This window comes from Equus asinus, chromosome 9 (assembly GCF_041296235.1).
Source record: "Equus asinus isolate D_3611 breed Donkey chromosome 9, EquAss-T2T_v2, whole genome shotgun sequence".
NCBI classification, from domain to species: domain Eukaryota; kingdom Metazoa; phylum Chordata; class Mammalia; order Perissodactyla; family Equidae; genus Equus; species Equus asinus.
This window is the reverse complement of record NC_091798.1, coordinates 30,767,057-30,893,111: the sequence shown is the minus strand read 5'-3', so window position 1 is coordinate 30,893,111 and position 126,055 is coordinate 30,767,057. Positions and strand designations below refer to the sequence as shown.

The 126,055-nt window shown below is 44.0% G+C and overlaps 1 protein-coding gene across 7 annotated transcripts; it reads right to left on the bottom strand.

The window, feature by feature from the left end:
- Positions 1-58,528: 58,528 nt before the first annotated feature.
- On the bottom strand, positions 58,529-109,423 carry CSNK1A1 (casein kinase 1 alpha 1). Of its 7 annotated transcripts, XR_001399869.3 has the most exons (12): positions 108,361-109,337; positions 107,639-107,745; positions 83,692-83,818; positions 80,001-80,099; positions 77,496-77,579; positions 73,213-73,352; positions 72,249-72,327; positions 71,166-71,240; positions 68,973-69,079; positions 67,840-67,988; positions 63,978-64,379; positions 62,375-63,231 (listed from the first exon to the last, which is right to left on the bottom strand). XR_001399869.3 is itself a non-coding variant. In XM_014852601.3 (11 exons), exons 1-11 carry the CDS (start codon positions 108,481-108,483, stop codon positions 61,006-61,008), a joined length of 1,062 nt encoding a protein of 353 aa, XP_014708087.1. In that variant the 5' UTR covers positions 108,484-109,423; the 3' UTR covers positions 58,529-61,005. The 7 variants fall into 7 exon arrangements, 5 of the variants coding, with proteins under 5 accessions (XP_014708087.1, XP_014708085.1, XP_014708089.1 ...); XM_014852601.3 differs by lacking the exons at positions 62,375-63,231; positions 63,978-64,379 and adding an exon at positions 58,529-61,013 and having other exon boundaries at positions 67,876-67,988; positions 108,361-109,423; XM_014852599.3 differs by lacking the exons at positions 62,375-63,231; positions 63,978-64,379 and adding an exon at positions 58,529-61,013.
- Between the last annotated feature and the right edge of the window lie 16,632 nt (positions 109,424-126,055).

The following is a 126,055-nucleotide window of genomic DNA, read 5'->3' as shown; positions in this document are numbered from 1 at the left end:
ACCATTTATAGGGTGGAAAACCACTGGAGCTTCCCCAAAGTCACACAGCTAGAAAGTGGCAGAGGGGACTTGAACCCAGTCTGCAACTCCCAAACGCATGATCGTATCCTGCCCACAACGGCACCTCCGAGAGGAGTGACAAAGAATCCCACTTCACAGAGGAGATCAGGGCTAAGAGGGCGGCCAAGCCAGAGCTCGAACCCAAGTCTTCTTGGCAGTGGTCCAAGGCCACCGCTCCCCTTTAGCCTCACCGCTACCCAAGGTTGGAAAGGAGTTTGCTAGCCACTGGTCCCCAGGAGCCACACTGCAGCTCCTTGAGCAGAGTAGACATTTTCCCAGCCTGGCCAGTTCTGGGGAAGAGCTGACACTCACATAGCCCTGAGGAATAGAAAGTTCCAGGCCCACGGCCACCTTCACCTGATTCCCCGTGTGAGTCTTGAGGAGTCGAGGAGTCGCAGGAGATGACCTCTGAGGTCCTCGCCTCTGGGCTATGCCTGGGCCCCACCTCAACTGCAACTTCCCGGCTAAACACTGCCCGGGCTTCAGGGCCATGGGGTCATGTAAAGAACCGTGATAAAGGTTTTTTCCTATTCTTGTTATAACCGTTTTTGTCCACATCTCCTGGTGCACATGAGCTAGAGTTTCTCCCGGGTTTATACCACAAGAAGGATTGCTGAGTTCTGGGGTGCATGCCTGGCAACTTTACAGGAGAGCACCTGATTATTTTCCAAAGTGATTGAGCCAAGTTACATTCCCACCAGCAGTGTATGAGCAGCGCCCCCTGAGACACTTGACATTATCAGATTTCTTGAAGTACATGTGTTACACTCTCTATTTTGTATCTATCAAATTTGTATAATAAAGAATGTAAGGAAGAAACAAAAATGCAGCTATGCTCCTGTCCACACGGGTATCTAGAAATGTGCCCGACAGGCACCAAGTTGCAGAGGACCCTGAAGGCCCTGGGGTGGAAGTGGGCACTGCCCACGTGGCCCTCCCCCAGCCCAGCAGGATGCAGTGGCCACGGTCCAATCAGAGGTCGCCTGCGGGATGATCTGCAGGAATCTGGGGGAAAGAGCCCACAGTGGCTGCCTCCTAACGGCCTGTCTAGACAGGCCCCACGGGGCTTCACCACAGGTTGCGAGATCCCAGAGGCCGCCCCCTCCCCTCTTGCAAAAGAGGCTTGTTGACGGCAATGCTTCACACCAGAAACCTTTTCTCCAATTCAAAGCATGCCTTAATGCACAGCACGGACCACCCATTCTCATGGCCCGTGGACGCCAACTCCTGCAGGCCCCTTTTTGTTTTCATGAGGAAATGGAGGCTGACTCTGGAGCCAGGGGGCTCTCAGATGTGGGGTAAATCCCTGTGCTCAGGTGATGAGGGGACCAGGCAGGGGTCTGAGTGCTGCTAGAGAGGGGCTAAGGTGCAGTAGGCTGGCGGTCAAAGGTGCCAGATGGGAGGGCGAGAAGGGGGAGGCAAGAAGAAAAAAAAAGGTGCCAGACAGGAGTCAGGCTGCCTGGGTTTGAATCCCAGCTCTCCCTCGTAGCAACTGTGTGACCTCGGGCATGATAATCCCTGTAGTGGTTAAGTTGACACATTCCACTTCGGCAGCCTGGGGTTCATCGGTTTGGATCCCAGGTGCGGACATACACACTGCTCTTCAAGCCATGCTGTGGTGGTGTCCCACATACAAAACAGAGGACGATTGGCATGGATCTTAGCTCAGGGACAATCTTCCCGAAGCAAAAAAGAAAATAATACCTCCTCATCAGGTTATTGAGTTGTCTGGATTAAATGAGTTAAAATTCATGAAGCCCTCAGAACAGTGACTGGCACATAGTAAGTACTCAATAAAAAATAACTGTTGAGATGTAGTTACTAAAGGCAGCTTCTTCAGAGGGAAGGAGGTGCCGTACTGGGCTCCAACTGTTCTTTATCCATCTAGGGAGATAAGCTGCCCTTGTTCCTTCAATAATAACAATTGCCACATATCAAGTCTTCCCAAGTGCCAGTCCTTCCCCCAGCAATCTCTGAAGTACCATTATCCTTCTGGGAACCCAGAGGCTCAGAGAAGTTTAGTCATTTGCCTAATGTCACACAGCTTCTAAATGGCCAAGGTAGGGCTCAAACCTAGGTCTGGCTGACTCCAGAACCCATGTGCTGACACTCCAGCACCACCCCAGTAAGTTTGTGAGCAAGAGCTAGTTCTGGTTCTGCTCTGCCTAATAGGACCAATTCTTGGCATTTGGGGAGAAGACCATTTGAAGCCAGATGCCTCCTTTCAGATCTTCTAGATTAGGCCTTGTTATGGTAAGGGGATAAACAGAGCCCCCACCCCACCCTCACATGTGCTCAGGGGCAAAAACGCAGACCCTGGTGAAACAATGCTTCTCCCAATGAGCCCCCCGAGTGTGGGCAGAGTGCCCTTGGGGTCCTCCTCAGTCCTGGGCCGCCTCTTGTGGGGCACAATCCATCGGAAATTTGAGGAAGGGGCAGTCGGCTAGGCCAAGGCTGGAGGAAGCAGCCTCACTCTGGCTCCTGCCTAAGAGCCCATACCAGCCACAAGCCTACGTCCCCTTCTCAGAGACCCTCCTCTGAGCCAAGCCAAGCTCCGAGGGAGATGGAAAAACCCCAAACTGGAAAACACGCTGGACCCTGAAGGTTAACAGGGACACTGCTCAGCTGCTACTAGCTTCCACCCCACACCCAACTCCTCTTCCTTAAGATGGGGTGAAGTGTACAGAGCAAGCTCCCGCCTCGGGATGGCATCCATAGTGGCTGTGACACCACCCCTGGCTGGGCTGCCCAGCTCAGAGGCCACTGGTCAGTGTGCCCAGAGCCTGCCAGGCCTCAAGCACGTGACCCAACAACCCTATTGAGCCCGAGGGCCTCTGCTGAGATAAGCTGAACAAGACAGGGAGAAAGGGAAAGAACCAGGCAGAGACTCTGGCCCTGGCCCTGCAGCCAGCACACCTGGGTAAGTTCCTCCGTCCCTCTGGGACCTTCAGGCTGTGATGTCCCATGGTTTGGGATGGAAGAGCGTCAGCTCAGTTTATCCCACGTATGGCAGGGAGGCCCAGACTCGCAGGGAGGGAAAACCTGGCGTCGGGTGGTCAGAGTGGCAGGGGGCACGGTGTGGACAGACAGAGAAGAAGAAGGCAGTCCAGGTGGAGAGCTCTCAGTACAAAGACGTGGAGGCGGGACTGGACAGACATTTTCAGGAGAGCAGCAAACAAGCCCGTTTGGCTGGAACCGAGGGTAGGTCTCGGAGCTCGGTGAGGTCTGAGGCTGGCAAAGTGGGGAAGGCCTGGTCGTGGAGCAGCTTTGCCAGCCAGAAACCAAACCCCAGAAGCGGGGAGAAGTCCCCCTTGGGATCTGTCTCTGGGAGGGGGTCCCTGTCTTTAGCCTGTTTGTCCGCTTCCCCAAAACGCCGTCAGGCTGGGAGCCCAAGTGCAGGGGAGAGAGCCGGGAATCTGGGCATTGGCAGCTCTGAGATGTCAAGCAATGGGACAGGAGACCTCGGGTGGGATTAAAAGGGGTAAGAAGCCTGAAGGCTGTAGTCACCATCTTCACACCTCTGAAGAGCTTCCTGAGGAAAAGGAACTTGTTCTTTGCAGCCCCGAAGGATAGGAAGTGCAGCCCCAGAGGGGCAGATGTCAGCAGGATATTAGGAAGGAGTCTCTAACAGTCTGTCCAAAGAGAAATGAGGTGATCGAGAAGCAGTGAGCTCCCCATCACCAGAGGTATGCAAGCTCGGCAGGGACACTGTAGTGAGAAGTCAAACATTAGAGGACTCTGGGCCTTGTGGCCTTTCCCACCACCAGCCTGGGACTTCACTTCACAGCCCTAGCTGCCTTGGGACAATCTCGTGGGGCTGAGTCCTCCCGCTGCCTGGATGTCAGATTCCCAGCTAGGCATGACATCAGTCCTGCCCTGACTTCACACAGGGGCCTCTGGGGACCCCCCGCCCCACTTCCTTTCACCCACTGATGCCTTCCTTTCCCAGGGAGCACCAGGCCTGAGCAGAGAGACCTGGAGTCTGGTTATGAGACTGGGTCCCTGTGGGAATATTCAGCTGATGGCCTTCCACCCGGCAGGAATGAGGCAGAGGGGCCAGCATCCCCGGGGGCCCTGTTCACATGCCCCAGAGTCTACATGGAAATTCCAGGAGGGTCACAGGGATGCTTCCAATTTAGACCAAGACTCTTTATTTTTGTCCCCCTTTCTTTCCAGTCCCTCCTTTCCCCCAGCAGTGGCAGGGGTGTCACAGGAGGCCGGAAGAGGAAGGCTAGTCTCCTCCTCGGGCTGAGTCACAGAGAGACCGAGTCGGGAGAGATGGGGGTGTGGGGCAGACAGGGAGAGGCACCAGAGGGGGCCTGGGGAGGTGGACAGCATGTGGGAGAGGGTGGAGGAAAGGGCAAAGTCAAGAGGACAGCCAGGCCTGGGCAGGGTCCTGGACGGCGGGCGTGAACATCGCCCAGGGCAACAGGCATTCCTGGATGCTCAAGATCAGAGCCACCTGAGCTCTGGGGTCAAAGAGTCAGGCTGGGGTCGGAGAGTCAGCCCAGATTCTCAGAACACACAGAGGGTCTCGGGGCTGGGGCTTCCAGGATCCCTGGGCACTGGGTCCCCCTCACACTGACTGTAAAGCTACAGCATTTTACTAGATCCATCTCCTTCACCCTTGTGATCCTGGTAGATGCTTAGTAAACATTCCTGGTGTTGAATCCTAATCTCAGAGCATCATAGTCCTGTTAGAGCTGAAAGGGAGCTTCAAGAGCATCAAGCAAGATGCAGAACCCAAGGTCAAGAACAGGGAGAGACTTGCCCAAGATCACACGGCCAGAGTGGCCACCCAGCCCTGTGCGTCCTTCTTTGCCTCTTCCCTGCCTTCTAGCCAAAGAGGGAGACTACGGTATGGTCCTCACAGCCAAGGGTGGGGAGAGAGGAGAGGCAGGTGCCTTGCCAGGACATAACTGTCTCCAAGAGGTAGTCAGAAGATAACGGCCTATCTTGAATTCTGGTTGCTCTGCCCAGGAAGGCCCTTTTTTCGGCCAGAGATGGTCCCCAAAGCTGTTGGCTGCTACAGATGGGAGGCCTCCTGCAGAGGGCTGGGAGGGGAGGCCCTGGTTCTATGCCTGTCTCTGCCCCCACCGCCACATGACCTTGAGCATGACCTTGATCATAAGGTCCTCTCTGGATTCAGTGTGTCCAGTGAGGGGCTGGACCCAACTAGCTTGGACAGTTGGAGATTCCATCCATGATCTGCCTCAGTCTCCTGTGGGGCCTTCTCTCTCTGTCTTGGTCCGTCTTAGCTTTTGCCTCAGCACAGGAGGAAGGCCAGGCATAGGAAGCAAATAGCAGTCTGCAGATTCCCCTCTGCCTGGGAGCAGCATCCTTGATGCCCGAGCTTTGCTTTCCAGCCTTGGAATTCCCAGAGACGCAAAAAGCTGGGAAGGCCCTTAAGATCACCCCTGTGAGGGAATCTGAGATGAGAGAGGTTCGGCAGATTGCTCACAGTCACCCAGCAAATAATGTGCAAACTAGGAGTGGGCCTTGTGTCTCCTGGTGCCCAGACCGGTGCTCTCTGCCCTGACCACAGTGGCTTCCAGAATAATGGGCATGTAACCGTCCTCATGCAGACCTGGACAGCGATCAACCTTGACACCTCAAACTCCCACACAGGGAGCCTACAGTCTCTCCCCTTCTCTGAGACTCAGTTTCTTCTTCCATAAAACAGGGAGATGGAGTGGACCAGATGTCTCTAGAAGCCCTTCCACCAGGACCCCAGGGCTTTCCAGTATGGCCACCTCAGCCCTTTCTTCACAGACCGTGGGGCTACTCAGGCCAGGAAATCCCACCAAGTCACAACCCCCACTCAGCCCTGTGCCCCCCAGACCCCAGGGCTGAGCTTCCTCCAGAACTGCAGGCTCCAGCCCAGCTCCCCCTCTGAGGATCTGGATTTTTCTTACCATAAAAGGGCAAGCGTGCCTCTCTCGGTCCCTGCTGCCAGCCCCACTGGGGGAAAGGCTGAGCTATTTTTGGAAAACTCAAGGGTTTGCTCCTGAAGTCAAGATGGAGCTTGTCTGAGCCTACACTCGCGAGCCCCCTCCCCACCTCCCTCGCCCACCTGATTTCTCTTCCTCACTCTACCCATCCTTCCTTCCCTCTCTGTGCCTGTCTCTGTCCTGCTGTCACTCACGCCCTCAATCTCTCTGCCCTTGTCTCTCCCTCCCCTCTTCTCTCTCTTCCTTCCCCCTCACCTCTCTGCCTTCTCCCCAGATCTTCTCATAGCCAGGTCCCCTCCCCCACTTCCCTCCCTCAGAGCTTGTTTTTGGTGGTTGGAGAAAGTAACACATCCTCACCCCCACTCCCTTCTTAAACACTATTTACAACATAAATTCCAAACATCCGCCATCTGGTTCTAGGAAGGGCCAAAAGATATTTAGAAAAGGAAGTCATGATTATTCCATCTTCAAAGCCAAAGGAACTCAAAGGCCCTCCTTTCTCCAGCCTTCCTCCCAGGGCCCCTCTGTTAAGATCTGACCGATTAGGATCCCTCACAGAGAAGAGGTCAGTCCCAGCTGGGCCTCTGAATGACTGCATCACTGGGAGCTCGTTGCTTCTCCTCTTTGTGTCTCAGTTTCCTCATCTGAACAATGGGCACGGGATTGGGGTGCCTCCAGCATTAACGCTCTGAGACTTCAAGTCCTGCTGCAGAAAATCCACCTGGTCCGGTTCCCCAGGACCTGCTTGGGGCTGAGCAGGAGGGGTGGGATGGGGACAAAGGGCATGAGAAGCAGCTGGGAGAGCTCTCACCCCCACCCTCGATGTCCCATCTCTCCCTCTCCATGGAGATGAACACAGACCATTCACTTCCTTCACACTGACACACACCAGCGGGATGGGGTCGAACCATCCCCCCTTATCTGACCCTGGGAGGACTCCGGACACCATGGAGTCCAGTCCTCTCCCCACCACATCATGATGAGGCTCAGAGAGGGGAATGCACTTGTCTGCAATCACACAGCATGTCTACAGGAGACCTAGTTCCTAACTTGCTGCTCTTCCCATCCAGCACATTCCAGAAGAAACCAACACTTGTATTACCCTGAAAACATCATTCAGTCCCAGCAAAATGGGACCCTGGAGGTCCTAGTCCTTTGCAAAGTGGACAGGACAGAAGGGAGAACTAATTTCCTTATCATGGTGTTTCTTTAAGCAAATAGACAGCATGCAAGGGAGAAATCCTGTGGGAAAGAGGCGAAACAACCACCTAATTGAGAAGTCCCCTTGCTTCTGGAGACGTGCGGCCCTGGCCAGGGCCCACGTAACCTCCACTTAGACTGCAAAGTCTTTCTCTGTTCACAGCCCCCTTTCCATACAAACGAACACATGCCTGACAAAACGCCGTGAGACACTGACTCAGGTTGTCGCTCTGAGAAAATAGTGCCATGAATAGTCTGGTCTCCTGGGCAGGTGTGAAAATGCGTGTTGGGCTGCCTGGAGCCAGTCTCGATCCTGACATTTACTAGCTGTGTGACCTTGGGGGAGGGCTGTCGCCTCTGGGAGCCTCAGTTTCCTCATCTGTCAAATGGGGGAAAGAATGGTACCTAAGTCATAAGCGATGGTGAGGATCAGATGAGAAAAAAATAAAGCACTTAGCAAGCGTGGAGCACATCGAAAGCCCCCGATGCTGGTCCCTATCCCCCACCCTCCCAGAGCTGGAGCTGCTCGAGGCAGAGCTTGGGATTTGGACCAGGCAGGTCTGCACCCCGTTTCGTTCCCTCCCTTCCCTTCCCCCTTGTCACTCTGTTTCAGCCTCACACTGCATTCCCAAGGCTTGCTCAAAAGTCCCCGGTAGCAACCTTCCCTGGGGAGGAAGTGGGGAGCGTGTGAGGCTGGTGAACTCAGCTGGGGTGTCAGGGGGGTGGAGGGCGTTCTGGGAACAGAGGCCCAGTGAAGCTGCGCAATGGGGGGGATGTGGAAAGGGGCCCCACACAGTGGCTCACACCCCAGCTCCCACATCTTCTTGGGATCCCCTCTGGACCTTTGCCCTCATCCTTCCTGCTTCTTCTCCTCCCCTGCCTGGGCCTCGCTGGGCACCCAGGCCCGTGCTCATAATGGAAATTGCAGCCATTTATTGTGGGCTTGTTAAAGTGACAGCAACTGTGCTTGCCCTTGACATCTGCATCATTTGACCTTCACAAACAAGCCTGTGAGGTTGGAAGCCAAGGTTCAGAGAGGTGAAGCCACCAGCTCTAGATGACATAGGTAGAAAGTGCTAGGGGCGAGATTCGAATGCAGGTGGCCTGGCTGCAAGCCCTGTGTCTTCTCTATTCTTTCCAAACACGTGGTGGAAACTCTAGGGCCCTGGAGCCCAAGGAGAGCACAGGCTGTGGTACATGCAAAAGCGTGAGGAAGCCAAGGAGGGGGCTATGGGCAAAGAAGCCCTTCCAGAAAGAACCAGGTGTGGGTGTGGGATCGTGTGCTTGCCTGGAGCCCCCGTCTCAGCCTTCTCCCACCATGGTGCCATCTGGCTCACACATGTGGCCCATTCCCTGCCCCTCACGTTTCTGGGAAATGAGAAAGGCCAGGACAGAGCACAGATGCTTTTGCAATGACCGTGATGATATGAGTTTTGTTTTGTGGTCATCCAGTGGCCCGCTGCCCCAGCTCGGGAGACAGCTGGACTGAGTGTACGCCCCGGGCTCGTTCCACCCAGAGCCCCTTGGAACCTCAGTAAGCGGGGAAGTTATTCCTACCTCTGGCGGTGGTCGTGAGTGTTCCTTGAGTTGCAGGAGGGAGGATTTTGCAGGCTGAAAGACTCGTGTACCTTAAAGTGGTCACAAGTGGCCCCAGGGCTGTCCCTTTGGTCTTGGCCACCGTGTTAACCTCAGATTTTCATCTGCTGCTAAACGGTTCCTTTCCGATGTGTGAGGCTGGAGGTGGGGGCCGTTGCTCAGAGGGGCCTCCGGGAGATTTCCCTCCAGACCCGCTCGTTTGCTGAGGGGGCCTGGGTGTGCTGGGGGGGAGGCGGCAGCCCCTTCTTCTCCTGGAGCTTGCAGCTGTCAGAAGACCCTCTTTGGAAGCCAGGCAGGCCGAGCAGGATAATGGCTGCCTAGGGCCTGAGGAGCAGGCTCTCTGAGGCCTGGAAAATCTCAGCAGGTTCAGCTGAGGCTTCCAAGGGCCCAGCAGCAGTCCAGGCCCATCCTCAATCCCTTGGAGCCTGGCAGCCCAGTGAGGACCCACAAAGGCCAGGGCACCCCAGGGCTTTCTGACTGGTGGTCTCTTCTTTCCTTTTAGGCTAGGGCACTGGCTGGTGGGAGCCACCCCTACATCTCTGACATTGGTGGAGCCAGGACCCCAGAGAGGTGCCTCCTGAGGACCAGAGGGCAGGCAGCAGGGGCCCTGGAAACAGAACGGTGAGTGTCTCCCACATCCACTCACGCAGCCACAGCCCCACCCGCCCTGTTGGCGGCTCCTATAGGAACCCCCGTCCCTCGGGATAAACTCCCCATCCCAACCCTCAGAATGACCAGGAAAGCAGGCCACAGAAGGGGAAGAGTTGAAGGAAGGTCCCTGCTGACTGACAGAGTGCGGGCAATGTGGGGCTGTTGGGTCTGGGTTGTAGGTGAAAAGAGATGGAACCAAAGAAAGGAAAACCAAGCAGGAGCAAAGACTCCACCCCACCCCACGCTGCCTACAAATGAGCAACGCAATCATGCATGCACGGAGAGTAAAGATGGGGAAATGGGGGCTGGCCCGGTGGCACAGCGGTTAAGTGCACACGTTCCGCTTCAAGGGCCCAGGGTTTGCTGGTTTGGTGCTTCCCGCTTGGCAAGCCATGCTGTGGTAGGTGTCCCACATATAAAGCAGAGGAAGATGGGCACGGATATTAGCCCAGGGCCAGTCTTCCTCAGCAAAAAGAGGAGGATTGGCAGCAGATGTTAGCTCAGGGCTAATCTTCCTCAAAAAAAAAAAAAAAGATGGGAAACGTGGAGGATGTGGTCATCCTCCCCGGAGGGGAGGAAGCGGGTCAGGCTCTAGAAACAGGTAGACCCAGGGCTGTGTGAGCCTGGAGATGACAGAACTGGCTCACGGGGCTTCAAGTGGCTCCGTGAGGGTACACACGCAGTGCTAGGCATGGAATGAAGCTCAAGAAACCATAGCAGTTGTTTTTACCATTGGTCACATTCTTCCCACACATGCAGCTTTTAGTTCCCCGCATGTGAAGCGGGCAGGGTGAGATACGGATCTATAAGAGGGGTAGAGAAACTGAGGCCCAGGGAGATGAAGGAATGCACTCAAAGTCACACAGACAGTCAGTTGCAGAGGGGGTTCTGGTACCAGATCTCATGAGGATGGAAAAAGGGGGGGAAGATTTGGGGGTGAGCAGAGGAGGCAGGGCTCCAGCAAGGAGCTGACACTCAGGGGACATGTGACGAGGCCCAGGCCTGGCTTACATAACGCAGCACACCTGTTCACCTCTGCATGCCCCACACGTGTGTGCAAACGTGCATCCCAGCACAACGCACACACCCGGCCCTGGCTCGCTAGCCAATGAGCCTCGGAGACGGGTCTAAACAAATTGGATTAGGAGCCTGCAGGCGCCTCCTCCCCACGACTGTCCACCTCCGACACTGAGCAGACCTGCGGAGCTGCCAGCTGCAGTCTCTCTCCATCGCACTGACAGTCAGTCCTGGGCCCCCTCGACTGCCCCCCCCAGGCCCCAGGAAGAGGGCTGGGGTCTGAGAGGATGCCACGATGATGGATGGGCTGAGGGAGGTTCCAGGACTGGCTCAAGAGCACACAGGATGTTCGTGCTTGTGCGAGGCTCACTTCTGAGCTGTTCCCAGCCACCCACCCCCACTTCCCCTCCCGCCATCCCCTCTTGCAGCCTCTCCCACGGTCACTGCTGCCAGAGCCCAGAGCCCAGAGCCCAGGCCCCAAGCAGATCCATCTCCGTCTTGCAGGCCCACAGCTGGGCTGAGCGGGAACTGGTCAGCTCAGGAGACAATGGCCTAGGGACAAGACACAGGCAGGCACTGTACAGGGACAAGGGAACTTGTCAACAGAAAGACAATGCCATCGTAAGGTGGCATCTCAGTGCTTTCTCATCCAGTTCGTTTAATGCTCAGAAGTGCCTGAGACTTAGGAGAGTGTGCCCACAATACAGATGTGACCACTGAGGCCCATTGATTCTGTGATTCCACAAGTCTCCTTTCCTGAGCTCTGAGTCCACCCCGCACCCTGTGTGGGGTGCTGGGGACACCGAGATGAATGACTTACAGCCTCTGCCCCCATCGCTTAATGGAACAGTCTCCTTTGGGCTGGGTCCTTGGGCACTGGGGCCTCCCTGGTCTTCCAGGGAGCAGCTCCAGCAGAATCCCTTTTCCATATGGCCCATGTGAGTGGTTGAACATTATCACTAAGAGAAGCCTTAACAGGCAGCCCATTCAGAACACAGACACTGAAATCAGACAGCCCCAAGTTCAAATCCCACCATGCTCCATTTTTAGTGGATAGCTGTGGTCCGATTAGCCTCTCCAAACTTGTCTTCCCTTTTGTGAAATAGGGTTACAAACCTCCCACCCCATGGGGCTGACTGTGAGGATTAATTAGTATTTTCCTTACCCCCATGACACAGGGAGAAACAGAGGCTGGGGGAGGGGAAGGGCCTGGGCAGGGTCACGCCGTGAGCTGAGGGTTAAGTCAGGACCAGGTGGACACCCTCCTCCCCCACCCCGTCTCCCAATATAAATCCTCCCCACTCGCTCCACCCCAAGCAGCCCGAAGTTCCATGACAGACGGCCAGGGCACATGTCCTGGGTCCCAGCCTCCACCTTCAGCCCTGCCTGGCCTCCGCAGCACCAGAATCCAGGTGACCGGCAGTGGCCCCCAGCCCTCAGTGGCGGTGGAGGGTGGGGGAGCCGCCGCTCGCTCCCAGCCCAGAGCGGCCTGGCCATATAAGGGAAGGAGCCGGGAGGCCTCCTCGCTCCGGCCTGGCGAGAAAACCCAGACAGCCAGTGTTTATTTTCTCCTTCCCAGCCTCCCCGAGCTTCTCGACAGAAGACAGAGTTTCCCCCACTCAGTGACATTTCCTGAAGACAGTGGGGAGCAGGGAGGGGAAACCGGCCCGTCCTCCGGGAGCCACCTCCAGACAGCCAACAACCAGGTAAGTTCTGCCAGGTGAGACTGGGGCCACCTGTGCATCCGCCTCCTTCGGTGGAAGGAGAAATGGAGCCACGGGAAGATGGCGCCTCTGAGAAGGGACCACACCGGTTAGTGATAGAACCCAGGTCTCCCAGTGGCCCCTGTCTGTCGTCTGGGGTCCCAGGGTGAGGGGGGCCTATCGTGGGTAGGTGCGCCCAGTGAGGCCCTCATTTGAAGGAGACCAGGGGTCAGGGCCAGCACTGTCCGCCCGCCCAGCAAGGACACAAGACTCGGGGAGGAGTTCCCAGGGCCAGAGAGCCAGGAGAAGGGCACCCTTCCTGCACCTCTGCCCCTCCTCCCAGCCCAGCCGTGCCACCTCCTCCTCCAGGAAGCTCTCCCAGCTAACGCCAGGGCAGGAACCTCTTCGTGCTCTAAGCCCTTGACAAACAGTCCTTTCTTGGGCTCTCTCTTGTGCCACTTAGTTCTGCTCTCTATTTACCTTGCCAGGGGCATTTCCCTCCACCTCAGCCTGACTGCGCTCCTCCAGGGCAAGGTTTAGTCCCTTCTCCTCTTGGCACATCGAAGACACACTGGGGTCGCTGAACGGACAGGTGAAACGGTTAGGCCCTGTCCCAAACCCAAAAGCTTGGAAAATTGGCCAGGGGGTGAGATATCCAGCGTAGAGGTTAAAAATGAGGGTCCTGGGTCGGCTGTTCTGAGTCAGGAATCCCAGCGCAGCTGCCAGCTCCATGCCCTGCGAAAATTCCCTTCCCACCGGGCCTTGGGGATGAGCACGGTTAAAACAGCCAATAAGTGACCGTTCCTACTGCCGTCAGCATCACCATGATTTTTCTAGAGACAAAGGAACAGAACTAGTCAGCCTACAGCCACAGAGCAGACGGAGGCCATCCCTTCCCCCGTCAAAGGCTGTGCCCCAGCCCTGGCCCTGCGTCACGGTCTCTCCCACAGGAGCGTGGGCCTGCCTCTCCTTCCCGTTACTACACCCAGGAGAGCTGCACTCTTTGCGGTAATATTCTCAGCCCGATGGGATGTGCTGGAAATAGCCATCCGCTCCCCCGGTTCAAGCTGGGCTGTGACCCTGGAACCATCTCCTTCCCTTCCTGGTCCTCCCGGTGGAGGTGACAGCATCCGCCTGCCACCCTCACCAGCCGCTCTGAAGATTAAACGTGACAGGCACAATTTCCCAAACTGCACTCACTCGGAGGCCCCCTTTTATATTTTTTTGCCATATCTGCAAACAATTATAATCTCTTTAAATTTAAGATGAATCATGGTTAATACCTAAATATAAATAAGGAGATAAACAGGAGCCAGAGAAGTGTCAGAGACGGGATAGTACCTAACAGAGGCTTTCTCCCCGCTTGGTGAACAGAAGGACTGAGAGCGAACGGACGAGGAGTAACTTGAGTCACTCTGTCTTCCAAAGGCAGGGCTGAGGCCACCGGCTGCCCAGACGGCCCTCTCCCTGCGCTAAGCCGAAGGTCGTTAGGTGAGAGGGCTTTGGGAACAGTCAGGACCGCGGAATGCAGGGGGCTGGTTCCTGGCAGCAAATGATCGCTTTTTCAGGACAGCTATCCCTGGCTCCTTTCGGAAACCTCCACATCGGTCAGGCCAAGCGTTTTCTCTCGCAGGCCTGGTGGGAGCCGCCTGAGAGTGGAGTAGACAGGCTGCGGGCCACCCAGGACCCCCAAGGTGGGTCCCGATGTTGGATTCACTCCCCAGCCAAGGGCAATTTGGAAAGAGTTCCTACAAGAGAATTCCCTACTAGAGGAAGGCAGTCCTTTAGCTGGGAATACCTCGGGGAGGGGCAGCACCCCGCAGCAGGCCATGGGGACTGACCTGCCCCAAGTGGCAGACCAGAGGAAAACACTTCGGATCTGGGCCTGACTTCAGATTCTGCTAGAGGCATGGGAGACACGATTTTGTTAAGGAGGGGTGTTTCTCCTGCTCTCTCCCAGCCCTGAGGAAAGGCTGCCCGCCCCCTTGGCCCTTCAGACGTCCTTGAAAGGATGTGTCATCCAGCATCAAGGCCACCACAGAGGACAGCCAGTTCAGCAATGGGTCCTCTGGGGATGCCCAGAGATCCTGTAGGGCGGGAGGAGGAGGAGGTGGGGTGGGCGGCTCTGCCTGCTTACTCTGAGGTCCCCACCCAAGCCAGGTCTGGAGAGGAAAGTGAATTATCTACATGGCCATTCAGTCATCCACCAATGGCATTCCTGGGCCCATTATCATGTACAAAGCCCTCAGCAAGGCCCAGGGACTCCCCCAGATCAACAAATATGGGCGCTGTCCTCCGGGAACTGGAGACCTAGCCCAGTCAGCCCCTAAGGCAAAAAGCTCTGACACTGGAGAGACCGAGACTGAGCAGAACATCCAGCCATTCAACCAGTGCCCACTGCATGTCTACATTGCCTGGCCCTGCTTCCGGGGGGAAGTACAGGTGGCAGGGTCCCTTCCCTCACAGGCGGGCCATGCAGTCCACGAGTGTAGGTGGTCATAAACGAACACTACATCACAAGTGTGGTAAAGGATTAGAAAGAAGGCACAGGATGCCTGTTGACATGGACGAGGGCGTCCTGATGTCCGAGGAAGTCGGAGGGGGCGGCTTCCCAGAAGAAGTGGACGTTTGAGTAGAGACTAAGCACATGAAGAGGAGACGTGCAGGGGAGTGGGGAGGAGCAGCATGGCCCCTGGGAGGCCCCGAGGTAGTGGGCACAGGGCTCCCTGGAGGAGTAGAAGGACAGGGCAGTGGCCCAAGAGGCCAGCTGGGGCCAGCTGGGGCAGCGCCGTACCCTTTGGAGAGAGTTTCAGAATTTTAAGCAGGATTTTAAGCAGGGGAGAGATATGACCATATTTGCATTTTTAAAGACCGCTCTGGGAGGATGGCTGAGAAGGATGGCTGGGAAGTGGGGGGAGTGGGAGCAGGGAGACCAGTAGGAGGCTGAGGCAAACACAGATGAAATAAAACATCAAGTACCGTGAATGTGCTGTTTGGCTGGGATGTACCAAGCGTCAAGCTGGGGCGTGGGGTCAACGGATTGGATGATTCCATTTATTGAAATGTCTGGAATAGGCAGCTCTACGGGACAGAAAGGGGCCTGCCCAGGGTGGGGGTGCTGGGGGCTGGGAGGGGCTGAGGATAAGAGGTTTCTTTTTGGCACCATGAAGGCTACAGTTAATGCTGGTGATGGTTGCACAACTTTGTGAACATATTAAAAACCATTTCATTGTACACTTTCAGTAGGGGGATTATACCTCAATAAAGCTGTTTGAAAAAAGAAAGGAAAAGAAAGGTGGAGGCTTGGTCCCAGAGAGCTCCAACGCCAGGCTGAGGATGGGAACGCAGCAGGGGGAGCTCCAGAGTCTCTGGGGTTGGCGTTGGTGGGCAGGGCTGAGGCCCGTCTAACACCCCTTCTCCTGCCCAGGGCGGACCCAGCCATGAGCCCACGGAGCGCCGGCGCCCTGTCCCCCGGCCCGAGGTGCAGTGCTGCATCTCTGGTCAGTTGGGAGTCTGAGATGAAGCACTGTAGCTCAGGAAGGGAGAAGTTGTTCTGCGGCCATCAGCCTGGAAGCGGTGAGTGGTGGTGGCGCTTGGGGGCGCCAGGCAGGACGGGAGCATTTCCAGTCTCCACACTGTCAGCTGTTCCTGCAGAGGAAGTTTCTGGACTCAGGTCCCACCAGTGTCCCTATGCGCTCTGTGATTCGGGGCAAGCACTGACTCTTCTGTGTACCCTAGTTTTGTCCATCTGTGGAATGAAGTGTTGGACCCTCCAGTGGGGGCCCTCCCCCAGCACCCTGCCTCTGCTTTCTCTTTCTGAGCCCTTGGTGGCCCCTGCTAATCAGAGAAGGCGTCCATTCTGGAAATGTTCAGATGCGGCTTCAGAATCCTTCTCAACACAAAGTCCTGGGTAGCGACTCTTAATGATTCAGAGCTGAAACCCATTCATCATTTGTGGATTGGACAATTTCTAAAAACCCTTTCATCCCTAAAGACAAAGCTCTGGGCTCTTCATGTTTTGAGCTCTTACCTTTGGCTCCCGGCCCTTGCCTGACCCAGTCCAGGCCTCACCAATGTCTGACCTCTCTTGGAGGCGCCAGACAAGCAGGGACCAGCAGAGAATAGCTGGGCTAAGCACAACTTTATTTAACCTCCCAACAAGCTTGGGAGGTGAGCAATGTTATTGACCCATTTTACAGATGAGAAGACTGAGGTTCGGTTAAGCAACTCACCCAAGGTCACTCGTGAGTTGTGCTGAGTCGGGGTTGTAGCCTAATGTCTCGGCTGTCAAATTCGTGTTCTCACCCACTCCACGTGACTGTGTGCCGTAGGGGTGGGCAGCAGAAGGAGAACATCATAAATCCTCCTCTGGTCTCGTCCCTGTATCTCAGGCCGCTTTTAGCAAAGACAGACCCAGCCACTCTCCACTAATCCTAAGGACTCCTTTCCTCCTGCCTGTCCCCCAACATTGTATTTATCTCACCTTATGCAGTAGGACCTAGACTGTCCCATTTTACAGTTGAGGAAAGCCAAGGTTAAGTGACGTGCTGGAGGTCACCAGCGAGGGAGTTGCCAGAGACTGGGAACCGGATCTGCCTCCCTTTGGCTGGAGGCTCAGGAATACACACGACCCATGGCAGCCATGGGGAGGGAGGGCGGCTGGGACCCCAGAGGGCTTCTGGTCGACAACATGGTTCTTGACAACGCGGAAGGTACTTTCCAGGGCACTTGGAAGTTCCAGTCACTATTCCTCCTGGAGAGATCAGCCACATCCTGCGATTCGTGGCACCCATGCTGGCTCCTGCAGATGGGGCTGGAAGCAGAAGAAAACTCCAGCTGGTCCTTAGGGACGTAGCAGGGCCTTGGGGCTGAAGGCCACTCTCTCACCTTGTCCTCACGGTCCAGTTTTCCCAGGAATCCCTTAGATGCTAAGATGGGGATTCCTGGAAATACTGTTCTTGAGGTCATGGTTTAACAGCTGGATTCGCCTCCTTCCCACCCCAGAGTTGGCCCTGTGGGGCCTCGGCTCAAGCACAGGATGAGGGGCAAGGAGAGGCCCGTGCGCTGGAGGTAAGAGGGCTCGCAGACCGTCTTCTTGACCTTTAAGTTGCTCTTCTTTCCATATTGTCCATTTCGTAACATCCCTATGAGGCTGGATGTGGGAACTTCACCGCTGCCATACTCTTGGGAAATTTGCCCCGACGCTCGCGGAGCAGTGGCTGAACCGGGACGCTGTAAAGCACGGGTTCTCCCGGTCTCCACCCACCCTTACCCCACTTCCCAGCATGCCGTGTGGTGGGGCCACAAGAGCGTATCCGCATGATTGACAAATTAATAAACGCGCACGAATTTATTTTAACAGTTTATTAAATCAGTTAGGTAAACTAAAAACTATAAGTCTTAGTTCCATTTGGAATACAGCCAGAGAAAAATAGAAATTTTTTCCATCAACTCGGAGAAGACAAAAAAGCTCAGAGCGCCCTCTTGTGGTGATGCCTGCTGCTACCCACTCCAGGAACACACGCACACGCACACGCACCGCCCCGAGATTCCTTTAGCCCCACGCACTTCTGAGGCAGTGACCACTCAAGCCCCATCCATCAGCTCATTACTAGTGGTGGCTCCAGCACTCAGTGTCCTTTTAGTTCCAAAGCCTGGCTTCCTCCTCAAAGCTCCCTGAAGGTCTGTGTGGCAGGGGAGGCTCAGAGAGGTGAAGTGACCAGCCCCAGGTCGCCCAGACAGCAAAAGGAAGAGAGCCAGGATTGATCCCAAGTCCCGTGGCCTGTGGCAATTCCTTAGCTAAAAGCAAAAACTACAAAAATAAAACCTAAAAAAACTCTCTGAATAGACATTGGGAATGCTAATGGACCGAATGCCGAGGACCCGAGGTGGTCCAGGGACAAAACCAGAACTTTTCACAAACTCTTCCTTGCGTTTTTCATGGAGTTGGTAGAGATGGTGGGTGTCATGGCCCCAGAGTCCTCACTTTGGGGGTCTGATCCCCATAGTCCCAGGGACGAGGTGGCTCCCACACATGGCTCAAGCTGTCTTCCTAACGGCCCACATGGAAGACATTTACGATGTACGAGATCTGCTCTTCTCATACACAGAGACTGGAGCTGGCCTGACCATGGAGAAATCTGATTTGCTCCTAACAATGATAGTAATAGCTTCTACTCATGGAGCACTTACAATTTGCCAGACACTCTCTAAACAGGTGCACAGGCATTACCTCATTCAGTGCTCACAAGAACCCAGTGAGACAGGTTTTATCATTTACTCCATTTCACAGACAAGGAAGCCAAGGCTCAGAGAGGTTAAGAGACTTGCCTAAGGCCACACAGCTAATAACGGTGAATCTGGGATCAGATCAAGTCTGTGTTTATGCTTTTAACCTGCCCTTGCCTCCTCCCTCCCATTTGGCCTGACTTGACGAGTAGGGCTATCTCTCTGTGGCTTCCCTGGGGGGGTGGCGGAAGGTAAAAAAGTAAGACCTGTGTGGTCCCTTCTGTGCTCTGTGACTATAATAAACTGCTGGACCCTTGATTTGTGTCCCGTTTCTTCCTGGGAACAGGGGAGGAAGAGAAGGCATAGAAAGAACCTGTATTAGTTGGCCCGAGCTGTCATAACAAAGTACCACAGACTAGGCAGCTAAAACTATAGAAATTTATTTTCTCATCATTCTGGAGGCTAGAAGTCTAAGATCAGGTGCTGGCAGGGTTGGTTTCTTCTGAGGCTTCTCTGTCTTACAGATGGCTGCCTTCTCCCTGTGTCTTCACTCTGTGTATCCACATCCTAATCTCCTTTCTTATAAGGACACCAGTCATGCTGGATCAGGGCCCACCCTAATGACCTCATTCAACCTGTCTCCAAGTACGCTCACTTTCTGAGGTACTGGGGGTTAGGACTTCAACACGAATTTGGGGGGACACAATTCAGCCCCATAGCACAGCCCCCTTGAGGTGACCCCCCATGTGCCTTCACGTCGCCAGACGTTTCCAGAGGCCAGCACAGACAGCAATGGGGACCCACACTGGGGCAGCAGAAGTCCCAGAAAGCTGCCATGCCTTGTCTGGGAACACCCCGCTGTGGAGGGTTAGGGGAAGGAAAGAGTCCCAGGAGGTAAGGTCCACCGGGGTGGGCCAGGCACCGGCCAAGGAGCCTGGCCACGAGGCGGCCTCTCCCCTTCAGTCCCAAAGGCGTGACTGACCAGGCAAACAGAAGAGTGTGAAATCACACCTCACACAGGTGTCAGGGTTGAGAGTCCCGACCCCCGGGCTCCAGCCGTCCCACAGGCATCAGGCATCGTGGCCAACACCTGGGGACATTTTAAACACAGTTGCCCCACTCTTGGCATGATCTTCCAGGCTCTGCTACATTTTGAGGTAAAGAACCCTACAGCCTGACCAACAACGTCTTACACGACCATTCCTAGATGCATGGCACCTCCCCACATCTCTCCTGTGCACCCCAGGAGCCTCGGGGAGGAGGAGGGAGTCAGCGCACGTGGGAGCCCCTCTCCAGACCCCACCGGCCCTGTGACACACCCCGGTGCTGTTCAGCTTTGAGAAAGGACCCAGCCAGCCGCCAGGGCCTTCTCGACACTCAAAGGCCTTGTTCCTTCTAGAACCCCGACTCCACCCCTGGGGAACTATCACCAGTTAAGACGGGGCAGGTTCCGCGCTGTGGTTTGAGATCCCCGGGGGTGGAGGGTGGACGGGAATAACGGCAAACATCCAGCAAAGGCCGCGCCCTCGTTACCCATCTCAAGGCAGCCCCACCAGCCCTTCCTGGGCATCCGCGTGCGCCGGGGCTGCCGCGGGAACGAGACAGCCGGAGCCCCGGCGCGCTGGAAGCACAGACACCATCCCACGCACAGAAACGTGAGATCCAGCACTCCCGCTGCAGGATTTCAGCGTTGAAACCTTTCCCGAACACAGCCCTCAACAATAACAGTTACAAACACATCCCTAAATGCCACGCCGTGGGCCTCCGTCCTGTGGGGAGAAGGAATTGGCATCCTAGTGACAAGTCCAGGGACAGATCCCAAGGAGCAGGCCGAGGCTGTTCCCGCAGGGAGGGTCTGCGCCTTCTTTTCCTGCAGGGGAAGCCTGGACCTGGTGCCTCTGGGGGAGCCGCGGAGGAGGCTTGACCCGGGCCGGGCAGAATGGTGCCCTCTTGTGGCCTACCCCGGAAGGACAGGTTTCCCTGCTTAGAAAAACTTTCCATTATTTGTGCTATCAATGATCATTATCTAACACATTCGCATAGGATTTTGCATCTCAAAATGCACTTTCCATCCCATGCCCTCATGTGGTCCTTGCTATGAGATGCATATTGTCATCACACTTTTACAGAGGCCCAGAGAGGTTAACCAATACTTATTAAAATCATCATCATCATCAACACAGCACCTATGATTTATTGAGCCCTTACTCTGTACCTGACACTGTGAATTCATTTTATAGATATTATCTTAATTGTGAGATTCGTGGTGGCCCTTATGGTATAGATGGAGAACAGTTCCAGAATGTCAGACATGTGTCCGGGGTCCCATAACTGGTAAGTAGCGACATGGGGAAGCTAACCCAGGATAACCTAGCACCAGCCCCGCACGCAGGCCAACCATCTCCCACAGAAGCTGGGAGAGAGGAGTGTCCACTCTGGTCCTCCAGCTCCCAGAAGCTCCCCCAGCTGCCTCCTTCTGGGAAGAAGAAAGACTTCGACCACCAGGACTGACCCTGCTCCAGAAACCAACACATCGTCAAGACAATTTTATATGGTGACAATTCGAGAGCGAAAATGCAGCAGAGTTGTGTAATAAGTGGCAGAATAGCAACACTGTTTTAAATTGAGAGGTCAGGGAGGGTTTCTGTGACATTGGAGTAGAGATCTGATGACAGGAAGACAGTGGGGACTGAAGGGTCTTGGGGTCAGGCAGGAGCAAGGATGGGTGTGAAGACCCGGAGGCAGAAGAAGCGTGCGATCGTCATGCCAGGAGACCAGGGGGGCTGCAGCCTGGAGCGGAGGAGGGGGCATGAGACGAGGTTGAGGGGCACAGGCGCCAGGCCGAGTGGGGCCGTGGGGGCCACTGCAGCTAAGTGCAGTGAGCGCCACAGATATACATTTTAAAAGGTCACTCTTAAAGGGGGCAGGTGAATCGAAATGTATTCCCCTTTCATATTTTCTTATATCTGTATAAAGAAACCCTGGAAAAATACAAAAGAACCTAATAAAAGCAAGACTTCTCAATATTGACATTTTATACTGTTTTGACATTTGAACCACATGTATATATTACCCACATTAGTTTCTTGTGGCTGCCATAACAAATCAGCACAAACTGGATGGCCTAAAATGACGGAAATGTATTCTCCCAGAGTTCCAGAGACCAGAAATCCGAAATCAAGGCGTCGGCAGGACCACACTCCCTCTGAAGGTGCCAGGGGAGCTTCTGCTCCATGCCTCTCCCGTCTCCTGGTGGCTCCGAGAGTTCCTCGGAGAACTCCGGGGGGCTGTGTCACTCCAGTCTCTGCCCCAGTGTCGCCTCCTCCTCGTCTGCTGCCAGCTCTCCCCATGTGTCTCCTATAAGGATGCTCACCATTGAATTAGTGCCCATCTAGAAAATCCAGGATCTCTTATCTCACGACCCTTAACGTAATCACACCTTTGCAGACCCTTTTCTCAAATAAGGTCAGAGTCACAGGTTCAGGAATTAGGATGTGGCTGTATCTTTTGCGGTGCCACCATTCAACCCATCACAATACCTATTCGAAAAGATCAAAGCAAACTTAAAACTTTGTTCTAGCTGCAGGGTGGCAGATGGATTGTAGGGTGGCAGGACGGAAGCAGCAGGAGAGGAGGGAGCGGGAGGGAGGGGGGACATGTGGGAGCAAAGGTCCAGAGGGCTCTGCTGTAGGAAGGGAGGGAAAGTCAGAAAGCAGCTTCCCCGGACCCCTCCCCGGGTCTGGCCTGAGCAAATGGGCACACCTGGGTGCCCTCACCGAGGCTGGGAAGATGAGAGGACAAGGGGCCTTGAGGGAGTGGGGAAGTGAGACACGGGAGGGAGAGGTTTTAGACGTTTCAAGGTAGAAGGTGCCATGGAGGCAGTTGGATGTACACGTGGTGAAAGCTATAAAAGTCTTTACGGGAATGGAAGCCTCATGTGGGCGACAGGCCCAGCTACAGAAACACCATTCCTCCCTCGTTTGGAAAGCTCAGCGTCCACTGATGCAAGGCCGGGCTGCAGCCGCATCACAGAGGTGGCCGTGACTCAGCTTGGGAAATTTAGCTTCCTCCCGTCCTAGACTTATGCAACCAATTCCTCACATCATAAGGCGAGACGTCTCATCTCCAATGTAAATTTCAGGATCCCTGTGACTAATCTTTCCACATAATTCTGCCTCCAAACCAAACAGGAGGGTACTCATAGTATGATCTCATTTTTCTTGGGGGGGAAAACAACTCTCTTTATGTGTCTATATGATGATAGCTAATCCTCACTGAGGCATTATGCTGAACACTGCAGACTTTATTTCATTTAATTCTCTCAATCACACTTTGAAGTAGGTTCTATCATTAATCCCATCTTACAAAGGAAGAAAATGAGGCTCAGAGAGGTTAAGTAACTTTGCCCACAGTCACCCAGCTGGTAATTGTTGTGACTGGGACTTGTGCCCTGGCAGTCTTGGCTTTCGTGTCTATAATCATTCCTGCCCCCTCCTCGTTTGTGCCCACTTGTGGGTACAAATGCATATAAAAAGGTCAAGGAGAAACCAACAAAGCTCTTAATAGCGGTTGGTTCTGAGAGGGGTGTGGAAGGGAGTACACATTTTATAGTTCTGCTTTGCTTTGAATTGTCTTCAAGGAACATGCTTCTTTTATTAAAAGATATACATTTATTCATCAAAAGAAAAATCTGGAAGAACATACACCAAAATGTAACAGCAGTTACATCCGGGGAGCGTGAGCATGGGAAACCGTCTACCTTCTACCCTATATAGGCTGGTGGTGGTTTGGACTTTATACAATGAGCATATACTGCTTTTGTAAGCAGAAAGAAATAATTAAGACTTTAAAAAAAAAAAAAAAGAAGGACAAAGAGGAGCAGGGTGACTCAGCAGCTCTTCTGGGATCCCCAGCAGCTCCCGACTGTCCCCGTCTCCCTTCACAACTCCCATTTCCACTTCTCGCCCTCCGCCCCCTTGCACACATCCTAACCAGAAAAACCTGCACCCAGCCTGGCAGCATCTGTACTGCCCATCCCTCCTCCCAGCCTCTAAATTAGGCCATGGCTGAGCCCATCCCACAGGGCAGCCGCATCCCCTTGCCCTCCATCAGCGGTTGTAGTTTACGGAATTCCTTCCCAGGCCAGCTCACGCTTAATCCTCCCAACGACGCTGGAAAGTGGACATTGTCGTGCCCATTGTACAGATGCAGAAGCTGAGACTCAGCGAAGCTAAGCTCCTTGCCCAGGGTCACACAGTGAGTCTGTGATTGTACCTGGGCCCAAATGCCCAGATCAGGCCTTTCCAATGCTGCATCAGTTCAAGCTCATGTCAGAAACTTGAGTTTCCACACCTAAAATCGACCTGTCGAATCTTGTTCAGCCACATGAAAGAGCAGCTGCATTCCTGCTCTCTGAAGAGCCCATCCCTGCAGCCTCCCCGGCACGCTCTGTCACAGCCAGGCACCTGAGACTTGCCCGAGCCTGGAGCCAGAGCAGAATGGAAGGGGCTTCGGGCCCAGATGGAGGAGGGTGGGAAAAAGAGACAGGAAAGGGGGCCGACGGCCAGCATGCTTACAGGGCAGGAGCAGGCACAGCCTACAGTCTAGGGCAAGGGCATGGGCTGGGGTGGAATCCTCGATAGGAATTTGATCAAATCACTTAGTATCTCTGGGCCTCAGTTCCCTCACCTGGAAAATGGGCATTACAGTAGTAGCACCTCAGAGAGCAGTTTCTGAGGATGAAGTGAGGAATCCTTCAACGCCGTCAGCACAATGTCTGGGCATAATACGTGCTGACTAAATGCTTCTCATTGCTGCGAACAGGAGTGACTTGGTTTGGCTCAAACCAGTTCGGTTCCTTTCGGTGAACATTTACTGAGAGCCACTCGGTGCCAGGCCCTCGGCAAAGCCCTGGGATGTGGAGATAAAGCAGACACAGCTCCTGCTCTCATTTAGCTCACGAGCTATCAGGGGAGGCTGGCCCGGAAGGGAGCCAAGTATTTCTGTAGGCCTGCAGTGTGGAGGGATAATGGCTGGGATGGCGTTGGGCAGGATGGTGTGGGGTCTTGAATGCCACAACAAGCCATCTGAGACTTCTCTTGTGTGCCCAGGAACCGTGGAAGGTTTTAGAGCAGGGGAGTGGCTGACCCAGTCATCTCACTTAGAAACGGAGTCTTGGTACCCACGGTCCTGGGGCTCCTGAGCACCACTGTCGCAGGCACAATGGGGACAGGGCAGCCAAGGAGCCTAGCACAGAAGGCCTACCCCTGGGGTGGGGACAATCTTGGCTGGAGTGAGGGTTGCAGGTGGACCCGGTGAAGCTTCATAGAGAGGTCAGGGCTGGGCGTTGGGTTCTGGAGAAAGCCACAGAGGAGGAATCCATTTAGACTCCCGCAAAGGCAGTTAGGTCTCTGTGGGGAGGAGCTCATCGCTGGGGTGGTGTCTCGGGTGATTCTGCTTTCTTTCTGCTTTTCTGTGTTTTCCCTCTTTCTGTATTGAATAACTAGAACAGAGGGCGGCAAGCTATCCTTGTTTTGGAGCCCCGGGATGGGAATCGGTGGCCCTGTCTCCCCCGAGGGGTGCGGGAGCAGCCTCTGGGTAGCTGGAGAACGCAGTCAGGGCTCCTGGGTGAGCTCCAGGGATGCGCGGGGAGAGGCTCAGACATGGAGCTGTGGCCTTGGGCAACTCCAGCCCCTCTGAACCTCGGTGTCCCCATCTTCCCGGAGGAAACGACACCTTGGTGCAGCAGCGGGTGGAGCGGAGGCATCTGGGGGCCCCCATACACACCATCCGGCTCCCCGATGTGTCCGTGTCTGCGTCATCTTCCGCCCGGGCGTGGGCCAGCTCAGCACAATCCGGCAGGACCAGCCTGGGTGCCGGCCCCTCATTGCCCGCCTCCCCAGCTGGCCCAGTTGCCCCAATTTAGGGACAGCCCATTTTTCCGGAGGCAGCCCAGTTGAATGAGAGTCTGGCTTATGCTGAGAAGGAAAGGGCTGGGACTCCCTCCCGGATGAAGTCAGAGTAAAGCAAGCCCTGGGCCCTTGCGGGGCTCCGTGTGAGTCCCGCATGTGCAACAGGCTCCCTGAGTTCCCCTCTCTGGGCCTCAGTTTCCCGTTTGACTACTAAACCAATCCATGCATTCATTTTCTCTTCATGGGGCATCTACTGAGTGTCAGACCTGCAATAGCATCAAAGAGACAGTAAACCCGGATCCCAGGCCTCGGGAGCGTCCAGCCTGGCTCTTCTGCCGCTCTGGGCAGCAAGAAAGCTGGAGGGAAGCAGGGGGCGGGGCTTCCCTTTGCGTCCGCCGGCGGCAGACGCCCAGAAGAGGGCGGCAGAGAGCGGATCCCAGCGGGAGGGCGCCCGTGACCTTGGCAGTCCGCGAGGGAGGAGGTCTGGGAATTTTCAGCCCCGCTGCTGTCGGGAAAAAATTTCCCGGCGCATCAGCATTCTCTCGGTTCTGGGCCCCCGGGCGGCGACGCCCCCACACTCTCCAGTCCGGGGAGGAGCTGACCCAGGACAGTCTTGGGGCGGTCCAGGGGCGAGGCAGGAATGACCGTCTGTGACCAGGGCGGGCGGGGCACTGAGGGCAGAGGAGCCGCCGAGAGGGCAGCCCGGGATCATCCGGGTGAGGTCACCGTGTCACAGAGCGTGGGCTTGTCCCAGCAGCAGCGGGCACCCTGCAGGGTCTTTGACCACGTCATGACGCAATCCCTGTGTCTTTCTAGAGATCACGCTGGTGTTGTGGGGAGAATAGACTCGCACGCACTCAGACACACACTTATGTTCTCATTCTCACACGCGTACACTCTCAGACACATACTCACACTAGCACACATTTTCACACAGATCACATCCAACTCACTCGGATACACATTCTCTCACACTAACAAACACGTTTCATGATCACACTCATACACACTATCACACTAACATACCCACACACATGAATGCACATCTATTTCCACACAACTCACACACTCACACTTGTGTAGACACAACTCAGACACGTTCATACTCTCGAACATGCTAACACACACCTATTTTTTCACACAACTCTCACAAGTATTCATATACACAACTCTCGCATATACTCAGTCACACACTCATACTTCCCTGTACTCATACGCTCACATTCACATATTCGCACATATGGGAGCCTCTCCAGGGATGACAGGCGGAGCCAGGAGGGGGTCTGTCAGCTCTACTCCCTCTTCCTGGGGTTCCAGAGATGATCAGATGATCCCAGCCCTCACCCGTCTGTGACCTGCTGCCTCCCACTCCCAAAAAGGATTTGAGATGATTTAGGTTAAATCCCAGACAAGACAGGATAATGAAAAAGAAAAACAGGAGGGTAGAAGCATTAAAAGCATAACCCTCGTTTCTCCAGACCCGGGCCTTCTAAGGACCCCGTGGTCTGATCACAGAGCCCGGGCCCACCCTGCCTCCTCCTGACCATCCCACCGCACTCCAGCGCTTGAGGACCTCTCTTCCTGCTCCGTGTCCCAAGGGGGCTGTGGAAGGACTCACTCCCTGCCAGGGTGTCCAATTCTGCCTGGGGTGTTCAGGCAGCCAGGCTCTGCCTCCCCCAGCCCCTCACTCCCTAAAGGTGGCTGGGCTGAAAGACATCGGAACGGCTACCTCCCAGTCGGTGTTTCCCACCCGTTGTCAGTCAGGCTCCTGGGCTGAAACCTCGGCTTTGGCCTTTCTCCTCCCCAAGGGGAGTTCCCAGCCACAGGAGCCCCCAGCGCTGGAGCAAACTTCCTCCCATCGTTGTTCTAGAGCTTCAGTCCTGATGATCCACTCTTCGGACCCTCAGTCCCACACTTCCCACCACCGTTTCTCAATGAGGCCCTCATTCAGATAAGATACCCAGGGATCATTCTGATATTCCCAAGTTGCTTGTTTCAGTCAGTTCTTGCTGCATAACAAACCAACCCAAAACTTATTGCCTAAAACAGCAGTTTAGGGCTGGTCCAGTGGCACAGTGGTTAAGTGTGCACGTTCCACTTTGGTGGCCCAGCGTTCGCCGGTTTGGATCCCAGGTGCAGACATGGCACCGCTTGACAAGCCATGCTGTGGTAGGCATCCCACATATAAAGTAGAGGAAGATGGGCATGGATATTAGCTCAGGGCCAGTCTTCCTCAGCAAAAAGAGGAGGATTGGCAGCAGATGTTAGCTCAGGGCTAATCTTCCTCAAAAAAAATAAAAAAGCAGTTTATTATTTCTTATGATTTTGTGGTTGGCTGGGCTCATCTGGGTGGTTCTTTTCCACCACGTGGTGTTGGCTGGGACTCCACCCCTGAGGCAGCTGCCTTCAGCTGGGAGCTTGGCTGGGGCTGGAATGTCCAAGATGGCTTCCCTCACATGTTTAGCGCCTCCGCTGTGGTGACCCGAACATCTGGGGACTGCCCAGGCCTCCTCTCTCACATGGTCTCTCCAGCAGGGTGGCCAGACTGGTTTACACAGCAGCTCAGGGCTCTGAGAGCAAAAGCCAAAGCCACCAGGCTCTGAAGACAAAGCCTGGAACTAGCACAGCATCACTGCTGCCACATTCTATTGGTCAAAGCAAGTCACAAAGCAAGCCCAGGTCACAATTTAAGGGGAGGAAAATGGACTTCACCCCAGTGAGAGGAGTGGCACACAAACACAGGGATGAGAGGAAATCAGTGCAAACCACTTCTATTTATTTACTTCTTTTTTTTTGAGGAAGATTAGCCCTGAGCTAACTGCTACCAATTCTCCTCCTTTTGCTGAGGAAGACTGGCCCTGAGCTAACATCCGTGCCCATCTTCCTGTACTTTATATGTGGGACGCCTACCACAGCATGGCTTGCCAAGCAGTGCCATGTCCACACCCGGGATCTGAACCTGAGAACCCCAGGCTGCCAAAGCATAATGTGCGCACTTAACCTCTGGGCCACCGGGCCGGCCCCAGTGCAAACCACTTCTGCTGGCACTTTGCCACAGTGGGCAAGCTCATTAAGCTCCCAACGTGTTTCCTATGAGCAGCAGGTGTATCAGGCACCTGGGGTAATTTAGCATTCTTAATCACAAAATTCTTATCTTCACTTCTCGGGAGAATTGCATTTGGGTTAGTGTATTGTTGGGAACCATTTCATTTGCAAGTGATGGGAACCCAGCACAAACTGGCTTAAGCAAAAAAGAGAATGAATTGACTCATATACTGGGAAATACAGGGCAAGGATATACTGGGAAATTCAGGCATGGACTGGTTTCAGGTATGGCTGGAACTGGAGGCTCAAGCAATGTCATTAGGAATGTGTCACAATTTCCATTGTCTGCTCTACTGTCTTCCGTGTTGGCCTGGTTCCCTCATTCTCAAGTGAGCTCTTTCTACAAGGTGCAAAGATGACCACCAGCAACTTGAGATTTGCGTCTTATTGGCTTACCAACCCCCAGAGAAAAAATGTGTCTCTTCCCACCTCTCAATAATTTCTGAAAAAGTTCCAGGGTGTCATTTAATGGCCCAGACTGGACCATGATCCAATCCAGAAATCAAGCACCATCACTCCAATTAGCCAGGCCTGGGTGTTGTGCCCACCCCCTGGATGAGAAGAAAGGATAAAATTAGCCACAACAAAACCACATGGACTGAAAGCCAGGGTGGGAAGGGGGAGGGTTTCCCAAAAGAAAAGCAGGTGGTGTTACCACAAGGAGGAGGAGGAGTTGTAATCTGAGAAGGCAAGCACAGCAGAGGGCCACTGCATTATCTGATGTGTTAACAGAGCCAGAAAATCACATGAGCTCAGTTGGAGATAAGCATTTTCCTGAGTCTGAATTCCAGAATGGATCCCTTCACACAGCAGTTAAATCCAGGGTATTTCCTGACATGGTGAACCACAGTTTCACCTCCATTTTTGCATAGATATGGAAACGTGCTTCAAGTGTGCATTTTGTAAATTGCCCACTCATGAAAGCCAAGGACGGAACATTTCATTGCCCCAAGGAAAGGCAATTTCGCAGGCTGCTTCCAAATATCCGGATGGTGCTCAGTCAGCATGAAGAACAGAGAGGCTGTCACCTCTCTAATATCAGGGATCTCTGGGAGCCTTCCCTTAGCAGTCTCAGCATGTCCTATTCCACTCAGATGCTCACTTTGGGTCAAGAGCAAGGGTTCAGACCTTGGCTATAGTGATAGAGAGTCAAGAATCACAAACTCATGGACTTTTGGAGCTGAAAGAGATCAGAAATACCATGCTGACTGTTCCTCAACATCCATTTTCTCCTCCCACAAAGATGCCATGGCTACCCAGAATAGACTACATTTCCCATCCTACTTTGCCACTAGGCATGGCCATGTGACTTAGTTCTGGCCAATGAGATGAGAGCATAAACATCAGCTGGCAACTTCTGAGAATCTTCCTTTGCCCTTTCCATCTTTGTCCCATCACCTTTCCAATTCTGTCCCTTCTTTCACCTTGCTTCCTGGAATGTGGATATGATGGCTATTGTTTTGTACCGTGAGGACGAGGGCCACACCACGGGGAAGGCGGATGTGACCCAGAAGGATTAGGTAGAGCAAAGCCAGGACACCAGCCCTGGGCCACCCATCTTTATACTTTTTTGGGAGGGAGAAATAAGCATTGATGTTGTGTAAGCTATTGCTTTGGACTTCTGTTTCCTATATCCTAATTCTAATCCTGAATCTAGTCCTAATTGAGGATGTTGTCTCTTCTAACTTTCCTGTATCCTTCACCACTACCCCCCAAACACACAGAATCCTCTTCAATCTATTGCTTAAAGGATAATTGTACAGCTCACATAACTACTGCCTCTCAAGGTCCTTTCATCTTTGGAATAGAATTGTTGGGAATGTGTTAGAAAATTCTTCCTCATCTTCATTTGTTCAATCTGCACATAGCAAAATTGTTTCCCTCAGGAGGATGGATTAGGGTCCTGCTGACCCTGCTCGTGGGTCCCAGGACTTCTCTTCCCTGGGTCCCTCCCCTCCTCACAGTGCTTCCCCCAGGCCACTTCCCAAAGCCCCATGGGAAAAGATGCCCAGTATCCACAGCTTCCCGCACGTGGGTGAGGGTTCAGCTGTGCAAGAAGCTTTGGTCCTGTGATGCTGAATGTTATACATCAATGCAGCTCGAGACACTTGGAGTATGGATAAGAATTCTTTACAGTTGCATAGCAACTTACATACTTGAAAGCATTCTCCCACACTTTCATTTTATTACTGTTATTAGTAATAATAATAGTAATAGTAATAATAATATCCCCTTTACAGAAATTTGAAGGAATACATAAAATGTAACATGAAAGTGCAAACTAAAAATAGCAGAAGAATAAAGAAATACAAAGAGGAGTGGATTATAAAATATGATCAGACCAAGAGATAGAAATCATGTATGCACAGTGCGTAACTAGATGCTTTGCTGCCATTTTGTCGAAAGCTTATTCTTGATGAGGCCCTGAAATAAGTAGGGGGCACCATGTAATTAAATCTTCATGAGTATCTTGCAAGTTAGATATTATGGCTAATTTGCAGATGATGCCAAAGAGCCTGGGGGAGGTTGAGGGCCCTTTCTTTCTAAGGTCCCATGGACTCTAATGGTGGAGTCAGCTACTTGACCTAAAAGCTGTCTACCCAGTTTTTCCTCCTCCTTCCTTCAGACAGACTGGCCCCTCAGCCTGCAATACTCTTCCCTGCCCCTTTCTTGATGACACGGGCACCATCTCCTCCCCTGCATCTCAATTGAAATGTCACTTCCCGGGCGAGGCCTCCCCTGACCCGCCATCTCTCCCCTCTCTGAAAGTTCATTCATGAGGAATCTTCTCCTCAGCATGCACCACAGTGGATGAAGAGGCATTTGTCCCATGCCATCTCCCTCACTGAGGCTGGATTGCCTCTGTCTTGTTGGCTGCTGGAGCCACAGCACCTAGGACAGAGCCTGACACATTCAGGCGCTGAATCCCTGGTGAGTGAGTGACAGCCTGTGCTCAGAGCCATCAGATCGCCCTGCCTTCCCGGGAGGTCTCACGGAGGCCCTGACTCCTGGGACTGAAAGGTCCCTTGGAGCTCACCTCCTCTCATCCTTGAGTAACAGAAAGGGGAAACGGAGGCTGGAGAGGGCAAGGAACTTGTCAGGGCCCCACAGTGGGTAGACACAGAGCTCAGGGAGAGTAGGGCCCTGGTTCCAGGCTGAGAGCCTGACATCGGTGGGGGGCCCCAGCTGGCTCAGGGTTATGCCTGTGGAGGGATGAAGAGAAGCAGGATGGCCTGAAATGTGGCTGGGAGGAGGGGCTGCCTAGAACAGTGTAGCTGGCCTAGGGAGGCGGTGGAGGGCTGGCTGGCCTGGCTGGGAAGGAATCCAGCTGGGGCCTTGCTCAGTTTCCTTCTAGCACAAGAGGAAGTAAACACATTCCTGGGCTCTGCAGGAATCCTCCACCCTCACCTCCCACCCCAGACCCCCTGCCCGCTCCAGCTGCCCCACCAGCTGTGGGGCCTTGGGTCCCTGGCCAGTAGCCTATTGCACTACGAGGGAAGGGCCCAGAGAGGACGCATGACTCCCCCAGGGGCAGAGCAGCGTGTGGCTGGTACCCTCCTGCCCAGCACACAGAGGTGAGAAGGACACAGTGTCTGCCTCCCCCACTCCTGGGTTGGGCCATGCAGAGGTGTGGGAACAGCTGGGCTAGCTCCCAGCCAGGCCAGGCCTCTCCAAGGATCAGCATCTGGACCCCTCTATTGGCCAGGACAGTGAGGAGGAAGGCAGTGGGGACCCCTGACAAGGCCGGAATGCCTGTAGTGAGTACTCAGCCCTGTCCCCCTACGGTACAGATGGGGACACTGAGGCCCAGAAGGGCAGAGATTTGCACCAGGCACCACAGCAAGATCGTGACTAAGCCAAGACCAAAACCCAGATCTTGTGGACAATGACTTCATGTGTCCCTTCAGCTCTGTCTGACCCTCTGTATTTGCTGATTCTTCTGCCCAGAATTCCTTCCTTGGGATTTCTTGACTGGGAAAACTCCTACCTGTACCTCAAAACCATTCTGCACTTTCCCACCACACAGCCCAGCCTGGCCTGGGGGAGGGTGGGTCCTGGAGTAGCAGCTGCTATCTTGGATGCTAGCACCAGGGCTGCAATTGCAGCAGCTGTGAAACCTGGTTCCCGGCAGCAGCCAGGAATGATTCACCGAAAGTGGAAAGACAGGAAGGCTTGGGTGTCGTCCTGTGTAAAATGTCTGAGTATCACAGAAAAGGGCCTGGGGTCTGGATCGGGAGACCAGGCCCTGACCTGCCTCTCCCTTCAGGCCTTAGGACCTGGAGGGAGGTCTTCAACCCTTCAGGGAGGTATTATCGAGGCTCAGACTCCTGGGTCTGGAGTTAGAACCACACATGGCAATTTTTAACTCTTGTGCCAGCTCCGATGGATTGATGGTAGCTATAAAGGGTGCTGTGTTGAGGAGGATTCAGAGGAAGGGAGTCTGATGGTAGGCCCACCATTTATTTGATACCCTGGGCTGGGATGTCTCTAATGGCGCTGCCTGCCCGATGAACACACCCTGTGATCTGAATCAGCAGTTCTCCGAGCTCAGGCACGCAGAGGACACGCAGCAGAGCTGGGGGCCACCACTTGGAGCCTCTGGCCACCACAAACACGAGAGAGCCTAGCTTCTCAGAGGAGATAAGGCCCCTCCCAGGCAAGTGGGCCTCCGGTTGTGGGCTCCAGCCCTCTCCCTTCTGTTGGCCCCAGATAAACATTCTTTCCAGCTTGTTCCAGCCACTGCTTTTCCTCTGGAGCTGCTGCTCGCTTATTCGGGCCAGATCAGCACAAACCAGACCTCTACAGAGCATTAGGTCAAGCTGTTTCCTGCCTGCTGCTGGGAAGGGCTGAGGGTGTTCAGGCTGGAGAAGGAGGGGAGGATGGCCGGGAGGCTGAAGTCCAGTCCCCGGCCTGATAAGCAGTCTTGGACGTTGCCCTGAGAGGGAATTTTCTGTCGTTGCTTCCTTCTTCCTCATGAGTATGGCTCCAGTCCCTCCTCCAGCGCCACAGCGTCTGGTCATGGTTGGGGACCAAGAGGCCCTTTGTAGGTCAGAGAGCTGGGTTTGAAGTCCAGCTTGCTGAATGGCCTTGGGCTGATCTGTGCCTCAATTTTCTTATCTGTAAAATGGGGAAAATCACATCGAATTCATTCTGATAGATGATGGCTGAGGGATAGTACTGGGTTGAATAGTGTCCCCCCAAATTCACATCTACCCAGAACGTGGAATGTAACTTTATTTGGAAATAGGGTCTTGGCAGATGTAATCAGGTTAAGATGAGGTCATACTGGATTAGGGTGAGCCCTAAACCCATCCTGACTGGTGTCCTTATGGGAAATTTGGACACAGAGACAAAACAGATCCCCACAGAGAGAACGCCGTGTGAAGATGGAGGCAGAGATTGAAGCGATGCTGCCACTGGCCAAGGAGCGCCAGAAGCTACCCAAGGCTGGAAGAGGCAATGAAGGATGCCCCCCCTAGAGCCTTTGGACAGAGCAGGGCCCAGCCGATGCCTTGATTTTGGACTCCTGGCCTCAGGAGTTGGGAGAGAAAACGTTTCTATTGCTTTAAGCCACCCAGTTTATGATGATTTGTTACAGCAGCTCTGGGAAATGCATACAGGGATGTCTATAAGCATTGTAACTGCCACAAGGGGGCCCCTCAATAGAGGGCGCCCCCACAGCTGCGCCTGGCTTGTTAGTGTTTCTTCCATCCCTGTACCCCCCTAAGCCCCAGTGGTCTTCCTGACTCACAGCCCTGAACACCTCCCTCCCCTTGGGCACAGACCACTGCCGTGCCTGCCAGTGTGTGCCAGCTCAGGCTGGGCGGGAGGGTTGAAGCAGGACCGGACGTGCCCAGGCGATGGCAATCTTCCCAAGGTTAGCTGAGATCAGGCCTAGGAAAGGCCAGTTTTCCCACAGTGTGGAAGACAAAGGTGGGCAGGGGCCCTCAGCCATCACTGAATTCTAGACTCGAGGGCCGGGGCCAAGTCCACTTCGTACTTTCAGCACCTGGCGTGGGGCCTGACATTGAGTAGCGCTCACTATGTGCCAGGCCCCGTTCTAAGTGCTTATATTTATCCCTCACAGCAATCCTGTGAGGTGCCATCATTGCCCCCATTTAACAGCTGAGGAAACTGAGGCACAGAGAGCTTACATGACTTGCCTGAAGTCATACTATTGGTAGGTAGCAGAGGCAGGATTCAGATCTGGGTGGTCTGGCTGGCAAGCCCAGCTTTTATCTACTCCCTATCGATATTCATGGAAGTAACGAAACAGACTGCAGCCTGTGACAGAGTCACACACGTTCTTTTAAGGCCCCATCCCCACCCCAGACTGAGATCCATTACCAGACCTGCAGTGGGGGCAGGTGTCACAGGGTAGACGCCACGCTCCACCCACAGTGGCCTGGGAATGTGCGCAGCATGGGTTCTACCTGAAGTTGGCTGTCACTATTCAACCCCACTGCGTGATCTCACTGACGTGCCATCCGGGGGCTGAGACCCAACCAGGCCAGGAGGGGCAGCCCCGGCCCTGGGGGCAGGAAAGATCTCTCTGGGTAGAAACAGATTCAGTGGGTTCAGGGACCCGATTGTTGATAATCCATCATGCATCGCTTCTGCCTTCCCACATCCTTGCCCAAGGCGACTCCCGGGAGCTGGCATGTCAGCTGTAGGAATTGGGGGTTGTCACTCTAGGGTGTACCATTAACCCCATTCAGCTTCTCTCCTCTCTCTCTCCACTCCTGTTTGTTGATCTTACAGCTTCTGTTTTTGCAACCAACTGTTCTACCCTTTGCCTTCAGTGCACATTCCCCAAGAGGATATACTGAGTGCTGTTAATTTTCCCACCAGGCCACATCAAAGGCTGGTAAGTCAGCCTAAAGATTGGTTCCTCACCCACAGGGCAATCGGCTGCAACCAGGGAGGTGGGGGTCACATGGCACCAACGTGACTGCTTCTGAGAAGGAGGCCGTGGGAGGGGCAGACATGCTGAGGCTGGCTTGAACCAGGTGCAACCAGAAGGTTGTGCCATCAACTGTTTCTTTCATGCCTCAGCTCCCTTTATAAACTGTAGAGCCCAGTTCGCTCTCATGGGCTCCCCTCAACTCCAGGAAGGGCCTCTGAACTGACCCACAGTCAGGATGTCCATCTGGGGCAAACCCAGTGCTCCTTCCTTTCCAACCATGGCAGGCGTTACCAACGAATCCTGGTGCTCCACCCCCTTCGCTGCGCTGAGCAGAATCAGACAGACTCAGAATCGACAGTGCCCTCCAGGAAGCCATCGCCACAGATTCCAGCTGACGTGAAAGAACTAGACAGGATGGGATGGTGTCTGGAGTTGCTTTGGGCGCTGGTGTGGCCTGAGTCTGAGTCAGCACTCCTGCCTAAGCAGAACAGGCACCCTGGGAGGGGCCTGGAACCAGTGGTCAGTGGTCCCAGGGAAGGTTCTAATTATTTATAACCCTTAGGCTATTGGCATCAGCCAGGCTTGTGAGGGGATGCCCAGCCAAGGGCAAGGCTGGGGGTGAGATGCTGACTGAACACTGGCTCAGGGTTTGAAGTTCATCATCTGATCTTCTTTTGTCTCTGTCTCATCTGTGAATCAACCAAGCAGCTTCCCCCACATCAGACAGGTGCTCCTCAGCCAGCTCATTGACACCTGCCAGTGCTTTAAGAAGATGCCAAAGCACTGACCTTGGTAGGGGCCACCCCAAAGGCACAGGGACCAGGATGTCTGTCTAGGGAGTCACCCACTATATCAATGGGGGACCATTATGCTTTAGGAAATTGCAGGACTTCTCAGAGCCTTAATATATTCATGTGGTCTGTGCATCAACAAAAGCAGGACAGAGGAGGCAGGGCTTTCTCAAATTATTAGACTTATTTTAACAGATGAACAACATAGGAGATAAAAAAATTCACCCACAGAAATGAGGGAAGGGGGCTGGGTATAAGGAAAATGGGCCGTGGTTAACAGGATCCTGAACGAAGAGCTCAGGGCTAAGTCAGAGCAAATTTTTCCACGCCAAGAGCACAGGCCCAGTGCTGCTGGATTTTCCCATTTTTCAACAGAAGACAAAAATCCAGATTTTTACATGAAATACTTTTACTTTTAAATTGTGGCAACTCATTCAAAACATTCATGTCACTTGAGGCATGTATGTACGTTTCATATCCTTGGAGGAAGAGTCCCAGGTTTTTTCCTCCAGTGTTTTCCACGAGCTTCCTTCACGATGGCTGAAGACATCAGCTCCACGAAACCAAACTGCCAGATGGTGGCAGATCCTTGCAGCCTCTGCCCAGACCTCTGGGTTGTGCAGGGCCTCTGGGCTGCCATGTCAGTGTGTTTAGATACCCCTGAGGACTGGAGAGCCAAACTCTGCCGGCTGCTCACGCTGGCCAGGGCTCCCTGCTTTGTCATCACAGAAACCAGATGGTTCCTGAGCTGCCCAGGGCATCATTTCTCTTCCTAGTCTTTTCGGAATCTTTAGTGAGAAGCCAGGATGCCCACGCGTACCCCTGTGGCAGTGGCTCCAAGAAGTGGCATGGGAAGAGGGTGGCAGGAGGCCAGCACAGGGAGTACTGGTCAATTCAAATCCTTCACAGCACTTCAATAAATCAAAACGAGAGCCAAGCACACAAGAGCACGCTGACGAGGATGGCTCTGGACTGTGCATTTGGGACCAGCTCTGAGCCAGCGGTGGAACCCACTGTGGGAAACCTGCTGTAGAGAGACTGACCAGTGCAGGGCTGGGGGGGTTGGGCCAGACACTCCCCTGGGCCGGGTAGGCCCTTCTGGAAAGTATCTGAGGGTGAGCTTGGTGGCAAGTAAGCCCATGGCCTCAGGCAGCAGAGGTGGTGATCAGCAACCTGCCACCCAGGTGGGCCCCATTCCTTGGGAAGCCTGGTCCCGATAACTGGAGCACTGCGTTGACCCTGGTCATGGGACGGCCTGAAGCTACAGCCAGAGAGGTGTCCCTTCCCAGGCTGGTGAGGTGAGGGCTCTAACCAGTCCCCAGAGCAGGGTGGGAGTGGGGCTGGACGAGGGCTGGGGTGGGGGAAGGGAAGGAGGGGCGTGGGGCCCGCAGCCTCAGTGAGGCGGCACGCTTATTAACACGGCACCGCCCCGGGACTACCTTCCTCACATGATGAGTCACGGCTTTGGCACAACTTCCTTCCAACTCCTTCTTTACGCCATCTTTAAAAATTAGTTGAATAGGAGGCGCTTCTGGAGAATGTGCTCAGGGGAGTGACATCCCCCAGCCCAGCCCAGTTACAAGGATGGGAGCACAGTGAGGGCTGGAGCTGGCAGCAAGTTAAACAAAATTACAAAAGCGTAAATTCCATCTCTGTCAGTTGCTAGCTGTGTGACCTCCGGGAAGCCACTTGCCTCTCAGAGCCCCAGTGTCCTCAATGTAGATTGGGAGAATAATAGAGGGTACTCCTAGAGCTGTGAGCATTAAATGATAGTGTAGGGAGGGCCCCACACCCAGTAAACACTCAGTAAGTACCTACTGTCATTTAAGATTGGAAAGAGAATCCAGAATTTTGTCACCGGATGGGAGCAATCTGTTAGTTTACATGTGAGGAGACAGAGGCCCAGAGAGGCGAAGGGTTCCAGTGTGCATCTGGGAAGAGCCAGCACCAGAGCCCAGGCCGTCTGCCAAGTCCAGCCCCTGCCACCACACCCCATCTGGGAACAAGCCAAACCCAGAAATGATGACTCCCGGGAAACCCCAATCTTTCTGGCACCCAGAGGAAGACCTCTGCACCATGTCCAGCTGGCAGCCAAGTAGCAATTCAGAGCCCTGGGTGCCCACATGGCCCTGGAACTGAGGATGCACATTCAAGAATCGACAGGGACTGTGCTCTCCCGTAACGAGGTGTGGTCTCCCGGGGTGGGCATCTGGAGCGGGGCTGGAGGGCAGGGTCCTGGGCACCACCGCGCCCTCTGGGCTCTGCGTGGGCCTGAAGCAAGCCCTGGTCACAGCTCCCTCGAACCCCTTCTGCTTTTCGGAGCCGTTTTGCTCACATCCTCGACCTCACTGCTCGTTATCCCTGTTTTGCTGAGCTACAAACTGAGTCCGGGACTTGGCAAGCCGGTATGCAGAGGCGTCCAGACATGAGCCGGAAGCTGCCAGGCTAGGCAAGGATGGCTCTGCCTGCTGGAAATCTGAGTGTTTAGGAGCTGCTTCTGGGACGAATCCTTTGCCACCTGAGGGCCCCACCGAACCCCACGCCAAGGTGGACTCCGGATGGGTTAAATCTCCACGGAGAGGAAAGCTATACGGTTAGAAGAATAAAATGGAGGTGAACATGCTTGTGACCCTGAGGCGGGGAATGACTCTTTAAACAAGGCTTAACAAGATAAAGTGTAAGAAAAAGCATTTTAATGTATTTGATTACAGACAAATGAAGGATTTGAGTTCAATGAAGAATACCCTGAAGAAAGTTAACACACAGATAAGAGACTCAAAGAGGTAAATGTGATGTCAAAAACTGACAAGGGGGGCTGGCCCGGTGGTTGAGTGGTTAAGTTCGCCTGCTCCGCTGCAGGCGGCCCAGTGTTTCATTGGTTCGAATCCTGGGCGCGGACATGACACTGCTCATCAAGCCACGTTGAGGCAGCGTCCCACATGCCACAACTAGAAGGACCCACAACGAAGAATATATACAACAATGTGACTGGGGAGCTTTGGGGAGAAAAAAAATAAAATAAAATCTTAAAAAAAAAAAAACTGACAAGGGACTAACACGTAGAATATACATGAAAACCAAGGAGGAAAAGAGAGGCCAGTAGGTGGTCTCACACCTTCGGAGCTCAGAACCCTGGCGGGCCCTCCATTGCACCCCAGGCCCGGAGCCTCATCCTCAAGGTTGAAGAATTCCACTTGCAGGCAGCCAGGGGCGGCTTGGTTAGCTCTTTCCCTGCCAGTCATGGGAATAAAGGAAAAGTGAAGGCCTTTGTGGGGCCTCGTTCTCTTGGCGTCCTGCAATCCCTATGAGAACGTGGAGAAGAATTGAAGTGTGACTGTGCCCACAGAGACAAGGCAAGCGCGACGCCCCTTGTTTGCAGGGGCACCCAGAATCGAGTCCACATCCGATGGGTGCAGACCCAGCTCCGTGGCCCCCTCCATGCCCTGGACATATCCTTGCTGGAAGTGGCCTCAGAGACCGTCAAGTTCGACTGCTGTAGGAGTGCATGCCCTTCACAGGGGAGGAGCCACCTGCCCAACTGTCAGGGAACAAACAGCCCCTCAGGAACTCCCCTAGTCCCACCTCAGTAACCCCATCATCCCAACTCTCTCTAAAGCCCCGCCAGAGTCAAGCCTCAGCTTCCTCGTCTGTAGCACCCACCCAAACAAACAGTACTAGTTTGTTAGGGCTATTGTGACAAAGTACCACAGACCGGGGGGCTTCAACCACAGAAATCTATTGCCTCCTGTTTCTAGAAGTCTGAGCTCAGGTGTCAGCATGTGGCCTTCTCCCTGTGTGCATGTCTCTGTGTCCAAATTTCCCCCATTATAAGGACACCAGTCATACTGGATTAGGGCCCACCCGAATGCCTGCATCTTAACTTGATCATCTGCAAAGACCCTGTTTCCAATAAGGTCACATGCACAGGTATCTTTTGGTGAGCACACAATTCAACTGTAACACCCCCTCACGGAATTGTTGAGCGGATTAAATGAGCTAATGTGTGAGGTCCCTGCCCAAGAGTAATCACTCAATGAATGTTATTTATTTCATATTGTCCTTTCACTGCGTAGTGGCTGCCAGAGCACTGCGCGTGTCCTGTGGGGTGACTGCCCAGGGACAGTGCCAGTGTATCCCTGGAATGTGGCCAGTGGTGGCTCCACAATTTCAGTGTAAGGAGGAACCTGAGGGTGGTGGGGGCTCAGCAGGCTCACTGACACTTCTGAGATGTCACATTACACATCAGGAAAGACAGCAATGGTCCCCGAAGACCTCCAAATCCCACTTAACGTGTGAGTGAGAAACCGACAATTGTCATGCATATCAAACACTATTGCTGTTGCTATCAATGTGCTGTGATAGTCTGTAGGGGAAGCAATGGTCATTGCTGGTGGTGGGTGAGGTGACTAAGTGCTCCCACGTCACCCTTGACACAGCCACTGCACGTGCCATGTCACTGTGGCCAGGCGGGTAGTCCCAAGGGGGTGAGTCATGGGGTGAAAAAGTGATCCCCATAATGTGCCCTGGGCCCCTCAGTGGGGCTGTGTCCCGTGTGTGGCTGTGTTGGTGCGGACGGCAGCTTTCTAGCTGGGAGGCAGCAGGCCAGGGTGAGTGGGTGTGAGCAGCTCAGGCTCCTCCATCTGGGAGAGCAGACTGGATCTTGGACCGGTGCCTGCCTGCTCGCTTAAGCTCCTTCTTCAGTCAGCACTGTGGGAAGCTCAAGTTCAAAGTCCTGAATGAAGGATCTGATCACGAATCTTATCCAATGAGGATGCAAGGCTTTCATTATGTTGCTCATAAATGGTCCCTTTCTGTGTGTGCTTCCTTACATTTCTTCCGGGTTCTTGTTGTTCCCGTGTTCCCATCTATAAAAGTGTTTTGAAAGTTGGAGAAATTGAGGCCTGGGCAGGTAGCCCAGTAGAAGTGAGGTAAGATGGCCAGGAAATAGCTATGGATTGGCCTGTGGGGCAAAGATCCCAATAAAGACAATTATGGAGGCATGTCTGGTGGTCTAACCCATAATAAAAACAACAAGCATTTACCAAGCATCCACCATGCCCCAAGGACCAGACTCACGGGTCACCTTCTTTCATCTTCACAGCAACGCCACATAGTCAGTAGTATCATTATATCTGCATTTTATAGATGAAGAAAAGAAAGGAAGGCTTAGTGACGTGCCCATGGTCACCTTGCCAAGAAGTGGCAGATGAGCAATTTGAACCCAGACCTGACTCCAAGACCCGAGCCCAAGTCCACAATGCTGGTCTGCCTTCCACAGGCTGTGATGAGGTCCCCAAGTCTGCAGCTGAGCAACTGAGTCTCTCTCTAGCCTGTACATCCACGAAAAGCCAGAGATCAGGGGGCTGAGCGAGTGTGGGGGTTCGCTGTGCTCTTTGTCAGGCCTGACGAAAGAACTGGTCCAGATCATGTAATCCACACTCAGGAAGATGTGAAGAGGAATACACACAGCAATAAAAAAGAGCAGACTCCTGTGATACAGGACCACGTGGGGAAACGTCAGACACAGTGCTGGGCAAAAGAAGCCAGACGCAGAAGTGCATATCCTATGTGATCCCATTTATGTGACGTTCTAAAGTGGACAAAACCAGTCCCCTGGTGATCAAGTCAGGAGGGCGGTTGTCTTTGGCGAAGCCTCCCGGGGTGATAGAAATGGCTCACATCTTGAACTGGGTGGTAGTTACCCAGGTGGATGTATATGTAAAAAGTCATCAAGCTTCTCACTTCTGATTGGAGCCTTTTATTGTATCTAATTTGTACCTCAATTAAACAAAACAGATGTGAAGAAACCAGAGAAGATTCAGTAAAGAGTGATGACTGGGACCAAAGGAGTGGACTAAACTCTTTAGAAAGAGGAGTGCTCGGAGGAGTGGGGTGGAGGAGGCTGGAGGTGGTGAGCGCCCCTGGTGGTTTTAACAACCATGAGCCCGACCCACGGTTTGGCCTAGTCTCTTACAGAAGTCCGTATCTGGCACTTTTCAGGATTTCCGTGGCTAGGAAGGAACCCCTCTGTCCTGCCCAGGAGGGCATAAGGGCTTCTTGTCACTCTGTTAACTCGTTTCTGCATTCCCTCATTTGTCTTTTGAATGTTCAGCACGTGTTTGTGGAGGGCCTGCTAGGTGCTGGGCACTGTGCTGCAGTCCTGGGGACATGGCAGTGAACAGACTGACAAAAACATTGCTCCCATGTTGCTGTCATCCTAGCGGGGACTGAGATTATTGTTACTTTAAAATAATAGGTCAAAGAAACAATATGTTAGTTGGAGAAAAACAAAACAGGGAAAGGGGTGAGGAGTGAAGGGCAGGTTACATCTTCGAACAGGGTGGTCTGGGAAGGCCTCCCCGAGAAGGTGACATTTCAGCAAAGATCAGAAGGAGGATTTTGCGGGACATGCTCCATGACACTGCAGGTGCAAAGGCCCGGAGACGGGTGGGGCCTGTGTCCGGCATGAGAGAAGCAGTGAGGGTGGCCTGGGGGGTGACTGAGGGAGAAGTCCCATAGAACTGAGGTCTGGGAAGTGGCGGAGGGTGAGAGAGTGCAGAGCTTGTTCAGGCTTGGGCGTTACCTGGACTGAGGTGGCGTTTTGGAAGGAGGGCTGCCGTGACCTGGCTGAATATTTGCACACGGTGACTCGGGTACTGGCTGCTGCTGCAGTGGGAAGAGACTGCAGGAGGGCCCCGGCAGAAGCCGAGAGGCAAGTCCTGGGGCTCACACGCTGCCCCGTGCCTCTGCTCTCCTACCCCTGCCTCTCCGGGTGGACCTTGCCCTCCAGGACAGTGGAGAGAAGAGGAAAGGGACTCGTGCCCTCCACTGTGGAGGCCATTAGCAGAGACTGGAAGGAGGAGAGGAGCAGCCCCACGCCTCTCTGGACAGGGAGTGCAAAGGCCTTAAGAGAGCGCAGATCGGAGACATGGACTGTTTACTTTTAAGTCTTCTGCAGGCTTTCCAGGGGGGCAAAGGCTGCCCAGCAAGGTTTGTCAGAAACTCCTGACTGTAGCCAGGAAACTGTAGGATCCCGTAGGACTGTAGCCAGGGTGGAAACTGTGACATCATCTCAGGCAGGGTGGCACCCCCATCCCCCCTCTCTGAGAACTGCTGACTTCACCTCCTCTCCCCAGGGTGGGAGCCCATCACTGTGCTGGAGGGCCCTTAGGCCTGGGAGAGGCACAGAGGGCCCTGTTGGGGCCGGACAAAGCTGCCCCTCCCTGCAGCATGGCCCTTTCTCAAGGGGGCGGGCAGTGGTGGTGTTCTTTTTTAGGGGAAGGCCGGAGTGAAGGGAGGAGCCCCTCTATTGTACGCCTGGCTCTCCCACCGCCTGCTGTGTGGTTTGTGCACATTAAACTCCCACTGTGGGCACTTCTCCCGCCTGCAAAACGGAAGGCCTGGCCAGAGGCTCCTGATTGCTCTTTCATTCTACAACCCTATCCGGAGAGCCCACTGCACACCTGGTCTCCCCACTAGGGCCTGGGCCTCATGAGCTCAGTGCAGGAGATTCCTGCAGCTGAGCTGTGGCTCACCCACTGGTTTCTTACCTCCCCAAGGGGTGAAGAGTGATGCTATTACCTACTAGTGGGTGTGTCCCAGGTAGGGTGGTGTTTTGCCTTGTCCCCATGGTCCATGTCACCTCCGCAAGGAAACATGCCAAGCCTTATATTTGAAGATACAGTACAGTACTCCTCCCTTACCCGTGAGAGATATGTTCCAAGACCCCCAGTGGATGCCTGAAACTGCAGAGAGTACTGAACCCTATATATACAATGTTTTTTTCCTATACACATATACCTATAATGAAGTTTAACTTATAAATTAGGCACATAGATTAACAACAATAACTAATAATAAAGTTGCCTTTGGGCCATTATTAAGTAAAATACCTTACTTGAACACAAGCGCTGAGGTACCACAACAATCGATCTGATAACCAAGAAGGCTACTAAGTGGGTGATGGGCAGGTAGCATACACAGCGTGGAGACACTGGACAAAGGGAGGATTCACGTCCCAGGTGGGATGGAACAGGACAGCGAGAGATTTCATCACGCTGCTCAGAACGGCATGCAGTTTAAAACTTATGAATTGTTTATTTCTGGAATTTTCCATTTAATATTTTCAGACCACGGTTGACTGTGGGTAACTGAAACCACAGGAAGGAAAACTGTGGATAAGGGGGTACTGTTGTACAGCTCTGGCTTCCAGAGCCCTGAAGTGACCCCTACCCTCTGCAGACACATTCACGGGCTCCCTGTGACCTAAGGAACGAAAGCCTGTCTCTATAATCTGGCCTTCATGACCCCACAGTCGAGGCACCCTCCCCGTCCCCCTTCCCTTTGCCACCTGCACTCAGCCTTTGGGACTACCCTGTAGCCTCCTCAACTCTCAGAAGGTCATCCCCTTCCAGCTTCAGCCCTAGTTCGGCTCTGCCTGGAATGCCCCAACCTCCACCAGCCAGACATTTGCAGAGTTCTTCATACTGACCTGTGTTTTACAAAACATTATTAAATTCACATAAAAGCCCTGTGGGACAGGTATCATCCCCTCCTTTAGAGCTGAGAAGCTAAGTGATTTGCCTAAAGTCACACAGCTAGTAAGGGGTGGGGCCAGAAGCCACACTCAGATCTCCGGAGACTCCTGCACTGAGGTCTCGACCACTCACACTGCCACTACTTCTCCCAGCCCCCGTCTACATGTGGGCCCTGGGCTCTGGATGGGCCACAGTTGTCTGAGGGCAGGGCCTGGGCCTCCTCCGCCTCCCTGTTGTGGGCCATGGCTGTCTAGCATATGCTCTTTTCCCTGCTCCACCAGGAGCATTTCCCATTGTCAACCTCAGGGCTGGGCAAGCAGGCTCTTCCCAGCAGCCAGCAGGGCAGGACTGGCCCCCTAGGTGACCCCAGCATTTACTCCACTAGGTAGGCAGGGCTAACTGCTGCCCAGACATGCAGCCACCATGACGCACCCACAGCCTGGGACCCACCCCACCTGTTCCAAGAAGAGCTGTGGAAACCAGCTGGGTGGGTCCGAGCTGGCAAAGCAGCTGTCCACCCACTTTCCCAGCCAGCCCAGGCCTCAGCAGTGAGGCCCTTGCTTTTCCCACTGAGAGGATGGGCTTAAGGAGATAAGCTTTAACCTTCTAGGTCTGCCTACCAGTTAGAGTTCCGTCCTTCTCCATCACAAACCACCTAATCCGTCATGTTCCCTGAGATCACGAGAGAGATTTCCTTGTGAATTGGGGCTCAAATTCTGGGGAATATCTTCCTCTTGGATCTTAATAATGGCTGTTAACATTTGTCAACAGCTAACAGTAAGCTTGGCACTGTTCTAAACATAGCAAAGCTTTCACCTTTCTCTTGATCCTAGGAGGGAGGATAAGACAGAGCAAAAATTTGTATCCAATTGTTTAGACATAGGAGCTGAGTGTCAGGGTGGAGAAAGTAGCTAACCTGGGTCACTGTCCACAACAGGGTGACGTCTATAACTTTGCTCTTCTGTCTCCACCAGCTTCTGTGTTATTTCCAAGGCATCAATCTGCCTTCCAGGAACAAAGGGGATTCTGCTTGCTTCTGTTTCAGAGCAAAGGTTAATGCAAGAGGAAGTTACCAATGTACACAGCTTTGATCTTGTGACTTTACCTTTATTAGAAATGGCAGCAAGCCAAGGAGAGGGTCCAGGTGGAACCTGAGATAATTAATGTGGTCCGAAAGAGGCAAGAATCCAAGTAGGCCCAGATACAACAGCAAAATTAATGCCCTGAACTAAAATGCTAACGGAGGCGCCACACAATTTTCTAGCGTGGTTTAGAGAATCGGGTAGAGCCTGCTAGTTCCCTGCGTTGTGTAAGAGCTGACTGTAAACGGCTCAAAAAGCTGACACAGAAAGCTTTCAGCAAACTTGTCTTTTAAAGAGCACATCATTTTGAACCCAGGAGGTGAATGTGCAGGCTTTCAGAGGCCATCTCTTTGTTGACGGTGTTTTTAAGAGCAGCACCCTCCTCTTAGATCCCTGGACTGATTTCTGATTAGAGGGTGAGTCATTGTCCTGCAGAGAAAGTTAACGCAAAGAGAGGGGTTGTTCGAGTGGGAGGCAGAAAACAATCCTGATTTTCAGCTCAAGGCAGTTTCAGGTACGAGATCCAGAGATTCAAACCTGGAGAGGGAAAGCAATAACGGGGAAGCTAGAAGAAAACTATCAGTGGCCCCTGCGGCCTTAGAACCCTGAGGCCTGAGGGCGGCTTTGCCCAAGAAGCTTCTGCTCTCGTGGGCCTGCCACCAGTGGCAAATTGTAAAACCACTCGACCTTGTTCTAGAAGCTCCTTCCAAGAAACAGCCTCAGAGAAAAGAGGTTTTTCACACAGTACAACACTAAAGGAAGGTATAATGGGCTTCTCTGATTTTCGATAAAAGAGCTTTAAGTGATTTTTGGCATATATCTTGGAAAGAATTGGAAGAACTGAGTGATACTGCAATAATGAGTCTTCCAGCTCCATATAATTACATGAACAAGGCTTCTAAACTCATACACGGATTAAAATGGAAAACAGGGATAGTACTGATGGTGATTCCTGTCAATCTAGGAATAAACAACATTTAGCAATGTACACACAAACATACATTTAAAAAATCCATCTCAATAAATAAAATATACTTCTCCATATTCAAATTGCTATCAAACTTTGTAAAACACTTATGTGGCTTTGGCCAATTAGGTCTAATAATTGTTATGGCAACTCTAGCCAGAAGAAGTAACACTTCAAGGTTTATGGTCACAAGAAATTAAAAATTAAAATGGAAATCTAAGTGCATACTTTGGTTTCAAAGAAATACAATATGGCAATCATTAAAAGACAGGCATGAAAATGAATTGCATGTATGATTAAATCCTGTGGGGACAGTAGAATGGAAATAGGAGTTCAAGAAGAAAAAGGAATGATGTAAAATTTCTGACTGGAATTTGTCGTTGTGTTTTTTCAAAGGGCGATGGTGAGCCCACCGGGAGTGCGGGCTCCAGTCCAATAGGTACCACCAGCCCAAGATAATTGCACTTGAAAGGAGGCCACGCTGTGGATGCCTTTTATTGACGCCCCCTATGGGATATAACTGAAGATAGACGTTTCGAAACTGCATTCTAACAGTGCTCAGACAAGAGTTGTCAATGTACAGCACTGTAGAATCTCTCCAAGAACATCCTTTGCAACTACTTAAAATTATTTGACAAAAAAAAATTAGATGTCAACTTAAAAGTGTGCATAGGGATCCATCATTTTTCAAATGTCTTTTAGGGACATTTGAGCAAGAGTGCGAAGACAAAAATCTAAACCAGCAGTGGCAAGCAACACGATAACCATCCACATTTCACTTTTCTCAAGAAACACTTAGCTAATTTCCAGCCGCTTATCTTGGGAGAAGTGAGAAGAACCATTTTCTCTCCCCCTTATCTGATCTAAATCCCAATTCCCACGAGAACTGTGATATAGTGTGAAAAGGGAACAGGCTTAAGAATGAAGAAACCACTGTGCCACCAACTTGCTTTGTGGCCTCAGAGTGGTCAATTCCCCCTTTCTGGGCCTCAGTTTCCTCAACTGCAAAGAGTACTGGATCCTATTTTTAAATGTACACTTAGAAGGCACAATCTTGTCCTAAAGGTTTGTGATCTTGACTATCCCTTCCAGCAATAACATTTTTAGACTCTTTGCTGTTTCTCAACACTGAAACCCTGTGTTCTCTACTCCTCTCCCACCTATGCCCCTTCTGGAGAGGAATGAACACATCTTTGGGTGAAACATACGCTCAGTTTGAAATCCTGTGCCCTATAGATTCTTGAGTTTCTTTCTGATTAAAAGTCCCTCATTCCCTACCCCAACACTGTCTTGTCTTAGCTCTAACTGGCCTAGAGTCCATCAGCAAAGAAATATTCACTAAGCATCTACTACCCATATGCCATTCCTCAAACATTAATTGTACAGACAGAAAGAAGAGTTCCAGCCCTTGAGGAGCTCTGAGTCTGGTGAGGGAGAAATACACGTCTGAGCGCTTGCAGAAATACAATTGCAAATACAGTTGGGAAAGTGCTACAGTGAGGGCACAGAGGAGGGAGTGATCAACGCTTCTGGTGGGGTTTGTGACCTCGGGGCTTCCTAGAGATGTTTGAATTTAACACTGGGCAGATTGGAGGAGAAAGTGAAAGGCATTTCTAGCACAGGGAAGCATATGAAGGCATGATGGTGCAATGGGCCCTGGGAACTGTGAGTGTATCTGGAGCGTAGAGTGTTGCGATGGAGAATGGGGCTGGGGATAGAGGCCAAGAGATGAGGTTGATAGTTTGGTAAACAGCAGTCAGATCACAGAGTTTGGTCACTATCCTGAAAGCAAGGTGGGAGAGGCGGGTGGCACATTCTGGAAGAATGATGCAGAGAATGGATTGGAGAGGTTAGACTTAAGGCAAGGAGACTTAACCTGAGGCTACTTCAAGAGTTCAGATGAGAGATGATAAAGGCCAAATTAAGGCAGAACCAGTGAAGACAGCGAGGAGATGGACTTAACAGAGGAGTCAAGGATAGCTCCCAAGCGTCCTGCTTGAGAGTTTCCATCCATCAAGAGAGAATTACAGGAGGAAGAGCAGGTTTAGAGAGGCAAAATAGTAGATTCATTTGGAGACACGGCAAATCAACCTGATAACTTAGCCAGCCACTGCAATGCATGGATCTTGGTGCTCAGGTTACACAAAAGCCAGAGGTAAGAGTTTATCACACACTATATGTGGCAAATCACTAAGGCACACAGTGTAACCAAAGTAACAAGACCAGTGTGGGCTCTGGAGCCAGCTATTAAACAGAGCCAAATAAGTTTTCAAGTCATCTTCCATAGTCTTTCAGAAAGCAGAACGGATGGCAGGTTCTGGAGCAACAGGCAAGCATAAGAAAGTTTTAAAGTCTGCTTGAGGCGTCAGCTTGGTTTGAAGGAAAAGAAAAAATTAAAGTTGTTAGATTTAGGTAGGCCTGCAACACTGATCTTTTGAAAACATTCTTAAACACAACACACACACACACACACAAAAGCCCTGGATCACGTATTGATAAAATTCCTTTTAGAGTCAAGGAGAGAATTTTCAAGAAGCTGAACCTGGGGAGCTTTTGCTGATGTCTTTTGGGGGTAGTACTGATTAACGGCCGAGCCATTTAAAAGCTTTGAATCTAAAATCAACATGTAGGGGGGAAAAAAATTTTTGGCACAGTTCCAGAGATGTGGCCTGGCAACAGATCTTGGAATAGAGATAATGCAGGATTTTAACCAACCACAAATCCAATGAATCAACAGCATACTACTGCGGAAAGAAAGCTAATAGGTACCATCCTGGTCTGCATCAATATTCAACAGAGGTTTTACTGGCCAACTTCCTGTACTAGACTCTATGAATACAAGGTAAAAAAGAGTATGGCTTCTGCCCTAAAAGAAATTCCTCTTCTAGCAGGAGAGACACATAGTCATTTCTTCCTAATTCCTATGCCAACATGGGGCTACAGCCCCTCAAAGGTCAAACAGCTGTTGGTCATTTATGGGAAAGTTGCAAGCTAAACCCTCAGCAGATAGGCAGATTATTTCTTGCTGTGTTTATGTATTTCCTAGCAACGGGGACTGCATGGCTTGTTTTCCTATGTGACAAGACCTGAAAGAGAGGCGAGGAGCCTGTGCCAGAGAGCCATCAGTTTACTGGCTCCAGGCTCTGCCTTCCTTGGAGATCTAGCCTGGATACCTGAGGGCAAGAACAGCCAGAAACAGTTCTGACACACCCAACTTTGTCTACAACACTACTTGCAAACAATCTGTAATCAAGAAAATTAGAACTACCTACTTATCCTCTCTCCCACATTTGTAAGCCTCCTTTGCAGATAGATTAGGCCTGACTAGTTCTGGCCAATGGTCTATGAAAAAAAAGTGACACAAGCCATTCCTGCTGAGGCAGTTCATTGCTAGTGTGCCCCCAGCATCTTTCCCGTTGCCTCAACCTGAGAGGCCAAGCTGGAAGGCTACTTGGCTCACATTAATGGGAAATACGCTTTGCAAAAATCTGTTATTCTAGTTTGTCCGTTGCAGCAATCAGCATGAAGTACCTTGACTAATAAACAATACAGTTCCCTTCTTGACCTCTCCACATGGCACTGTTGACTTTCTGGATGTCCTCCTTTGTGATTACCCTCCATTCTTCTTCAGTAAGTCATCATCCTTCATCCTTGTATGCTCCAGAGTTCTGTTTAAACCCTCTTCACACCCAGATCAAAATTGAGTCTGGAAAGACTCACCTAGTCCTGGAGTTTCAACCATCACTCTTGTTGTGACAACTCCTAAATCCACATCTCTAGCTTGGGGCACTTCTGACCCCATGCCTTAAAGTTATTCAAAATGTGGGGTTTCACAGGAGTCATGGATAACCGGTTTGGATAGAAAGTGATGTCCTGTTAAGATGTGTAAGTCAGATTTCTCCCCTAAACTAACATTTTTTTAAAAAAAGTTTGTGGGGCTGGCCTGGTGGCACAGCAGTTGAGTTCACGTGCTCCACTTCAGCGGCCCGGGCTTTGCAGGTTCGGATCCCAGGTGTGGACCTAGGCACAGCTGCTCAAGCCATGCTGTGGCAGGCACCCCACATATCAAGTAAAGGAAGATGAGCACAGATGTGAGCTCAGGGCCAGTCTTCCTCAACAAAAAGGGGGATTGGCGGCAGATGTTAGCTCAGGGCTAATCTTCCTCAAAAAAAAAAAAATTAAAAAATAAAAATCAAAAAGTTTGCAACTTAAATTGTAGCTACAACCATTTAAAAATGTAATTTTAACAAGTTCTGAGAGTTACAAACTGAAATAAACTTGATGACCTCTGAAATCTGGAACCAGTGGTGTGCTGACAAACGGACTGGGGGGTGGGAGCAAAGCCCTGGGATGTCGAGTTTTCAATTTCCCAACACAGCTAATTTCAGTTACCCACATGCCACCAAACATAGAAATGGGGAGAGATGAGGACAATCCTCGTGAGCTAATGCTTCAGCTTCCCATTGTCTGGGGCAAATCCACCTACAAGATGTCTCTCACTTCACTTCATACAACCACCAGCAGGGTGACAAGCTAGTGATTATTTCCTTTTTACAGATTAGGAAACTGAAACAAATCATAGGTCTTACATCCCGGTCCCTTCCCAGTTCACTCTGCCACTCATTTGGTCTCATTCTCTTTGGTCAGTGTTTAAAACTATAGTGTGCATGACAATCAGTTGAAGGGTCTTAACACAGATTGCTGGGCTCCATCCCCAGAGTTCGATTCAGTAGGTCTGGAACAGGGCATGAGAATTTGTGTTTCTGACAAGTTCCCAGATGCCGCTGCTGGTCCTGGAACTCTCAGAATCACTGCCCTGTGCCTAGAGTAGCAATTTAGCGGCAAAAGGGCTCCAGCTGGGTTCTTTCCCAGCCCTGCCACTAATCAGCCCTGTGACCTTGAACAGGATATTATTCCAAAGGAAGATAAGAACTTCAAAATTCAATGATCTTATTTGTTTACCTTCCATGCTTTGCTCTTTTATTGTTCATCCATCTTAGTTTGTTACTACTCCACATACAGTACCTGGAGACAAATAAGCACAGGGTTGGGTATCTCCAGATTGTGCAAGCAGCAAAATCCCCCTAACAGGCCTAACATTCTCCCAGGTGACAATGCACATTCAGTAAAACTAATGTACGGAATTTTCCTTCCTGATGTCATTATAAATATAGCACTTTTCCCTCTAAAGATAGAAATTGAAGATAGGAAAGTGGCATTTAAAGACATTAGAACATATTCATCCCATAGGGGGAGATTATCAACCTTAAAATCCAACAAAGACTGGCTTCAATATGTAATGGAACCCAAGGAGCCCTCACCACCAGTAATTCATGAGGCTTTTTTTTCTTTTTTGAGGAAGATTAGCCCTGAGCTAACATTTGCCACCAATCCTCCTCTTTTTGCTGAGGAAGACTGGCCCTGAGCTAACATCCGTGCCCATCTTCCTCTACTTGATATGTGGGGTGCCTGCCACAGCATGGCTTGCCAAGCGGTGCCATGTCTGCACCTGGGATCCAAACCAGCCAACCCCAGGCAACCGGATCAGAACATGCACATTTAACCGCTGCACCTCTGGGCCAGCCCAATGAGGCTGTTATTGAAGCAACTGTTCAGCACGTGGTAGAGAAAAGGTTGGACTTGGTGTGGACTGAGGAAGATATTCTACTGTCAGGATTGCTGCCTGCTCTGAACCACCCTATCTCACCACCCCTCCCCCTCCAACACAATTCCCTAAAATAGAGTTCATGCTCCCTACCATTTTCTAATACTTCATCCTCCTCCTCAGCTCCTACTACTTAAGGGCATTTATCTCATTGTCTTTCAGATCTCTCCTAGACAGCAACGCAAGGGCTTGCAGATCAATAAAACTGTCTGGATACGGATGCGGCTGGGTGGGACTTCTCCTAACTCTATATACTTACACATTATTTCAACTTTCTGTAAAAACTTATGTACGACTTACATATTGCTCAGGGCAATCTCATTATCTAACAGATGTGAACCTGCAGCACTCACCACCTGTACCACTCATCTTGCTCTTTGCTAAAGGAGCCAGTACTCTGCCAGATTATTCATGTTGGTGTGTTTTGCTACCATTCCTCCAAGATTAGTTTCCTCAAGGTGAGGACAGTCTTCTTTGGTGAAATCTTACTCATCTTTCAAGATTCAACTCAGAGATTATCTTCTCTGATCGCCGTCTGCTCTACTAGTATTGCCTCCATTTTGGTAACACCCCATATTGCATACAGTCTCATATGAACAGTCACTCCTGAATTCCCAGGGAGTAGCACAGTACTTGGCACTTAAGAGACTTGGTAAATGCTTCTTAATTGCTAATTGCTTCTTTGTGCATAAAATAATTCCTGTTTGTGCAGAACTTGCACTTCTGCATATAGGCTAAAAATTTTAAAGGCATGCCGTCATATAAAATTCAAGATAAAGAAGCAATAACTTACACATTGCTCCATTTTGCAGGGGGCAGGGCAGCTGAGGATGTTAAAAGTTCTTCGAAGAATTTACTTTCATGTTTTTCGGTGGCCACAGACACACACACAATCTAGAGGCTAATGTACTAGTTTTACTGCGTCTAAATCTAGACTAAAACATTACACTCTTAATGGAGTCACATATGCTAGCAGAGTGCAAACCAGTCTTGCAATTATTGAAAAATATTTACTTAGCAACTGTCAAGAGCAGTGTCTAAAAACACCCCCCTCCCCACTTCCTTCCAATCCTACATATCTAATGCGGCACTTCATCATCACTAAGATTTGTGCCACTGTCCACTGGCAGAGAACCAATGGATGGCTGCCTGACATCCCACAGAAATTGTTTCCAATGGTTACTCTATTTTACTTCTCTGAACCAGTAACATCAGTAACTTAATATGGTATTGTTGAGTAAAGGCTATATTTTTCTAAGACATTCTATTCCATAAATGACATTATCAGGTTGTAAAAGTACTATCATACTGGGGGGAGACAAAACCCCTTCAGTGAATATACTAATATATTAGAACAACCTATATAAACTTGGTTACATGAAAACGCTCCAAAAGCTTAAATGAAATATTCACAACGACAAGCAAAAATAACTTGATCAGTTTTTTATCTAGCAGAATGCATATTAGTGCATTCCACTCAAGTATCAGATATGGACAATGTATCTTAAATCTACTCAATACTAACACTTAATAGTTTTAAGCTGATTTTTAAAAACTAATTTCAATTTTTAATGACTGTTTAGTAGCAAAATTGGCTAACATTCTTTTCACTATCAACACACAGGTGAGGTATTTGGTGATAACTAGGTAAATGCTGCCTGACAAATGCAACATACAAAAAAATTGCTCTAGCTTAATGGTGAGTGCCACTAGGAAAAATTTTTAAATGTGAACAGTACTATTTAGCCTGGATTCTAGCCCTGGTTGTGGGAACGTGAGTACACCTGTACATCTTTTTGGGCTTCTCTTCCATCAACTTATCTCTAAGAGACTGAAGGAAACAAGCTCTAGTATTTGGTCCTAAATGTGGACTCTACTAACAGGTAAACAGAGGAGTGGACGACTTGTTTATAAAAACCCTCCTATCAACACCATTTTGGATTTTAACTCCTCCTAGGCTGCCATCGTATTTGTTTAAGACAGATAATACAAGTTACTTTGAAAGGAGCAAGGTTCTCATAGAAGAAATCAAGAGAACATAAATGCCTCCCCCAACGCTGTGCTTTGGTATTCTCAAATGTAAAATGGAGAGAGGACCTTCCTCGTGGGAAGCTGAGCAGGAGGCGAATACACATAAAGGACTCAGAAAAGCGTCTGGCATATAGTACTCAAGAAATGATAGTTAATACTAACAACTCTGGGTAAAATGGTGATAAAAATAAAAAGAGGGACACCACGGTTTAACAGTATGAAAATGAATGGAAATCAGGTTTAGGTCCTGGCTCTGGAACTTATCAACTGGTCTCGCCTTGGGTAGCCCCACTTACCTAACGCGAGTAACAGTAATTGTTTCATATAATTGAGGATTAAGTGACATGAGGTATATAACACTCCTGAAAACTGTAAAGTCCTATGTGGATTCAAATTCCTTAATTCTGCAAGACATTCTATGAAACTTAGTAACTTTCCTTTCTCCCCTTCTTCTATCAATATGAAAATCATGGATTCTTATTCAGTGACTCATTTTGCTATCATTATCTTGATAGTACATTTGCTATAGATTTGGCTAGGAAGAACCCTTCAAGCGGCTCCTGTGTCCTTTTGAGACACACCCATCATATTTTGAACATTTCCTCTTTCTGACACAACAAAATGTTCCAGGTTCATCTTGTATTTCCCTGCCCCAGCCCCGAAGTCAGACATTTCTCTAAGGAGCTACAGTTTCTTTCACTATTTAGAAATCAAGATGTGGGTGCTAGGTGTGCTCCACTGCTCCTGCAGTATTACAGGTTCTAGGCTCTCAGTGAACACAGCTGGGAAATAAAACATTGCATATATATTATATATATATATAAAGAATATATATACACACACAAAAGTACTAAAGTCATGAAAGACAAAGGGCGACAAACTGTCCCAAATTGAAGAACACTAGACAGACACAACTAAGCATAATAAAGGGTCCTTGTGATGGGTCCTGGACACAGAGAAAAAACATTATGCAAGACACTGGAATTGATGAAACTTAACAGATTGGACTACAAAATTGTGTCAATATTAAAACATTCTGATTTCGATAACTGTACCATGGTTATTCAGACCATGTCTTTGTTCTTAGGAAACCTACACCAAAACATTTAGGTGTAAAGGAGGATGCTGCTGTCATCTACTCTCGGTTAAAAGGTACATTTTACAGAGCAAATGTGCAAATGGTAGAGGAAATGGGGCAAAATGTTAACAGTTGTTGAATCTGTGTAAACAGCATAAGGGGGAATCATTGTAATCTTTTGCAATTCTTTGTTTTAAAATCAAAATAAAATTACAAAGAGACAGCTTAAAACCACTTTGCAAACTGAAGGACTGTATAAAACACAGGTTATTTCTAAGGGTATTGACTCAGGTCACCGAGATGACGTAGTATTAGGTTCTCGCTTGTCTTGTTAAAGTCTGAACCATGATCATATTATCTAGTAAATAAATGGGCAATTTATCATTTCAGCAGTGAGACAAGGGACAAAAGTAACTATCTTAGCTCTGAGAATCAAGTTAAAACAATCTATACTAATATTTTTAATGGCATCAAAGAAATGTAGATATAATCACTAATTTTGCTATAGGCAAAGGTTTTTGAGGGTTAATAACTGAAAGCAGTTTCATATAACTGTTCAATTTCATCTTAATATGGAATATCTCTTTCCACTTCCTACAAACGAGATACACAATCACTGTTGGAGGAAAAATTCCTCATATATTCCAGTCTGATTCTTGTCACCTCCAGCAAAAATGCTTCAGTTTTTATGAATATGACAGAATAAGGCATAATCTGCAGATTCCACCCTGTCCTCTTTCCACTACCAATGGATGATTTAATCCTCTCCCACAGCTTTCGTCTATATTCAGATTCTAAAGGTTTCTTGCACTCTGAACAGATCAAATGTCCTACCCAGTCAGAGGCTTTCCACACCTTTCTCCTCTTTCAGATCCTGTCTCCTACAACAGCTTAAATGGGTTCCCCGTCTCTGATCTATTCCTCAATAGACCCTTCTGAGGGGCACCTCCACTTTTGTCCATTTTAATGACTCTGCAGCTATTTTATTTCTCGATCTGCATACTCAGCCCTATCCTTATTTCACAATTTTCTTTTGCTGCTCCCCATCTAAGATACCCACTCCCACGTTTGTCTAGATTTCTTACTCTTCCCAAAAGCCTTTAACAAATCCAAGTGTCAGATATCCCTGCTAGGTGCTCCCATAACTCCCAAATGTTTTTTCTTCAGCAATGGTTACATTGTGGGTATAAAATTGCTACGTCTTCTAACTACACTGTAAGCTGTTAAAATGGGATTGTTTTAGTCACTTCTGAATTCCCTGTAGCTAGCATAGCTCCTGACAGTCTAAAATCAATTAGGAATGTACACTGACGCGCAAACAGCTCATTTCTTCAAACTCTATTGCATAGAAATATTTATGTACGAAAAATGTGCATGACTGAAGTGATAAATAGGCAGGTAAAACAGAAAATCCTTAAATATCAGGTGATATTTAAATTATATGCTCGGGTTGGACTCCTCACTATGAAGGACTTCGATCTATTGGCCTCTTTAAAGACCTTCTCTAACTTCATTCTTCTACTTAAGCAGAAATCACCTAACTCAGTCAGGCGCTTTGACTCGGGTCTTGGGTGGTACTGTTACCAAGTAACACCGCTTTCAGTACTTAAAACAATATTGCAAGTATTTCTTCATAATTTGGATCCAGACAGATGTACACGGAAGGCAATACTAGGAGTCCCTCAAAAAAACCTCTTCAAGGGATCTGCTTTAGTAAAAGTAAAAAGCAGAATGAACCAATTTCACCTCACTAGGCTGAAAAGGAGCAGAGACTAACCAAGTGTGTGAATTCCCAGGAGGTCTCTCAAACTTGCTGAGTCTGCATTCTCATTGTAGAACTCTAGCTACTCTGGTTCGACAGCCTCAACCACCAGATAATGCCTTTGAGCAACAACTTGGGGCACTGGCGCGGTGGCACAGCAGTTAAGTTCGCACATTCCTCTTCTCAGCGGCGCAGGGTTCGCCGGTTCGGATCCCGAGTTCGGACATGGCACTGCTTGGCACACCATGCTGTGGTAGGCATCCCACATATAAAGTAGAGGAAGATGGGCACGGATGTTAGCTCAGGACCAGGCTTCCTAGGCAAAAAGAGGAGGACTGGCAGTAGCTGGCTCGGGGCTAATCTTCCTCAAAAAAAACAAAACAAAAAACTTGGAACAGGGCTTGGACATCAAGCTCTAATAGCTCTGATATTGCTGACATTTTCATTACACTTTTGCATTATGTCCTCAAAACTGGTCTAACAAGTGATTTCAGAAAACAAATCATTTTACATCAATAATATACTATCTGATAACTAAATACAGAATGTATCGCCTGATCAGATCAACTTAATATTTGATTCATTGCCATCTATGGCCATTTCAAAAGATGAGAAGTATACTAAAAAAGTTGCCATTATTATTAAATATATTCCAGAGAAGGGGAATTTCTTTGTGGTGAGAGGAGGTAATTGCTAAAATGTTGTCAGCAATGGTAATGCGAATTACAAGTGTAGTCTCATAAAATCTCACTCTGAAGGGTACAGCACATCTGAGACACAAACACCTTCATCTAACACTTTACCTCACACACACCTACTAACATCTTGGTCACATGGTTATCACTAGTTAACTGACAAAGAGAAAACCTAAAATATTGCTCTTATCAGTTTGGCTCAGAAAAAGTCAGCTATCTCAGACTACTGCTGAATATTCAGGAGCTGAGCAGAAAATGTCTAGGCCACCTCTTCCCAAGGTTCATACCAGTCAAACTACAAGATCCTATTCTTGATGTTTCAGCAAACATTAGGGAAAACTAGCTCATTGGCGTGGGTTCTAAAATCCTTTTGTTTGGTATTTTTATTATAATTAAATTTAAGTTTGTAATTATTACAGTATATTCTTCTGCTTGAACCATAATAGTATTGCAAGGACTAGTAGAAATACGAAAATCTCAATGGTATTTGTTGATGGGAAATAAAGAGTAAAAGCAAACCTCCAAAATTCCATTTGTAGGCCATAGGAGCATAAGCACAACCATATGGGAGGAGATAACCAGTCTCTTCCCTTCATATATATTCTTTTTTATTTTCTTGTTATACCTTCCCAAAACAGAGACATTCAACAGTAGTTAGAATGGCCATCTCCAACATTTAAAAAAACTGCACCCCCAATGGGTGAACAAAGTAAAGAGTAGTAACCTAGAGTTCAGCTGAGTAAGCCACTGCGGAGCCTTAAGTGGTGAGGTCTTCCAATTTCAGAGTGATGTGTCTTCAACTTGTATCATCATTTTAGTGGAAAAACATAATTAATTTTGGTGAAATGAGATTCATCTCCCGACAGGATTAGTAACAGCATTCACTGAATTTCACATTCTTCTTTTGTGAACTGTGAAGAAAATGAATGGTAGCTAGAAGATCAATGGGATTCCAACTCCAGCTGCAGATGGAATGATGATATACCAGGACAAAAACACTATATTTTGATTTACAAAGCTAACAGCAGTTTTAAATCTGCAACTTAATTACAGACCAACTACACCACAACCTTTTCAAATGGCAAAAATACAAAAAAGTTAAGTGTTACAAAAATATTTCAGAAAAAGTGCATAGTCTAAGTGCATAGTAAATAAAAGCACTGAAAAATATCTTGCTAGAGGGAGTTCAGCTTGGAAAAGTTATTACCAAAGCTAAACATTTTTATTTTACACAAACTATACTCAAAAATAGCTTTATGAGACTGATTTCTGGCTAAAAGTATCAAAGGGTTTATTAGTCAAGAAACAAATACCTTAACTGACATGAGTGGATAGAAAAGAAACAAAGAAGCTGCCTACCCCCAAAAGTTCATACTCATTAAGATTTCTGCAGTATGATGGTGCTAATATATGCTTTAATGGCAGGATGTGATAATCATGGAATTAATTATTGCTAAAGTAGTTTTCAAATGAAAAAAGGAAAGAAAATAAAACAAATTAAACTTGACACAATCTGACCAAACACGTGTCAAAGTTATTTTACAAAATACCAACATTTAACAATAGGTTTCTGGCAGCATTTTGAGACAAAAGTTCTTTTAATTTATCCTGACATGCTATAAATGAATAAATTACATTACTTAAAGAATTACCGTCAATAAGTTTTTCTTTCTCTTGGGTCAGAAAGAGAACAGAGCCTCATATATGACTGAGAAAGGAAGCGCCAATAACTTACAGAAATGGGTGGGAGCCAGGGAGGGTTCAGTGTCACATGAACCTCACAGGTGTGATACTCTCCAGGGTTAAGAATCAATCTGATCAAAGCCAATTAACAAGGAATTTAAAAGAAAAACTTCGTTTTACAGTTAAACCCTTTAACGCTTTCATTCTTATTCAAAATCAGTCCAGCTGTTAGTCTGAGGCTGCAGGAATTACAATACCAGGTGCTGGTAGCCTCAGCACTAGGTATTGTGCCCGCACGTCATTAAAAAAAGCAAAGTGAAAGAATGCCTTTCCCCTTCAGACCAAAAAAAATTAAATAAAAAAACTTGAAGAAAAGGTATAACACTAAATCTAAAATGATTCGGAAAGGAATATCATGTAACAAATGGCTTGAAGTAGTCTATTAAAAAATTGGGGAGATTTTGATTTCATAGTGAGTCAGCAAGGCATTTTTGTTGTTTAAAAAAAAATCTCATTTCCTTACAGAAACAGTTTTTAGTTTTTAATGAACTTGTAAACAAAAAAGCTCCCATTTCAAAATAAAAACAAAATCCCAGATCATATAGATGTTTACAGTGATTACATTTATCTAAGCAACATACATACATGTTCAGTTGTAAGATGTTAACTAAATTTCTGTGACAAATATGCTTTTTTTTTTTAATACCAAGAACATTATAGAGTTAATGCAGAGTCCTAAGGATAATCTAGTAGTCACTAAGTTTTTCTTAAGTCTTCACTTTAGATGCTGTTATTTCTAGCACAGGTAAGCAGGCAGAGTCTTTCATATGCTCAAACACTGGAATCTTTGGTTGCTACCACATCAGCTGGCTTGCAAACAAGAAGCCAACCATTTTAAGAATGTTTTAAGTGAACAACTTGCAAACCCCAGGGATGGATAAACCCTAAGAATGCACAATTGTGAGCATTTACAACCATCACAACTGTGGCTGAAGACTGTTCATGCCGTTCTTCTGAAATGAGATCTCAAAGCAGTATAGTTCAAAATAAAAGATTTAACAAAAAATTGGCATATGCACGATTTCTCCACCAATTTGCGTGTGTCAACCATTTAGTTAACTTTCCACTTGAAAAAATGCAATAGAAAACTGGACACCATGTTTCACTATCTCAGTTAATATTCACAATTACAGAGGCTACAACTCGGGACAGCATCACCAATGCTGCCCAGAGCCAGTTTATACTGAAATTAAGTTCTTTACACCAAGTAAATGGTTGTCCACAACCACTGGCTAGTGTACATATGAACTAAAATTTCTAGATTTGGGGAGAAACAAATGCTGCTCCAATCATCTGCACTGCTTCTTCTGTTCCTTGATTCATGCTTAGAAACCTGTTTAAAAAAATCAAAACAGAAAAAAGATTATTAAAATTCCAAGTTAAATAATTTTTTTTAAACGACACCCCAAATAGGGAAACTGAGTGGAATTGGGCCAATAATTACTTTAGCATGGTGACTCATGTTAATTTCATCTATTTGAAAATCACTAGCTCAATTTTTTGGGAAAAACATGAAACCTTCCTGTTCTGGATGCCTCTACGTAGGAGTAATGTACAGTGAATTAAAGTCTCCCAGTCAGCATACAAGCCTCAAGCTATAGAACTACAGGTATTTCCAATGAGCCTGTTTTGTTTACTTCTGTATTTCTAGCATCTAGAACATATTATGTGTTCGAATATTTGTCAAATGAATGAAAAACAGATTGCTTTAACAACTAGAATGTATAGTTTTAATTATCCTATGAGCAGGAAGTGCTCTGCACATTTCTGACACAAACGAGGAATGATAAGCTTTAATAATAAATTATCGAAGGCATAATTATCTCAGTTATTCCACTGAACATAAAGCTATTAAGTATATAATTCTTAAACAGAAACCTTAGGTCTTTAAAACTTCTTTACTTCCATCAGTTACATTAAAAATGTTAGGTTTTGTCACTGACTTGAAAGTTAAACAAGTGATGCCTTTTTGGCTTTATTTACTTCTCAAGCCTTGCCACCCTGCATACACTCCCCTCCTCCCCGACAAGTAGACCGCAGGGCTTCCACATAAGGCAGGCTTGAATAGAAGGCTTCAAGTAATATAGCTGCATGCTTCATCTATGCCTGATGGCAGAGAGGAAATATGTCTAACCCTTAGCAATAACATAAAAACCCCATCAGCACCTTCTCATCTAAAGCCCTCCTTTAAGATATCAATGCCTCTTGGTCCACCCCCTTCCAAACTCTTTTAGCTGACCTAAGTATAGCTCATTCTAGCTCACTCTGATCTCTCACTTCTGTAGCACAAACCATGTTTTCGCCAATCATAAACTGCTCCCTTTTTTGTACTTCTCAAACATTTGTTGGACCATCTCCAATGGGCTTTATGGGATACATAAAATACTTCCATAATTTACTTTTCATGCATGTATGCCTTTTTTCCCCAAAGATAATACCACCAAACATTTATATACTATTTCTTGGTAAATATTCTCACTCGTTAACTAGGAGTTTTCCCATTTGAGGTCAGAGTCATCTTTATTCATTTAATCTGCTGTGCTACGCCTGAGAATAAAGACGAAGTGCTGTACTTCTCTGTCTCCCCATAGTGCCTAACAGAGGATGCAAAATAGACCTTTGCTGCCTGTTCAAGTACTAAGTTCATAAACCAAACGCCAAAAATGATAACGAAACTTTGTGAAAAGGTATTTTACCACAAGGAATATTATCTATTTGATATAAATTATTATACAGGATTAGCTAGGTAAGCATAAAAAGAAAAGGTTGTCAAATCAAACCTTAAAGATCTGACCAAATTCTGTAACCTAATTCCAACTTTAAAATACAGAATATTTTAAAGCAAATTAAAACTATGGATAAGCTAAATAAAGTAACCCTAACCCCAATGAGCAGTTGGTTTCAAGTTCTGCAACTATTCTTAAATACGATAAAAAGAATAATGTTTTCGCAACTACGAAAATTGCTGGGTTTTCTTTTACCATAGCTTGCTTACACAATTACATTATATTGGATAATTTACTTTGCTGAATATCCAAGTAGCTCTAAAACAGAAACCATTGCCACTGAGAATAAAAAGGAAACATTAGTTCTTTGTCAGTCAAAACATTAGAAAACTCCTGTGTCTTTAATAGGGATAAGAATTATATCTGTTCATCTTTTAATGTGATATATGAGCAGTTGCTGGGTCATTTGATGATTACAATTACTTAGGGATTCGTTAAAGGCTAGCCTAACAATATTCCTGGCAGAATACAGCAGTCAAATCCAGATTTAACTCTTCAGATTGGCCAAGGTAGGATACTCCACCCAGGGATCAATGCTTCTCCAGTCCTAAGATGTTAGTGAAGTTTGTTTAGGAAAAAATCTCAATAAGAGCATTCAGCAGGTATTCAACATTCAATCTTCAAGTACTAAGCATTCTTTTCCCCAGGGTGCATTAGTCCTTGGTTTTCATCTCGTAGTTTAGGTGGCATCTCTTGGCTTCTGAAAGTCCAAAAACCCATCTTCACTGCAACAACAGTTAAAATAAGGAATGAATGCCTTTGTTCCTAAAAAAGAGGGGAGGGGGGGAAAAGGTTAAAATAGTGTTGGAGGATTAATGTGACGATTTAGGAGTTAATAGCTACACTTAAGTTTCTTTTCAAATCTGCAAAAGGAAAAAAAATGTTTATTTTTATATAACTAATCAGGAGATTCTAATCCTCAATGTGAAAAGTATATATCTGCTCCTATTTGTGAGTTAACTTCAGATGTCCCTAAACTTTTTTAATAGAACTGTAAACTAGTTCGAAGGGATACTTATGTAATACTAAGGCTTGGAAGTTTGTGATGGGCTTTTGAAATTTAGGACCCTCTCATAGTATATGAAAAGACGTAACTTTTTAAAAGTAATTTTGAATATAATATTCATATTCACTATATAATGCCATTTATATTAATTAACTTTTCCTAGAACACACTTGTGTGGTTGTTTTGGTCGCACAGAATCAGAATCAAGCTTGGAGAATTTTGAATCAGATTGGCAGTATAAATGTTAAAGAAAAACAATACAGTTAACTCTTTTTTCTCCACAGAAACTAACAAAGTATTAAGTTGGGAAAGATAAAGGAAATAAATTTTATTTTTTTATCACTACAAATAAGATAATGACAACTTAAGTATAGCAGGTACACATCATCCCTGAACATCCCTGAAGAGCATTACAGAAACAGACTGCTGATCTGATTTCTTTTGTCTTCCCTATTACAGAATTCACTCTCCCACAGATTTCTGAGGTTGCTGAATTTTAAAATACCTGTTACAACTGATTCCTTCGCCAACTGGTGGATGGTCTGCATTCTACACCACCGAGTCACAGCAACACTGTATTCTTCTAGGTCTTCCAACTGCTGTGGTATCATCCAGACAATCTCACAAGTTGTAAAGTTTGACAGGTCCAACAAGCCTTAGAGACGTGGGCTTCAGACCACCACAAATCGACTCTTGCATACTCATCTTCACTTCCCGTTGGGTTACTTAGTTCTTTTCTCTCCGGCTTTATTGTCCAGTGAAAAAAGCTGACAAAAATTTCAGCAAACAAATGCAGCTCCTTGGTACTTCTCTGGATTGAATGTATTCAGAGCAGATCAGTCTCTCCAGATATTTCAAGGTCTTCCCCTGTGATTTGGGTTACGTTGCTGAGTGACCAGCCACGTTCCTAGCAGCAATTGGTGAAGTCAGAAAAAGTTAAGCTAGACATAAATGGCAGGTGAAGCCCAGTAAATACTGGAAGGTAATTCAAGGAAGACCATGGACATGGATAGGATAATGTGATGGAAAAATACTTCTAATCTCTTAAATGTCAACAATTTGACAACCACATATACTATTATGATAAAACTACGCTTAGTATTGATGGCTGGAGTAGTGAACAGATGGGTTAAGATGATGAGAATAGCAGAATTATGTGAGGATCCACCTTTGGCTTCACTACCTTCTGAAATTCTCCCCATCTCTGCCCTCAACTAAAGAAACGGTGAACTTAACCGGATTCTGAATGTCCTAAAAATATTTCCTTTTTCTGTACTGCTTCTTAAACATCTTGAAAAGTACTTTCCTAATAATCACATATAAAAGGAGTGAAGTGCATTTGGAAATTTGTTAGACGTGAATCTTTTATTTTTCTCCTTACCATGTACGAAAACAGTAACTATAATTCTGTGGTACTTGAGCACTGAAAACTAGTATAGATCATAGAGGGCAGTAGGAGAAATGCCTGTTTCTTAGTCTTTTGATGGGCTTTGGAATGGAATATATCAAAAGACCTTTTCTTTAGAAAAGTAATTAGGTTGCCTACTACATTTAATAAAGCCTATCTCAGTTAAGTCAGACTTTGAAGAAACTTAGATATTTGCTTAGTGAAGTGCAAAAACAACTTTCCATGTAAGAAACATTAGATACAGATTTTTCGAAAATAAAGATAACCATATAAAATATATTAGTGAATGCCACCGCCTGGGGATTTTTCCAGGAATGGTATTCCTGCAATATAGAGATCTACTTGGTGAAGATTCACTTAAGAAACTGAACTATCTGCAGTGAAAACCTCTGAATACATAACTCTGTGAATCACAAATGATCCGATGTATTAAAAAAACACCTACAAAAATTTTAACCAGAAAAATCTAATATGCTATTTTCATCATCACTGAAAGGATTTCTTGTAATCAATGAATTATTGAGCTGCATGACCTCTTCCGTGAATGAAATGCTACTGTAGTGGATCCTAAGAGAGTAGGCTTCTAAATACTCTTATTACTCAGAGTTTGGAATCAAGAGTAAGTAGCCTAGAGAAATTGTTTTCAAACTTCATAGGAGATTTCTTAATGGACGACCCAGATAATAAGGCTGGGGTAGAGGTTAGGGGAACAGGCTCCCTGTACTTACTTCATGAGCCACCCTCAAACTTGCTATGCTTTCATGGCTTTATATATAGGGGGTTTTGTCTAAGACTTTTTTGGGGGCACTAAGTTCTATATCCAAAATAAAACAGCTGTTTATAACAAGTCAAAGACAAAAAAGAATTTTGTTGTTTGTATTCTATGGAATGGCACATTTTAATAGGAAGAAGTATTTTGTTTGGAGTCAAAATATGCCACCTGGAAATGCATCTGTGACAGTTGTCAGTCAATGCTATGTGCTACGTTTCACGAAAAGTCCAATTTTTCAAAATTTTACAAGTGTGTGTTTATGTAACAATTTGTATATCTCCTCTGTGTAATGCTATGAAATTTTTCTGATTTTAACTTGCTTCTACGAAAAATAGCTACAATACAAAATAAGGATTAAACTTAAGTTTAATTACAATTTTTTCCCAAGGAAACATACTAACTCAGTGGATCCAACTTCTCATCTTTAAGACCTGGATAAAGCAGGACAAAAATTCTGCTTGTTTATTAAGTAAGAGACACAATAAACTAACAATGGAACTAGTTCAAAATACGGTAATTCTTTCTGAAGGCTGCTGAATGCCTGAAGTAAACTGTTGTAGGTCAGATGAGATTTCAATCTAATTTTAGTTCTAGAAACTGCAACTCGTGATGATCCTATTATCCCAGCTAGCTTTAGGAAAAAACTGGTTTCATTTTGTGAGAAAAAGCAAATACTATAGTTGTCAGCTGTAACAAGTCCTCAGTTTAGAGACTCTACCTGATCTTAGGACCATTTCTCAGCAACAGTAGTTACCTATCTCATTAAGAACTTCTTGGCACTATGATTAGATATACAATGATTAAAACACTCAAAAGGGGCAACTAAGTCCCAACTGAGATGCACAGGCAGACCAGTGTGTAAGCACCAGTGTTTGCTATCCTGAGGTGAAATTTCATCATCTAAGAACCTCACTATATTAAACCTTCAACTGTGAATCCTTCCCAAATACAGAAACATGGAAGAGACGCATCTCAACTTGATTCATAACAGATGAGCTGCTGGGATGAGGATGACATCAGTTAATTATACTTCTTGAAAAGTATCCTCAGATTAGTCTATTTTTAAATTACAAAATTGTTTAACTACAACATTAAAAATATGGACCAAAGAAGACCAAGTTCAGACTAGAGCAGTCATTCAGAAATTAAATAATCAGAAACCAAAAACCAAACCTTATCTGCCCACCACTTCCACAAAGTAGGCAGGTATCAGGAGGTAAGCCCCAGAAACAGGAAAAGAAAAACAAACAAGAAACACGACACAAACACAGGAGTTGAACTGTGTGGCAGCAGTGTAAGAAATGGAGCTGCGCCCTGGCAGTTCTACTCCTCAGTAGCACCAGGGGTGCCAGAGAAAGACAGAAAGGAAACAGACTAGCAGTTCAATGGCATTGGCCCCAGTTTTCTTCAATATGCGAGGCCTAACTGCAGAATTCCATTCCACAATGGACCCCTAGACCCTGAATATTTGCAAGATTTTTAAAAATAAAGCCAAAAACAACAAAAGAATTATTTTGAAATTATGAACAACATAGTTAAATAGCAACTAAAAGAGAGATTTTTTTTTTGTGACTAGGAAATTTGCGTCGAGCTTTTCAGTTATTTGAGCATTTGAGAGAGTAAACAAGATGCTCTGGAACTGAGAAGATAGACACTTTGGGGGCAATGCCAGACTCACCTCTTGAAATCAGATAATGTTCACAATTTTCCATTTTAAATACAAAGGCATTAACATGCAGAAAAAATTCTTAACACTGTTAGTCTGAAAGAAAGTCAAAATACCATGGCTAACCAGATTCATTATTAAAAATCAACAAGTGTTAGGTCTAGGATTTTGGATTGATTGATTATACCATATTCCCAACACCAAATGTTTATTTTGGAAAAGGTTAATGAATGAGTAAAAAAGATGCAGCTGTTAAAAATGACCCAAAATCCCAAGAGAAATGATACTATACACACATATATGTATATACAAATACATATACATATATATATGAACAAGGACATTTGGGTTTAAAGTTAGTAGTCAAATTTTCCAAGGACGTCTTTTTTTTAAAACAAGAGCCAAATTTTCATGTATTTTAAAACCACCTCCTCGATCTAACACTGTTATAAATGAATGAATTACCCAATTTTGCGTTCAATTTTTTTCCCTGTAACGTCACTTGGTTCTTGGCTACTAACCTTTCATGTTACTCTTGGTTTTGTCAGTTTGCTTGCCTGTGGGGGTTTGGGCCTGCTGACCCTGCCCACTTGAAGAGGCTGCCTGTTGTGCTGCTTTCTGCTTTAACATTGTCCAATCAAATGTGTAGTCATATTGGTGGTTCAGGGTCCTGGAAAATATAAAGTTATATATACCAATCCTGCAATAAGAGTCCAGTTATATATTCTACTGAACTTTCAAAACAGTGAGGGCACTTTTTTTAAGAAAAAGAAGATTTTTCTATTAAGTGTGGTAGTTTCTAAAAGATTTCCTTCCCTACTGATGAATTTCATTTTAACTGTTCAGTTAATTAATTCTACTTTTTACATGTCACGATTAGAGGAAAATGTCAGCACTTTGGTCTACTGTATTCAATAAGAGTAAATCCTCTCCTTTTTCAAAAAGAAGCCGCCTTTAAACTTCCTTGCAAGAGGCAGGAGAGTGGGAATGAAAGGCAGCATGACAAACAAATACACTGAGTCAAGATGTCAATTATCTAGGGAGATATTCACAGGAGGTACCTCCTAAAAACAAATCAGAGTAGGTATGGGACTGAAAGTTTGTGAGGGAGATGTCCATGCTGGTGGCTTAGGAAGACTCTTCTGTGGTTAGAGACTCACTCCACATTCTTATTCTCTTCCACCTAAGATTTCAAACCACACGTACTCTATTTTCCCCCTTTGTTCAAGACCAATTCTGGGTTGCACCTAGGGAACCGTAGAGTTTGGGCCTGCCTCCACACTACCACAGACTCTGTAACTGTTCGATATTTTAACTGTTTTTCATTTTGGTAGTGAATTGGGTTCTATACCAAAGTTAGAGAGTTCCAAGGGCCACCAACAGTCACTTTTATCTACTGTAAATTGCAATTATTGTGGAAAAGTTAGATTCCACTTTGAGTTTGATTCAACTGATTTTCTATCCCAAACTAAAATATTTTCAAGCACATCTGCACACTGCACAATGGAAAAATGCCAAACTCATAGTTTCCTAAAATTTTATTCATATCGGTTAGATCCACTTTCATCTGCTCCTTGTCAGAAGAGAATGTCTGATGGATTTAACTAATTTCCCTCACCTAGTTTACAGTCTTAAGAACACCTTAAAAACTGACCTGAAAAGAATGCGGAATAGCTGCCTCAGATACATGTAATCCGGGGCTTCCTCAAAGCGCAGCCCACGACAATAGTTTAAGTACATGGCAAATTCTGCAGGAAATCCCTAAAGTTTAAGAGTTAAAACACAAAGTAAAAGAACAAAAAACTTACTTTAAGATAGAAAAATAAACGTTATTTAAATACAAACAAAAACCTATTTGAGGAGGGTATTTTACTACTTTGCCAGAAGACCTGAAAACTAAAATATTAAGCTATGACTTGGTATCCTCATAAATTTAATAAAATTTCATCGTCCTAACCACTTGATTACATACAGTATCTTTTATTACTGGTAAAGGAAATATGCCCTTTTCCTACAGTATTATGTTCTTATATAACTTAGGTACCCCACTTGTTCATTTACTATTTTATCAATGTCTAATAATTCGATGGCAACAATGAAAAACGGCAAAATAGAGGCCAGCAATGCTCTTTGCCAGAACAGGACAATGAACAGTATTCTCTCCCCACTCTGAAATTACTCTTTTTTTTATAATAGTAGTATATACCTATAAAAACAAAAAACTAAAATCACCAAGAGTGTAGCCATACAAAGCAACCACTGTCGTGATTACAGATCAATCCAATGCTTTGTCCTATGAAGAGAGTGAGTTGGTCTTTTCTTTCTTCTGTAACTGTTACCACATCGCATATATAATATATTGTTTTTTTCCATTAACATTATATTGCAAGCATCCTCCTATGCTATTTCCAATCTCTTCATAAGCTACTGAATGGCTGTATAATATTTGACCTAGTGAACACATTATAATTAACTTGTTCCCTGTAATTAGAAATGTAGGGATTCCAATTTTTTCTATTATGAACTTGCTTTTTTACATGTATTACAAATGGAGTTAACCACAAATGAAAGTCTAATAGCATAGTTCATGTGTTACCCCCTTATGCAAACAGGCAAAACCTTACCAAAAGAAAACTACCAATATCATAAGCATTAAAGATATAAAATAAGAAGTACCACTGAACCACGAGACTGAAAACAATGTCACTACTTTATAGGAATACCTAATATTTCTGTGTTAATCGTACCCTGACTCAATTATATGTGGTTAATCCAGAAAGACAGACATGGCTCACAATGTCTAGGTCAAAATTAAGACACAGCCCACAAGCAAAGAATCTACTAAATTCCCTTTCCCATCCTATAAAAATGGATGACTTTTCCAATAAACAAAATGAATTTTTCCATTGTATGGAAATAGTAGTGTACAGAAAATACACTTTGCTTCCTGAAGTATACAGATTTTACAGTTATTTGGGTGGACTATAACATATGAACATTTTATTCATTAACCTAAAATGTATTTCATAACTTTAAAAAAAAAATCCCAAAGAGTTTCAGGAAACATCAGTCTCCCACTCCATCCCCTTCTTTATCGCAGAGATGCAGAAAAGGGAAAAAGCAAATTTGTGCATGGGGATACACATGAAGACCTCACCATTTCTCCCCTTCCACAAAGTATTACTTCAACTTATGCTGATTTCTCCCTTCTATCACTCAACTATATAATTATATACTGTTTTCTAATTATTTCAAGTATGCAACTGTTGTCTCAAAGACAACCACGTAGTCCTCTTTCTACGGAAGAGACCATGGTCATTCATCATGACACATCTCTATTCTCAACTCACACGCCTCTCTCTCCGTGAAGTTTGAGATTGCAGAGAAATGAGCCTGATTCAAACTGTCAACTATGTTGTCAGACAATCACTATTTTGAATTGTTCTGATCTGCCTGCCTTTGTTTCCCTACTCTTTGATGTGCCAATTGCTGACATCCTTTCTTCTCTAACACCACTTTAGGGATAAGGAGGATATTTCTTAATTTAATTTTCTTCATAAACTAGTGAGGTTCTAGTAGAAACGTTTACCTGACCTCTTATTTTTCCTCCAATTTTAAATAGAATATAAGGGCCCAAACCAATCAGAAAAATGAACGTTTATTCAAAATGATTCATATGTTCAAGCCATTCTTAAAGATACTTAGAATCATCAAAAACTAAATTTAAAATGGTAAATAGCTAGCTACTTAACAGGACGTTTAAGTTCCAGGGCTGGCAAGTAAAATGTTCCTTTTTGTTCTTGGATTATTTATATTTTTTTTAAAAATACTCACTATGCACACTTACCTTACATAAAACTTCAACAGGAGTGGACATCTTCTTTTCACTAATCTTTTCATATTTTTGTTTCTTTGTTGCAGCCTGAGGAAAATAAGAATTAAACCACAAAGACATACTAAATACTACTGAGAAGAACCTTATTAGTTTAAAACACTAGACATAAATGTAAACTTGAGATTCAAGAGAAATCACAACCTCGAGTTAATGAGAAATCAAAGTACAATATATTTAAAAAGTTTTTTTCTAAACTGTTAGCTTTTTATATGAGTTTCTACTTTTAGAACATTTTTAGCTATTGGGAAGGGTGAGTCTAAGTATCAAAATTATGATTTAAGTAAAAATGAGTGAAGTCAAATTTGAAATGAGTTTTCTTAGCCCATATTCAACAAAAAGGGAAAGGTATAGACCGCTCAAAACAAAAAAAGTGCCCATGATTTAGTGACATTATTAACTCATTTTAAGTCAAAATATCTATCCAATGTAAAAACATTCATATTGTGTAAAGCCACCCACACAAGCATTGAGCAATTTGTCTAGCTCACAGATGCTGAATAAATAGAGGAAACATTTTCCTTTAAAGGAACAATAAAGTATCAAAATAGCCATTAAATTCTAGGGCGCAGTGACTTATTAACACACAAACACTTACAAAAACTAATGGTGAAACTCCTAGTTAACAGAAACAAAATATTAGGATAATTAAATAATATAGTTAGTAATACTGGATAAACTAGTTTTACTGTACATAAAAGCATACATTTTCAATATAATGGCAACATATGAAAATGCGAAGAGTCTCCATCTATCTTAGGCCATGTCAACTTTCATCCAAATAAAACTACTGGTTACCAATGGGTACCTGCTTACTGTCCCAAAGGAAACTGTTTTTCAGTTATGACTGTGGGATTCTATTAACTTAATTCTTACTGAAACAATCAGATTTTATTTTCTCAATAAAAGATAAAAATAAATTAAAGTTAGTTCATTCTCAGAAAACCTCATATTTGAAAAGGACCTTAAAGGTCATCTTTAATAGGTATTTTTATTTTTAAAACGAAACAAAAAACTGATAGTCTTCATCTGGTTTACCTTCAGTCCTTGCCATGGCAGGCTGGTTCTATTAAAATACATCAAAACATATCCTAATGATTCCATGTCATCTCGGCGACTAGAAAGGAAACGTAAATTTATGAGCTGGAATTATTATAGAAACCATGTGAAAGAAAGCCAGGTACACAAGAAGACATTTTCCCAAGCAGGAGAGGGAGCAATTTGGTGTTTTGTGCAAGAAGGTACACAAAGGTAATAAAAAAGTTCATAATGAGTTATTTCTAAACAAAATTTTCTCAAAGAAGCCAAAATTATAAAATCCAACACAGTCCTGCAATTTAATTTTTAAAGAGCAAAAGGATTTGGCTAAACAACCTTCCAAATAAGGTCAACAAAGACGGAAGAGGCAAGGAGCAGGACACATAGAAGTTTTACAAAAGCTCATAAAAAATAACTTCAGGGATGAAATAAATTAACATTTGAAAGCTAATTAAACATCTATACGTATATGTATACATATACACACATACATATATATCCAGACACACGTATTTAAGGACTGCTGATATTCTGGCTTACAGGAAATGTGAAACTACAGTTTAACCCAGGGTATTCAGATATTTTAAAAATAACTAGTATATTCTTCCCCAAAACTCAACTTGCATCATTACAGTATATAAGCCCAAGATCAGTATTAAGAAAATAAGTACTGTCTTCAGCTGCAAAACTAAACATCAACACAAACTACATTTATGCTTCTAACTTTCCATCACACAATCTTTTTTCCCCAAGAGACAACTTTCAACCAAGAAAACAAAAAGGCCTCATTTAATCAGCTCCTCTGTACTAGCTAAAACAGTGGGTAAAAGGATTAATAAGCATCCCTGAAATCCTCAGACAAGAGACATCTTTAGATACTGTAGGAAACTAATTAAAATATTTCAAAAACCCATTAATGGCTTTCGCTATGGATATGATAAACACATTCAATCTTCAAACTCACCTCTGTTCAATACCAAGATGTGCATTGATGCTAGCATATCGGGCAGTGCCAGTGAGATTTTTATCTTCTCTGTATGGTATGTGTTGCCTTGTCCTGTTATCTCTGTACTTTTTGGCCAAACCAAAATCAATAAGGAATAACTTTAAAAGAAAATAAACAGACATTAGATTTCCAAGCTTGTTCAATTAAAATGTTTCTTGTTCATTAAATGGCATCTATTCTATTTTGTTCAATTATATCAAAATAAAGTATAAGCAGAAGAGAAATGAATAAACTTAACATTCCAGTAAGCTTTCACTTTTCTTCATCAATAAACCAAGTTAAAAAATACAGTTAGATCAAGTGGTTGTTCCTTGTCGGCTGAACAATTTCACAGGCCCAGTTCATTCATTATACACTCGGGAACCTGTCTTTAGAAAAATAGTGGAGAAATGTATATATGCTTGACAGCAGAGTTGACAAGTGTGCTGTCAGCCATAATGAAATCTGACAGCCTGTTACTACTGGTAAACAAGCAGCATGAGGTTTCAAGAACTAGACATAAGCTATCAGGAACTCTTCCATTCTACAAAGGCCATTCTTTAAGTAGGCCAACAAATGCTTACCTAAAATAAGACAACTGAAAGTTTGATACTGATAACAAAATCCAGATATTTTTATTAACAAAAAATAAGTATTTTTAAAACAAGCATGCATTATGTTCTAATACTTCCCAATTGACATTTATGCTTAAACTTCTGGAAAGCCTAACAAGTTTATCTAAGATCTTAAAAAGGTACTTCATTATTTAAATCAAGGTGGCTCACAAGTAGCAGTTTAAGTAAGCTAACTAAAAACCAAACTAGTGTCTTAGAACAAAATGTTCTGTGCTATCTTATTTATATGGTACACAGGGAATAAGATCTTGTTCATAATGCAGCTAATTTTTTAAAGTAATTTAGGTTTACTCTCCATGATTAAAACCTTTAAAAGAAAAAGAAACGAACGAACAAAACTACTTTTTGACCAAAAAACTCCAATATATTCATATTTACCCACCTTCTAAAGCAAAACAAATCATCTTAAAATTTTAGCCTTTATCATAAGTCTACAAAGACTATCGAGCAAGGCCAGTTTATGCACCCTTACAATCCATAGCCCTAGATCATTTTTTTTCTAGTTATGCCTAAATTCTGTAGTTTTTTCATTAGGCTGACATTGGGTCCCTTCTGCTATAGCTTATAACCTGTGATAAGGTGGAAAACCCAACCACCTAATCTGTTAAGGTTTGTGTCAAAATATAAACAAAGCAAGTTATTAATTTAGGTGAAACAGATGTGACCAAGTGCCTCTCTTAGTTATATGTTGAACAGGAAAGGCACTGAGGTTTGAGCTCCTACCACCATTTTAACAATGAGATACTTTCCTAGTCTAATATAAAGAAAAGAAGATTAAATTTTTAGTAAAATGTAATTGGATAATTAAAGTTCTCTAATAAGATTAAACTCACTTCCTAAGAAATTAAGTTATTATAGGAAGATGAGAAAGTTAGTGTTATAAAACACTAAGAGAAAGCTCATACTCAAGTTTCTTATAAAAATTAGTACACAAATATTAAAATATATGAACTACACTTCTGTTAAGCAAAACAAAAATTATAACTTTGCTTCTGCAGATTCACATGGAAAGAAAAGGGAAAACAAACACATAAGGACATCTAGCTTCACAGTATTTTTCAAATATCCCTAAGAATTATGTGGGTTTTGAATAAAAACTGATATAGGACACAGACGCTCTTCTAAGGGATATCTTCTGGGATAGCTCCCTTTAGTACTTCAAAATGAAGGAGAAAATAGCAACAACTCAGACATGATTACGTCTGATAGTTCCATTCATGGCTAACTCTACATTCAGTAGCTCCATTTATAACTAAAACCAGACATTTTCTCATAACTAAAAGATTGCTTTATAAAAACTCAGTGTTCACTAGAGAGTTCTTTCCTTCCACAACTCTAAAGGATGAAATCAAATTCAATAAGAAAATAAAACATAATACAAACACTATCTTCTTAAATATCTCAGTCTTTAATCAAAAAACTACAAAGCAAATAAATCAATTTAAAATTTTCTTTTATGAAAACTGAAAACACAGGAAAAGTAACGTCACTGCTAAACAAAGGTATTCTATTTTAAGAGGAAACAATTGAAAGAAAAACTACTTAAAATTAAAATTTTTTAAATCTCTTGGTAGTTCATTGTCTTCTAGTATCTATCAAGCTTCTTTAAGTGGCTCTCTATGCTTGATTTTAAAAATGAACATAGAGGCTGGCCCCATGGCTGAGTGGTTAAGTTCCCACGCTCCACTACGGTGGCCCAGGGTTTCGCCAGTTCGGATCCTGGGTGTGGACATGGCACCGCTCATCAGGTGATGCTGAGGCGGCATCCCACATGCCACAACTAGAAGGATCCACAACTGAAAATATACAACTCCGTACTGGGGGCTTTGGGGAGAAGTAAAAATAATAAAATCTTTAAAAAATAAATAAAAATGAACATAAACATAATGGAGTGTTTACACAAAAGCACTAGATACCAAGGATACTTAACCAAACGGCAGCAGATATGTAGAAGCAGAACCAAATGAGGAAAAGACAATATTCAGTAAGTCATAAGACAATGTACTTTTACAGATTTGCATATGCAAAGACAAGTCTAATTTCGTTGGTGGGTCAGGCTACTTTTCTGTGGATTTTAATTACATGTCATAAGTAAAATTTGTGCCTGTTTTAAAGAATGCCGTCTATTCTCCAGAAGCACGTGGAAATGAGTTAATGTTGGACATGCTAGGATAACTCCATTCAGCAGAGGTGTATTTTCTTCAGAAACACTATTGCCAATTTCAGTTTTTAGTAATTGCAGCAATTTTTCTCTGACTCAAGGGTCACATTCTCCTGCCCTTCCAAAAAACCTCACAACACCACTTTTCCTCACAACCCTGCTAACCTGTATGCAGAGAATATAAACAATTCAATACAATTTTATGGAAATTATTAAATGATTATGCTACAAAAAAGTAAAATGTGGCAACGGATGGTTAAGTAAAAACAGGGCACTAAAGTTGCCTTATAATGTGTTTAATTACCCACCCACCCCCAACCAAGATCTAGTCACCAGTTGATGTTTTTGTGAATAGAAAGAAATTTGAACTTCTGAAACCATTTTAACAGCAGGAGAAGGTGGTCCCTGGAATAATGCTTGGCAGAATGAAAAAGGATTAAATGATTACCCAGATGATGCATGTGGTAATCAAGCAACTACAAAGTATGCGCAGTATCAAATACAACTTTTTTTCCTTTTTGATTACTCATGCCAATACTTGCTTCTCAGTGTAAACTAAATCAGATGATAACGATTCGTTCTTTTTTAAGGAGCTTCAAAATTTATATAGCTAAATTTTGTGATTAAAACAAAACACTATTTTCCCTTGTTTGAAAAGTCATACAATAAGGAAGCTAACTTCTACAAAAGTAAAAGAAAATGAAAGAGTTCTACTTACATTTAAAAACTATTTAGAAAATTATTGAGGTGTTTATCTAGCCTGCCAAACACTAAATCATTAGCTCATGCATTCATTGAATTGCTTCTATGTGCTACTAATAGTAACTGTTTAATAAGTGCTTCAATTATGTTATTGTTATATTGTTAGAATGAATGTCTTCTAGTTCCAGAGCATATAATGCTCTTGAAGCATTTTATGCCGCTGGTTGAAGTTAAGGGAATCTAGAGATTGAGGTAAATCAATTCTAGAAACAAGAGATCTGAAATCTGATCTACACTTACCTGAAGCTCATTAGGGAAGGGGAAGAGAGGTGAGGTAGAATATATTCATCATACAGCACTTATGCAACTGAATTTAGATGTATTTCATGCATTAAGTTCTGCAACTCCAAATATATTTTTAAAAACTAAAAAAATAGTCTACCTCAAATTTATACTATTAGGTAAGGAATTTCAACACTAGACCAACATATTATTTCCTCAAGTGAATGTTAGAGGTATAAACATAATCCTGTTTTCATTTACGTTTTCTCTAAACTTTACAAGCTTTAAGCAAAAGCCACAAAGAAACACCTTAGTAATGTTATGTTTGCCAAGTATGTCTGAATAATGCCAACGTAAGAGGTGCTTGAGCAAGATCTACATTCTCCAGAATTAAAACAAAACAAAAATAATCAAAATAAAACAATAAAAAAGAAAAGCACATGAAGTTGGGATTGAGGTTGGAATAGGAGACAGTTTCAGACCTGGTTTAATCCTGAGAAAGATGGGTCCTGAGAAGTACTAACAGTCATGCTTCTTTTCCTCTTCCCCACTGGAGATTCTAAACACTAAACAGACAATAGAGGGTGGCAGTGCATCAAACAGTATTGCTTACATTGCAACAATGGCCGGCGCAGACAGGCAACACCGAGGCATTAGAGAAAGAATAGGGTAGCCAAATGCCATCCTTCTTCCACCAAGCACTGTAGCTTCTCAGTTTTCCAAATAAGAATCACATGCTCAAGAACATTTGAATTCTGGAAAATACTCAGGTTTTTAATGCCACTATATTGTGTCACTGCCTGAAACAGGGATAGCAATGGTGACATTTGGCTCTTTAACTTTTTAATCAAAAATGGGAAATTTGGATCTGCAATCATTGGTACCACAATCTGCCCTTCCCCCGAAAAAGATTGTACAGGGGAAAAAAATCTTCAGTAAGGAAGAGGTAGAAGGCATTTAGTCACCTTAAAATTTATTTTCATAAGCATGCAGGGCTGATTACTGGAAGAGATGAGCAAATTCACTAAGATTGGAGTGACTACTCCTAAATATCAAATTCAGAACAATTTTCCAAATAAGAAATTTGACTTCAAAAATCAACCTCAAAAGCCCCCCAAAACTCTTTTTTCCCAAGAATAGAAAACTACTGGAACAAGCTGACCAAAGAATCCAGTTTCAAATAACTGGCATTTTTCAAACTGTAATACAGAAAACACTAAAAGCCAACTACATAAACGAAACACTAATCTAAAATGTTCGACAACATTTAGAATTTGAATCTTAAGTAAGGAAACACTTACTTTAATCTTAAGGAAAACACTGCGTCTCTACCCTAGAGTGTCTCTGAATCTGTGTTAACAGGAAGCAGATCCACAATATTTTTTAAAATATCTCTGAAGAGGACACAAGATTCTAAAAAGGTTTTCATCAGTGGTCAATTTGGACTTCCTAATATAACCATGTGATTGACAAGCTATTTTTAAAGGGGAGGGGAAAAGCAGAGAGGTATTATCTAGGTCATTGTTTAATTTTAAGGCAAAAACCGTGTACTGCAATGTCAACATGCAGAACACGGATCACATAAGGATAACGGATCTTTAGCGGGAAGAAAATCGGACAGGGAGGGCTGGGAAATATAGTCAACAGAAGATTAGGGTCAAACTGACAGAACTGCCCAAAAAATTAAGACCGGTAATTTTCTTTTCAATTAAAGTACCAGGTTTTGCAATAACAATTAAGAACCTGGAGACTTCAAAGAGAGAACCTACGTAATATTTAAAAAAAAAAAAAAAAGAAAGAAAGATGCAATTTGGGAATGGCAAGGTAAGCTATATGTAGATTTAAGCCCCTTTCATTATTTAAAGCTCAGCTTTCAACAAAAAATTTTAATTTCCTAAAACTTGGTCAGACCAACATTAATATCTCACATATTAACAACACCAGTTCTAATGGCAATGGCTCCAGTTGGCATTCATACAGGCAAACAAAGGTAAACATTTATAACTAGACCTAAAAACACCAGACATTCCCTAATGGTTTAATTAAACAAATGGGAATCTTCTTCCAAAACAAAACAAAAAACCACAAAAAACAAAAAAAACCCCAAGTTGTCCTGAAGTTGAGAATTTCTATCAGGTCATCAGATCATAACATGCTTAGTGCATTGCCAATGCTGCCTGTCTGCCCGAGCTCAACATTGAATTGATAAAAAAAGCAATTCACTCAATAAAACTAATAATTGCAGAAAAAGTTTCAACACAATTAGTTTCTAACTGCAGTCATGCACCACTAGCTAAAACCCAATCACCCCTTAAGTTCAACCATTCTGAGACCCCAATGAATACCAATTTTATTGTATTAACGTTCATTTCACTTGTCTGTATTTTCCTTTGAAAGGGGGAAGAGGGGTGGGAAACCCACCCAACTTGGCACCCAAGTAAAACTGTCAACTACTTTTGAAGAAGGCCCAAAAGTTATCCTTTTGAATACACAAATCCGAGGACTAAAGAATTCTCATTATCAACTATGCTCATTCAGCAAATGTTATCGCCATGGTGACAGCTGGGTCAGTGGTTCCCAAAGTGGCACAAGCACATATACTACAAAAACCCACATTTCAGAGACAAAAGTTAAAATCTTATTTTTCGCATTCAGGAAGAAAAGTATATGGGGTTTTTCACTATTTGAATGAATGAAAAACATATACAACTGTCAAATAGTTAAGTAACACAGAAGACTGCATTTCATTATAAAGCCCTTGGGAATTTTATATTTCCAAACAGATAACTAACCTTGGTTGGGTAAGTTGGAGAGAATTTATTTCAAGTTACAAAGTTAATAGAGTTAGCTGATTATTCTTCTAGCACAGTCTTTCAAAGCAATTATCAACAGCAAATTCAATTTACTATGACTTTTTAAAGATAGAACCAAAGCAATTCTTGGAGTTTTTACTTGTTGTTCTTTCATGCAAAGAACATTTGACTAACCTTATTACAGTGACGCCCAATACCCATTAGGAAGTTATCTGGTTTAATGTCTCTGTGTATAAAATTCTTTGTATGCACATATTCAATTCTACTGATCATCTGGAAAAAAAAAGGGGAGAGAAAAGTGAGTTACATGATTTGAATTGTGATGAAAGAAAGCAACATATTATTCCTCAATTGTTTTTCAAGATCACAGTATATTTTAATAACTATTAATAGAGATCACAGAGACAGTGCTAGACAAAACTAAATGGAAAGAGCAACCAGGTTTTCCATTTATCTCGACTGATGTGGATATCTTTAATCTCTAGATCGATGGCTATCTAAGCACAAACCTGCAGCAGGCTTTGGCCTGTTCTTCCAGTATGACAGCATCTAACCTGACAAGAAGAATTGGTGTTTGCAATTTTAAATTACAATAAATTTAGAACTGTTTCAGTTATTGTAATAAATTATAAAAAGTGTAAGCTAAATCATCACTTTCCACCCTCAATTCTATGCCCCCTGAGGTAACCTGTGTTAAAACAGCCTGGTATTCTCCAGATCTATTTCCACACTCTTATATTCGTACTGCATAAACTCGGACACACACATATACTTGGGAGTAGGGGATGATGACCAATCGACAGATACAGCTATCTTGTCATTATTGTTTTAAATTGCAAAAAAAGCATTCTATCCACTTTATTCTTGTATGCTTGTTTGTTTTTAACTAAACATATCCCAAACATTCCTGGAAGTTGGTAGCACCATAAGCATATCTTTTATATAAATGGGAACATCCATATGCTGGGGTTCCTTTCTGGCATGCTTTTTGGACTCTCCCATGTTTTTCCTCCACATTTATATTATAGAATCATATTCAAAAACTGAATAGTGAACATGTCTTTCTAACAAGCTTTTCTTGATTTCTTGGAAATTCTGCCAAGTCAAATGGTATGGGTCTTAGCACTCTTATTAATGGTTACAAACATTCTGTGGTATAGATTTAAGTTTTCCCCAATCATCCCCCAGCTCACAGTATTCTCATTGTTCCCAATGTTTTCCCACTGTAAACAATAATGCTATTAATAGACAAACACATCCTTATCCACTAGGGCTTTTATTTCTATGGGAGACAAATCCCATACAATTATAGGGAGAGTTCCTGGCTTGAAGGGTACATATATATTTCATTTTGTTAGGTGCCATCAGGCTGCCTTTCAAAATATGCTATAACAATTCATTTTTCCAGCAGTAGTATTTGATAGTATTCTTTTTCTCACTAGCAAAGTTATTTTAGTTCTTTCTAAACTTTGCCAATTTGACACGTATTAATCTCACTTGCAATTCTCTTAACACTTAGTTTGGAAATCTGCTCATTTTTACTGACTATTTAAATATTTACTATTCTACGACCTGTCAATCCATACTCTGTCCATTATTCTTTTGGCTTCTCCTTTTCTTGTTAATTTTAAGAATTCTTGGATATAAGAGACAATCTTTTATCTGTCATTTGTTGTGTAAACAGATTTACATTTTTAAAAATGTGTCTTTTAACTATTTATGGTATCTCTTCCGTCAGTTTTAACTTTCAAATTATCAAATGTCTACCCTTTCTGTAAGATACTTAGAAGTTCTATTTGAAAATGTTTTCCATATCCAAAGATGACTGACATTATCTTTCTACCCATATGTTCTTGCTCTTCTCAGTAGTATGTGTCAGGATTCTATTTTTTATTTGTCCCCATTTTCCCCAGGGCTTTTATTACCACGGATATACAGATTCTAAATCTTACTCCTCTACCTTGACAAATGTCTTCTGAAGCCAAACCTGTAATCCCTGGCTTAAACTATTTTATACTTAGAAGGAAGTAAATGTATATAATGTCCAAATACCACCTTTAAGTACAGCAGCAAGCTGTACTTTAAAGGAAGTAAAATAAAACATTTGGCTTGCTTAACGTACATATTTGTCCTAGGTAAGCAATATCCATCATTAAACTGTGACTATTAACTCACCGGAAATAGGTCAGGCAAAAGACAATGGCATAAACTACAGACTACTCAAGTGTTGCCTATCATCTACAAAGTAAGACTTGGCTGTTACCTCCTTAAACGAATGCATTCCTGCAACACTCTTCCCTGAAGTATATTCTTTCTCTTATGTCAACGGTGTACCCAATATAAACTTCTATCACACATCTTGAACACTGTATTTTCCACTTTTCTTTACTAAACTCTACGTTCCTAGAGGGAAGGGACTAATTCCTATTCTTCCTTGCATCCTCCAGTGCTAACTTAGGTACAGCAGTAGGCCCTGAATAAATGCTCACTGTAAGAATGCCTATGTGTTCCTGGCCCTACAGAATACAAACTCTTTCATTAGAATTCACTCACATCTTAGTTAAAAGATACTAAAAGGTTTGAGTTCGTAATGTGCCATAAATAGAACACTATAATTTGCTAATATTTGCTTGAGCCACTCAAAGGTTTTGTTAAGCTTAGGGAATACAAGGCGTTGATTACAGAAAATAAGCACTACTTTCTAATCATTTGAATTTATAATTTCTGAAACTCTACCTCAAATACCAGTTCTGTTTATCATCTCATTTACTTTATTATGACATCCAATCTAAATCGTAAAATGTCATTCTCTTCCACAGCATTTTTAGAAAGACAGTGAGTTTCCCTTGAAGCATTTCCAACATGTTCCTGCCCTTAAAGGTATCTTGACCAAAATTTAAAATAAGTTCCTTAACATTTACCTGTTATCTTTTATTGTATTATCTGTTTTCTCAAGGCTTGTTCCTGATCCCATTCCCCTATCTTAAAAATTCTTTAAAACTAGTTTTCTTTCTTATTTTATTAAGATCAAAGAATCTAAGCTCTGGCTTTAAAACAACCTAACCTCCAGCCAATGCATGAATCTAATTAATGACATCTCCAAAATTTGCCTGGTTTTGCTTAAATACTACCAATGGCTGAGAATCCATTGCTTCAAGAAGCATCTATTTGGTCAAAAATTCTTCCTTAAATAAAAGCCTTATTTTCCTCAAAAATATAGCTTTTATAAGGGTCCCACACATAATATATAGCATTCAACTTGCTTAATTTAACCAAAATTTCAATATGCAGTCACATATTGCTTAACGATGAGGATATGTTCTGAGAAATGCGTCGTTAGGCAATTTCATCACTGTGCAAACATCAGAGTATACTCACACAAACCTAGATGGAATCAGCTAGGCTATATGGTACTCATCTTATGGGACCACTGTCATATATGCAGTCCCTTGTTGACAGAAATGTCGTTACATGGCCCATGACGGTATATATTTATCTATACTTATATACATTGAACCCTTTCTTCAAACAAAATCTTATAAGGAAACCTGCTATATTCAACACTAAAACAAATATACTCCATCTGATGGAGCAGCTTGAAAATTACTAGTCTATAGGTGAGTAATAAACCAATATAATCAGTTTTGTCCTATATCTATAGGAAAACATGTCCAAGTCATATTATAGTACCACACTTGAATGACTACACCCCTACTAACATCTTTTTTTTTTTTTTTGCTAATCTGAAGGGTAAAATAGTAACACATAGGTTTATAATACTCTGGTTTATAAATATTTAAATTACAGCTAAATAGAGGTGAATAGTAATATTCTCCATTTTTATTCTCATTAAAATTTCACATACCTGGTCAGCTAACATAAGTACAGTTTTCATTGTGAACCTTCTCGAACAGAAATTGAAGAGGTCTTCGAGGCTGGGTCCAAGAAGATCCATGACTAGCACATTGTAGTCTTTTTCCTGACCATACCACCTAATAAAAGGGGAAAAGTAGAAGGGAGGGCATTATGAAAAGTTGATTATCACTTAACATTGCCAACTTTAAAAATTCTTAAACCCTAAGCACAAGACTTCCCTCTCTGGTTAGGTTTTATTTAAGTTTTAAGTTTTCCTCTATTCAGAGGATGAACTCACTGACTGACTATCCTGCCCAACATAATATAAGTATAAGGAGACTTTTTTTTTCTGTCAAGTGACCCCATTGTCCTATTAAGATGGAATCTGTGTGGCAGTCTTAACACTGCTCTTTCTAGGGCAGTTGAATTCTATACCCCATCTGCCACTGACTCCTGTGACTTTGGGCAAGTTTCTTAATCTCCTACTTCCTAATTGAAGAAATGAAGGAAACTATATCAGTCATTCTGAAATGTTTCAGAAAGCAAAGATCCCTTTTATTAAACTCTTGTTCCATTTCCTACCAAGCTGTATTTAATCAATAATTACTTGTCCTTTTTACAAAAAGGAGCCTCATTTTTGCTTAGTTTCAGATTACAGAAAATAACCAGTCTTACCACAAAGATAACACGGGCTTTTGATTGGAATCATGTTTTAATTATCCCATGCTGTGTTCCTACAGATAAATATACAGCTTGTCCAGAGTAACTCAAGAAACATCTACTGCTAATTTCAGAGACTCCAAGGACTGGGAATCACTGCAATAAATTATTTCAAGTTTCTATATGCCTATAATTCTGGTAAGGGTACTTTCCTAGAAATAAGCACTACCATTTTTATTTCAAACTTATCTAGGTTTTGTGAATTCTGCTTGAAAAGAAAATTGGTCAATATTTAAAATGTTAAAAAAACAACAAAAAAAGAAGCAAAAGCTATTTTAAAGCTCGACTGGAGTAATTCCTTTGTTAACTCCAATAAGAACTAATACCAAAATATACCATATTTGAAAGTATGAGGATTTAATATTTTAATAATTATATTTTTCTAGAAATGCAAAATTAACTACATAGGTGTGGTCCTATATTCAGATACAGTGAATATGTTTCCTAGAATTTTATGTTGAGAGTAAAAGATCAAAAGGGAACGAGGCTTAAAAAGCTCACATTCCTTCCTATACTTTTGCTTGAACTGTTCTTGAGAACTACTTTGCAAGCCCGACATATGAATTGCTGCTATCAAACAAATAAAAAGGAATCCATTTTCACATCCTCTTTGTAGAGAAAGGTACCCTGATGAGGAAAGAGTTTCTGCTTAACCTTCTAGAGATCTTGCCCACTAGCCTAAGAAAAGCAATGGGGCCGGCCCTGTGGCCAAGTGGTTAATAAGTTCACGCACTCCGCTTCAGTGGCCCAGGGTTTCACTGGTTTGGATCCTGGGCGCGGACATGGCATCGCTCATCAGGTCATGCTGAGGCGGTGTCCCACATACCACAACTAGAAGGACCCACAATTAAAACATACAACTACGTACTGGGGGGATCTGGGGAGAAAAAGCAGAAAAAAAAAGAGAAAAGCAATAGACGTGCCAATGGTAGAGTTAGTCTGTCTTTACTGTACCTAAATCTGTGTACAAAGCTGCTATAATTTTCCCTCTTCCATCCCTTATTTTCCATATAGGAATTCAACACCCTTCATATTCACTCAAACATTTACTTGAAAGAAAAACTCACAGTGGTGGGTTGGGCGGGGAGTCGACAGCGTGGAAAGAGATGGATAAAACATAACAAATAATACTACTATAAAAAGCAAATGATGAACAAAGTGAATAGGTGATGTTCTCCTTTCCTTTTTCCTTTCTGTTTATTTTGTTTTCCTTCCCTTCTTTTCTTCCTCTTCCTTAACTTTAGTGCAGAGGCAAATTTGTGCTAGAGAGCTGTCAGGAACTTCAAAATCAGTCCTTGCCATTATAAATGTCCAATACTAAATCTAATTTATCTAGGTTTTAAAGAAAAAGAAATGATTCTCTAGAAAACACCAAATCCAGAAAGAGCCAAGGCAGCAAGAGGAAGGCACAAAGGCAAAAGGGGAAAGCATAAATCAACTCTCATAAGACTACATCTCATCTCTACATCAGCAGATTCACACCGATGGCTCATTAACAAAACTACAATAAATAAGCAAATTTTACAACCATCCATCCAAGCCCAAATACAAACCTGAAATATAAAAAGCACAAATTCATACTTCATATCTTCATGCAACTACACATGATCTCATATAGCACTTTCTGAAGGGTCATCTGCAATGTAAGCCTTTAACGGAATACTCTCATAATGATTAGAAATTGAGAAAAATTTGATGAATTTGGAAACACACTCAAAAAAAAATCAAGTTATTGGGTATTTTTCTTCTTATTTGTTTAAGTGTATGAGTATAAAACATATCCAGTATTCTCAAGGTCAAGAAGATGAAGAATCCATTTAAAAAAAGCTGAAATACAATGTTTCCAAGACATTTTTCTCCATGGAGCAACTATGCGTTTCTAAAATAATCAGGTCTTTCTGCTGTATAGAGATTGGTAGTCCAACTTCTTAAACCTAAGCGACAGGTGTTTTTATCTTTTACATTTCCTTTTGGTTTCAAGGAACATATATCTTATTTCTCTAAAGCTAACACCTCGCATGCTCCCCATTTGTGCTTTCTATCTGTCCAACTGAGCCAGACATTCTTCTACACAGATTAGGAGACAGCAACCATCTTCTGCTTTTATCCAAATCCTACTTATTCAGTTTCTACCCTCACCTCCACATTTTCCAATTCTATTCTGAGAGCTTCTAACTCCCTATTTTCAATCCTAAAGTCCTAATACGCAGATGTCAAAGAAATCTTCCTTAAGTAGCCTATCCCACAATGGTCTCCCATTTCATGGAATTCCCACAGCCACTGACCACTGCTTGTATCCACAATAACTCCTTGACAATACAAGTTTCAGGGATTGTTACTTTGATTTTTCTGTCTCTACACCTGGTAAGATAGAGCTGACTGTTTCTTTGTTTTTTTAAGTCTTCACAGAACCTAGGTAATGAGCAAGCACTAACCTGATTCTCTGATACCTTTTAACTTTGCAGACAATCTAAAACATACCAACACAAAAATTTCACTCCTATTCACTTTCTAGATGCCTCTAAGCCTAGAAACTCAGGTCTTCTATTTAGACATTTTTTATGTGAGTAGATGTGTTGCTATAAGTACACTGTGGGAAAGAGATGTGCACAATGTAGGTACTCAGATATCTATGAGATTACAAAAAGAACTCTGGTTTGACGTGACCTTATTATTCCTAATAGTTTCAAAACATGCAAAAGAATCAAGTAATTTAAAGGATGAAAGTAAAAATAAAAAAGTGCAAGAGTTTCATTTTCCATTTGTTTGTTTCAAATCAATGCTGTTAAGACTTAGTCTTGCCCAACCAACCAGGAAGTAGACTGAAGAACAAGTTCTCAATTTATAAAACCATCATTACTTACTTAGAGCATTAAAAAAGGTACCTTAAGGCCTGAAGATGCTAAGAGAAGGTAAGGTCCACCTCTTTGTTCTCATCTCCTTTCCTCTAAACCCATATCCAAACTAAACCTAGTTAAAAAATTAAAACACACATAAAAAGCAGAAATGTAAGATGATCTCTGCACAAGTCGCTGGGGCTGACAAAAACTGTTGACAGAATCAGAAAACCAAAAGATCAATAGGAACTAAATCTGTCAAAGACGACTTGTGAAAATGGTCTGCTACCAGTCAGATCCTGAAGGAGGGATACTTTGATAGGAAAAGTGTTAGACAGGGGCAGGAACAGACCACGGGCCCCTAGAGAGGGGAGAGTCAAGTTGGGTTGATAGTTGGGGGCTATATTACAGACTCTTGAATGCCTGGCTAAAGAATTTTAAATTCCATAAATAACTGGGGGAACTACCAGTAATGTGTGTCTGGAACATAATGTAATTAAATAAATTATTTTTAGGATTAGCCTTGGCATCAGTATGCAATATGGAAATCAGGGAGTAGGGAAAGGGCTGTCAATGACAGGGGGGACCAAGTAGAAGTGTTATATTACAGTTGGAGATTTGAAGCTAGGGGTTTCTTTCCTCTGAGAAATCTCTTTATGAAAATGGAAATATCTTAGAAAAGAAATAAAATGACTGAAATATTTTAAGAACTCCTATGAGGCCTAAGGACTTCTAAGAACAATCAACCAGTATAATTATCCTAAGTATGCAGTTCTGATTAAAGCACCAAAATATGTTCCATCCCTATGACTAGGACAATAACAACAACAGAAAAATAGATATTTGTTTATTGTATGTCCTCCCCTTCAGACTATCAGCTAGATAAGTGTGATAGTTAATTCTGTGCATCCACTAGACTGGGCTAAGAGATGCTGGGAGAGTGGGTAAAACATTACTTTGGGGCGTGCCTATGAAGGTGTCTCAGGAGATTAGCTTTTGAATCAAGAAGATTAGCAACTGAACGACAGACTAAGTAAAGATCACCTTCTCCAAGGTGGAGGGCCTGAATAGAACAAAAAGGCGGAGGAAGGGAGAATGAATTCTGCTAGAGCTGGCACAACCATGCTCCCAGTTCTCAGGCTTTGGGACTCATACTAGGATTTAAACTACAGGCTCCTTTGGTTCTTAGGACTTTAGGCTTGGACTAGAACTACACCACTGGTTTTCCTGGGCCTCCAGCTTGCAGATCACAGATGGTGGGACTTAGCCTCCATATTGTGTGAGAGCCAACCTCTCTTAATCTCTTTGTGTGTGTGTTCCATTGGTTCGGTTTCTCTGGAAAATCCTGACCAATACAATAGGGATAGCCATTGTATTTGTCCTGTTCACAACTCCGTATTCCCAGCATCCAGCACAGTGCCTTACATGCAAGAAATGCTTGTAACATTTGTTGAATTAAAGAATGAAAAGCCGTATTACAGACTATAACAGGCTAGGGAGTGCTTGATTTGGCAGATGAGGAAAACAAAACCAGGAATACAAAAACACTCCCTGCACTTTTGAAAGTATAAAGTCATCAAGAAGCACCTACTCATCTTTGATTCCAATAAGGTCAATAATCATAAAAGTTAAAAAGCGACAATTTTAACAGAACAATGTCTTTTCCTATGCATTTACCATCTCATCTTTAGGTTATTGTCAGAGTCTTCACGGAATAAAAAGTATAAGCACTGAATCAGGGCTATAATATACCCATTTTCATAGCATCTACATTCACCAGATACTATCAAACTTACTCTTGTCAAGTCATCATCATCCAACCTTTAGATTCCTTTTTATGAGGGGAGAAAATAAGGACCTGGTCTAGCACAATCTTGCTAAGCTGTAATAATTAGCTCAAATTCTCCCTTTCGGTTACCACTGCTAACAGTTCCAGCTATCCTGCTTTCTTTTATCCAAATTCCTTTCAATGTTTCTATACGTTAATATTTGCATATGCTATTCTTAACATTATAATTTTGCCATTCATTATAGAAAATATATTCTTAAAATTATAGACACCCCTCCTTTCCATCCTTAAACAGTGACAGTGTCCAAACTACCATGGGCCAAAGAAATTACCTACAGGTAATTTATTTTTTGTCTTATGACAGCCTTTTAGATATGATATAGATAGGTAAGTTCATTCATGTTTCATGTAGGTGAGTTCATAGCTGTCGGATATTCTCTCTCTCTTTTTTAAAAAGATTGGCACCTGAGCTAACAACTGTTGCCAATCTTTTTTTTTTTCCTGCTTTATCTCCCCCAATCCCCCCTGATACATAATTGTATACCTTAGTTGCAGGTCCTTCTAGTTGTGGGATGTGGGATGCCGCCTCAATGTGGCCTGACGAGTGATGCCATGTCCGCGGCCAGGATCCAAACCAGTGAAACCCTGGGCCAACGCAGCAGAGTGCACGAACTTAACCACTCGGCCACGGGGCCGGCCCCCCTACAGGTAATTCTTGTTTATCTTTTCCTATACCTTTTTCCTTTCTGCTTCTCATTATAATCATGCCATGTTGGCCTCTTTTCCCTTTTTTGTTTTGTTTTTGGGGTGTCTGTGTGTGTGTTGGGGTTAACACTTCATTTACAGCAGTTAAGAAAGGCATTTCTGGGACCAAGTGGTTAAGTTCGTGCACTCTGCTTTGGCGGTCCAGGGTTTTGCCAGTTTGGATCCTGGGCACAGACATGGCACTGCTCAGCAAGCCATGCTGAGGCAGCATCCCACATGCCACAACTAGAAGGACCCACAACTAAAAATACACAACTATGTACCGGGGGGCTTTGAGAGAAAAAGGAGAAATAAAATCTTTAACAAAAAAGAAAGAAAGAAAGCCATTGCTTTCTCCCCTCTCCTCCAATTACCAGGTTCCACCAGGTTCCACCAGTAGGGCACCCTCAACAACATAACCCCTCTATTCTCAATTTAAATTCTTGAGTTTCATAAGTCACCAATCCTTCTGGTACCGCATTCATCTGTTGATTACCTCCAGAAGCTGAAGGCATCTCTGAACCCGAGTCTTAGACACTTTAACTTATAAACTGTCAGTACTTAATAAGCTCCATCTTATTAATGGCATTTATTATGAAAACAGAACCAATAATGCAAGACAGGTTTGACTACTTTTTGATTCATGGTAACTCTTCAGCCCTTCTGAAGGAGAACTAGGCATTAGACTAAATGTAGGTCACTTCCTGGTTTTCTACTAATTCTTGGTAAACAAGATCGCTGTGTAACTCTCATTCTCCTTAAGCTTCTCCACCCACATCTGCTCCTTACATTTGTGGGCTTCATTTTACTCTGAATACAAGGCATCCAGAATTTAATGATTTAAATTTGATTTCTCCTGCCATCAAAAATTTAAGAGCATCAATCTATCCTTCTCTTGCTGTTTCACATTTAGAATACAATTCAGATTTTAAAAGGTTAACACAAATTTTATCCACAATCCTTTGGATTTACAACTTGCAGAAATGCTTTAGAAATAGTTTGGGATCCAGAGCATTTTCATTAGACAAAGACACTCAATGCTGTCCTCTGGCTACTGCAGGACACTGGAAAAATCAGGTTTAATAAAGAAAACAAACACTGTAAAATACAAGCAACTAGAACCATAAACACAAATACAGATTAGACTGATTTCTCCATACTGACAAATGATTTAGACATGAAATAACTGAAAAAAGAACCATAGTTTTAGCTGTGGTTATGGTGACCAAAGTAATAATTCTGATAATGTGATGATTTCAAAATTTTTTGATATTGATTATCTATCTAATATATCACACCCTTGGGGAGGGCATTAGCAAGCATGGAAGTAATTTAAAATTGAACAAGAATATTAAGAGAAAAGAAAGTAACTATTGGAAATCCACCAACTAAAAGACAAATCCTGCATCAATATATTCAGCCACAATGACAAAGAACCTGTCCCAGAAAAGTGTCTGTTTGGGGGAGGGGGAGAAGGTTGGAGCAACTCATTCACATCAAGAGTTCTAAATCTTTTTGGTGCCATGTACCCCCCCACCCCTGACTTTAGTAGTCTGATGAAGCCTATACACCCATTCTCAGAATGCTTTAAATGCATAAAATGATACACAGCATTTTATAAAGGGAAACAATTATAGGGAGATTCAGCTACCATAAAATTATTTTAAAAACCAATATAATGTGATATGAAAATATCTGTGATTTCTACTGGTGACAAAGCCAGAGGTACTGCTAAAATTAGGGGAGGCTGGGGCTCTTGCCTAGATTTATAACAGAAAGAAATACTAGATTCAGTTAGAGGTTCATGAAAGTCAAGAAGTAATTTTTCTCCTATCCAAATTCACCAACCTCTTGGAGGGTGGAGGTGGGGGTATCCCCAAACCAAGTTAAGAACTCCTGCTCTAAACTGATTTTTAAGGTAAACAGACTGCAGAATAAGATCTAAAACTTGGGCATAATCTGCACGTTTTACTCAGCAATAATACTGTCAACTGAGATAATCTGTTTTCCTTCTTCATCCTAACTCCTCTCCTAACTGCTACTACTAATCCTTTGCTCACGATATTATCCCTCAGATCCCTGAATTATGCTGTAACCATTTTCATTTTTTTCAGTCTCCTTGTTCCTTGACCTTCACCTTCAAAGATGCATAAACGTATGCTGTAACCATTTTCATTTTTTTCAGTCTCCTTGTTCCTTGACCTTCACCTTCAAAGATGCATAAACGTTCTGTAACCTAAAAATTTTAAAAACACAAAACAAAATGTGCTTTGACACATCACTATCCACTACTAAAGCTACTATTCATTTATCCATTCACGATTTATGGTGGATAACAAGATGAAACCAAATAATTCTTGCTCTCATAGCTTACAGTATGGTGTGTGTAGGCAAATAAATAACAAATGTGATGACGGTGAGACCATGGCTGAGAGGACACAAATGATGCCGACCTAATCTAGAGGGAGGCGTTAGGGAAAGCTTCTCAGCCAAGCATGGTTGATTCTTGAAGCACAGCAGAAGATGGCTAGGTGAAGGGGTGGGTGGGGGGTTAGGAGCCTGCCTGAAGTCTGGCATTCACAAGAAACAGAGTAACCAGCACAGCTGATACATAGTGAAGACAAGATGACCTTATTTTCTTGTTCACCAAGTACTTGTTGAAAACCTAGTTTATACCTGCCATCTTACTCTCATTTTTCTCTTGGTTCCCAGTAAAATGGTTATCATTCTACCCACAATTATATTTCAAAGATCACAAATGATCTGATTTTTGTCAGTCTTTGTTGTCACTGCTCTAACATTGGTAGTAGTGATACTGGAAGATAGCACGTGGAGAACAAGAAGCTCCAGGGGGATACAAGTATTAAAACATACTTTTCCATTGGGAAGTGGATAATATACCTACGGTTTTCACAATACCAATTATAAAAGCTTGATCAAATATTTTCTAATAGGTAAATATATAGAGAAAGAAAGTAGATTAGCAGTTGTCTCAGGCTGGTGAGAAATGGAGAATGATTGCTAACAGGTTCAAGGTTTCTTTCTTGGATGATGAAACTATCCTAAACCAGGATTATGGTGATGGCTGCACAACTCCGTACATAGACTAAAAACCAATGACTTGTACACTTAAATGGGTGAGGTTTTATTTCTGTAAATTATCTCAATAAAGCTGTTAAAATTTTTTTTCCAAAATCTCCTCCTCCAGTCTCTGAGTCAACACTTAATAAGTAGCTACTATGTGTCTAATACTGCAGGTAAGTGCTATAGACATCTTAAGGTCTAGAAGAATAAATCACAGGTGCAATTTAAAAGCAACATTATAAACAATGTGACTGTAGGTAGTCATGTAAAAGCACATGTACACTTGTGCGATAATCCAGAAAGAACTGACAAATTGAATAACCTATAAAATGCTTCCTGTTAATATATACCTCTACTATTTCCGCCCAAGGTGGATAACTGGGCAAATAAACGGAAATAAAAGCATAGCACACCAAGGAACAATGTTTTGATCATCAATGCTTTCTCTCAAAAGATTACTGATCAAAAGGGTGAAGTGACAAGACTTTCACATACCGAAGCATTTGGGGTATTTAGGTTCAAAACTGATTCAGCTAGACTAAAAGCTGACTTACAGCCTAACAAACATACAGTGTACATCGGCTTTAATCATTAAAGAATGCATTCTCTTAAGATAAGAATGCATACTTCCCCTCCTACCGCTATTGCTAACACCCAGATTAGTCCCTTTCGGGACATCAGGGTCATGTTGACCTGCTTATTTGCAACCAAATGTCTCTGAAACTTTGATGAGTATGTATCCTGGGTGTGTTTACTGTATGTTCTTTGTTCCAAAAAGATGGAAGACTGTACTGAAAACCATGCTTCTCTGGAACGCTTTCTCAGGCTTTCCTAAGTTATAAGCCACACCCTGGCTCAAGTAAAACTGACCTTATTTCTCATAAACAAATACATACATACATAAATGCAACAACAAAGTAAACACAAAATAAAGAGGAGGGAGCACTTTTTTCAAAGAAAAAAAGAGAAGATTTCCTAGAAAAGTTAGCATCTGGGCTAAATTTTGAGATGTCTGGATTGTGGTACTAGCTTCCTAAATATTCTCCTAGTTCCAGTTGCTCTTCTATGATTTCATAGCGCCATCTTTCTGCTATGAAAACCAATGTCCCTCCCCTATCACCCACCAAAAAGGAAAAAAAAGCAGAAGTTTCTATATATGAGGAACTACAGAATCTAGCTTCTGCTTATCCTTCAATTTTACTTATTCACCTCAACAGACTGCCCTCAGACCATATCATTGAGTCAATAATTATTTACTAAGCATCACTGTATACTGGGCTCTATTCCAGCCAAACCCCAAAGCCTTTAAAAGTCTCATTTCTTGTCTATCTCTTGCATACACATTACCTCCTCCTAAAAACTGACTTCCTTTAACTTCAACAGCCCATCATCCCAACTCTCCTCTTGCCTTGATTGCCTATGAATTTCCACCAAAGGGTTTAGTCCTCACTTCTCAATTTACTTTCTCCACTATCACTTCTATGCTGATCTTGCTCAGCTCTAACTTCAGCCTAATTCCATGGCCTAGGTTTAACTCTGTATTTTCTGCGAACTTAACTATACAAGAGCTAAGCTGGGGATATCCTGTCACCTTAAACTCAACATGTCCAAAGCTATAACCATCTATTACTTCCAAAATATCAAAATTAGGCTACCTTTTTTGACTTCCTAATTTAAATTTCAAATTGTCAAGGCTCAGGTGGCTTACCTTCACTGCTTAAAAAGAAAATATGGCACAAAGATTAAAACATTAGAGTAAGAAAGTAACGGAAATCAAACACACTTCTTACAAAATATCCCTTAGCACACTACTCAAAGACCAAATAGTTTCCTTTAGGGTAATTTCTGCACTACAGTCATGCATTGCTTAATGACACGAATACATTCTGAGAAATGCATCACTAGGCGATTGTCGTTGTGTGAACATCAGCGTGTACTTACACAAACCTACGTGGTGTAGCCTACACATCTAGGATATATGGTATAGTCTATTGCTCCTAGACTACAAACCTATACGGCATGTTACTGTATTGAATACTGTACACAACTGTAACACAATGGTATTTGTGTATCTAAACACAGAAAAAGTACAGTAAACATACATACAAAAGATAAAAAATGGTATACCTGGTACAGGGCACTTACCATGAATGGAACTTGCAGGACTGGAAGTTGCTCTGGGTGACTATGCAGTGAGCGAATGTGAAGGCCTAGGACACTACTGTAAACTAAAAACACTATACACTTAGGCCACACTAGATTTATTAAAAATTTTTTCTTTCTTCAATAGCAAATTAACTTAGCTTAACTTTTTCACTTTATAAACTTTTCAATTTTTTTAAGTTTCTGACTTCTATAATAACAGCTTAAAACAAACACATTGTACAGCTGTACAAAAATATTTTTATATCCTTATTTTATAAGCTTTTTTCTATTTTTGATTTTTTTTTTAACTTCTTAAACTTTTTGTTAAAAACTGAGAGACAAACACACACATTAGGCTAGGCCTACACAGGGTCAGGATCTCAATATTGTCTTCCACCTCCACATCTTATCCCACTGGAAAGTCTTCAGGGGCAATAACATGCTTGGAGCTATCAACTCCTATGATAATAATGCTGCCTTCTGGAACACCTCAAGGACCTGCCTCAGGCTTCATCTTGAGGAGGTGTCACTCTTTTCAGAAATACGTCCACGGTGGTTAGCTTGGTTTCTTTTTTTCATCATAGATTGCTTATAAGCAGACAACGTGCCATGAACCGTCCTCTCTAATTAGGAAAACCTTTAGGTGTTGGGGTCCACGTTTTCTTTTTAAGGAGCTTGTTGAGGTCTGCAAAAGCTTCTGCTAAACCTTCACTGAATTTTCTTGTGGGTTCTTCTTTTTCTTCTGCAGTTTCCTTTTGTCGTCTCTTCTTCAGCTATGCATTCCTGTCCCAGTTCCAACAACTCCTCAATGTCAACTCTTCAGGAAACGCCTTTGGGGGCTCCTCAATGTCATCCTCATCCACACCCAGCTTAAGGTTGTCTGCCATTTCAACCACAGCCTTGTTGATTTTTTCCAACCTCCTCATCCTTGGCAAATCCTTGGAAGTCATGGGCAAACCTCCTGAGAGTCTTCTTCCAGATACCATTTATACCCTCCATGGTGACACCACCCTAAGCCCAAGCAAGGTTCTTTTTTTTTCGTTTTTAAAGATTTTTCTTTTCCTTTTTCTCCTCAAAGCCCCCCAGTACATAGTTGTATATTCTAGTTGTGAGTGCCTCTGGTTGTGCTATGTGGGGTGATGCCTCAGCAAGGCCTGATGAGTGGTGTCATGTCCAAACCCAGGATCTGAACCAGTGAAACCCTGGGCTGCCAAAGTGGAGTACACAAACTTAACCACTTGGCCACGGGGCCAGCCCCCACCTCTTTTATACTGGGATGAAGATCGCCAATGAAAGGACGATGTCCGGGAACATTATCAAAAATACACAAAATCTTGAAAGGTATGTTATTCTCTAAACAGTACTTCTCCATTTCACTGGCATAGCAATTTAGGAAAAGGAACTGGGTCATCCATGACTTCCTAATGCTCTCTGTAGTACAGTGGCAGTGTGTACTCACTAATATGCGTGAAGGCCCTGAGGTTCTCACTGTGCCAGATCACAAAGGGTTTCAATTTGCAGCCTGTGACCCTGCCCCCAAGCAACTGTTGTCCTGTCCTTAAAAGTCGTGAAACCCGGCAGTGACTTGGCCTCTCTATGGATGAAAGTCCTTTCAGACATCCGTTTCCAGAACAGAAAGATTTCATCTATATTGAATATTTGCTCTGGCAAGTCATTTTCCTCCACATCAGGTTATCTAGAGTTTCCCAAAATTCTTCAAGCTGCCTTCACATCAGCACTCACAGACTCACCACTCACTTTCACGTAATATGAACAACGATTCCTGTATCATTTAAACCACCCAGAGCTCACAGTAAATTCAACATCATAGTCAGTCCAGTCTTTTCTTTCAACATTGCAAACCAACTCTTTGCTTTGGCCGTGGTCATCACAGCACTCAGAGGGACATACTTCTATGACTGGTCTTCAATCCAAGTCACTAGAAGTTTCTCCATGTTAGGCCCCTCTTGAATTTTTGTTAGTCTCGTTACCTTCAATCAAGCAGCTTCTGTCACTCTGTTCTTATTCTTGTTCTTCAAGGTCGTAGCTACGATGGAATGGGACATGCCTGACTGGCGAGCAATAGCCATCACTGATTTTCCACATTTGTAATTCTTAATCACTTTTAATTTCATTTCCAGGTTAATTAATCAACACAGCCTCTTACCAGCCATTAGCAGTGGATTTTATATGCTTAAGGGCCACAATGAACAAAACAAGCACAAGAGAAAACAATGCAATCAAGAGACGCTGTAAGCATGAAATAGATGTATGAGGCTGCTGCCAGCATTAACATGGCATAACTGTTTTAAAGTAAACTTTTTTGTAAGTGGAAAGAGGACACTCTAAAATAATGATAAAAAGTACAGTATAGTAAATACATAAACTAGTAACAGTCATTTATTATCAAGTATTACACACTGTACATAATTGTATATGCTATACGTTCATACGACTAGAAGCACAGGTTTGCTTACACCAGCATCACCAACCACAAACACGTGAGTAATGTGTTGCACTGCAATATTAAGATGGCTCAATGTCACTAGACAACAGGAATTTTTCAGCTCCCTTATAATCTGAGGGGACCACCGTCATACATGCGGCCCATCGTTGGCCAAAACGTCATTATACAGTGCATAACTGTATAAGATCACTTATGTTACAGTTTTATATATAAAGACTTAAAAGAACAAATAATTTTGGATGTATGGAACATTTTTTCTCACACCCTACATTAGTTAATTTGCTTAGCAAAGTATTCTAAGTTTAAAAAAGTATCTGAAAAGGTTACAAAAGGACAAAATTAACTCAAATTCTCAACATTAGCAGAGAAAATGAACACACAAACAAAACAAACAATTCCAAACTTTGATAGAAATTTTTTCAGTAGAATAGAAGAACACAAGGTTTGGGCTTGAAATGCTACATAAGATAAAGAAATGAGGACCATGGAAGAGGCAACACAAGCTCCTACAAAGGAAAGATATAACCCGAAAGAAAAAAGCAATGAATAAACACATGAACAGCTATCCATAAATTAAAATTCTGTGCAAACCTGAACTAATTTACAGAACTACGTAATAACTCATAAAAATATGCCCTCACTATCTAGACAATTAAAAAGTGATCCAGTAAACCAGCAGGTGGATTTAAGAATGGGAAGCTAGCTAAGTTCACAGTATATGTAATACAGTGCAAAGACTATTGCACCAGCAGCTAGAAACACAGGTTTTAGTCCTGACTTTGCCATTTTCTTGCTGACTCTATATAAACCATTTTTTTTCTCACTGGTCAAACATTCTTAATCTAACTTACCTACCTATCAAGAAGCATTGTAGTAAAGAGACTGTAAAATTTGTAAATTGCAAAGCATTACACAAACATAAGAATTTTACTACAAAAAGCAGTTGCCCAATAATTACGAAATGGCAACAACCATGACAATAGTATTTCCTACAATAGTGATAGCCAATTCAGCAAAATAGTTACTAACTACCCCCCTCAACAGTTCAATGCAATGGAGTATCAAAATCTCAGCACAGGGGCCAGCCCAGTGATACAGCAGTTAAGTGCGCACGTTCCACTTCGGCAGCCCAGGGTTCGCCGGTTTGGATCCCGGGTGCAGACATGGCCAGCCATGCTACGGCAGGCGTCCCACATATAAAAAAAGTAGAGGAAGATGAGCACAGATGTTAGCTCAGGGCTGGTCTTCCTTGGCAAAAAGAGGAGAATTGGCAGCAGATGTTAGCTCAGGGGTACTCTTCCTCAAAAAAAAAAAAAAAAAAAACCACCAAAAACCCCAGCATAGAGTTTCTCAAAGTGTCATCCTCTGGTCTTTAGCAGAAATTATCTGGGTTAAAAATACAGACTCTTGGGCCCCACTCCAGAACTCATCAAACAGAAATCTGGGGGTGAGGGAGTACAACTTGCATTTAAAAAAAAAATGTTTTATTTTTCCTTCTTCTCCCCAAAGCCCCCCAGTACATAGTTGTGTACACTAGCTGTGGGTCCCTCTAGCTGTGGCATGTGGGATGCTTCCTCAGCATAGCCTGATGAGCGGTGCCATGTCCATGCCCAGGATCCGAACCGGCGAAACCCTGGGCCACCAAAGCAGAGCATGTGAACCCAACCACTTGCCCACAGGGCCGACCCCAAAACTTGCATTTTTAACAAGCTCTGCAGGTAATTATTATGCATGGTTGATATTTGAGAAATGCTGACTAAAGAGGATTCAAAGAAGCCTTAATGGCATCCTACTGACCTGACCAATCAAGGCAATCTCTGGATGGTTCAGCGTACTGATTGGGGCACATACTCCATACTACCCCTTTGATATTAAACAAACATTCATGTCCTCAAATAGTCTGAGATTTGGACATCTTTCCTCTTAATTTTCAGTGAGACAAATTCACAACTATACGCCAGGTACACGGTAGATGCTCAAAAAGAATGTAACCTCACAAAATTTTTGTCTGTAAATGAAATGTGCCCAGTATCTTAAACTGTGCCTGGCACATAGTGGTCACTCCTATATAGATATATTTGTTGACTGAATGAAAGAAACGCTTGCTTATTCGGTAGAAGGTACTGTACAAGGTGTTGTAAAGTACATAAAGTGGACCAAGACACTCTTGAACATCAGAGCTTTCGTGTGAAGAGTAGAAACTAACACTAACAGCACTCCCTTCTTTAAGAGGGATCCAAAGTATTAATATTATGGAAGTTCAAAAAAGGGAACACTAGGATTTCAGTTAGTGGAGCTTGGTGGTAAGAATAATTTCAACCAAGCGAGAAAACCAAAAACAAAACAACGGAACCTGAATACAAAGTGAATAGCACAGTAAAGGAATAGAAAACAGAAAGAATGGTGTTTATGTAAAGGTATAAACTCCAGTCTGATTAGAATTTCATTATTTCAACTGTTACCAAGGATAATGTATTAGACACTTCTAATGTAACTAAAAGAGTTGGAAAATTTGGAAGCTAAAACTTAAAAAAATTTCATGCTACGACATTCCCACAAACAAAAGGCAGCTTTAAATCAGATCTCACACTCCTCTTTCAATAAAAGCCACTTGAGGGACAAAATAGTCTGGCAGTGAAAGAAAATGTAACAGCTAAGTACCCCGAGCAGCTTCCAGATGAGCTGAAATACAAGACAACCTCAATTTCAGAAGGTTAATTTGCAAACTTCTCCACTGTACACTTAATGATGGCACAAATGAAACAATGATGTGTACTATGTATGCTTAGCAATGGTCACCATCTTGTCTCCCTTAAAAAAACAAATCCTCTGGCACAAATGTTGCAACTTCCTGATGCTGCTGAACTAGAACCAAGAGATTGAAAAGGCAACACCACTAACTAGGAGATGCTAATAGACACTTAAGCTGAGGAACATCCCCAATAGCAATACTTTACTGTGAAATTAATGGACATTAGCATTTAATGACATGGTTGTATCTTTACACCAGCATTTAAAGCTAAATAGACTAGTACAGCCACATTTCCATTTGTAAAGTGGCTGCCAGGTAGTGAGTTCAGCTGAATATTTAAGACATACTAAGTACTAGAGAGATGATGAATACTCCCATTAGGAACTGAGGAACTATGAATGCGTGCAATTCTATAAATGTGTAGGAGCCGTAACTTTCTACAGAGTTCCATTAAAAAAGTAAATGAACACAGATGAAATAAAAGCAGAATTTCCTTATTATAAATCACTGGTGCCTTCTTTTTACCCAGCACTATGCTAAGAAACATAAAAGATACCTCCATCAGCAAGAACTGGTTCTTTCCCTCAAGGAGCTTCTACGATGCTTTCCTGTAGGAATGCACCCGAGACATGTGAATAGGAAAATTATTTTACATATTGGTTTTAGGCACTTTTACAGAAATCAAAGCTTTTGATTGTATGGGATTACAGTGCACTTTCCAGTATCATGTTTCCTGGTATAGGAGTTCCTGAATTAAACTCCTAATTCATAGGAGGAGGTAAGTAAGAATCCAGCCTTATCAAGTTGTAGTTGTAGAAAAGATGGGGTTTGGTGGGTGGGGGCAGGGAACACTATTACTAATCTCTGAAATACAGTACAGTACAGTGGTTCCTGAACTTTGCAGCACATTAGAATCACCTGGGGAGCTTTTATAACTAGTGATGCCTAAGTCACACCCTCAACCAATTAAATCAAAATATCTCTGTTTAGGAGCCAGGTGTCATTATTTTTTAGTTTTCCACACGATTCCAATGTGCACCAAAGTTTGGGAACCACTGGTTGGAAGATGCAGTAAGATCTATTCAAATAACACATTAGCTGTGTAACTTTAAGCAAATTAACCATTCTGACTCACACACTGTATATGAAACCCCAACTTAAGAGGACTGTTGTAATGATTAAATGAGACCACATGCAATGCCTAGATAATAGTCTATTTTTTTCTTGCACATAGATGGAAAAAAGAAAGTTTAGTCACACTGAATTCAACTACTTATTTCAATAGTCCATATCAATGTTATGAACAAAAGGCAACTATACATTAAAGTTATAACAAATTATTACTGCATCAGAGAATAAAAGAGGCATCATTTAGCACTGATCCCACCAATTTACATAACGCATTAAAAAAACTCTTAAGACCTGGTCAGTCTACAAAATCCCTTATATAAACGAAAGCTGACATTACAAATTATAGAATTCATTTTGGGTTCAAATCTAAATGATATCACAGAACCCTAACTCTTGACTCTCAATATAATGCTCTTTCTATTTGTCTTTATATTGAGGCTCAGAATGTGCTCTCTGGTTAAATCTTTTTGTACAGCACTTCCACTGTCCCCATTAAAACAACATACCCCATTGATGACTTACAGTATTCTAGTTCCTCAAAGGAGGAGAATAAGGTAAAGATCTCAATTGCCACTGAGTATTCACAACCCTCACCTGATTATTTTATTAGGTAAATCTACTAGTGTCCTTCACCGTGATAAACACGTTGCTAACCTGTAGTCTTGCATACAGACAAATCAACATCAAATGCAGAAAAAATACGTAACTATGATACAAAAGACCAACTTAAAAAATAAATAAATAAATAAAACCTATGTTGTCACAGAATGTAGTTTACCAATGATTAGGAGTTATTTAAAAAAAAATCCAATATTCTTTATCTCAATAGGGGGTGTGGATTATTACACCAGTGCATGTATTTGTCAAAATGGATTCAACAGCACATTACCATCTGTACATTTCACTGAATGTAAACTATATCCCATTTTTTAAAAACCCCACTAAGACATGCATTAGTCCATATTACATGATTAGCGGTCATTCAAAGTTTCCAGAGCCACCTGAGACTATATCGGAAACAAAAACAGTAACAAAAAGAATCATTTTAACCAAGTGTTCACTTATATTATGAAAGCTATTAAGGTACCCATTTAACCTCACAAAAACTGTTAAACTCAAGGACTGATTTTAAAACTATAATGGAAAGACTAAATGAAAAGATTAAGTTTATAACGTTTGTTTCAAATTCTAGTTTCTCTGTTTACAGACTTCTTGACATTAAAGGTACTTACTAAACACTGACAGATCATGACTTACTAAATGATAATTTAGGTACAGATTAAATATACTTTCAAACAAAATGATCTAGTTCTAAAAACGACTAAGGCCAAGTAGTAAAAGCATGTATTATACATGGGTTCACAAATATTTACTCCAATTTAAGGTTCAAATCAATAATGTCCAGCAAAAGTTCTCATCCTGCAATTCATGGATTCAAAAGGGAAAATAAGAATTATAAGCATCTAGTTAAATAATAAGACAACAGGTTACTTAAATTTATAGAAGGACTTTTCAGTTTCTCTGTATGAGGTCAGATGCCCTAAAGTGAAGGAGGCAAAGTATGGCTCTGCAGCATCAAATTAAAAGGTGTGGGCTATGTGAGCAGGCATGATTTAACCTTGAGATAAAGGTGAAAATGGCTCACAGGAAAATTCGGAGTTAGGAGACTCTAGTACCTCCCCTGAGATTCAACAGTCTGATTTGTATTATGAGGTGTCTGGGCAGATATCTCTCAGGTTTCACCCAGCTCAAAAATGCTACCTAAGCATCATTACATTATTCCATAATAAATCCATTATAAGTCAATATAAAGCACCTTTAGTAATGCAGCAGATTCAGTTACTTTATGAGTTAAAAATCACATTTCTCATGCATCCAGTGATGTGTATCTCTCTAATAAAGACATAGCTAGTACAGATGTCATTTTGTTCTAACAGCATTTGAACTTGTTTACAGGATATATGCTCAGTTGCCAAAAAGCTAAGATTAAAATTTAAGCTGCTTTTAATGCTGAAGAGTAAGGATTAACTAGTACTTTATAAGTATCTTCTAGAATACTTGACATTCATAGACGGCAAAAAAAAAAAAAGTGGTTAAAAAACAAGGCAACAGGGGCTGGCCCCGTGGCTGAGTGGTTAAGATCACACGCTCTGCTTCAGCAGCCCAGGGTCTCGCCAGTTTGGATCCTGGGCACGGACATGGCACCACTCATCAAGCCATGCTGAGGCAAAGTCCCACACAGCACACCTTGAAGAACCTGCAACTAGAATGTACAAACTATGTACTGAGCAGCTTTGGGGAGAAAGAAAAAAAATAAAAGATTGGCAACAGATGTTAGCTCAGGTGCCAATCTTAAAAAAAAAAAAAGCAAGGCAACAGGGCCAGCCCAGGTGGCCTAGTGGTTAAGTCTGGTGTGCTCTGCTTTGCTGGCCCAGGTTCGGTTCCTGGGCATGATTCACACCACTCTGTTAACAGACATGCTGTGCTGGCAGCTTACATCCTAAAAAATAGAGGAAGACTGGCAATGGATGTTAGCTCAGGGCAAACCTTCCTCAGCAAAAAACAAACAAACAAAAGCAAGGCAACGACAAGTCTCCCATACCCCTCCCATCTTCTTTATTCACTATTTCCCTACAAAAGTATACTTCATTAATTCACTTCCTTCTAAATGGTAACCTAGGGTGTACCTGATACAGATAACATTTTTTTCTAAGATTGGCACCTGAGCTAACAACTGTTGCTAACCTTTTTTTTTTCTTTGCTCCAAAGCCCCCCAGTACATAGCTGTATATTCTAGTTGCGAGTGCCTCTGTTTGTGCTATGTGGGACACCGCCTCAGCGTGGCCTGACGAGTAGCACCATGTCCACGCCTGGGATGCAAACCAGTGAAACCCTGGGCCGCCAAAGCAGAGCATGCGAACTTAACCACTCAGCCATAGGGCTGGCCCCCAGATAGCATTTTTAAAAGTCCTGAGTGGTGTCTCGTTACTACAGTAACATTCAAAGGTTAAGATCTAGACATAACACCAAACTGTGATGAAATGCTTTCGTGCTACCATCATCCGAAAACAAGTCTTAAAATTTCAGATCAACTAGGCCAGTGACTTTTAAGTAGGGAACCTTATTCAAACAAAACCCTACCCAAAAGCTCAGTAGGCAAAACTTTTTCCAGAGGGGTACGAAATCTTAAACCTTTCTGTCCAGCACTCTCTTTTCCTACTCCAACAAAATTAGAGAATTACTAACTTGGTAAAATCCTTTTTATTTCATAGATGAGGAAACTGATAGGCCCAAAGAGCTTAAGGGACTGACCCCAGATCACTCTGTAGATAGACACCACAGGTGGATCTAGGGCTTGATTGTAGCATAATTGCTTCTTTATGTTAATTCCATTCAGAGTGGTATAAAGAAAGGGAAGATTGTTAACAGAAATACAGTAATTTTAAATAAGCTCCTAGAGGTCAAATCACAAGGTCCAAGGATTTCAGTTACTTAAAAATATCAAGACACTGAATGCCATCCTCTCATTCTTGCTTACACTGGATGCTACACTTCTGTATAACAACAGATCCCTTAGTAAGGTCCTTACTATGATTAGGCAGGTCTGCTAAGCAGGCCAGGTAATCTTCAGCCTTTGTTTTAGGATATCCCAAAGTATCTTAAAGAAAATGGGGGCGGGGGGAAAGGCACGGACAGGTGAGCAAAGTGTAAATGCAGCATAAATCTAAATTTTTAAAATTAGTGTCAACATTTCTAAAACAATGGGTAACACAAAGACTGCCTTATTTTATCTAGCTAAACAGTCAATTTAATTCCATATTTACCTAGTTTAATGACTGTATACTATATATACAGGTAACGTGGAAATAGTGGGGAAGAAACTGAGGGGATGGGAAGATGCTGCCAAACAAACAATGCTTACATAAATCTTTCTTATCCCTTCCACTTCACTGGAAAAACCATTCTCTCACACTTTAAAACCAATGAACTACTTTTGTTTCTATGTACCGGAATCTACCACTCCTAAAACAAATTTACTTTCCCCACCCTCATCCAATCACTACACTCTGCCTTAGAGACTACCCCCAGAAGCCACACTCTATTCTTGGATGCCCTCCCCAACCAGTTCACCAAGCTTTCTTCCATAGAGGCAGATCCTGAAATCCCATCTTCTCTCCCAGAAAGCCTTACCTTTAAAGCCAGGTAAATTTCTCTTTAGCTCCACCCACAGACTGGGTATAACTACTGCAACTCTCTCTACACTCACCATCTTACAATAGATGCCTATTATTTTGCTCACAGGTTAATTTCGTTTATTCATGTGTTTATTCACTATATTAACTATTGCCATTGTGGGTCTGTATCAGTGTTGTCCTTAAATAAAAGCTACCAGATAAAAGGGCATGTATTTGAGTTTAGCAATGAAAACGCCAGATGCTAAAGGCTTTTTGAAAATGATTTCAAGTACATTATATTCAATCTAATTTGTGAAATTTATAAAACCTCCCAACTCAGATGAACCTCAAAAGCATTATGCCAAGTGAGAGAAGCCAGATACAAATGACCTCATGCTGTATGATTCCATTTACATGAAATTCCAAGAAATACTACAGTGATAGAAAGCAAACCAGTGGGGGCCAGGATGGAGAGACGGGATTAAATGCAAAGGGAAAGGAGTTTTAAATTTTTAGGCTAGTGCAATGGAAATGTTTTGAGAAGAAAAACCCTTAAATATTTTAATCAAGATTTTCATTCTTCCACAATAACATTTACTTTCCCACACAGCAAGGTTTGGCTTTTTTGGGGGGTGGGGGGATGGGAATCATTTAAAATCGCAAATCATCTCAGATTTCACACTAATCTTCAGCTCATAAGATGAATGAATTTTCTTCCAAATAATTTATCACTTCCAAGCAATAGAACATTTTATCACTCAAGTTCTCCATTAAAAATGTCTATCACCATTGGAAATTTTTAAAGGATAGTGTTACTCGGTTTGTTTCCACATCAGAACTAATGTATGTAATCCAGTCCTTAATTGAAAGTTTGAAAAGAAAAACTGGAATGGAAAAAGAGGCAAATACCATTCCACTTAATTCTCAACTATCTCTGGATCTTTTCACAAATGTTATTTTTGAGTAACTGTTGGAAAACGGCTGGGTTTTAAACTTTATTTTAGTCTCTACTCTAGGAAGAGGTTCTTTAAAAGTCGAAATACTCTAAAACCCTTTAAAGTCAACCATTTAAAAGAACCCAATGTCTTTATCTGGTCATCTTTTATCCTGATCACCATTACTATTTGCCTTCACCCATATCCCACCCCAAAGGGCCACAATTTCCCGGATATGATGAGTTACTGACCAAGTAATTCAACAGGTTGAAGCTACTTATCAAACTGTGGCTACGTGATTAAGCTTTCTTTTAATACAACCGACTTGAGTAAATTTTAACAGTTAGTGCTGCTCAAAGTGCCTTTCTTTGTCATTACCCTAAAAAATTTAATATAGACTGAAACGCAGCAAACATTACCATTCACAAAAGAGTAATTAACAACTTTACAAGGACTATAAAGGATTTACATAGTATAATTCAACAATTTCGCGTCGCATCTGCTGCAGAGATCACAAACAGACTGTCATTATGCCATCTCCTTTCTTGAACCCCGCCGCCGCCTGCGGCTTTATTCTGGGCTTTTCAAAGGTTTAATCCACTCAGGGCTGCTAAAGAGGGAATCAAGGAAGCCTAAGTTGTGAACCCAAGCGGAGGAAAGGGCAGGAAAATGTGGTTGAGTCACGTCGTTCCGCCATTTTCTAAGCGGAGGAGGAAGACATGTTGGAACAAAAACACAACAAAAGAGCAGCCATTTCCCAAGCCAGCTCCAATAGCAACCCGAACTGGCCGAGCCCGGCCGCTCCGGCAGCTTCGAATGCATCTCACTGGACAAACCTAAGAACATCAGAGGTGCCGACGTAAAGAAAGCAGCTGCATCCTCCCGCTCAGGGAGCAAAGATGACCCGCATACTGACTGCAGGTGAAAGGCTCGGGAAGGACGACGGAAGCTAAGTGGGACACAGTGTCAGAAACTGAAATCCTAGACCAAGTTGGCAGACTCAAATCTACTCGGTGATTTTGGTGACTTACGGTTCACACGAAACGCCCGGCTATAGGAAACCCCGGTAACGCAAATACCCAGACCCGGATTCAGCTGGCCCTACTACCTGCCTCTCCCCGTTTTCCCCAATCCGTACTTCCCCTCGGAGAACCGCCTGTTTGCTTACGGGTTCTTACCGTATGTGGGGGATGCCAACCCCACCTTGAAGAATCTTATAGAGTTTGCTCTCGTACAGCAACTGGGGATGCCTGGCCTTCTGAGATTCTAGCTTCACTGCCACTTCCTGCAGGGGAAAGAGGGGACGATGGCATCAACATCCCTAGGATTCAATGTCACTTGGGCAGGGACGGGAGACATTAGCAAAGCTCCAGCTCGCGACCCGAAGGTGGAAGTGAGAGACTGGGAAGAGAAAGCTCTCTTTGTAATTACAGAGCGAGGCAAGCTGCCTCCAAGGCCTCTTCAGGGGGTAGTGACGAAATCCGCACGTCCTCTAAAGTGCAGGAAAATGATTCATCCAGAAAACCTAAGGAGAGGTGAGGAAGGAACCAGGCGATCGGGAATCGTCCTAATGGGAACGAGAACCCCAGGAGAATTAAATACAAAGAGGAAAAACACGGGGATCACGGATTTGGCCGTTCTCACCTTAAACGACGGTTTAAAAAGTTCGATTAAGGCGCATTTTCAACAAGCTGGGAAACTTCTGAGTTCACCCAACCTTCCCATCGGGTTCTTTCCCTTTTAGGGAAGGAGAGCGGGGGAGGTTCGTAAACCAGGAAAGCTGGCTCCCAGTGGACCCCCCCGGGCGTGCGTGCGCGGGGCAACGGCCCGAGCCGCAAGGGGGTGGGGAAGGGAGGGAGGACAGCCGCAGCGCGGCCGCGGACCCCACCCCTGGGATTACCTCGCCGTTGGTGATGTTGATCGCCAGATAAATGTCCCCGAAGGAGCCAGACCCGATCTTCCGTACCAGTTTGTATTTCCCTCCGACAATGAACTCGGCCTTGGAGCCGCTGCTGCTCGCCATCCTGAAAGACGAAGATGGAGGCTGGGGCCAAGCCCCGACACCTCTGAGGGGAGGACGGAGGCCTCTGAGGCCCGGGCGCGGAGCGAGGCTGCGGAGGAGGGCGGCAGGAAACGGAAACCGTCGGCTCTCTCGGCGTTACAGGGCCCAGAATCGGCCGAGGCGAGCCGGTCACCGCCGCTCAGTCAGGCTTCCCTGGCCAGGCCGCAGTCTGTGAGGAGGTTCTTTCGGTTACCAGGCCGGGCCACTTATTTCTGGGCGGCCGCCGCGGCCTCGCTTTCGCGGCGCCCTCGCGGGCCGGAAAAGGAGCGCGGTGTGTTAGGGCAGCGATACCACTGTCACCGCTGCCGCCGGCTCCCGCCCGGAGGGACCTCTGTCACTCCGCTGACGCCGCCATCTTGTTACTCCGGCTCCAGCCAACACAAAATGCCCCCAGTCCCCGGGAGCCGCTTCTTCACGGCGCGGAGCACTCTGGGAAAGGGATCTCGGGCGCTCGCCCCGGAGGGTCGGCAGCGAGAGGGAGGGCGGACCCGGATCCGTGAGAGTCGCGGCCCACGCTCGGAGCGTCACCCCGGCCCCGCCCAACCGCTCATGCGTACTGCAACGCTGCTGACTGCGCAGGCGTGCCGTCGTCTCTCCTTACTCCCCCCCCCCCTCCTCCCGGGGCTCACTTCCACTTCCGGTCGTTGGCAGTTCTTCTCTCGTTACCTGTTTGTTAGTCACGTCCGACTCGCCCGGTGTCTGAAATGCCGGGCGGCCCCAGGCCTCGAGGGCATGTTAGGGAGGAGTCACCTTCATTTTTCGGGGAAGATGGAAGCTTCAGGGCTCCTTAGGAGTTGGGTATTGACCTTTGCTCTATGTTTGAGGCGGTTTTTAACCTTTGATCTTTGCTCGGGCCGCTCCCCCCGGCCGGCCTGTTCCAGCTCAGTTTGTTTTGAAAGAGGCTGTCGCCTCTGGTGGGGAGGGAGAGAAAGGCAGTCCTGGGCGGGCAGGGCTTCTTCCGGGCCCCCTGCTTTAGCCCAGTCTAGCTGATGAGGCTTAATAATTAGAATCCTGCGCTTTACGGACTGTTGGAGACGCTCTTTTTACAAGCGAGGAAAAGAGGGAAACCAGGAATTACCCTGCTGCCCTGTGTCTTTATGTTGTTGCTCTACTGATACCTTTGATCCCCAAGGAAAAAACGCAATATCCCAGTCATAATTTTAGTAGCAGATACAGTCATCATAAAGTAAAATTTCCAACCTTGAAAAAAACTGCACATAAAGTTGTTATCCCCACCCCCCCATCCCACACACACACACACACACACACAAAACCCCGAAAAAATCATATCTTGGTTGAAAACAGTATTCACCCAAAAAAGATAGGGTAGAAATAGCTATGACAGAATAAAATTGGCAGCGTTTAAAACTTTACACAGTAAGATTTTTTTTTAACTAAAAATTGATAAAAGATTCAAATCTTGACCACGTTTTGGATTATGAAATTTGACCAGGCAATATTGGGCTCTAATAATGATCATCACGAAAGAAAGCTACGTGGTTGATGGTATCGTCTATTATATGAATCAAACCCTGGTGAGTGAATGAATCAAACCTCAGTTGTAAGAATTTAAACAGCAAAACCTATCCCAAATAAAATAATTTCATTAAAATGGAAATGGAAAAAAAATGTAGACTTAACTGCCACTTTGAAGTGATGGGGTTCCTCCTGGAATATATCTGAACTAAAATTTCTCCATGTTACTCTAGTTCTGACTTAAGTATTTATCTTCATCAAGTTCTAGTCTAAATGTCTTGAACTTGAAAATAGAGGGGAAGAGACGTCCTCTAAGGTTTAGGATGAAAGTTTTGAGGCACTATCAAAATCCAGGCTGCCTGACTCCCAGATCAGCACCATTAGACATTGTCCTTTGGTGACTCCAGAGCATTTTGGCTTACTTAAAATTCTTTGCTGTTAGATTGTTAGATTCTGGTCTTAAGAAAAAAAAAAAAAAGCTAAGTTTAAGCATCTTGAAGTTTCCAGAGATAGCGACCAGTCTGCTGATTTTCTACCGCGGCCATCCAAAACTTAATGAATTCCCCAGCTTAGAGAGTTCCCCATAAGAGGTGGGGTATACCTTTAAAGGAAGTGGACTAGGTTAAGGATTCCCAAAGGTGTATGGACAGGGACAAGTCTAACAGAGATTTCCATAGAGATATTTAGAAAAATGAGAGCAGTATAATGCAGTTTTCTTTCATTTATCTAATTTCAAATTGTGCTTTATTCTGAGATTTTATCTTCCTACATATGTGTCATTAAAGTGCCCTTTTATAAAATGGTGCTGATGGTAGATGGTTGTTTTGTTAATATCCTTATTTGGCAAAATTAAAAGTTGACGCTTTATGTCTGCTCACCCGCCTTTTTTTTTTCCAACTTTTATAGGTTTTTGAAATGCTACACTCTGGGACCCACTAATCTAAGTGACTTTTAGAAGTCCTTCCAACTCTGAAATTCTATGATTTTATGTATGTATTTGGCGTGTCTCTTCCTTTGTTTCATGCCTGCTGTAGTCACTGTTCCAGCACTGACAGTATCCAGCAAAATGTACTAAAATGCTGTATGAGAGGTCATAGCCTTATTGAATGTGATTTCAGTTGATTGCATTTTAAGATTTAAATTTGTCAGACTTAAGAAGGGCAAACATTTTTTGCTTTTTCTTTTAAGACGTAGAAAATGAAGTTTTTAGGTGTTGGCTATGACTCAGCCATCTCCTTAAAATCATGTATCATCTGTGGTAACTTTCAGCTTCAGCAACTGAAGGATTACCTGTTTTGGGTGCTGCTATTTTAGTTACAAATCATTCTGTACTTTTGAATCCACAGCAGCTTTGGGGTAATAGAAGGAGTCTTCTAAAATGTGCCAAAATGCAATTCCTGACTCCTGGATCAGATGAATTCACTAAATCTGTAATCAAAAGTATAGAATAAATAGGGGCCGGCCCAGTGGCGCAGCGGTTAAGTTTGCACGTTCTGCTTCAGCGGCCCAGGGTTCGCCGGGTGTGGACATGGCACCACTTGGCAAGCCATGCTGTGGTAAACATATAAAGTAGAGGAAGATGGGCACGGATGTTAGCTCAGGGCCAGTCTTCCTCAGCGAAAAGAGGAGGATTGGCAGCAGATGTTAGCTCAGGGCTAATCTTCCTCAAAAAAAAGTATAGAATAAATATTTTAGAACTTGAGGGACATTTAGAGAACATCTAGTTCAATAATTATATTTTTTAATGCTTTGCGATTTACAGAGTCCTTTCACACATATCACTCATGCCCCACTAGGACAAAGTGGCTTGTCCAAGATCATACAGATCTTAGTGGCAAAGAAAGGACTAGAAACCCAATCTCTAACACAAAGAAAGAGAAAAAGGAAAGGGTAGAAGGCAGATTGGGACAATCATGCCCCAGTGATTACTTCTATGTTCATAGAGAGGTCAAGATGAATAAAACTTTTTTTTTTTAAAGATTTTATTTTTTTTCCTTTTTCTCCCCAAAGCCCCCCAGTACATAGTTGTATATTCTTCGTTGTGGGTCCTTCTAGTTGTGACATGTGGGACGCTGCCTCAGTGTGGTTTGATGAGCAGTGCCATGTCCGCGCCCAGGATTCAAACCAACGAAACACTGGGCCGCCTGCAGCGGAGCACGTGAACTTAACCACTCGGCCATGGGGCCAGCCCCTCAGAACGCTGCATTCTTTTTAATCACTATGTATTATTTCATTGTATGAATGCAGCATAATTTATATGATAAATATATGTATATACTTCCCATATTGAAAATTTTGCCCATTTTTCTCTATCACCAGCAATGCTGTAGTGAACATCCTGGTACACAAATCTTCATGCCCATGTGAAAACATTTTCTAGGATCAATTCCTGCAAGAGGAACTTGCTGCATCAAAGGCCACATGCATTTAAGGTTGAATAAAACATTTTTTAAAGCCACAGTGTTTATCTAAGGCAATGTCACTGGTAACCAGAGTGTGTTTTGGGTAAAATGATAAGGATGAGCATGTGAAATATAGATGGATGCTGTCAAGAGGAAAATAAAAACACAAGGGTAGCCTGCCCATCTCCTAGGTTGTTTGGTACAAATAAGTAAAAATAATGAAATGCCTTGGAATATGTCAAACACTGTCTCAGGTGTCATTACATAGCCTTGTGGGTAATCAGTATTAGATAAGTGAGTTAGTGGAGTGATTGAAAACTTGAGAACATCAGAAATGTCCTATTGGATCAGAGTGAGCATTTAGTCTGTTTTCTAGTCATTGACAGTGACAGCAATTTCTATGTCCCTTTCTCGTGTCAGTTCCTGTTCTCTGCATTGTTCACGAAATTTTGTGAAAGTCGATTGCTGCTTCTATGAGAGCAACAAGCCCAGTTGAGACATTCACAAACATTTCTTCCTTTTTATGGAGTCATTAACCATAAATTTATTTCTGTTAATTTCATTCTTTCAACTTATGTATGCTTTTGACACATGGTTTCAAGATTCTAAAGATTGATACATTCCATATGTATATTACCTGATGATCTTTTAATAATCGTATATACATATAAAATGTTTGCTGTTCTTTTCCTTATAAAAGTGACAACTCATTTGAAAAGTTTAGAAAATTTAGATAAATCAGAAAAAAGAAAATAAAAATCTCTTAGAATTTAACCACCAAATGTTAACATTTTGCTGTTTATAAATGTCCAGTCTTTTTTCTATGCTTATTTTGTGTATGTGTGTGTGTGTGTGTGTGTGTATTTATGTTGGGTGTATGTATATCTATCAGTATAATGTGTGTGTATACATATATTTAATTTTATTTCTTAAAATTTGCAATAAATGGTTATAGTGCACAGTTTTGAGACCCAGTTTTTTCTCTTAATGATTTGTTAGAGATATGTTTACATATAACTAAATAATCTTCCAAACTATCATTTTTAATGTTAAATATGTATCATATTGACAGAACAACATTTAACCAATCCCAGTTGAGTATTCTGGTTATTTCCAAACTTTTGCTAGTATGAAAACGCTTTAATGAATAGTCCTGTAGCTAAATCTTTTCTCACATACAAAATTAACTGGTTAGGATATATTTCTAGAAATGTAACTGGTCTTAAAACGTCTTGATCATAAACAACAACTTCCAATTCTGTTTTGGTACAGTTTGTGATGATTGAACCCATATTCATGGGCTCTCCTCATTTCTTAGATTTATCTTTATAAATTTAAATCCTAATCCTTTCATTCTGTCCTTAAAAGAGGTTGTTAGGTTTTCTTTTCTGACAAGCTGTTGTTGTAAAACCTAATAAACTTAGTGAGAAGACATCTTTTCTTTGCAACTCCCCTATTCCCTTCCCCACCTATTTCAAAATCTCAAGAATTTTGCAAGTCTGTGGTTTGCAAGGATGTGCTCATAGGATGGGAAACGTCCCTTTTATGGACATAGCTAACAAAACACATGTGTTGGCCATTAGTGAAGCAATCACATTGTACAGATATTTAGACTTAGTTGAAAGAGGGGGAAAATTAGTTCCCTGTAAGAGACAATGGAGGTCAAAGGACCCTCAAAATCAAGAATGTAGCTAACCAAGTATGAAAAACAGAGTGATCTCATTTATGTTAAAATCTCTCATATTTTGCATAAATTCAAGTATTCCCTCAGAAGTAAATATGTATTCCCACAAAAATAAATGTACAAGGTTTTAGAGATGGGGAAGAATTCAATTTGTCACTGTTCCAAAACTGAGATCAACCCAGACTTTACTACAGAAATCTTTGAAATGCTTCAGTTAGGCATTTCAGTGTACTTTAAGTGAGAATGTGTCCTTTTCCACCTGTGTGTGTAAAATGTTGCCATCTACATTTAGAGGATGTAACTTTAAGTAAGTTTTCCTAACTTTAAGTAACAGCCCATGGAAATAATACTTGAGTAGTGGAAAATTATTTTATTCTTAAAAAGTGGTTTGAGGTGGGAGAGGAGAAACCAAATTATCCCTTTATTTGGGTATTTAAAGGCTAGGTTAAATGGTGTAGGGAAACATATCCTGACCTAAGTCGTCAGGAAATCTGAATTTTAGTTATGACTCTACCTTAAATATTTTCCTAGGCTTCAGTACTGTAATCTTTTAAAAGAGAAGTCAGATTCTAAGGTTCTTTCTAGCTTTAAAAAATATTGTACTACTGGGGCCAGCCCAGTGCTTACTGGGTAAGTTCATGCGCTTCACTTCTGTGGCCTGGGGTTCATGGGTTCAGATCTTGGGCACAGACTACACACATCAAGCCATGCTGTGGAGGTGTCCCACATACAGAACAGAGGAAGATTGGCACAGTCATTAGCTTAGGGACAATCTTCCTCAAGCAAAAAGAGGATTGGCAATAGATGTTAGCTCAGGGCCAATCTTCCTCACCAAAAAATAAAAAAATAAATATTGTGCTAATTACTGAAGATGATTCCTATATTTTGAAGTAGAAGGAGGAAATTAACGTGCTCTTTTCTTTCTACAGCTTCTTAAAATTCAGAAAATACATAAAATTCTGTTGGGCATATCCTTACCCATGCTCCTTAATACTTTTTTTTCTTTGAGATTGGCCCTGAGCTAACCTCTGTTGCCAATCTTTTTTTTTTTCTTCTCCCCAAAGCCCCCCAGTACATAGTTGTATATTCTAGTTGTAGGTCCTTCTAATTCTGCCATGTGGGACGCTGCCTCAGCATGGCCTGATGAGTGGTGCTAGGTCTGCGCCCAGGATCCGAACCAGTGAAACCCTGGGTTGCAGGAGCAGAGCACAGGAACTTAACCACTCCAGGGCTGGCCTTCCTTAATACTTAATTGTCAGGAAAAGCAGATTCTCTATCAGTGAAACATAGCAATGGAAAGATATAATTAGAAGAGATTCCCAGGGCTGGCCCCATGGCTGAGTGGTTAAGCTCACACGCTCTGCTGCAGGCGGCCCAGTGTTTCGTTGGTTCGAATCCTGAGAGTGGACATGGCACTGCTCATCAAACCACGCTGAGGCAGCGTCCCACATGCCACAACTAGAAGGACCCACAATGAAGAATATACAACTATGTACCGGGGGGCTTTGGGGAGAAAAAAGAAAAAATAAAATCTTTAAAAAAAAAAGAGAGATTCCCAAATTAGAAGAGATTGGGAAATATCTTCTTTTTGAAATGTTTAAGAAAGGCAATAATTGTTTCTTCGTTTACATATAGCTGTCCCTGGAGGTGGGGGAGGGGCTTCATTTAAATGACCTCCGTGGCTCCCTTTTAGTCTAAAAAAAAAAAATCCTTGCCAAGATTCTCATAGAGGGAAAGCTCAAAATGATTTTACTCTTTAACACAGTCATTCTCGGCAAGGAATGAGATTCAACAGCGGAAATCAAGCAAAGCTTGTTTCATATCCTCTTATAATACTGATTCTTCTAGCCCCACCACTCCCTCTCAGAGTTGCTTTGAAATAATGCCTGAGGCTTTAACTCATTTGTCTGCAATGAACACTCTGCAGTGTAATATTTAAACGCCAGAGATATGTCCTGACGAGGAAATTCAGATCGTTGATGTTCCGTGTACTCATTGAAAACCTTACTAACTAAGGCCAGGACTTGAAAGGCACCGTAAAAGATGAAACACCTGAGTCCCCTGCCTTCTCCACTCTATCCCCGTTATCTTGTGCTGGTCAGTCTGTCTGACCTGGCGATATTTACATAATCAAATTATATTTTAAAATTTCTATTTTAATCACACGAACCATTAATTCCTGGAAATGCACTATCATGCATGGCATTTGGGATATTTGTGTTGGCTATTTTTACTTGAAAGAATTTTATTAGTGTTTTGGAGTTTCTGCAATTTCTATGTCTCTTTCTTTCCTCAGCCTCTGTTCTCTTCCTCTGCATTGTTCATTAGCAAGGGCAAGAAACTGTACTCCCTGTGACTCATTATTGCTCAGTATAGTAATCTACTCTTTGTGAAACTAAATTTGGAAGATGCTTGAGTTGCCCTTCCTGAGGAGAGCCGGTCCCAAGAACACATCCTGTTAACTCTCAGCTCTCCATGCTAATGCCAGGAAGCACCGATACTGATGCAGAAAATGCCGCTTACCTCCTGCCTCACTGGTGTTAATTTCTTCCTTTCAGATTCTAAAGCCAACTGACTTATTTAAATCTTAGCTACCTACCGGACTTTCCAGACCCTTGGTACTTCCTGTTGGACTTTGAACCTGATCCGAACTCCTAAGGTTGCTTCTTATATGCGTTCTCTAGGGTAGGCAAATGATAGAAGGGTAGCTCTGCTTACCTTCCCAACACCCTCTAAATCCATATGAAACTCATATATTTTTACACTTTCTTTGTTGCTTAGAATTCCAAATTCTATTGACCTCCTTAGCCTATATTGTCTTGTCCCACACTGTATCATTGATTACCATAGCTTCTGCCTTAGTTGAAATAGGATATGTAAGAGCACTTTGTCTAAGCCATAAACCTCATACATATATACCCGGCTGCTGTTATTATTAGGCAATTCAAGCCAGAGGTGACTTTTTCTCATCTTTCTGGTGGAGGAAGACAGGCTGTCTGCTGAAATAGGAGCTTCACAATTATTGTCCAAAACCAAAAATAAGAAAAGCGTAGGAACCACGACACTACCACAACTGATTTCTTTACTTAAATGATTCCTTTTGACAAGGTCACCACCATAGGCTTTTAACATGTGTCACAGGAAACAGAAATCAAATATTCCAGGCTATTCTAAAGGCCTCAGAACCTTTCTTCTAATCAGCTTGAAGTTTTAAGATGACATCTACCCTGATTGATTTTCCCATGCTAAATAGTTACTTTAAATGTTTATAAAGCAATTCCTACAGTATTATTCTTACCTATATTATCTTATGTCATAAAGAAGATTTTATGGGGGAAGTAATTTCATTGTTTTAAATTTTTAGATAGGGCAACTGAGGCCCAGAGATCTTAGTTGACCTCCCAAGTGCACTAAAGTCAGGAGAGCATCTTGTACTTGAACTCAGCTTTTTCTGACTCCAAAGAAACTGCTTTTTGATTTCTCCAGTCTATGCATCTCAGAACTGTCAACACTCTTGGAAAGAAACTGCTTATTTATTTCAAGATTAAGTAAACATAGAAAAACAGACATCCACTCATGTTCAAGAACCCATGCTGGGGGCTGGCCCCGTGGCCGAGCGGTTGAGTTCTCGCGCTCCGCTGCAGGCGGCCCAGTGTTTCGTTGGTTCGAATCCTGGGCGCGGACATGGCACTGCTCGTCAGACCACGCTGAGGCAGTGTCCCACATGCCACAACTAGATGGACACACAACGAAGAATATACAACTATGTACCGGGGGGGCTTTGGGGAGAAAAAGGAAAAAAAATAAAAAATCTTTAAAAAAGAACCCATGCTGGATCATGGTTTTCAATAGTTATACACTGCTGCCATCTGGTGGATGTGCTCACTTGCTGTTACTTTAGCTGGCTTCATGCATGGCAGAATTACCTAGTTGGATCTGAACAGTCAACCATTAAATGCCAAGGAAAGGGCTGGAGTCGGGGAACTTAGAATAACATTTGAGGGGCTGGGCAAGTGTTAGGAGTTTGAGGAAACCTAGGGTGCTTTCTGAACAGGATCAAGCATTTCCTTGTTTCTCGTTAACAATACTTGAGTGCTATGATATAAAGTCAATGCATGTTACGTTACATGATAAGGGGATAAGAGAGGGAAGAAAACAAAGATATAGTCTATATATGTGTATATTCCATGTGGATAACCACTTATTCCAGCATCACTGGTTGAAAAAACTTTCCTTTCTCCATGTCTCAGTCAGTTCAGGATGCTGTAACAAAATACGATAGCTAGACCGGGTATCTCACAGAACAGGAATTTATTTCCTCACAGTTCTGGAGGCTGGAAGTCTCAGATCAGGGTGCCAGCAGGGTTGAGTTCTGGCATTGCAAACTTCCTATGTCCTCACATGGCAGAGAGCAGGTAGGGGTTATTGAGAAGAACAAGCGTCACCCAAGGACTCTGTACCCTCTTCTGGGGAAAGAGTTAGTGTGTTTTCAGTTGTATACTAGGCAGTTGTATCATGATAGTTGGAAGTGAGACTTTTTGACTGTCTTTATTTGGAGACTAAGTATGGTTTAAGGAGATGCTTATGGGTGCCAAGTTGACAATGGATGGGCTTATGATGGTTAATTTTATGCCTCAACTCGGCTGGGCCATAGTTTCTAGATATTTGGCCCAGCATTATTCTAGATGTTTCTGTGAAGGTGTTTTTCGGATGAGATTAGCATTTAAATAGGTGGATTTTGAGTAAAGCAGAATACCCTCCATAACGTGGGTGGGCCTCATCCAATCAGTTGAAGGTCTTAATAGCACAAAGACTGACCTCTTCCAAGCAAGAAGGAATTCTTCCAGGAGACAGCCTTTGGACTCAAACTGAAGCTCTTCCCTGGGTCTCTGACCTGCTGGCATAGCCTGCAGATTTTGGATTTATCAAGCTTCCACAATCACATGAGCTAATTCCTTAAAATAAATCTCTCTCTCTATATATATAATACACATCCTGTTGGTTCTTTTTCTCTGGAGAACTTTAATATGCTTCCTCACTTTATTCAGGTCACTGCTAAAATGTTCTCTTCTTAGAAACACTTTTCCTGACCAAATTATTTAAAATACCCCCTTATGTGCATCCCCTCACCATACCCAGTTACTCCTCAGCTCTTAACCCTACTTTATTTTCCTTCATAGCACTTACTAGTATCTAAAACTATATATTTATTTTTTTACTTTCTTTTTTTTTTGAGGAAGATTAGCACTGAGCCGACACCTGCTGCCAAGCCTCGGGTTTTTTTTGTTTTTTTTTTTTGCTGAGGAAGACTGGCCCTGAGCTAACATCCATGCCCGTCTTCCTCTATTTTATATGTGGGATGCCTGCCACAGCATGGCGGTGCCATGTCTGCACCCGGGATCTGAACCAGTGAACCCTGGGCCATTGAAGCAGAATGTGCAAACTTAACTGCTGTGCCACCAGGCTGGCCCCTATTTTTTCACTCTTATATTGATTTAACCTCCTTCACTAGAACATTCACTCAATGAGACAGGAGATTTTTCTGTCTTGTTCACTAATGTATCCTGAGAACAGTGTCTACCTCAATAGTATCTTTTGAATGACTGAATGGATTATATAGATTTACATATGCACATATTAAACTTTTTTCAGTTAACAATATATCATATCTATAACATGGACATCTTTAAATGTCCATGCCTATAGCTAAACCTTACTCTTTTTATTGGCTGCATAGTATTCCATGGTATGGCCATGCCAGAATTTATTTATCACCTGCTGATAGTTATTTGGACTATTTCTAGCTTTTCACTTTGATTTCTTTAAGTCACAATAAAAAACCTTATGCATGTATCTTTGTGCAGTCATGTGTGGATTTCTATAGGATAAATTAATAGAAATGAAATTTCTGAGTCAAAAAGGTTTGATCAACTTAAACCCTTACAAACTGCTTACACAATTGCCCACACAATTGCAGACCCTTAAACGTGCAGCAACAAGCCCTTGAGTCTCTATTCCAGGGCGGTGAATGCATATTCCAGGAGAGGGACTTTGTTTTTCTCACTAGACTTTTTTCTCATGCAGTTTCCAGGAAAGTATTGCATTGACAGAGGGGACTTCCAACTAGAAACCAATGAATAAAAATCAGGTATTGCAAGAATTCAAGCAGTACTTGAAAGGGTATTGGTAAGTATTTTAACCATAGTTTTACTTGGTGGTGTGGGACCAGCCTGAAACACAGCAGTAGAAGGGAATTGTTCATAAGGAAGTTTAATAAAAGGCTGGCTCTCCTCTCAGCTCTCACTGCTCCTTCTCAGTCTTTTTAGCTGGTTCCCCTCTCTCTGCCTGCCCCTTGGTTGTGTTCACCAGGTCTTTGTCCTCAACCCTCTTCTTCTTTTTTTGTTTTTTTTGAGGATGATTAGCCCTGAGCTAACTGCTGTCAATCCTCCTTTATTTGCTGAGGAAGCCTGGCCCGAGCTAACATCCATGGCTATCGTCCTCTACTTTATATGTGGGACGCCTACCACGGCATGGCGTGCCAAGAGGTGCCATGTCCACACCCAGGATCCTAACTGGCGAACCTCAGGCCACCAAAGCGGAACGTGTGCACTTAACGGCTGCACCACCAGGCCGGCACCAGGCCTCTTCTTTTTACGCCCTTCCTATTTTCCCAGGGTGATCTCATTCACTGTATGGCTTCATGTGCCATAGATATGCCAGTGACCTCCAAATCTATATTGCCAATGCCACTTCCCTCTCCCAGAACTTTACATCCATCTTCCCACTGGACCCTTTCACTTGGATAAGCCACAGGGGTCAACTGGTCCCAGACTGATCTCATTACTTTCCCCTAAGCCTTTGCCCCAAACCTCTTCCTTCTTTAGGATGCCTTTTCTTTAGTGAAGGCTACCACCATCCACCTAGTTGCCCAGGATAGAAATCTCAGAGTCAGACAAGGCCTCCCATCCTCTCACATCCTGTAGGTTATCAAATTCTGTAGATATTCTTTCAACATTCCTCCCCTCCCCTCCTCGACTTCACTATTACTGCAGCCTTAACCTGACGCCTTATTATCTCTCCCCTGGCTGAAAGCTACGACCTTTTAACTGCTCTCCCAGCTTTCAGCCTTAGCTCCTTCTGGGATCCATTTTCCATTCTCTGGACAGATGATCTTTCCAAAATTCAAAGAATATCATGCTATCCCCATTTTTCAATGGCTCCCCTATTTCCTACAGGAAAAGTTTAAATTCCTTAGCATGGCATAGATGCCTCGCATGATCTGGTGCCTGCCTACCTCTCCAATCTTATCTGTCACTACAAACTTGAATGTATAGCATTCAATCCAGTTATAATGAAGTGATTGCAGTTTCTGAAAAACGCAAGGTAGTTGCATATTGTTATGCCTTTGCATGTAGTCCCTTCTACCTGGCCTAACTTTCCATGCCTATCTACTCGGTAAGAATTCTCTCTTTAAAGACTCAGCAGGAAGGGCCACCTTAGTTTTGGCTCTGCAACCTCTCTGTAGAATTGCCCATCCCCTCCTGCAGCGGGTACTGTTGGCTGCCTACCCAAGAGCATTCCCTCTTGTCCTTCCTCTTTCCCAATAAGACTCCAATTTTGTTAAGCCTATATCACCATGTGCTTCAGAGTGGGGCTGGCCCAGTGTTGGGCCTTCATCCATCTAAGCCAATCAGTGATTGCTTTAGGTCTGGTTATGTATGGACATGCTATTCTAGTCAATGAGATAGGAGCAAGAGTCTGCTGGAGAGCTTTTTGGAGGCTTACTCTTCTCTTGAAGAGACACACAGGCAAAGATGGTCTTTTCTTCGAATGGACATAGTTTCTGAATGAGTTGGATTTCTGGCACTGGAACCAAACAAAGGAGTCCTGACTAACACAAGGAGTATGGTAAAAGTAATGCAAGTTCCCCAAAACCGGGCTACGAAAATCATGATGGTAACAGGTTAAAACCAATTGCTAGAACAGAAGCACTGACTCAGTGATAGAGTTTCAGCAAAGTAGTCTCAGAGGCAATCTCCTAAACTTCAAAGGTAAGGCTTCACATATTTATACAGATTAAGAACAGGAGTGTTCCGGAGCTCAGGGCTGAGACTGTGCAGGGAGATTCTGGCCTTGCCTGTGGGAAGAGGGAGCTGGAAAGCCTGGAAGGGAAGAGAGAACAGCTTTGTTATTATAAGGGTTATTTTACCTGCAAAGAGCCAGGAACCCAGAGGGAAGCCACTGGAAGCCAGGAAGAGAAAGACACAGAAAAGATACTTAGTGACGTTTCTCGATATAAATTAGAAAACTGCCCCAGAGCGGGTATGACATACTGGAAGAAATGCCGGCTTTGGAGTCATTTTGCTGAGGTTGCAGTCCCAATTCTGCCACTTCCTAGCAGCGAGGCCCTGGCAAGTTTCTGAATCTTTCTAAATCTCAGGTTTCTCATTTGTAAAAAGAAGATGGTGATACTTATCTTTTAGGGCTGACTAGTAGCGTACCTAGCTTATAACATGCGGTCATTAAAGCAGACACTCTTCTTAAAAAATTTTTTTATACACTAGTGATGGGGTTACTACATTAGCCTATTATCTAATAAAACTTTGTCTGCTAAAGACACTGCATTCAATAATTTTTGACTTATCTTTCTGACAGTTTAATATCTCAGAAGATAGAAGAAATAATTTGCAAACTTACATTCGGACTTAGTAGAATTAAAAAAAGTGGTGATGGGTCTCTGAAGAAAGCAACCACGTGAGCGACAGTACTGTGTAACAACGGACTTGGCTACAAGCTCATCACCTAGGAGCCATGTAATCTTGCAGCGGTTACTTAATCTTTCTGAGCTTCCATTTCTTCGTCTGTAAAATGCAAACAATGTCTAGTATATAGGGTGATTGTCATGACTAGAAATAATCCATGAAAAATTTCTGACACGTATCAGGCACTCAGTAAGTGGCACCTGTTTTTATTATTACTGTAGAAAATAGAAGGTTAGATTTCACAAAGTTTTATGAAAACAATAGGTATGATCCCAAGACTGAGACTCTAAAAGAGGTAGGCAGGGTTTTTTTTTTTTATCAGAACAAATTTGGTTTATTAGGCTCATGGCACTGTCCCTATTGCGCTAAGTACACATTTGGCACAGTTACCTCTTTCTTCTCAACCTTTCTCTGTTCGACTCTGCAATTGTAAGTGATTCCAACAACAAAGGAAAGCGGAGGCTTAGGAAGAAAATGTTGGTGCTATAAAGAAGTTCTCTGGTTAGCTAAAATTTTAAAACATTGAATAATAAGTATGACAGCTGCCTCGTCTGGGTTTTGAGAGTTCAGCCAAGGTGCTGGATTAAACATTTTATACAGATTATACGCTTTAATTCTTTCCATTGTTGGCCTACAAATTATTAGAAGATGACTGCATAGCGGACATTTGTCATATTCCTGGTTGCCCAGCCACCAAATTGCCTTGATATGTTGGGGAAACTTATAAAGAGGACTGCGTCTCACTCGTGGAAGCCAAAAGGCCCTGGTTTTTCCTGATCACTGACTGCTGGGGACCTAAGCATGACTGATCAGCCAGTCCCTCCCAAATTGTGATTCTGGAGACAGGAGCCAAGAGAGGCAGGCAATGGATAAAACTTATTCTGGTAGTGGTGGTATTCAGTATTTGTCAGTGATGGCAGCTAGGTCACCTATGGTACCCCATCACCAGGGAATTGCCAGTGTCCAGCAGCAGCATCCTTCCTGCGGCATGGTTTCCTCTGTGGGTCTGACCACCCAGCCTCCCTTGTGCCTGCCTATTTTCCTAGCATGGTTCTCCAGCCTTTCCATTGATTCTTTGAGCTCCCCAATATCTTTCAATAAATTCTTTTTTCTTAGATAAATTCTAAATTCTAACTTCAGTTAACCAGAATCAAGTTTTGTTGCTTACAACCAAGAGACTCTGGCTAATACATAGTCTTTAGGTAACGTTCAACCCAAAAGAGTCTGATGCTGCTGCTTTAGTACAGATCTCTGGATAAAGTCAAGTTTACAACTGGTCTGGGAGCTCTGTCTGGGTTCCCTTTAAGCCCATGCACCTCAGGCAAAATGTCTGCTGCCCCACCCTAAACCAACTCTTTGTTTCCCACAACTTCTTAATTCACACTCACTCAACCACCCAGTGAATAAACACTTATTCAGCACCTACTATAGACAAGGCAATATGCCAGGCTCTGAGAGGAATCCAAAGATCAATAAACTGTGTACTTTTGAATTTTGAACCAGGTAAATATATTTTCTTTTCAAAAATTAAATTTAAAAATTAACCACTCTGTTGAGGGTAGAAGTGAAGAGAAACTCTTTTCATCTTTGAATTAGTGTCACTGGGGGCAAGATGATGGCCATTTCTTGGTAAATGTACTAGAAATCGGTCCAAAAAGGCAATTGGACTCCTTTGTTAGAAGTTTCCAGTCGCAAACAAACAAGTAGGTCTCTAGAGCACTGAGAAAAGAATAGCTTTTCTGAAGTTGACAACTAGATTGCTACTCATCAGAATATTTATGGGGCTGGCCCAGTGGCATAGTGGTTGGGTTCCCTGGTTCAGATCCCTGGGGCGGACTTACACACTGCTCATCAGGCCATACTTTGGCGGCATCCCACATAAAGTAGAGGAGGATTGGCACAGATGTTAGCTCGGCAAAAATCTTCCTCAAGCAAAAAGAGGAAGATTGGCAACAGATGTCAGCTCAGGGCCAATCTTCCTCAACAAAAAATAAATAAAAATTTTTGACTAGGATGAAAGATGGGATAGTGCCATGCATGAGAAATTTAACTCAAGATAATCCAGAGTCCTAAAATAGAATCAAAGAAACACCACTTTTTTTTTTTTTTGAGGAAGATTAGCCCTGAGCTAACATCTGCCACCAGTCCTCCTCTTTTTTGCTGAGGAAGACTGGCCCTGAGCTAACATCCATGCCCATCTTCCTCTACTTTTTTTTTTACATGTGGGACATCTGCCACAGCATGGCTTGACAAGCAGTGTGTAGGCCCGCGCCTAGGATCCGAACTGGTGAACCCCAGGCCGATGAATCAGAACTGTGGACTTAACTGCTGCACCACCGAGCGGGCCCCAAAACATCACTTTCAAATGAAAACACCATCCAGCTTGTCTCCTTTTCCTTAAATTACCAAATGAACACTTCTCCACTCCAAGGGAGTAGAGACCCCACTACCTCTAGGACCCCTATAATACAGCAATTGCCCAGGGGGTTGACACTTGTATCTGAAAACATAGAATACTTGATACAAGCAAGGAAGAAAGGCACACATTAGTAAAGTAAAACAGGTAAAGCAGATTATTCCACATACCCAGAAAAGACTGTCTCACACACACACACACACACATACACACACACTTTACAGGAGCAACTGAGGTGCTGAGCGCTCACAAGACCCTCACCGATAAACAGTTAGGAGTCTGATCTACAAGTCAGACTTGGTTTTGGGACTTCAGACAAGTCACTTAACCACTCTAGGACTCAATTTCCCTTCAGAACTGGAAGGAAACTTAGGGATCACCTAAACCAGTCCTTAAATTTTACGTGACTCTTCTTTGAAGCATCCCCAATAAACCTCTGTGCTTGAATGCTGACTTTTAGTGACAAGATGCTCTCTCCAGGCGACTGATGTCATTTTTGAAATGCTCCAGTTGTTAGAGAAGTTCTTCCTCACATGCTCGCAGGGTGTCTCCCCATAGCTTTCCCCATGCTAGTGACCGCTAAGGTTAAGTCTAATTCATGGACAGCTCTTTAAGAAAGCTCTCAACTTCCTTTGCTTTCTTGTCCACAGGGTAAACCCACGCCCTCGTCTTCTGTTGTTCTCAATAGTCACATTCAAGATACAACACCCTTCTGGTCTTCATGCTTTCATGGGTGTAGAGTAGAGGTTAAGCACCCTGGAGCCTCAGTCTGGATTTGAATACTGTCCTGTCA

Coding starts and splice junctions, on each gene's coding strand:
- CSNK1A1 (XM_014852599.3), bottom strand. CDS start 108,483: ATGGCGAGCAGCAGCGGCTCCAAGGCCGAGTTCATTGTCGGAGGGAAA. Junction 107,746..108,360: donor TCAACATCACCAACGGCGAG/GTAATCCCAGGG, acceptor TTTCCCCTGCAG/GAAGTGGCAGTGAAGCTAGA. Junction 80,100..83,691: donor TACTTATGTTAGCTGACCAG/GTATGTGAAATT, acceptor TTTTTTTTCCAG/ATGATCAGTAGAATTGAATA.